Here is a 141,360-nt window from a genome sequence, read left to right as displayed (position 1 = left end):
CACCATGAACGTGGAGGAAGAGGTACTCAAGATCCAGAAGAAGCTCGGCAAAATGACATCGTCCGACGGGACGGTAAGTAAAGGTGTAAATTTTCGGATTTTCAGCTCGCAAGATGGAACGCGCATCGTTTTTTCTCGAGTGTACAGTAATGGAAGACTGTCGGATAGCGAACCTGTCGGCCCACTGAAACTTTCGGGTGAGCACAGGAGCAACCGAACCTCGCGTACGGGAACGAGAGCATTGAGCACGGAGGAAGGAAAACAAACAGTGTGGCTGCTGCTGAGTCGAGTTGTGAGCCGACAAGCTTTTTTACGCACACATGCAAAGCAGTGAGTGGGCGTAGCGGGCGAAGTGACTGCGCTTTGTTTTTGCTGCAGTTTCTGCTTTTCTCCAAATTCGCGTTATCACAAGCATTCAGCACATAAAGAAACATGTAAAATAAGGTGGCAAGCGGCAAGTTTTTACTTGTTTACACGATATTTGAAAGCTGAATAAGTTTTAACACTGATCTATTGCACTCAAAATCAAAATTTACATTTTAACTAATCAGATTCATTCTGACCTGAGAGTTCTAACATATTTTCAACATCCACTGCGTTTCACTGCATATAGTCCATATAGTACAGCCTCGGGAGACATGTTACATAAACTATTTCGAATCACCACAGCGAATGCGTTTATTTTGTTTATAATTCATGTAACGTCTTCGATTTGAATGATTGAATGGAAACTGCTGGGCTGGGAGGTGCTGCTATAGTCAGTGCAGGATCGTTGCACTAAGTAGCCCCCGTAATTGTCCTGTACTCTAATAGCCGACTGCGAGGTCTGTCGATAAAGAAGGGTCAAGTTCTCGATAGGACGCTTATACGTTATACCCATGACTTTGCTTTGCTTTTAATAAAAACTGACCAAAACCCGGTGTAATTATCACTCTGTAAATCAAAACAAATTTAGAATGGGTATGTAAATCAAATACCTACCACAAAGTATTTTAGATTGTGCAAAAACGTTTCAATTGATTTTTTATTCAACTGAATGTAAGGCATCTTCAATTTAATTACAGCAGTCCCTCGAAAAAGCGGTGTATGGTACTGCACGCCCACTGCATTCTCTCAGTTCCCTTCCAATCAATTTAGTTGATTTTTGATAGTTAATAAGTTTATACTGAGTTGACCAAATTTACCAAAAATCTGCTCTATTGATCGATAGACATCTGAGAAATTGCTGTGGGCGTATAGCACCACTCATCACCTTATTCGAGCAATTCCTGTGGTTGAAAAAGCTATTTTTCGAAATTAGAACAGAAAATCTCTAAATATAGGTTTTGAGTTAATTATTTGATTAGCATTAGCATATGAGGTTGCCCACATCGTAGATGACTATATTATCGCATTATATACCTGGCTACGTCCGAACAATCGGCGGGGAAGTGGGTAGGAATGTTAGTGATAGCATCTACTTTTGAAAATGCAGGGAACCCATACTACTTTCATAGATGACAGGAAAACAGAAGATATGTTAGTAGAGCAAAGTAAACCATAAGGATTCAATAATAAAGTATGATTTTTGATGAAGTTGCTCAAGTTATGGTTGGAAACGAGATTATTCCCTATTCAGCGGTTGTCAAAAACTTGGGCATACTCATGGATAGCTATATGAAGTGGGATGCTCAAGTAGCAGCCGTGTGTAAGAAAGTTTATGGGTCTATGCATTCATTAATAGCACTACGTCATTACACTCCACAACCTATACGTTTACAACTAGCTAGAACTCTTATTGTTCCTTTGTTCGAATATGGTAGTGTCCTGTTTGCAAATGTATCTAACGAAAATTTCGAAAAACTCAAGTTGGCTTTTAATTCCGTCACTCGTTACGTCCATAACATTCGCCGTTTTGATCACATTTCAAGCTTCCAAAACTCATTGGTTGGGTGTACATTTGAAAATTTTCTCAACTTCCGAATATGCACTCAAACATATAAAATATTGTTTGATGGGCCAACTTATCTTTCAAACTTTTACTCATTCTCCCAATCAAATAGAACAAACAATCTTTTGCTAACCAGTTGTGTAACTGATGCTGGCAGGAAAGCCTTTCGTCACCGTAGTATCTGTCTCTGGAACCGTCTGCCGAGCGTGTGCAAAAGTGCTAGAAGCTACGCCGTCTTCAAAATATCATGTAAAACATTCCTCTCAGCAGAAAACTGATTATTATTAGAACTGATTGATTATTAGCAGAAATCACACTGTACGCAAACTTTGAAAACCATTATAAGGTTACTTGTGTTACGTGAATATGTAGTTAAATAAATAAATGTATATACCGTAGTATAAATGGAGTATACGGGCAAAAAATAGAACAATCTCACCAGCAAACCATCGAGTGAAACAATTGCCTCATTTGAGTTTCCATCAGTGCATCTAATAGCCAATAATTTATATTTTTTCTTTTGATATCCATGTGCATTATTTAAACTTGTTATGATCAAAGTTTCCATTGTACAGTAGGAGGTACTTGATGAGCTAAAACGAATCAAGTAATTAAAATAACATTAGGTTTACCTGCTACCAAGTCCTTGTCGTTCAGCCCAAAATCTTAGTTTTAAGATCAGTCAATAGAGTATCACCGGGTATGACCGCGTGGAGGCGAGGTTTTAAGTCAATTATTTGATTCTCCTATATTCTACTCGCTGAACAGAATCTTCTTTTGGAGATCAAACTGTATGCTTTTATCCTTTTTATTTCGAATTCGAAATAGAACTAGCCAGAACGGCTTTGAAATTAATTCGTGGCGATTTCTACTTGAATTACGATAGATATGGGTTACGATAAATCTTAAATGATTATCAAATAAGTCAATATTAAGTTGTCCATACGCTGATTTATATATTTTCGTTACAGGGTCAAGAGCAAGCGCTGGATTTACTCCGTGAGCTGCAACGTTTAAACATCGATCTGGATATTCTGACGAAAACCCGCATTGGGATGACCGTAAACGAGCTCCGTAAGTGCAGCAAAGACGACGAAGTGATCAGCCTAGCGAAAACCTTGATCAAGAGCTGGAAACGTTTTCTGGCTGCCACGCCACCGTCGAAGGAATCCACAAAGGAATCGTCGAAATCATCGAGCAAATCGTCTAGCAAGAGTTCTAATAAATCCGATGTTAACAACAGTGGCAAGAAGGAACTGGACAGAGAGAAGGAAGCCAAGAAACCGACGCAGACGAGTTTCCCACCACCATCCACTACCGATGCTGTACGCCTTAAGTGCCGAGAAATGCTAGCCAACGCTTTGCGAGTTGACGGTGAACCTCCGGAGGGTTGCCAAACGCCGGAAGAACTAGCCGATGAACTGGAAGATGCTATCTATCTTGAGTTCAAAAACACCGATATGAAGTACAAAAACCGAGTCCGCTCGCGCGTCGCCAATTTGAAAGATCCCAAAAATCCTAGCCTGAGAAGCAATTTCATCAGCGGGGCTATCACTGCACAGCGCCTTGCCAAAATGACTCCCGAGGAAATGGCCAGTGATGAAATGAAAACACTACGAGACCGTTTCGTAAAGGAGGCTATCAACGACGCCCAGTTGGCCACCAATCAGGGCACTAAAACAGATCTACTCAAGTGTGGCAAATGTAAGAAACGCAACTGTACTTACAATCAGCTACAAACGAGAAGCTCTGACGAACCGATGACAACGTTTGTGTTGTGCAACGAATGCGGACATCGTTGGAAGTTCTGTTAAATTGCAGTCGCGAAGTTTTCAAATCTAACTCCTTTGACTTCGAAAAGTTAAGAAACAACAGCTTCTTAGTAATGGCAACTTGCGTAACGATTGCCAAGTACATAATTGTAATATGAAACAAGAGTTTTGCCCGCCAGCTCGCTGGATTATATACTGAAACCTATTTCTGAAGGACAATTCTTTGAGTTCAACTTTAACCTTGCATATGCTGCACACACTCAAAGAACAAGTCGGACTTTGCTATCCTTTACTTGGGAACACAAAAGGATGTACACCATAAACATTACAGTTATTCAGTTTGAATGGCGATTTAATTTTAGAGAGACACCGTATTCAAATAGGTTCAATGCGTGTTGCGCTTCGAACAGCATTGGCAGATTAGTTCTGCTGGAGCTAATAACATAATTCAAATCAATAGTGGTCCATTCGACTCCAACAACCTGGAACAATTCGATAAGTAAAACTAATTTAAGCCTGCCTAGTGTGTAATGAAATAAAAGTGAAAAAAATTTAAAAGTGTGCACCCGTTTTTAACCCGAATAATGAACCATAAGTTTCAGTAAAAGAACAAATGGAACTGGACCTAATCCGATCGCTGCATTAAGCTTGGTCATAAAGAACCTGAGGCTGGATGTGCAGTATGCTAACGAGCATCCCATGCATTTTGCGCAGTATAATATCTCCATCTGTTTCGGTCCGTGGCAACTGGTCTCCAGTTCCGCGGGCACCCACACCCAGTGCTCGCCAGATCTCGCTCCATCTGGTCTTGCCACCTCGCTCGCTGTGCCCTCTTGGTCTTGTTCCTGAATTCGATGCGAAAACCATTTTTGCAGGATAGTTGTCCGGCATTCTAACAACATGTCCTGCCCAACGTATCCGTCCAACTTTAACCTGTTTCTGAATACTGGGTTCACCGCAGCGACGCGCGAACGCGTGGTTCATGCTTCGCCTCCAAACACCGTTCTCTTGCACTCCGCCAAAGATGGTTCTTAGCACCCGTCATTCGAAAACTCCGAGTGCTCATAGGTCCCCTTCTAGCAGTGTCCACGTTTCGTGCCCGTAGAGGACAACCGGTCTAATTAGCGTTTTGTACAGTGTGCACTTTGTACGGCGGCTCAGATTGTTCGACCGCAAGTGTTCGTGTAGTCCGTAGTCCGTATTGTTGTCCTCTGTTGCTAGTGAGCCAAGGTATACGAACTCGTCGACAACCTCAAACGCGTCCCCGTCTGTTACCGCGGTACTGCCTAAGCGGACCCTGTTGCGCTCGGTCCCGCTAGCCAGCATATACTTCGTTTTAGACGTATTTATCTTCAATCCAATCTTCTCTGCTTCGCGTTGTAGTTTGGTGTACTGATCTTCCACCGCCTCAAATGTTCTGCCATCCTCGTCGTCAGCAAAGCAGATAAATTGACTGGATTTATTGAAAATTGTGCCCCGCTTTTCGATCGCCGCTCGTCTTATAACACCTTCAAGCGCAGTGTTGAATAGCAAGCAGGAAAGACCATCTCCTTGTCGAAGTCCCCTGCAAGATTCGAATGGGTCCGACAATTCACCCGAAATTCTCACACAGCACTGGACCCCATCCATCGTAGCCATAAGTCAAATAAACTCAGTCGTTTTCGTCCAAAATTTTCCATAGCTCTTGTCGGTTTACGCTATCAAATGTGGCTTTGAAATCGATGAACAGGCGATGCGTGGGGATACGGAATTCGCGGCACTTCTGGAGGATCTGCCGCAGGGTGAAGATTTGGTCCGTTGTAGACCGACCCTCCATGATGCTGGCTGGCCTGGTAACTTCCCACAAATCTATTGGCTATTGGCGATAGTCGATGGAAGATGACTTGGGACAGCACTTTGAAGGCGGCATTTAGGATAGTGATCGCGCGGTACTTCTCACAATCCAGCTTATCGCCTTTTTTGTAGATAGGGCAGACAACCCCGTCTTTCCACTCCTCCGGTAGTCATTCCGTATCCCAAATCTTGACAATCAGTTGACGCAGACAGCCAGCCAACTTTTCCGGGCCGATTTTAATATGTTCCGCTCCAATGCCATCCTTTCCCGCTGCTTTGTTGCACTTTATCCGCTGGATGGCTTCTTTAACTTCCCTTATCGATGGGGGTGGTGGCACATCTTCGTTGATTACTACACCAATGTGGTCATTTCCTCCGCTAGCATGGTCTTCCGCCTGCACGCTATTCAGGTGTTCATCGTAGTGCTGCTTCCACCTTTCGATCACCGCACGGTCGTCAGTCAAGATACCTCCATCTTCATCTCTGCACAATTCAGCCCGCGGCACTAAGCCTTTGCGAGATTCGTTGAGTCTTTGATAGATCTTCTGTGTGTCGTGAAAGCGATACAGCTGCTCGAGTTCTTCGCACTCCTTCTGCTCTTGGTGACGTTTCTTCAAACCATTCGTTACGTCGATTTGGTGCCACTCGGCCTAGGACGTTTTTCGCTACGCTGTTAATCGCTGCTAAAACCATCATATCATTCGCTTCTAATCAACTTACAGCGAACGAAATATGAGTGGCAGCAAATTTGGATTTGCCGGCTCACGTCACTCGCCTCGCAAAGAAAGTCGCCCCTTACGCAAAGTGGCCCCTTACGACATCGTTGTCAGCACCCCAGAGCCAGGGTGGCTCGTGTTGTTTGAAGCAGTCATCTCCATTCAACTCGATTTTAGAATACTCGTCGCCAATTTCCCAGTCGTCTCAGAAGTCGCAAATCACTGTCGACTTGGTCGAGCCATCTTATACGTCGAGCACCCCTGTTCCTGGTGCCGATGCCGATTATTAAAGAGAACTGTTTTCGTCGTACTGTCGTCCGGTATCCTTACGACGTGTCCGGCTCTCCGTAGCCTATCGACTTTCGCCAGTTGTACGATGAGACCCTTTCGAAGCAGTGCTTGTAGTTTGTGACTTATGCTCCTCCGCCACTTACCGCTTTCGGCTTGTAGTCTGCCCAATATCGTCCAGCTTCAAGTTCATGAAGAACTACCTGTCTGATAAGGGTTTTGTACATTGTCAGCTTCGTACGGCACCGTATGCTTCTAAATCATAACGTTTTGCTAAGGACAAAGCTTAATCCTCCTAGATTCCGCTTACAGTCTGGCGTAGATTGCCGTCGTAAAGTTTCTGGCTATGGTATGAAAGTCGGCTGCAAATCCTAAAAGTTGCCCGACCGAAGGAACAATTTTTGCTTATTAAACGTTTGACCGATAACTTTTATTCAGCACATGCTGTATAGCTGCTTTCAATGTCTAAACATGTCTAAACACCTCTGTTCAATGCTTGTACAGCTAGTTTTGGAGCATTTAAACAGCACAGCGCTGGAAGATGCATTTGGAACAGTCTAAGAGCAATGGACCGGCATAAAGAACGTCTTCATCACGAACTAACTGGCGAGGCATCACATTGCTCTGTATTACTCTCAAAGTACTCTGTAAGGTAATCCTCAACCGGTTCCAGGAGAAGATCGACGCTACTCTCCGGCGGCAGCAAGCTGGATTCCGTGCTGGCCGATCATGTGTAGACCATATCACAACGCTCCACATTATATTGGAGCAGATCAACGAATTCCAGGACTCTCTTCTGCTGGTGTTCGTTGACGTCGAAAAGGCGTTCGACCGACCCAACCACGAAAACATCTGGGCGTACTTAGGCGTAAAGGAGTTCCGGATAAACTAGTCCATCTCATCGAGGCTCAGTACGAGGCGTTCTCGTGCAAGGTTTTGCACGACGGCGTCTTGTCCAACCCCATAAGGGTTACTGCTGGCGTAAGACAGGGCTGCATTTTATCACCGCTTCTGTTTCTCATCGTTATGGATGAGATATTAGTTGGAGCAATTGACAGTAGACCAAATCGAGGATTGCCTTGGAATCCTCTAACGAAGGAGAAGTTAAATGACCTCGACCTAGTCGACGACATTGTCTTGCTCGCACAACGCCGAAACGATATTGCAGAGCAAGTTAGATGACCTCTCCGAGAGCTCCTAGGCAGCAGGTCTCACAGTCAATGTAGCGAAAACTAAGTCTATGGTAGTGAACACTCACAATTCCACCAACCTCACAGTAGGAGGACAACAAGTTGAGCAGGTAGACGCCTAAGTCTATGGCAGTGAACACTGACAATTCCACCAACTTCACAGTAGCAGGACAACAAGTTGAGCAGGTAGACGCCTTTCAATATCTTGGTAGCCAGACAACGCCCGATGGTGGTAGCAAGACTGATATAGCCACACGGATCAGGAAGGCCACCCCTGATCTGGCAGGTCTGCGAAACATTTGGCGTTCAAACCAGATCACTCTACACGTACGAAAACCCGAATCTTTAATTCAAACGTTAAATCCATACTGCTGTATGCCTGCGAAACGTGGTGCGTCTCAGCGGAGACAACGCAAAAACTGCAGGTATTCATTAACCGGTGCCTGCGATACATCATTTGTGCCTGGTGGCCTGATAACTGGATATCCAATGAGGAACTCCTTCGTCGGTGTCATCAACGGCCACAGAAATCCGTGAACGTATGTGGAAGAGGATCGGACACACCTTGAGGAAAGGAGCGAACGAGGTTTGCAGAGAAGCACTCGACTGGAATCGGCAAGGACAGCGTAGAAGAGGCAGACCTAGAGGCTCATGGCGACGCAGCCTAGCCAACGACATCCGGGCTGTAGACGAGAACCTGTCCTGGCGACAGGTAAAAACCATGGCGGGAAACCGTCAGCAGTGGAGATCTCTGATTTCATCCCCTTGTTCTGCCGGACCGGCGGACATGGACACATAAGTAAGTAAAAACAATTCTAACGACGTCAACTCACTGACTTGCTGACTGGCTGTTTCTCAGAGATGACCAAAGCGATTTATACGCTATTAGACTTTAAAAGGTAATATAGCCTCATAGATCACTATTGATTAGTTTTTTGATTGGATTTGTAATTTGAAAGTTATAAGTAATCGTGCACAACACATTAAAATTTACAATAATTTTCAATGATTTTAACCAAGCTAATTTATCGAGTTTTAATTATTTTAATGGGGTCAGTCCCGGTGTAGTGGTTAGCATTCACGCCTCTCACGCCGAGGACACGGGTTCAAATCCCAACCCCGCAGAAGTCAGCGAATGACCCAAGCTGTTGAAGTGACAATAATATAACAAAAACAAATATTTTAATATTGAACGAGAGCTTTTAATATTGCGAATACATATGCAAAATTTCATAAGAATTGGTTTTGACGATCAAAAGATAATTAATAAAAATTTGATAAATTTTGTTCTATAAAACTTGATTGATATGAATCAAATAGAATTGCATTACAAAAAATTATGCATAGTTCAATGTCACCAAAAAAAACTATAAATTCTAGCTATGTATATATAAACCCCTTACAACTTACTTCGCCTTTTACATGCTCAAATCAATAACAACTTAATCATTTAATCAGCAATTTCATGAAGGATGTATCAAAATTTAAAAATACCCTGGTTTTGTTCAAATTTTGTAAATTTCTTATTTTCAGAAAAATTTTGATCTGTACTTTTTCATTTGGTGTTTGAGGTGCCCCTTTCTGAGTTAGAGTAGCTCCAAAAATCGTCGTTTTGCTAATCTTTATTTTTACGACTGAACCGATTTTCATTATGTTGATATCAAATTGAAGGATTTATAATTCTCAACATTTATTATCTGTCAGTAGAAGTGACATGAACCTATGATACTAACACATTAACCAAAAGTTGAAATGTGTTCCAAAGACGTGTCGATTTTTATCTCAAATGATAAGTACGATGGTATAACAAAGGTTCCTTGCACCACCAGGTTGATTAAATTGGGTTTTTTAGAATACTATTACCGTTGTCACCCTACTGACAGCAAAGTATAGGTATTTAAAGGGCAAAACTATACTGCGTTATCCCACGCGTGAATAAAACTCTCGCGATCATCTCTGATTGCTGGAGAAACGACAGCCTCCGAGAGAATGACGATTCGATAATGCTCGTAATCGAGTGAATATAACTGGGCTGGGGGCTCGAAATATAACCAGTAATGCCAGATTTTCGAAGTTGACCGAATTCTTCACAGCTCTTGATTTTTTATAAATTTATGAACAACCATATTTTAATTTGCTAAGTATGAAGCAGGTGTAAGGATTAGCATTACCTCGTGACAATTTTTTTGTCCATTACGCGTTGCATGTTTTATTTTTTAACATATTGTCAATTAAATTATTTAAAAATTTAAAATATCGTAAACGATATTCGCATGACTGCACAACCTTTAAATCATTTCTGCTAGAGCAAGCTGGCACCCGGGGCTCAGCTAGCGAGCGAGGGTGCAATTTGGCGCGCGAGTCGATGCTGGAGTTGGAGCCAACAAAAGCTGCCGACCGGTAAGCACATGGCTCAAAGCTGTTTGTGAGTTCGATTCGAGAGGATCAATTCAGCCCAGGGTGTCCCGCCGCCAGTTTTGTCGTCCAGTTGAATTAGTTGACAAAAGTTTTCATCTACTACTAATCAGTGTGAAACAACAACGGTGAGTTCCACTTGCAACAGATATGTTAACTTAATTAGTGATATTATCTAGGTTAAGCAACCGAGGCTTTGTTTTATTTTTGGCAAAAATGTGATTTGGTGTTACTCTTAAGAGTCTATGAAAAAGAAGAGGTACCGTTAAAGTGATGTGAGACAAGCTTGGGAAAAATAATGGAGTAAAAATGATTAATAAATGACTTATTCTAATTACCTTCCACAAATTAAAATGCTTTTAATTGTTTTGAACTTTTAGGGATAATCAGATTAAAGCATTTTAATAATCAGTCTACTGTGCTATCGAGAAATAACAAATACCCATGACAAAACGGTTGTGCTACAGCAAGCCAACTAATAGATATAATCAATATTTATGTGCACGATACTAATAAGTTGCGCCATATATGAAAGAATTGTTTCAAAAGTTTTTTGGAAAAGTAAGCAACTTTGTCTTAATGTTTGGTGATTCTAAAAACGCCAGAATTAATGAAACGCGACTATCGGTTGCCATTTTGTATCCACAATATTTGCCTAAACTTTTTGCTGAGCAACTTAGGACAACAATGGAACCACAAAAGGTAATTTTTCTCTGCTCTATTAACTTTTTCTGTGAAATCGTTATAGGTTAAAGATATATCTTTCACAAACACGCGTTTTTCATTTGGTTTTCATACACTTTTTTAGTATTGTTACCCGAAATTTACTGATTTAAATGTTTTATGACATTTGCATTGAGTTTAGAAATGGTATAAATTACAATCGTTTATTACAAACGGTTACTTACGTTAAAGGTACTTTATTCTTTGTTTTTCTAGTGAAATTGGTTACTCATTATCATTGATTTAGCTCTTAACAAGAGAGATACTATCTAACCAAGAATACCTTTCAATTCAAGTAAATAGCAAAAATGAACACTTTCAAATGTTCTGAAATAGTCTGTGAATATAATCAATAAATCATTGGTAATATAATTGGCTTTGGGTTTTGAATACTGTCCTAGTTTTACGACCGAATAATAAAGCTTGTGTTATTCGATTATAATTATTTAACTACAAGAGTGAATAAAGTCGAATTATGCAATTTGCGCTTAAATTTTGCTTTATGATGGCAGTTGAAGCAACGAGTAAAACTCGAGCAATAATATTGAATTGCGATTGTACCAATCAAACATAACCTACTGAATATTAATGGAAAACTGGGTAAACAATAATTATAGGCATTAAATGTCCACCACTATTGAACCGTATAAGCTTATCAAGTTTATACAAATAGCAAAGCAGCATCACGAAAGCTATATTCTCGTTTGTGCAAACTAATTCTGATAACAATCTCCTTGTTACCTAGGGGTTCTAACAAAGGCTTAAAGGCTCCAACCGATTTAAAATGGTGATTTAACAGAACCAGTTGTACATCTGAACGGAAATGCTAGTGTTGCACGGTTTCTAACGTGATCGTGCAAATGGCAATAATGCAACTAAATGGTCGAGCTACCTTTTTTGCCGCCTCCGGCCGTCTGCCTTCGTCGCGATCGAATGAGAAAATAGGTTCCGCGTTTGTTTCACGATCTCTGTCAACCCGTTGATTGTAGCCGACTGTCAGCGTTGGCTGTATCTCACAAGGTCTTTAGGGGAAATAATCATACGATTGCTTTATTTTATTGTGATGTTAGAATAAAAGAGCTGGTTTAATAGCCGTTATAAAATGAATCAACAACAACTAACATATAAGCATTTTTACTGACTTAGAAGTAAACTCGTGTACCTATTCTAAGGAAACAGTTGTTGAGTAATACATTCGATTGACTAGATTATGAAATCCCAGTTCTCGCTTTCTTTGTTCACAACTTTATTCTCACCGATCCCAGGTAAATCGGGCAATTAAGTTGAAAGTGAAACGTAAATAAAGCAATCGACAAAACAAATCTTGTTTTTATGAAACACACTTATTTAAGATCTCCTTTAGAAACACTTGACCTTCAAAACTGTCTTTGAACGTGTGAGGTCGTGTGATTCCCGTAACTTAATAGACCTCTGCAAAATCATTTTATTAGTACCATTTTTTTGTCAAAAAAAACCTGTTCTAGAGCCGGTTATTCGCATGCACCACCTTCATTCGAATTTCCTAATGTCGGTACCGAAAGAAGTTTCCCCATACTTTTTTGCAGATCACCAATGACAAAGCGTTTCTCACTTGCCTCACATGCCCAAAGCCTTTCAATCACAATGACTAATCCTTCCTGTATTATTTCCCCAAACTACCACAAAAAAAAACTATCGGTTAGTGACCGCACTCCTAGCCGAAATAGAAGTTTGCAAATCATATTTTTTACCTATCAATTTCTAGGCGATTATTAATGAATTACAGGTTTTTGTAACTTGTTCGTTACCAGCAGTTCCTCAGATTTACACTATTATTCATGCCAAACAGGTTTCCCGCACACCTGCCGAGTATTCTAATTCGATTTAAATGCTGTTTCAGCCACCCAATCGACCCTTCCATCACATTAGCGGAGCCGGGGAGACCGGCCCACAGTCTAACGCCTTTTGTTTCTGTGTTTTTTTTACATTAGATTGCTAATTAAAGCAAGAGACGTTTTGCAGCGTCAGGTAGGCTACATGCATTCACTTCACTCTCGATACGCGGACGCGTCTCTTTTGCATCTGATTAATTGACGGCTCATTATGCATGCGACGGCAACATTGACCCAAAAGCGATTTTTATAACAACTTGTTCTGCCAGCAACTTCCATATTCATATGATACACGCCACGAACTGTGGTAGCTGTTAGATATAGGTAGATCCAACAGTGATCAGCTGGCGGTCAGTTGCATAAAATATGCACCCTCTCCTCTTCATGCTATCCGTCAGCCCACGGGGTTCGTCGCTTGGTGGGAATTATTGTAATCGCCATCCGCACGCGGCAAGCGACAAAAAAAGCCGCCTCTGGTGGTGATAGATTGCACATCAAAAGATAACGCAAATAGAATTCATGAATATCATCGCGTCTTGGACGTTCCAATTCTGAGTCAATAGATTTCTGTTAATGCCTTGAATTGACAGCTTATTGGCCATACAGGAATAACTAATGAGCCGAAAGCGTTGATCGTGGAACTGGACGAGACGAATTTTGTGCCAACTTGATCACTGAGATTTGCGACTACGTCTGACCGAACAAGAATTATCTGAGGACCAGTTGAAATAAAACCGACTTTTTGCCTTTCCAAAATCAGCCAGCCAAATCGCCAATTCAGTTGAATATATTTACACAATAAAATTTACACATTTCACACTATAAATATACAGTGAAGGGCCTGAGGGAGTCATTTGACCCTTGCTGTTTCGGTTCATTTTCACAGCGTTATAATACTATTCCGCTTAACTACTTATTAGAAAATATATTTAAAATATGATGCAAAGTTTGCTGCTCTACTACTTCTCTTTTTATCGAGAAAAATAGTAACACTAATCTATCGACAGTCACGGTACCTAGTTCCCGTCTGCTAGCGAAAAATATTCGTAGAGTGCGTTAGTATTTAGTTTGGTAATTAAATCAAAACAGTAACAAATGTTGATTCATCTACTAAACCATTCAGTCCTTTATTTAACATCCTGCCTTCGATAGCTTAAAGATTTTAACGAGCAAAAATCATTTAAATAATCAATGTCACTAATCAAAACAGAGACTTTGGTTTCAACCAATAATAACGTACTCACTTTATTTTACTTTATTGGCGACGGTTCGCCAATGAATTCGGCAGTGCTGTCGATCCTGGGCTGCCGTTCTCAATCCTCTCGAACACAAGCTGACCGTGCGTCGTTCTCGATTGCGTATCGTATATCCATCGGGTGCGGGGTCTGCCCCGAAGTCTACGGCCTCTTCTGATTCTCTGTTGAAAATAGCTTTGGCTACTCTTTCGTCGGGCACTCTGACGACGTGCCCAGTCCACCGTAGCCTGCCACATTGCACTACGTTCACTATATCAGGATATTTGTATACTCTGTATTGTGCAAATTGCAAGCTACGGGACTTCAACTGGCTACGTAATTTGTAGAAAGCGCGATTCGCAGCGACAATTCGTCGTTCCACTTCGTGACTTACCTCGTTATCACATGTTACGAGCGTACCAAGGTGTATGAATTCCTCTACTACTTCATATCGTTCCCCATCCAGCTTCACCTCGGGACCAACACCGTTTGGACTCACACGTTTCCTTTCGTGGGTCAGTCCCAATTTCGCTGCTTCCCGTTCAAAAGGCCTAAAGGCCTCTTCCACTGCTCTACTGGTGATTCCGATGCTGTCGATGTCATCCGTAAAACGAAGAAACATGAGAGATTTCGAGATAATGGTCCCGTTCCTTTCCATGTTTGCTCTTCTTATTGCACCTTTCAAGGCAATGCACAATGGCAAAACGAGCTGGTAATCCCAAGAATTAGACGCCGCTGCTGGTTTGGAATCTTACAAGATACCTATTCCTATGTAAAAAATGCAGGAAATCGATTGGTGATGGTTTCATCCCGCGCAGACTTCGGGAAGTGGTCCATTTTGCCCTATTTTCCCCAAAAATCATGTTAAAAGCTAATTAAACAGTATAGAAACTTATTTGCCGCCCGTGAAATAATCCCAAATAGCTTCCAAACGTTGTCAAAATATCAGAAGAATCATATCCTATCCATTCCGTACTGTGCGAAATGCAAGAATAGTCCATTTTCCCCAATACACCCCTACATACATAGTGAAACCTAATTAGAACGACCAAAACTAATTCAAAGACAGAAGAATAAACATGTGTGTGGGAGGGTATAATAGGGCAAAATGGACCACTTCCCGAAGTCTGCGCAGGATGAAACCACTACTAATCGATTTCCTGCATTTTTTTACATAGGAATAGGTATCTTGTGATATTCTAAACCAGCGGCTTCTAATTCTCTGGATTACGAGCTCGTTTTTTGCCATTGGGCAATGTCGAATAACAGTTTAGAGAGTGTTTGCTTTAGTCTGCGCAGTCTGTACTCGCGTTTGTTAGACGGTAGGTTCTTTTTTCCGCAGCTCTAGTCTCTCCACAGCTTTCTCTGTTTTGACGCGTAGCTGCAGTGAGCATGCGATTCCTGGCTTGATTATTCTCATCTATCACTCTCTGGTATTCGGCATCAGCATAGCTGTTACGCTGTCTTTCACGCATCGTACCTAGCACCTCTCCCGTAGTTGTTTCAATGACATCCTGGATGTTCCTCCTAAGCCCACTTATATCTTCCCTTTCTTCTTACTGTTCTGCGATACGTTCATCAACCTATCTGGTGTATTCCACTGCCACGCCATCTGCCGTCAGCCGCTGGATGTTGAAACGTAGCGTTCTCTCAGTGCGAGAATTCGCGGCGTTCGACAACCTAACGCGAATCTTACACACGACGAGATAGTAATCAGAGTCGGTATTTGGTCCCTGCAAAGACCGTACATCGATGACATCCGAAAAGTGTCGACCTTCAACCAAGACATGATCGATCTGAGAACTAGAGTCCGCATTTGGAAGCCTCCAGATGTGTTTCCAAATATTCAGACGTGGAAAGTAGAGGCTATCAGATGGCCGCGGCGAAATTTATGAGCCTCAGACCGATATCGTTGGTCGACAGATTAAGGCTTTGTCTTCCAATGACAAGACGAAAAAATTCCTCCCTCCCGATCTGCAAATTTGCATCTCCGATAATGATTTTCAAGTCATGTTTTGGGCACTCTCTATAGGTCCTCTCGAGTCTATCGTAGAGCTTTTCCTTAGCATCATCGTTTTTGTCATTTGTTAATGCGTAACTGTTGATTAGGCTCTAGTTGAAGAACTTGTCCCTAATTCTCAACACACATATACGGTTATCTACGGGTTTCCACCGGATAACTCGTCGCTTTTGCTTTCCCAACACTACGTAACCGACTTCATATCCTGCCTTTCTACCGCCACTGTAGCAGATATGGTACTTTAAAGAAGCGCTTACAATATGGTCTACTGCACGGAACTCCCTTTCTCCGGAATTTGGCCATCGAACTTCCTGAATAGCAGCGATCTCCATTCTGAGTCGATGTAGCACTTGAACAAATAAACCAGCTCGTGCCTGTTCATGGCGAGACATTCTGACATTCCAGATACCAATTTTTCCTATCGTTATACCTACTTACTACGTAGCCGGCCCACTGGCGTCTGAAGTGTTTCAATCGTTTCACAATATCCACATCTTTGGATACCTGATATATTGAAATATTTCTTGATACACGTGCGCCACAGTTCTTCTAATTTGGCGCCAAAAATTGATCGCAGGATCTTACGCTCAAAAACGCCAGGAGTTCGATGGTCACTCAAGTCCACGCTTCGTGGCCATAGAGTACCACCGAGAGAATTAGCATCTTATAAGTGCGAGTTTCGTACGCTGGCTACGGGAATTCAGCTGGCTACGTAATCCGTAGAAGGCCGAATTGGCAGCCGCCATCCACCTTTTTACTTCACGGCTCACATCGTTGTCGCATTTCACTAACGTACCAAGGTAAACAAATTCGTCAATCACTTCAACAGTATCTCCATCTATTACCACTGCAGCTCTAATATGTGAAGGGCTATTACGCTCTCTACCAGCCTCCATCTACTTTGTTTTGGTAAAACTTATGATCTTCGCAGCTTCCTCCTTAAGATGCATATGCGCCTCTTTCACGACTCTACGATTAACACCGATGATATCGATGTCGTCAGCAAAGCCTAGAAGCATATGAGCATATTCGTGATGATGGTACCACTTCTCCGCACGTCTGCCGTTCGAACAGCACCTTCCGAATCAACGTTTAACAACAAATTTGACAATCTGTCTCCTTGCTTCTACCATGTAATGTCACAAACGAGTCCGATGTCTCACTAGCTATTCTAACGCTTGATTTTGAACCACCAAGGATAGCACGTATCAGCCTAATCAGTTGAAAAACCATGTTCAAGCATAATTCGTCACAGCTCATTTCATTTAACTGAATCGTACGCCGATTTGAAATATTAAAACAAAACATTGAGTCTGCAAGTTGAATTCTCGGAATATATGGAGGATTTATCCTGAGGTGGTCCGTCGTGGAGCGTCTCTCTCGAAAACTGCACTGGGGTTCGTCAACAAAGCTTTGCAAAGGTTTCCTGTAAGGGCCTCAGTCTATGTAGCAGGATTCAGGAAAGAATACCGAATACTTCGACCAAAAAACGACCAATAAGGTTTTTGTAACAAACCCGAGACAGAAAAAACGCATATTTTAAATATAAATTATTGAAAACTTTTAAAATAGTGAATTATATCTTGAATATTAAAATCAAAATTGTTCACAAGTTTTTTGTTATCAAGATTTGGTGCATATTTTTTAAGAACGACTAGGGAATGTAGTTGTACATAATTAGCAAGACGTTTTTATGACACAAATTTTTGATACAGCGATTTCCATTAATTTTAAAGTTTTCATACACTTTAAAAAAAAATTAAAATCGGTTTAAACAACGTATTTGCCAACCAAAAGAGAAAACACATTTGCCAGCGAATGTCAAACCTTTCTTTTGGCGCATAATTTGCAATGCATTCAACATTGGCCTCTAGTTTTACTCTCCAACTGCAGACCTTGACGTGCTGATTGACCGCAACCGGCCGATTTTATACTACACACACTTGATTAGAAAATCAAGCTCACTGCAGCTCACTTGCTGTGACAGGCTCAGTGAATCAGGCAAGCAAGAACTACTCATTTATCCACATGCATTTCTGCAATAATCTGGGACAACTGACGCCAAGGTTACCATGTTTGCCGGTGCGGTGGTAACAAGGAGGTTGATTTATGGTTCAGATATTAGCGATTGTATATGCTATGCCTCGCAAAACTGGAAATTCGAAACAATTTTAAATTGATATGGACCTTTTTTTCTTATTTATTGTTAAATGAGGTTTTTATATAAACCATGGTCATGGCAATATATTATGATATTTTTTAAAATGTACTTTCGAGTTTAGGAAGTTGATTTAATAATGCAAAATTTAAAATTTCATAAGTTGTTGTTGGGAAAATAGGAGAACTTGAATTTTAAAATAATGTTTCCGATCCGTTAATTATATCCATGTGCAAAATTTCATGCAAATTGTGGAGCCCTTCGGCCTTTGAAAAATGCCCCTTAAAAGGAGTTCTTGAATGTACTTTACATTCAAAATGTTCTGATTTTGATTCTAGAAATAATTTCAACTAAAAAATATTCGCAAGAATACAATACTGGCTTTTGTGTACTTAACTATAGATAAAATTGTTAAATAGTTTCGATCTAACGTTATTAGTGAAGTCCATATAGTGAAGCTAAATCAGTAACAATTTGTGTAGTGAGAGATTATAACAGGAGCTGAGTGAGCGTTTACGTTAATGCCTATAATTGTTGTACCTACCACAGGTTTTCCAGTAATTCTAATTACAAGAAAAGGAAAGTTAGTGATCGGTAATTAGCGAAAGCTTCGCTAAACTGAGTTTAACGATAAGCGTATGGTGATCAGCCTTTCGAAATGACATTCCATTAATCAGCTTAATCATAGTAGTAGTTGAGCCAGCTACTGATGGTTAAATAAAATAAGCGAATATCAGGACACTGGTCTGAATTACCGGATAGAATACTGATAAACGGGTATGCTGAAAATAATTATTCCTATCTGTATATAATGCATGCTTAACGTTAAAATCCAAGTCACTAATAGTGCAAGCTACCTAAGATACGATATATAGGGCTCATTAGATCAGTTAATTACCTATATGAGGCCAACCAGAAAACAAAACTAACTAACGATTTATACCTAAAGATTTATGATCTTTTAAATGCAATAATTAGGAGAATCACATTTTAACGTTAACGCCATTTTAATCTCTTTTTTTAGATACACAATGGCATACCGATTCGTTTTCATCTCACTCGCCATGGCTGCGCTGTGCGCGGTTCCCGTTCTGTCCTTTTCGGCTGGCGCACCAGCCGATGCTTGCGGTGACATGATTCCTCAGCACCACACCGACCCGCAGTCATCAGCAGCGCCGTACAAAATTCTTCTGGAAAAGAAACAAATCAAATCCGGCGAAGCGGTCACCGTCACCGTGCAAGGAAACAGCGCCAAAGACACGATCAAGGGATTGCTCTGCCAGGCTCGCGTTGGCGAAACGCCAGTTGGCTCGTTCGATGTCGCTCCGGACAACAAATATATTCAGACTCTAAACTGCGGCAAATCGAATAAGGTAATACGGCAATACTACTAGCTTTAGATTAGCACTGATTTCCGTAAGTCATCAAGTGAACGTATCAGGAATAAATATAGTAACACCGCAATGTGTCGTGACATGTCTTCTAAACATTTAGAATAAAATTAGCCACCATAGTCAGGAACTGTAAATTACGACACGAGTAAGTGCATAATATTTCGCTATCGATGATGGAAGTTGGAAGGAAGGAATGTAGCTTTACTAATGAAAACTTTGTTTTTATACACATCTTAATCGCCCCAACCCTTATTCTTCACTTGCAGTCGGCTGTTACTCACAAGAAAATCGCCACCCCGCCGAAGAGCATCTCCTTCAATTGGGTAGCCCCGAAAGGACTCAGCGAGAATGTCCGGATGACCTGTACCATTGCCCTGAACGGTGGTGTTTTCTGGGTCAAGGAGCAGTCGTCCGCCCTTAAGGTCAACTAAGTTCAATTAGAGATGACACACTCGTTCGATAGGATTAGATACAAGAACTTTATGTTTGAATTTTACGATGCTTGGCATTGATTGCAAGTTACCAGTCCACAGAAGGTGCTGTTCGAAACAGACAGATTGTATTTAGACTATGTTTATTATTTGCGAAAGCATTTTAAATTTGTCCAGACAGTTTTCTAAAAGAAATGTTAATTACTGCATGACAATAAAGATTGATTCATATGTATACAAATTATAATGTATTACTACTTGGCTGTTTTTGGATCCATTAAAATAACAGAGAACAGATGTACAAACTGAGGACCTCTTACTGTGGAAAACATGTATTTCTACGATCGTTTCCGCGGTAGAAGGCTTCATTCACTTCACATCGGTCCCCATCGAAGTTTACTTCAGCACCATAACCAGGTATCAGGTATCAGCATCTTTGGTTCCAGCCTACCTCAAAGTACACTGATATAGTTTGGCAGATTTGATGATAATCCCTAACCGCGCGGATTCCTAGAGTAATGAGAAAATTTACCCTGCTTATTTTGCTTTACTTTAGTACCTATACCGAACGAATAATGGTCCCCCAGTGCTGTCGGTTCTGGATTGCCGTTCTCCAATCTCATTGAACACTAGCTGGACGTATATTGTCCTCGACAGTACACATCTATCAGGTGCGGGATCTGCCTCGGAGTCTACTACAGTACCTTCACTATTTTAGCATATTTGTATATGTACTTGATAAAGCTTGTGGCGCGCTACACTCTAGTTTCCATTTCGTCACCAAGTATTGATCGCAGAATTTCACGCTCTAAAACCCAAAGCACTCAGATGTTTTCAGCGTCCACAAAGGTCTCCTCCACTATTGTACGGTTGAATCCAATGATCTTTGCGTCATTCGCAATACAAAGAAGCATGCAAGATTTCGTGGTTATTGTCCCGTTTTATTCCACATTTGCTATTCGAATTGCGCCTTCCAAGGTAGCAATAAATAGCAGGCTAGAGAGCGCATACCCTTACTTCAGTTTATCCAACAACGTCATGAAAGAGGCTGAAGTATCACCTGTTAGTTTGATTTTGATCCATCCAGCGTGACATGAATCAGTTTAACTAGTTTCGTCTGAAAATCATGTTCTAGCATTATCTGCCACAGCGCATGTTGATTGACTGAATCGTAGGCGGCCTTGAAGTCCAGATGATGAGCCTGCAGGCTTGATTTGCTCTTTTTACTTTATTTTTGCTCTTTTGACTGACAAGACAAGAAAACCTGCACGACCTGAGCGGAATAACAAATCAAATGCCGAAGAGATGTTTGGGAGTCTCATATGCCCTAGAAAGAAAGGGCATCGTCTCAAGTGCAAAAACTATCGAACCATAATAATGCTCAATTCTACCTATAATGTACTCTTCCGTACCTACTACAGCGTCCCAGTCAAACAAAATTCGAAACAGTGATGCATAGGCCAGTTGTAGAGTAGATTATTATCTACAATATTGTTGAAGGATGTATAGTTTTATCTTTTGTGTTTATGGGGCTATGGGGCTGATACCCCGCTGGTAACCAAAAGAGAACTCTTTTTGCTACCAATGTCATCGCCACTCCGTAACGTTACAAATACAAAAGATTAAACTATACTTTCTTCAATAATATTATAGATAATAAGTAACTCTACACTTATCCTATGAATCACTTTTTTGAATTCTGTTTGGCTGAGGCGTTGTAGTCAAAAGAGCAAAAACGAAGTAAAAAGAGCAAATCAACCCTGTCTGCAAGTTGTACCCTCAGAAATAATCTAATAACTGACGCAGGGTAAACATGTGATATGTTGTGGAGCGGCCCTCACGGAAACCAACCAGCTTTTTACTCGACGTCGAAGGACTCCGTAAATGGTCGCAGTCTACAGACCAAGGTACGGAAGAGTACCTTATAGGTAGAATTGAGCATTATTATGGCTCGACAGTTTTTACACTTGAGACGATGCCCTTTCTTTCTGGGCATATGAAACTCCCAACCATCTCTCCGGCATTTGTTGTTCCGCTCAGATCCTGACCATGGATACGAGCGGATTGTTTCGTTAAACCGTTCGTTCCGCGCTTGCAGAAGTCCAGCCTGAATATCGTCCTTCCCAGTGGAAATGTCTTACAGTTTTCAGCTCACTGATTGCTTTTTTAAACTCCTCCCGTATTGGGAACTCCACAGATCGGCTGGTAAATACGCACTGTCGGTGCCTTGCGCACCTATACACCTTTTGACTGGAACAATCGGAATAGACCCATGTGACGAAAATGGACTAAAGATTGGAAACTCGCGACGTGGAACTGCCAATCTCTCAACTTTCAAGGGAGCACTCGAGTGCTGGCGTATTGAAGAGCCGCAAGTCCGATGTCGTAGCGCTGTAGGAAATGTCCTGGAAGAGCTCAACGGTTCATACGTTCAGATATTGACATACCATCTACCAGAGCTGCGGCAACACCTACGTGCTGGATATAGCTTTCATAGTGGTGAGCGAGCTGCGGAAACGAGTGATTGGGTGGCGGTCAATCAATCCTCGAATGTACAGGTTGAGAATCAAGGACCGGTTCTTCAATATAAGCTTCATCAACGTGCACAGCCCTCACCTCAGAAATGTCGATGACGACAAGGATGAATTCTACGCGTAATTGGAGAGTGAATACGACCGATGCCCAAAACATGATACCAAGATAGTCGTCGGGGTTAGGTCGGCCAGGAGTAGGAATACAAACCGGTGATTGGAGGGTTCAGCGCACACCAGCTGACCTATGAAATGGGTCTAAGACTTATCGACTTTGCCGCCTCCAAGAACAGCAGTGTAGCGGAGAGCTCCATCGGGCATGTGGCACGGAATTAGCGGAACGATTGGTTTGATGATGAATGTAGGAGGCAGGAGGGTAATGGATGAGGTTAAGATGCGCTGACACGTCATAACGTGGAAAGACATAAACAGAAAAAAAGGAGCAAAACCAAATCTTCCGGGAGAAAAAGCGCTACCTGGAAGAGTAGCAATATGCAGAGCTTGAGCGGCTGCATCGTTCTGAGGAAACGCGAAAGTTCTACCAGAAATTGAATGGATCCCGCAAAGGCTTTGTGCCACGAGCCAAAATGTGTCGGGATTAGAATGGCTGGCCGTTTGTATGCACAGGCTAATTGTTAGAATTTGAGGTACGGAGCAGCTACCGAAGGAATGAATGGGGTTATCAGCACGATCTATAAAAAGAAGTTGAACTGTGAGAACTATCGAGCGATCACCGTTCTCAATGCCGCCTATAAAGTGCTATCCCAAATCATTTTCCGCCGACAATCACCAATTGCGAACAGATTTGTGGAAACAGCCGGCTTGATAGGCTTCATCAAAGGTCGGTCTACAACGGATCAAATATTTACGACAGATCCTCCGACAGGGCGGGTATGAAATGGGGAAGGCAAACAAAAGAGCGACCAATACAGCTCTTGCCATCTCAAGCCGCTACCTAGCGCCTCCACGCGGCGGTACCCGGTAATGCTCTATTGAGTAGCTAAGCTAGGATGTGCGATGCTACGTGGTTCCCGGCTGCCTCATTTCAAAATTGCGATTTTGGGCAGACGGCTGAGCCACACGGCAAGATAAGCCTAATATGTTATTCTAATGATTTGTTTTAGCTTATCAAGCAGCTCCTACTGTAGTAAAAACTTTGGCCGTGACAAAATTAAATATCAGAAGGGAAAATTTAATTAATTATTGGATATTGGAAAACCAAAGACGCAATTATATTTTATTCGACGGATTGCTGGTGAGATTGTTCTATTTTTGCCTGTATATGCTCCATTCCATTGTATTTTTACGCTTATATATTTATATTATATTCATATCGTATGTTACTGGGTACATGAACACCTATGAAGATTCCGTGAGTGTTTGCGCACAAAGTAGATAGTAGTAGGCATAAAGTAGACTGCTAAAGTAGGTGTTCAACTAACGTGCCCATTTCTACAATTGTAAGGACATGGCCAGATGTATGGTGTACTTACGGGTACACCATATCAGCCACCCATGGTGTGTGCTATGCTATGCGGCAGATCCTCCGAAAGGGTCGTGAATACAGAAGTCCCTCGCACCATTTGCTCGTTGACTTCAAAGCCGCATATGATACCATCGACCGGAAAGAGCTATGGAAAATCATAGACGAGAACAGCTTCTCCAGGATCAAACTGATTCGATCTACGATGGATGATACACAGTGCTGTTTTCGGATCTCGGGTGGATTATCAAGTTCATTCGAATCACACAGAGGGCTTCGTCAAGGTGATGGTCTCGCATGTCTGCTGTTCAACATAGCGCTACAAGGTGTTATGAACCGGGCGGCAGGCTTGGCATACACTTTTCGCTTCGATTTTGCTCTTTTGATTACTACATCTCAGCCAAGAAAAATTAGGAAAAGTGATGTATGGGGCGTTTGTAGAATTTGTTATTATCTACAATATTGCTGAAGTAAGCATTACTGTGCATTTTGTATTTATGGCGCTATAAGGCTGCTACTCTCTTGGTAGCAAAAAGAGCGCTCTTTTTGCTACCAACGGCATTACTACCCTACAGCACCGTAAATACTAAAGATAAAACTTCACTTTTTTCAGCAATATTATAGTTAATTACGTGTTCTACAAATGCTCCATACACCACTTTTTCAAATTCTGCTTGGCTGAGGAGCAGTAATCAAAAGAGCAAAATCAAAGCGAAAAGTGTATGCCAAGCCTGCCTGGCGGATATCAAAACGGAGCGGGGCACGATCTTCAACAAATCTAGTCAATTCGTCTGCTTTGCGGATGACACGGATATTATCGGCAGAACATCTGTGGCGGTGGCTGAACAGTACACCAAACTAGGGCGCGAAGCAGAAAAGATTGGTTTAGGTAAATACATCTAAAACAAAGTACATGCTGGCCAGTGAAACCAAGGCCTTCCGACGTCGCTTGGGCAGTAGTATGATCGACGGCGATAAGTGTGAGGTAGTCGAAGATTTTCTCTACCTTGGATCACTGTTTATTGCGGACAATTAACCGTCACCGTCAGAGGCGTATTATCACCAGAAGTCGTGCTTATTGTGGGCTTCACAAGCAATTGCGGTCGAGCAGACTAAGCCCTCGTACAAAGTATACCCTGTACAAGAAGCTTATTAGACCGGTTGTTCTCTACGGGCATGAGACATGGACAATGCTCGAGGAGGACTTGCGAGTGCTCGGAGTTTTCAAACAGTCTTCGGCGGAGTACAGGAGAACGAAGTATGGAGGCGAAGGATGAACCATGAACTTGCACAGCTCTATGGCGAAGTCAGTATCTAAAAGGTGGCTAAAGCTAGACGGATACGATGGGCAGGGCATGTTGCAAGAATGCCGGACAACAACCCCGCAAAGATGGTGTTTATCTTAAATCCGGTAGGATCAAGACGACCAGAAGCGCAGCGAGCAAGATAGTTAGACCAGATGGAACAAGATCACCGGTCGCCGCGCACTAGGTGATATTTTCATCGATATTTGCAAATTGAGATTAATATACTCAAATGGATGCATGTCGTTTTATTGCGACAACAGAACTGTATGTATAGACTTAAGAGTTTTGATCTCAATTTGATGAAATTGATGAAAATATCACCTAGTGCGCGGCGACAGGTGTTTTCACGATATTCTCCGCCAGATCTCGCTCTATCTGGTCTAATTATCTTGCTCGCTGCGCTCCTGGTCGTCTTGTTCCTACCGGATTTGAGGTGAACACCATTTTTGCAGGGTAGAGCGGTAGCTCACAACCGAGTAAACTGAAAAAACGTTGTTCAACAGGCTTCGTTAAGAACGGCAAGCCTTTTAAGTAAGTAAGTAGTGGACAGCGCGGTAACCGCTGTTGATGCCTTACCACAAGTATAGTCGACGGGGCTAGTGAAGATCAGTCGATTGTCTGCCATGACACCCAAGTACTTCACATTATGCTTAGCGACAATCACATGTATGGGTAGGGGTAATTGGGGTCTCCTTACAGTTGCTGGTCATTACAGCTTCCGTCTTATGGTGTGTCAATTGCAGATTAAAACCAACCTTCCATCTCTCTAATTATGCTAATTGCATTTCGGCTGAAATACAATTTATCCCTGACGCTCTGTAAGATCTCATGCTTCTGTTGGATACGTGCAAAAAGGGGCTATTGTACAAGATACGCGTTCGAGTGTGTATGTCAAGGCTTTTCAGTGATAGACGGGCAATCCATTCGCGAGGTCAAAAAGCGACAACGAATATGCTGTAGGTCCTATAAATGAGCATACGGCACACTATTGACATCTCTATATCGAGCTAAATTACATGACAGCGGAAGCATGCCCTTGGCCCAAATCACGCTGCTGGCTATCGAATGAAACGTAGCAAAACGATGAAGTGCTATTTCATTTCCGCTCACGGTAGGATATTGGCGGATAAAACATGGCAGCCTGCCAATAGGGTTGTCTAGAACGTTTATCGTAGCTTGGCAGTTAGAAGATGTCTCCGAACAGCAAAGTGAATGCATCTCCGTTGTACTGATTTGATTCGGCTAACTCCTATTTGGAAGCAAGAACTCCAAACTGAAGTGCATTACTCTAGATTTGAGTGTATTATTAGTGCACAATGAGAGCTTTCAGGCAGTAAATGATATTGATAAAGGCAAAATTCCTGCAGGCCTTGTAAACGGTTTGCTGTTTGAAGGTGAGCTTATAGTCCAACTTGTAATCAAAGTCGAATGGGTTCAATTTTCTAGAAAATCTAATGATGTTTACTACACTATTTGGCAAAGATCGATTGGAAAGATTCTCAATGTTTAGGTCGTCTACAACAAGAGTCGCGAACCGTTAACCAGGAAGTTAACATCATTAAAGTAGACGAAGAATGTTAAAATACTAAGACCTTGTGGGATTTAGGTGGCAATCGAAGAGTTATGAATGGAACCGATGTAATTACGGGGCCAATGCTAAGCTTGCTCATCGCTTTATCACTTAGTTAGTAATATTACCGAAGGTAGACCGTCATTTTTTCGTCGGTCGTTAAAATGTTTCTATAGAGATTTAGAACTACTGCAACCATTATTTTGATCTATTATGCCAGTAATAAGTTATGTATATAAACGTTACTTTGCACTGACATTGACAGGGATGGCAAAATCACTTTGACTCAATTCACATTCATTTGACAGTAGGTACCGTCTCAGTCAAGCAGAACTTGAAAGAGTAATATATGGGACGATTGAAGAGCTAGTTATTATCTATAACTTTTCTGAATAAAGTTTAGCTGTATCTTTCGTAGTTAAGGTGCTGCCATTCTAGTACCTCATTAGTAACTAAATGAACTTTCATTTAGTCACTAATGTGGTACTAGCATTGTAGCACTGTAAATACAAAAGATACAGCTAAACCTTTTTCAGCAAAATTATAGATAATAACTAAGTCTACAAATGTCCCGTATAAAACTTTGTCAAATTTTGCTTGGCTGAGATGCTACTATCAAATCAATGTGAATTGAGTCAAAGTGATCGTGCCATCCCTGGACACTGACACTGACTTTACAGAAGTAACCAATAAAGTGCAAGCATTTCGGTTGCTTTAGAAAAAAGCTTCAAACTATAATAGCGCAATTAATTATTATGGTAATATATTACTTTATCTGTACGACCGATCAGTTTAAAACTTCGATAACATTTTGTTTATTATAGGCATAACTTACCAACTATCATTAAAGTTTCAATTTCTTTATATCTTCCATCTTGAAGTCGATTCTAAAAATTAAAACCTAAATAATGACTTGTCATTTTATATCCAACAACCACCTACCTTAACGCAAGAATGGTTCGCACTTCGTTGGGTGTCAGCCGCCAAGCCGCTGACGCCGACTCCCAGTATTCGGGCAGCTCGGAAACGCTTTCCAAGTTCAGAATGGTGGCCATTTGCAGCAGTTTGGCCAATTTATCCCGAACGGACCACGAGGTTGCTCCCGTCAAGAACGAAGCTAACGCGCGGGATTCCTGATCCAACACTAGTCCACCGAGACGATTGAAGGTGGATTTCTTAATAGCTCGCTCTAACCGTGTAGTGATTTCAGTAGTAACAATACTGACCAAGGCATCGTAGTTTCTTGCTGTCAGCGAAGATTTGAACATGGCTAGCAAGCCATCAACTTGAACTATCAAAAACTGAATAAAGGTTTCACCGGCTTCGTACGTTGATAGCTCTTCTTCCGTCAGGTTATGATTGTGACCGATGAATTGATCAACCCAAGGATGTAGCCGAGGTTTAATGGCTGAAGCCCGCAACTGTTGAAGCCCAAAATCAACCAGAGCCTTCAGTGAATCGCCGACTGATTTGAGCAATGACAGACAGCTCTCTAGCTTTTCCTTCTCCCGCGCGGTCATGGAAGGAAAATTCAACTTTACTTCGTCTGCCATCATTGACCAGAGAGTTTCAATGAATTCCGTGGACATGTCGGCATTGTTTAATGTAGTTAGAAACTTTGTCCTTGCCTGTTCAACGTCACTGGTTTGCAGCCGACCCTGCTGAATCGAATTTTGCAGAGCAGACTGGGCAAGATCCATGTATCCCGTCGGATAGCCAGCTTTGAGGGGGGATTTGAGTGCACTGGTAAAATCCTGCTCCAGGCAACTGGCCGCATTGTTGATCACGGCACAGACCCCATCCAACGACTGGGTTCCATTAGAGCGTCGAATACATTTCCGAATGATAAAAAAAACATCGTCTAGCATGCTGGAACAGTGTTGACCCGATTCCAGGTTATCCAAGGTGATTGCTTTCAGTACACTTTCCTCCATGAAGTAGCGCTCAAAGAGCAAGTACGTTCCCAGGACTTCCTGCATTTGTGTGCTTAGCCGAGACTTTTTAATCAAATCGTCCAGTTTGGTCAGTTTTGCTTCCTTTTCCTCGGGTTTCAGGGTGCTCTTCTCAAGATCGACCTGGAAATACAAAATAGTGAAGTTAGTCAAGCTAATACCATTCAAATGGACTAAAAGGATCTCGAAACTTACCGCGCATCGTCGCTTGATAAATTTTATGTACAATTCTGCCCTCGAATGGATGATAGTAATCTCTCCTATCAAAGCATCAATGTCTTTCGCGTTCAGCTTGTCAAACGATCCCCCACCGGAAGCCTTCCGGTAGTGACCCATCGTTGATGTGTTACCGGAATTCTTAATATAGTCGTTAATCTGCGCAACTCTCCTGCCAATCTGGCGATTTTTGTTGAACTCTAAAATCAACTTGGCAACTTCTTCGTCGCATTCCCGCTGAAGAATGGCTATGACTTGGATTAATCTTCCCGCTCCGTAGCAGTTCTCAATGATGGCCTGATTTACTTCCACGACACGCGCAATATTTTCCAGCAAAATTGTGAGCGTGTCCGAGTATGCCACGGTAGTTCGCTTTTCCGCTTTAGCAATATCCATTGACGATCGGAGTTCTTTTTGTGCCTTCACTTGTAACTTTGAGCAGATGTAGTTCATAAATTTTTCCAGTCCCTCGTCATGCATGCCCAGCAGGGGAAATATTTTGAAGAACCGTTCAACCGATGCCAAATCATCCTTCTTCACAGCTTCATCAAACTTTTGATTGACAATTTGCCTAATTTGTTCGGCAGCCTGTTCCAGCGTATCCACCGCTTTGCGTACGGACGTAATAGATCCCGAAACATCGTCAGCCGTTTTCTGCAACAGATTCTTGTCCATCGACAAAAACCGGTTAACGTGGGCAGCGCCTTTTTCGAAATCCTCCTCCCGGATAGCCGCTATCACACCCTGGCTGCACAGCTGCAAATCGATCAGATCATGCACCCGTTGCTGACACTCGGAAACACGACTGCGCGCCTCATCGAGCCGGCGAACTTTTGCGCTTACGTTTTCCGCCAGCTGTGCGGTGTGGCCAATCATCGCCGATAGGTTTTGGCTCTTGTCCGCCACCAGTGAAAGGTTGCCAAGGGCCAGACCGATGTTGCGCATTTTCGCTTCCAGCTGACATTGCTGCGAGAGGATCTCCTCGAGACGGGAGTCAATTTCCTTCTGCGCGATGGAAATGTGGTTAAATGGATTGTAATTTTGAGCATTTAATAGTTTGAAAAAAAAAACAAACCTCTTTGGACGTTATTTTTCGGCATACTTCGTCGATGCCTTCCTGGGTACTGATGTCACAGTCTTCTACCAGTGAGTCTAGTTTAATCATTCTGGATCACTATAGCTGGTTACTTTTACTGTTTACACACCATTTATTTATCGGCAAGAAGGATTTACACACCCGATTCCGGCCAAAAGGATGACATGTTGGCAAAACTCCTGCTGTCAAAGCCAGCTGATCCGTGACGTCATCGTTGTTTTGCGTGCATTTGCCGCCGTGCCCGTGCCGCAGTTTGACAGCACAACAGCATTAGGAAAATCGTTTCTGAAGGGATCTGCTCAATTCCAGCTTGTCCTTGTATCAAGCTCAGGGAAAGAAAAGTTCCATTAGAATATAAACCGAAGCATTCGATAAAAAGTTGGTATTTTTGTGATTCATAGTGTAAATGTGTTTGCGTCAACTTGATTTACAAGGAGCTAAACATAAACTGTTACCCTTAACCCTACCGGCCAGTATTTGTATAAGCTCAACGAAGGCAAATAATTTTGTAATACAATTTTGTTCATTTAACCAACATCAATTTATTTTACAACATTGTAACTTCCAGGAATTGAATATTTCATATGTTGAAATTTGTGTTGCCCGTGCATCGGTGCGCAATTGCACTCTTGCCGAAAGGGCCAGCTTTTCGCAGTTCAACACAACAGTATCAACCTCGAACCGTGCAGCGCCTGCGATTTCTTTCAACGGACAATGGTAATAACAATCAAAATCGGGGAGATGACCTTCCGATGTCGGTCGTGTCCCTCAGCAGTAAATCCAGCATAATTGATAGCACAGCCATTTGGAAGAAGGACGAACTGCTGAGTCGAATCAATGAACTGATCAGCTGCAAATGGGAAGATTTGCTGCACATATACAAAGCTAACCGCCGAACGTTGCGGGCGTTACCACCCAAGATGATTACCGATAACATTCAGCTGTTGTTGAGTCGTGGTATTCCGGATCGTTTCATAGTTGAGTACCCGAAAATACTATCCGTTCGTACTGGTAGGACTAAACATTGAGCTAATATCAAGAGCTAAGTAAACATTCGTTTAAATTTTTACTTTGCAGATGAACTTACAGTAAAATTAGATTTACTCAGTCAATTCAAAGGTCTTAAGGATATTAATCACTTGGTCCCGTTGTTAAAGATTAAACAGAACGTTTTGAAACAGGTGGTCCAGATTTCGTTAGATGAGGACGTAGAGCACGGAAATCGATTATACTTGCTACAGGCCAAAACCGGATTAGACATAGATATTATCTCCCGTTATCTGTCCTCCAACATTCGAGTGTACAAATTGTCGCTGAGCAAATTTCTAACTAACCTAGACTATTGTTTGGAGCACATGGAACCGATGGATGTAATCCGCCATCTGTCGATTCTTGCCCATGCCACGGCTTCCATCGCTGAACGACTGCAAATGCTGAAGTCTTTTCCGCTGCAAAAAGTAAAGCCATGGATGATTCGTACTCCGAAGGCGGCACTGGAGAAGACATTTGACGAGGTGCTATCGAAAGGCATTGAGCCCTTGTTTGAAAATTCCTTGTCAGAGACTTTTTTCGAAAATCATGTTAAAACTAAAGTTATAGCGTTGTTAAACTGCAGCAATAGAGAGGCAAAGAAAATTTTCGATGTTTGTAAAGGAACCGTTTCTTTGTTGGACAATATCGAAGCATTGCTGGAGAATGGCGTTCATAAGAAGGCTATCCTCAAGGACCTTGCAATGTTAACTGCAAAACACGAGGAATTAATTTCCAAACTTAACTCGCTCGCCCGTCTCAAAACGGTTAGAGATTTGAATGACGTTATACCGTTGTGTGTGTTGAAGCCTCTACAAGTTTTAAAAATTGTTCATAAAATGAACAGTGAACTATTTCCAAACAATGGCAATCGCATCTACCATTTCGCGGATCACACTGGCATACCGGCGGCAGACGTTGCCCGTCAGTTCGCTCGTCGTACTTTTATGTTCAACATACCGAAAGATGGTTTTATAGAAAACCTGGAACAATTCACAGCGAACATGAATAGTGAGGACGTGCTGGCCGATCTATGGGCATTCAAATATTCACCAGCAATCGTAGCGGAACGGATTGCCCGCGCAAAGGCAGTTCGAGGTAAAAAGCTAATGCCTTGGATGGTTCGCTGTCCGGACATAATCCTAGAAAAATCGCTAGAGCTAACCAAACAAAATCGTGCATTGCTCGGTGACCACGGAACGATTTTGGAATACTTGCAAAAACGATTAGGACTCGATGAGGAAGTAGCAAACTCTATAATCATAAAAGTGCCCTCGGTGCAAAACGTGCGCATGACCAAAATCAAAAGCGTCATTGACTATTTGTTAAACGAGCTAAACTATTCTCCATATGACATCGCTTTGAATCCGCGCATTTTGATGCACAGTCTCGAGACCACAAAAAGGAGAATGGAGCAACTTCGTCAGCTCGGTTGCCGGCCACGATCGCTAGTTATTGTGTGTAAGAGCCAACGACAGTACAACCAGTTCATGGACGACTGGATAGCAACGAAAGCGAAACAGCAGCCAAGTTTTGGAGCAAGCTGAAAAGAATGCCCCGCCTTAGATAAGATTTAATACTAGAAAATAAAAAAAAACATGCTAAATTGTACTTTCTTTCATTTTTTTCCGAAAGCCCTAAACATTTTTTTGCTTTATGGAAACATTACTAGAATTAAAGTGAACCATAAGAATAGCGGCCGCAAGACGAGCTTGCGAGTCAAGCTGTTGCACATCGTGGGCCCATTCGACACGTCCCCAGTGTCCCAGCTGATATTCCTCCTCTAGTCGGGCCAACAAAACTGCCCTCTCCGGCAATATGAAACGGTCCACACATGCACAAGTTAGTATCAGCGATTTGATGGTATCGACGGCAAACATAAACCCGTGCAGAGCTGCCACACTGTAGGACGACAAGTAACGACTAATGTTCATTGCTGTCCCGGGAGCGAAGCTAGGTACTTCCAGCCCATCGGTGGCAACCAACTGCACTTCATAACGTTTGTTGAACCAATCTATCACCGGACTCCACTCCGCCAGTTGCAGTTTTTTAAGTCCTTTTTCTTCCTAAAATAATTTAGTTTTAAAAACAATCAGAAAATTGTAACTATTCAATGATTACCGCTGTATGAAAAAGAATAGCGTCGGTGTTTAAATAATTGACCAGATAATTTACAATATCCGGCTTCTGCAAATTATTGGGGTTGTCGATCACCGTACTACTGAGGGCTGTCTGCAAAAAGAAGCATTAATAATTAGTTCGACGTTAGAGATTCGGATTAATTTTGTATCTCACTAACCAAATGCATACTGGATCGATCCACCACTTCCCTCTGAGCGTCCCATTCGGTCGCAATTGCGATAGCTAGCGGTTCACTTTCCACAAAGAACGGAGCACCTTTCGGGGTTTTAAGCTTCCGTTGGTCCAGCGTGATCTCGTATCGTCCATTGCTGGAAACAACACCGGTTTTACGGTAGAATCGCTTAGGTGGAGAAACTGGAAAAGCAATGTGGGAAATTCTGGTGAAATTTTTATTATATCTCACTAATTCAAATCATGGTTTTGAGTCAATTGTTTGGAACGAATTACATAATACAATATCATCAGCTATAGAAATAGGATCCTATATTTACCATATTTCCGTATGCTTCGTTCACATACCGTGTTCAATATCCGTGTAAGTATTCTACAATTACTTGAAAACATTTATTCGATTAGAAGTCTTAACTAAATTGCGAAAACACAAAATTTAATGGTCGAAACGTCTTTTGTTGCATGGAGCCAGTTCGCTTATTTTTTTTATCGATGCTCGACGTAAACAAAAGCACGTGTGAAGAAGAATATCATAAACATAAAACCCTTCAGAAACAATCTTCAATCGGATAATTTAACCAGTCAATGCCGGTCTACACGCTTAAGAAATTTAACCCGCGAATGAATAAGATTAACTCAGAAATGAGTGACTTTCAACTCAAAAATGAGTAAAAACCGACTCACTATGACAAAAAGTGGAACAGCCCAAAAATTTGAGTAATGGCAATTTCTAAATTCTGAGTAGTTTAGGTCGACCTCATAACTGAGTTAAATTTACTCGTAATTTGTGTAAGTACTACTCAGTTTTGGGTGAAATGGCACTCATTTTTGAGTAAATATTGCTCATTAATGAGCTTCTACGGTGGAACTCATAAAAGGAGTAAGAGTTACTCAAAATAGTGTGTAAAATATACGCATGTTTTGAGCTGTTCCACTTTTCGTGAAAGTGGGTCAAATTTTTTAAGCGTGTACGGGGTGAAGTGGCTGTCAAATTCATACATTTTCGATGTCCCACGCATAGGTACCAAAATGTTAATTTTGACAAGAACCAAAAAATTTACTGGGAAATGCCCCTTTACCGAGGACCATTTGAAAGTTGCTCTCTTCACTCCCACATGAGAAAGAGATAGCAACACATCATGCCCTTGATGCCAGTAAGAATGCGGGTTATATTTTTATTTGATATTCGGGATATTCGTCACCTCACTTTCACCGCTTTCACCCGCCAAGATCCCACCGTCTTTGTTCTGACATTACCCAAGTAACATTTTTGTTGTATGATAGCTTATTAAACTATTGTACAGCTAATCCCCGTGGAACAAGTGCCTGATAAGCTATTATACAACAAAAATGTTACTTGGGTAAGGCCCCTATACTCGTGTGCCCCTTGCCAAGCACCACTTGCAACATCTTCCATGTTGCTATTAGATCTTGTTTAAATTGCAAAAAACTACACCGGTTACAGTATTGAAACACGCAACAAAAAAGCAACTTTATGTTATTGATACCTTGGATTCAGGTTATTCAATACTTATCCTAGTATGTGCCACCAATATATTAGTGTATATATAGTAACATGAAACTTCATCGCAACATGGTGTTATTATAATGTCATTGCTGAACAATTATGTCACATGATGTTGCATCATGTTGATTACCGCATATTTTTAAATAAAATGTAACCAAACAAATATTGCCTGTTTCTTTAGTAACGAAACGCGCTGCTCACTTTTTTGACGTAGGACTACGTCTTACTTTAATAGAGTGGCATGCTGCGAAAACAAAAATGCTCGTGACACGAAAAAGTGATAGATTTTGAACGATAATAACTCAGTAAGTTCCGTACGGATTTCGCTGGTTTGCATACCAATCGGTTCATAAAACGTGTTCCTATTCTGTGGTTTTCACAAAAAGATAGTGTAGTGTCCAAGCAAGACTCCAAGAGTCAAAACTCACGTCCGATCGCTATCACTTTGTTCCAAAAACTGATTTTTTTGTTTCGGACACGCAGAGCGTCTCGCATAGAACATTCTCTGTTTCCCTCTCTTTCTCATTCATTTGGGATATTCTCCTCAAATTCAGACGAGGTTTTACTGCACTGAAGCAAAAGACTTAGTTCTATTAGATTTGTTTTCTCGCTGATTCATTTAGCTTAGCTTGTACCCTACAGATAGATTTTTACAGCTAACTGCTGGAAGTTTTACATAAAATTGAACAATTTTAATGAATTTACATAAGTTTCCAGTATATCACGTTTGAGAATTTTCGAATATGAAATCGATTTTTCCATTGCATTTATCAAGTAGATATAATAGTGAAATCCATCGTTTTTATAACTTTTTAGTCTAATTATTACTATTTTATTGAATATTGAAAGTTACAATCTCAATGGATCATTGAAAAAGTTGAAAAATCTCACAGATGGCTCCAGCATAGACATGCTCTGTCAAACACACTCGACGAACGTCTGTGAATGACTGTCAAACTGCCTTGCAATCTGATTGGTCCACCTAAAAAGACCGGTCCAGATTTACCGTCGGCAACCGTCAACAGCAACGGAATGGACAGAAATTATGACGGGTAATCTGTATCAGCCTTAACGTTTACTTTAATTGGGTTGTTTAATGGTATATGGGTTTTAATGGCATATGACGCAGATTGGCATAAAAAATAAGAAAACATAAACCATTTGGTTTTTTTTATTGTATAAACGTCAAAAAAAAATTTTTTAATGTTTATTATGTCAGGTTAATATTTAAGACTACATGCCATCGAAAAACCATTCACGACATTCACTGCTTGATTGCCTGATAGTTTGCGACAACCTTACATTCAACATCAACTATAGTCCGCCGCGTTTGCGAAAGCTTTTGACATTTCTTGATGTCACAGTGATGAAATATTGTCCCTGTTGAAATCATCTTACGTGTCTTATGCATGTTTTTCAACGTGACTCACGAACGTCATTATATAAACGCAAGTGTCTTTTAATAAAAATTTAAAATAATGTTTTTTATAATATCGAAGCTGTAGACAATTTAAATGCAAAAATAAATTTTGTTATCTGTTCCTGGAGGTGTTCTTCGTGCATAAATGTGTCTAAATGAGACATTTCTCATGCACTAAACAACCCAATTATGGCACGTTGCGCATTTGTGTCCATCTAGTGGCAAGCACCGCCCAGCTAGCTTCGAGGTACGATGCTGGTCTAACAAGCCAGTCGTCGTATGTTCGAGTCTCGGCTAGGCGGTGCTTGCTAGTTAGAGTCAGTAGGATTGTTGCACTGGCCCCGTAATTTTCCTGTACTCTAACAGCCGGCTGCGAAGTCTGTTGATAAAGAAGGGTAATGTCTAAAGACGGTATAAACCCATGGCTTTGCTTTGCTTTAGTGGCAAGCATGAGCAAAAGCTACCTAAATTGATCCATTTCTCAGCATTTACTTTAATGCAGATACAACCTGAAATGCAGCACAAAACACTATCAGTTTTCGTCAGGCTTCTTTTTACACTCAAAATAATTTTCACGTCGAAATTACGGGAAAAGTTATGTGAATATTTTCCATCCAACTTTTCCCGTATTATTTACGTGAATTTCACGTAATTTGCATTAGTATGGGTGCATTTACTTGCAAATCAGATAGATGTTATTATATTTTCAAATAATGTTCAACTGAAAGTCACGTAACTCCCTGTAGAGAAATTTACGTGATTTTTCAGGTGGAAAGGACGTGTGGATTATTTTGAGTGTAGGTTTTTGCTCAGTAGATGCTCATTTGACTGCAGCGCCTCAACTAAACAGAATTCGAAAAATTGGGGGAAGGGCAATTGTAGAGCTAATTATTATCGACATTATTGTTGAAGAAAGTATAGTTTTATCTTTTGTATTTACGGCGCTATGCGCTATGTATTTTTTATGGGGAATTCCCCTTCTTTCGTCAAAAAGCGCCACTTTGACCAAAACGGAGACATTCCCAACTAAGCCCAAATTTGAAATGACGGTTTAATCGGTACGATGAATGGAAACCGAGTGTTATGTCTGTTTGTCTGTGGTGCTAGTGTTCAGGCTAAATGTGAGGTACGATAATTTTCGTTTTTTTTTCTTCCAAGAGTTATGTCTGTTTGTCTGTGCCTATACTGCAGAACTGCAACATTAGGCAGCATCGTGTGAAGCACGTATCTTTCCGTATTAAAATGTCATTTTTGACATACAGAAAAGCGAGCGAAAAACGAAGAAGACGAACCGGTTCTGAATGTCAAATTTTGCCGGCGCCATATTGATTCTGTTCGATTTCTGCCGGGCATCCGAATTTTTCCTAAGCGGGCGATAATGGCGGCTATTGAACACCAATGAGGTTTAAAAAGGTGTGGCGGATGAAGACATTTGCTGGTATTAGTAGCGAAAAATCACAAAATGACGTCAAACTACAAAAACAAATCGCGCCGGACAATGGGGTTTGTTTTTGGAGTTTGACGTCACGCTTCATCGTGATTGGTCGATTTACGATTCCACCCACACCATGATGAAATTTATTCATTGTACTAACATCACTTAACCAACATTGCCACACTTGTATATATCACATTGATTGAGAACAAGTTAGTGCACTGTGAAAAAGCCAGCGGGGTGCTATCCCTATCTTAACGAACGGTGTTTGACAGTCGACTTAACGAAGGGCGCTATTTCAAGAAATGCAAGAAATAGCGCCCGTCTGACAGGTAGATTTGCTGCCAACCTTGTCGAGATGTGCTGAGATGTTGGCAACAAAAACATGGCACCCATCGCAAGCCCCTGGAAAAAGCGCGAGTATGTGAGGTGAGCTCATCGGCGGGGTTCACGCTTCGAATCGATGTCTCACTACGAAATGTCAAAATAGGAATAATAACAAAAGCAAAAAACTTCGCCCATTTTTCTCACGCAAAACCCGCAAAAAGTCATATAAATACAGCAACGCCGTCGACACGGATATACGAAATAGTTTCAAAATTAGTTAGACTTTGCTTACTTAAACGTCTAAACCCAAAATCGATTAAAGTAAAAGTTGTAAAAACTATCTGGATCCAAGCTTAAATTTAATTTTCCGCTCCTAAAATTCTAGGTAATTATCGATATCGGCTTTGTTTGTCAGACATATGAGTTTATGCAAATTTCTATTTACTTCTACAGCGTGCCATGGAGGAGCGTATGTACAACAATTTTAACCCAACGCGATGCAACGTTTGCTTCAGCCAAGCAGCCGCACATCGGATGATACTAATGGGACAAAAACTTCGATACTGCAAAGGCTGTCGACTGATCGGGTATTGCGGCGAGCAACATCAAAAGGAAGATTGGAAGATGCATAAAGATTTTTGTCGCACTGTGACTAGAATTCTTACAATGAAACAAATAAAACATGTTCTCGAGGTAAGGAATGAGTGCGATAAAATTATTGGAGGCAACCGGCGCGATTTGGAGTGCGCCATATCTCTCGCTGAATGCTTGATCATTGCTATGCTGCAACGGAAACTTTATCAACATGAGTATACATTGCTACGTTTTCCCAATATATGTCGGGTCTGTTACGAGTATGACACCAACAACTTGAAACCGTGCGAAGGTTGCTTCCAGGCTCTTTACTGCAGTGTTGAACATCGGGACCAGGACGCAGCACATCATGAGCGTTGGTGTGAGATGTATCGAATCAATCTGTTATTGGATGCAGGTGAGTTGAATAGCATTGTTTAATGGGTTTTGAAAATGTATTTAAATTTTCCTTTCAGATTACCCAAATAAATTAGAAACGGTTGGTTTTCCGAAACTATCGCCGTTTGAACTCAGCCGATTCCCGAGAAACTCATTCGATTTGGTAAACGTGGCATATAAAACTAACATTCCTTTCAAACCTATATCGGTTAAAGATTTCAACGATCTCAAATTTGTGTCAAACTTTTCACACATTAGCACCATTTTGTATGGGTTGTATCTAACAGGCATGCATCAGGAATTGCAAAACTCGTTGGTAATCTACGTTGTCGGAGCAGAGGACGAAATAGTCTACTTCGACTACAACACGTGTTCAGTAATATTTACCTACATTCCGCAGTTAAGAGACGTGATAATATATTTCATCGGACCGCAGTTAGGTTCCATAAAAGATGAAATTGAGCTGAAATACGAAGGAACTCGCACGATTAAGATGCACTACTTCAAGGGTCTTTTCCACATGTTGGAGCCAAACGAGCATCTGGAACGACCGCAGATCATTGTGAGCTATAATTGTGGTTTTCATGAACATATCGAATCCACCAAAGACACCTGGTCCGCTACCCTTGTTCGGTTGATCCGGTACGTCAACATTCCAATCGTGTTCACATCCTACACACGTACAGAGGCGTGTCAGGATTGCGCTACCATCTACAGTATCAGCAAGCGGGCAATGAAGAAGAAAGACCTGGTATTTGTCAAACGAGCAGAGGATAATCCGTTCAAGGACTACAAACCACTGCGGAACACTAACTATATCGACGAATATGATGAACTGTACTATTCGAACGGATATCTGTCGGTGATAATAAGCCGCGTACCGTAGGCCACCCGCTCTGGAGCCAGTGCAAACATTCCGTTTCGATTATGTACATTTTAAGCGACTGTACAAACCTGCTGTTTATTTTTCAATACTTTTTGTTGTAGACTCAATTATTTTCGATATTTTTACTAACAGTGATATGTGAAATACTGTTTCGTTTCGTGAACGACTTAAAAGTTAATTTAAATATATCTTCCTACTGCATTTATAGCTTCTCTTTTTATTTAATAAAAACGAGTATATATAAATTAACTATAAACGAAAACAAAACTGGTACCGTGCCAGCACCATATTCAAGACAGTGCCTAATTTTATACAGTTGCAGATTTGACCTACATATTATAAACAATCTAGCTGTTAGAACCATTTTAGTAATATAAAATCATCACATGTAGCTATTACATTGTTAAAATAGCTAGGATTTTGTCAATACGTAAGTCAAATCGGCAATTGTCCAGAATTAGGCACTGTCTTGAATATGATGCTGGCACGGTACTTTTTTTGCTTAAAACGTGATCGCTGGTGGGGAAGGGATAGTGAGGCATCCGTCGTAATTGCTCATAAATCTTGCAACTCTTGAACACATAATCATTTGCCCAATTTTTTTTTAATGATTTTAAACATTGGTACCGTGAAAGCACCAGTCGCCGCGCACTTAGTACGTTGGCTGATACATAAATGCATGTATAAAAATATTTCTTTTACATATTTTTATGCAATATACATTTTCGGTTAGTGTTTTTATTACGCTTTCAGACAAAAATATTAAAAACGTCGTTTTGTTGCCTCTAACCAGCGAAACACGGCTTCGAGTGCATCATGTACATGTACCAATCCCCGCGCACATAATTTTGCTCCGTTTACATTGCAGTGCATCAATGGTTCAATCGCCGCGGACTTTTCGTACTCATTTATTTCAATAAACATTTATATTATATTCAACTGCTAATATGTTGTTATAAATTTTACTATCTTAAACATGTTTTTCAATAGTTCTTTTCTATTATTTGTCTTTTAAAGCAAAATCATATAAAATATATGAAAAATACTTCTATATACATCCAAATGCAAAACAATCCCTCTCTTTAGAGAAACTGTTGTACAATAGAACATTCTCCATAATCTTTTCCTGGTTCTATAAGTAGATGCTATCTTCCAAAGACCCATGCGCGGCGATAGGATAAGGTAATATTTTAGCTGTACCAATCGCCGCACACTCGAAAATATCAGCAAAAATGCAACAACGATCAAAATATGCAGCATTTCATATGAAGAAATGTTTAGTGCACTTCTCGTTTCCGTTTTTGTGGAATATTTTTGCTACGCGTCCCAAGAAACTCCTAAATTCAAGAATGCACTTTTTTAGTTTGTCAGCTAATCAATTTGCAAAGATGGCGTCTTGTAGGTGCTTGTAGTATCACTCGCTTGAATTTATTTTTTCTTTGCTTCTTCAAGCGTCGCCTGGTTGTCTATTTTGCTTTAACATACACAGAAAAACTGTAACAGCAGAACTGTATGCATAAAATTATATGTTTTTATCTTAATTTTATGTAATTAATGAAAATATGGCCGAGTGCGCGGCCATTGAAACTGCGCGGCGACTGGTGCTTTCACGGTACTCGGCATTTTATTAAAATTTCGAAGGCTGTAATTTTTGGTAAATTTTTTACCAAATCCGCATATCTGGTATCCCTGCCTAGGAAAGACAATAAAAATGAGCGAAGAAAAAGAGAAATTCATCCAATCATTAATTTGTCAGACAGAAGTCATTGTGCAACGGAACGACGACGGCTGAGCACTTGCGTATATGCACTGGCACTAGCCCAGCGCAGTTCAACTAGTAGTTTAATTTTGTACTCCGCTCCTTTCGATAGTATTTTGTTATCAATCATTGTGAATCAAGTTATTTCATAATTATTGTTATCATTTGACGTAACAAAGTGCCTCTTTTTTAAGTTGTAATCACTTCCTGGAGTATCCGTAAAGGAAATTCATCGAACAGTTTGGTTCATTGCAGCAAAATGGCCAGTTTGAGATTGATAGGAACATCTCTGCAGCGGAATTTGACCTTTGCTCGGTCGGTGAAATTCAGGGGTAAGTTATTCATCGCTGCTGGAACTAGGAATTAGAATCGGACGGTACAATTCCGTAGGCTCTCCTGACTTTGAAACTTACGGAACCAGTTTACCAGTGGAGCTTATCTATTCAGCTCCACTGGGTTTACCTAATCTAGCGGTGAAATAATCCATGTTGGACTTTGATCGGGGGTGCAAGTCAGCACGCAAGTGACGGAACGTTGAGCTTTGAGCAGAGTTGCCATAAATAGCCGAATCGTGATGCAATTGGCATTGTGAAGGAAATAAATGTGTTTGAAATATTGCGGACACATGATTCAAACCTTATTTGTCACTAATTTTTTGATTTTTTGAGAACAAAAAAAAAAATTGACTGGTTGCTTTATGCTTAGAATCCTATTAGGCAAGTAATCAGGCAAAAGCTTAAAAGGGTGAATTCTCTGAGATCTGTTTAGTTCTGTTTTATTTTATTTTTGTTTCGATCCACTCCTTGATATGAGACGTTACGAAATCGTTTTTAGAAGCTCGAATGGAAAAATGTTATTAGCTGCAATAGCAGTAAATGCTGATAAGGACCTGTATTTTTATACCTGAATTAACGTAGATAATGGTTGTTCATTATGCTGATTTTGAAACAAACGGTATTCAAATGGTTTACTCTATAAATTCCCTGACAAAAATCAGTCATTCTTGTGTGCACACAATGATGTAGATATATTGTAACAGTCAATTTTTTTTAATGTGATGCTAATGATTAGTTGAAGGGATACTTCAGGCATCCTCGAAAAACAAGTTAGGAATCTTACAGTTCTGAATTTGAGGGCCAGAGTGTGTTAATTCCAGGTGAAATATGTTGTTATAGAGATTACTTACAGTTACCGTACGCACATTTTACTTGCAAGATGTTGCTGGTGCTATTGGTTTTTCCATGACAGTGTCGTAGGTGTTGTAGAATTTTTCTTACTGGGGGAAAACAAACCACTATAACACAACCGTAAATTAGCAAGCTCTGTTAGGAGCTCTATCACATAGGGATGTTTCATGGTGGAATGGTAGACCAGAATAATTGAGCAAAAAGGCCAGACAATTATTTAATTGCACCAAAATCACGTCAAATTAGTCCAAATATAAAGATGCCTTGACTGAATACAATATAGTCTAGCCGATACATTTTCTACACAATCAATAGTAGAATGGGCAATTGATTCAATCAGACCAGTGGTGCCCAGGCATAGGCATGATGCGGGCCAAATCTGATCGTCCCATGAGTGCGACGGGCCGCAACGACCTCTGACTATCCCTGCGCATAACAAAATATAAAATATGCGGCAGCGAAAACCATTTAGGAATCACCAAAAGTAAAGCCTAGGTGCTGCATTCCGTTATTGAAACTTGATCTTTTGTTTTTATACGACAGAATTCGCAGCCAGCTGTTAGAGTGCAGGAATTGCAAGGCCAGTTGCTACGATCCTATTGACTCTAACAGCGTCTCCCAGTCGAAATTCGAACATACGACGACTGGCTTATTAGACCAGCGTCAGGAAGGAACCACCATGTCCATCGGAAAGGAATTTAGGAAAGGTTTGAGCCGGAAAGCATCCACAACATGCACGAGTCATTAGTACTAAACTGACCCCTGTGTCATTTACTCATCAGTCCACCGTCCCTCAAATCAGTCCGCGGGCCGTATAAATTATCCTGAAGGGCCGCAGTTTGGCCATCACTGATTTAGACCATTCAAATTTCCGGGAGTTGATAAAATTTTGCCAAAAATTCAGCTGTAAAAATGCAGGACAGTTGCGGGACTAGTGCTACAATCCAATGTTAGTCAGCCGCTCAACCGAGATTCATACATGCCAACATCGGCTTGTTAGATTAGTTAGGTACCTATAGAAGGCAACTGGGAGTCCGAAATATTTAGACCGTATTCCGGAAATCAATGGAAAAGCTATTTGATGAATACGTTAAAGATGTAATTTTGTGAACTGCTAAGTAAAAATCAGTTCGTATGTGGAAGTGGCAAGTCAACAGATCCTACTGCTCTCCATTTTATTGTAAGTAAAAACTTTCGAAAGGAAAGAAGTTTAATTATCAGCATTTCTGGTTATAGACGGAGCATTTGTTAATGCTCACTATAATATCTCAATGGCAAATCTAATGAAAAGACGTGGTATTGTAAATTGTTTGGTTGGATGGATTGTGACTTTGAACACTTTTTCATCAGCCAACATTTTAGCTTCTTACGCTCTCATTTGTTTTTATAACTGTAGCTTCCTTTGCCTAATCTCTTTTTCTTCTATCAACTCTTGTTCTTTAATCCGCTCTTGCTCTTCTAGCATTTTCAACTCTATTTGAATCCTCAACAATAGAAGCTTTACTTACAGATTCTTTGACTGTCTATGCAGTCATTACGGTACCACGAGTTGGCATCTAATCATAAGCTACGCAATGGTCTTGACAACCTGAAGCTCAAGGTTCCGTTGAAGTTTTGGTAAGGAGGTTGGGGCCAACCAAGGGATATACTCGGCTGAAGTATCTACAGGAGCGCTCAGCCAGTATCGGAATCATTCACCTGTGGGTTTCATGTTGGACGATGGACCAATTCAGAGCTTGATCCAACTTGTCCGCAATTATATTACACTAGACGAACGCAGCGAGCACTTCTACTAGCCCCACTCGAATTAAAGGAAGAAAACCGAGCACGAACGCTTCTTTAATCGACGACAAAAAGGGTCATTAAGATAAACGAGACCAGTCGTCAATAGGATCGTAGCACTAGCTCCGCAATTGTGCTGTAATTTAACAGCTGGCTGCAAAGTCGCGTATAAAAAACAGAAGGCCAAGTTTCGCTAAGGGAATGTAGCACCTAGGCTTTGCTAAGATATCCCCACGAAAAGGGGAAGTGCTTCGGGTAGCTAGAAGTTTGTTCGATTCGCTGGGGTTGATAAGCTTTTTTTAATCCATGGGCGAACTCTGATGCAAGACATCTGGGCATTCAGTGTAGACTGAGATGAATCAATAATCGATACGATATGCGAGCAGTAAAGGCGTTGGATGACGCTCCTTGTGGAGCTTATTTCGAGTTCAATGGTGTTATATCTCAACACCTGAATATGAGACATATTGGATGCTGGAACTCCACGTCTTTGTGGACGCTAGTAAATCCGCTTACATTTACGTAATATACTTTCGCGTGGAAACATCTCGGAGTCTCGAAGTGTCATTAGTTTAAAGTAGGGGGGAGGTGGGAAGTTTAAAGTAGCTCCTCTCAAAATGATGTCCATTTCCCGTTTGTAGTTGCGAAGTGATGTACTTGGTTTGCGATTTCTGAACAGTGTGATAAACATGCACAAAATTTCAGCAGCAAGGCGTGTGTTGTGGACAGATTTCGAGGTAGTTTCGAGGCTACAAAGGGAGGAAGAGGTTCGAACTTCAGCGCAAATAATCTTTGTTTCCGCGGGCCCGAGTTTCTATCCAAATCAGAAAGCTTTTGGTCGCGACAGCGGGCTGTGCCGTATTCCAAGAAGGAAGACTCTGTAAGTGTATACACATATACACATGAACATCCAGTCACTCACTGATAGATGCAGTAAGGTTAAGGCGCTGGAAAAAACTCGAACTAACGGTGGCACTTGTTCATTGATTCATTGATAAAATGAAACGAAAGAATTAAGACGGTCATTTGGAGCTCTGAGTTTTTTCTGAAGGAAAAGCATACAGCAAATGAGTGCACACCACCACAATAGTTCAAAGAACTGGTCGCAGTGGTCCAATGTCCCCAAAAAAAAAAAGAAAAAATAGTGTTTTGAAAAAATATGGACTTGAAACTTTCTGTTTGCTTTTTTACTAGAACGAGCTTTTTTATGGAACTAAGTCGGACAAAATAAAGCAATAAATGGCCTCAGAACGGAAATTTACACCATTCATTGTACGTATTTGTTCAGTATAAACCTGATATATCTTACTTAGTTGGCTTGCCGCCCTAAGACGAAGCCTGAGGAACAAAGTTTCGCCAATTTACTCGGTTACGGGCTACCGCTCTCTAATTCCTCGGACACCGCGAGCTTCACCTGGTCAAAGCATTTTGTTCCTATCGGTTTTGAAGCAAATGCCATCTTTGCAGGGTAGTCATCCGGCATTCTTGCAACATGCCCTGCCCGCCGCATCCTTCCAGCTTTAGCCATCTTTTGAATACTGAGTTCACCTTATCGAGCTGTGAGAGTTCATGGTTCATCCTCCGTCCCCATACTCCGTACTCCTCTACGCCACCGAAGATCGTTCTTAGCATTCGTCTTTCGAAAATCCTGAGTACTCGCAGGTCCTCCTCGAGCATTGTCCACGTTTTATGCCCGTAAAGACCGGTCTAATAAGTGTCTTGTACAAACCTGATACAATTTTTTTTAAGGTTAACAATCAATGCTAGTTCTCAGTAAGGTAAAAAAGCCCGACAAATGTCGACCAACATCTTTAGAATGAACAACATGAACAAATTGCACTGCGATCCCTGTTTTAAATGCCGCCTAAAAAATTCTATCCTAAGTCATCTGGCACCGACGGTCATCACTAGCCAATAGATACATAGAAAGTGGTCAAACCAAGGTGTCACAGTGCTGTGAGAATTTCAAGTGAACTGTTGAACTCATTCGAATCTCATAGGGGACTTAGCACAAGTCCTTAGCTTTTTTCCTGGTTGTTCTTCTTGTGCTAAGAAAGCCTGCTATTCGGACTATTCGGAGTGTTCAAACCGCTGTTTTTAAGAACCATCTTGATAAATATGTAGTATAATATAAGATTTTTAATTCCTAGACTTATTCAGTGAAAAATATTTCAAAAATGCATTTAGGTTTATTTAGGTACATTACCTAATAAATATTATAGTACCTACATACTTTACAATAACATCATTCTTCCGCAGGAGCGGCCCCCATGCTTCACAGTCGCTTCCTAGCCAGCGCACCGGCTGGGAAACACATCAAAACCAAACTGGTCGACAATGTCCTGGTCGTGACGTTGGACTCCCCGAACGCGAAAGTTAACTCGCTGGGCGCCGAAGTACAGGCAGAGTTCGATGCCGTTTTCCGGGAGGTCGAGACCAATCCGGCCGTTAGCTCGGCGGTGGTAATCTCCGCTAAGCCGGGATGTTTTATCGCCGGTGCCGACATAACCATGCTGGAGAAGTGCAAGACTGCCGCTGAGGCGACCAAAATCTCCTACGAGGGACAGATGCAATTTAACAAAATGGAGAATTCGCGAAAACCAATAGTAGCGGCAATTAATGGGGTTTGTTTGGGTGGTGGTCTCGAGCTGGCTTTAGCCTGTCACTATCGTGTGGCGGTAAAGGATAAGAAAACGAACTTAGCCCTCCCCGAAGTAATGCTGGGCCTTCTACCTGGAGCAGGAGGTACACAGCGGCTGCCAAAACTAACATCGATTCCAACAGCGCTGGATATGGCGCTCACTGGTAAGAATGTGAAAGCTGATAAAGCGAAAAAGCTAGGACTTGTGGACATGTTGGTGAATCCTTTGGGCCCCGGACTTAAGCCAGCCGAACAGAACACCATCGAGTATCTGGAAAAAGTTGCCGTCCAAGTAGCTAAAGATCTGGCGTCCGGTTCGCTGAAAGTAAATCGGAAAAAGACTGGTCTGGTGAATGCCGTCACCGACTTTGCCTTTTCGATCGACTGGGTTAAGGGTAAAATATTCGGCAAAGCTCGCGAGCAAGTGATGAAACTGTCCGGAGGACTCTATCCTGCTCCCTTAAAGGTAATTACCATCGTTTTTCGGTGAAGGTTTAAGCGGATTATTAATCACAAACTGTTTCAGATTCTAGATGTAATTCGCGCTGGTGTGGATCGAGGATTTGAAGCAGGTTCGGAAGCCGAGCGAATGGGCTTTGGAGAGCTGTCGCAAACACCGCAATCCAAGGGTCTGATTGGCCTCTTCCGTGGCCAGACGGAATGCAAGAAAAACCGATTTGGCAAGCCAGCCAATCCTCCAAAGAATGTAAGTTCCACAGGTAAACTATTAGCAAGTGCTTGAGATGTTGACAATCTCTTTCTTTAGGTTGCCGTTTTGGGAGCTGGTTTGATGGGTGCCGGTATTGTGCAGGTTAGCATTGATAAAGGTTACCAGGTTGTGATGAAGGATACAACTGAAGCTGGTCTAGGCCGAGGTATTGGACAGATTCAATCTGGTTTGCAAAATGCTATCAAACGGAAACGCATAAGCTCGATCGAACGTGATTTAATCTTTTCAAATCTGAACTCTACCCTGAGCTACGAACCGTTCCGCAATGCGGATATTGTTATCGAGGCAGTGTTTGAGAATATTGACATCAAACACAGAGTAATCAAGGAGCTGGAACAGGTCGTTCCGAAACACTGCATCATTGCGACGAACACTTCCGCTATTCCGATTACGAAAATTGCCGCCGCAAGTGCGCGACCAGAGAATGTCGTTGGTATGCACTATTTCTCGCCGGTAGATAAAATGCAGCTGCTGGAAATTATCACTCATCCGGGCACGTCAAAGGAAACGGCAGCTGCTGCCGTCGAGGTTGGACTTAAACAGGGCAAAGTTGTCATAACGGTTGGAGATGGCCCCGGCTTCTACACTACGCGAATTTTGTCAACTATGCTGTCTGAAGCTATCAGGTATATTAGACCAAACAATTTTGTGATCTTCTGAAATTTAGTTATAAATTAATTTTAGATTGCTGCAGGAAGGTGTCGATCCAAAGGAGCTGGATAAAATGACAAAATCTTTTGGTTTCCCGGTCGGTGCAGCTACGTTGGCGGATGAAGTAGGCATAGATGTCGGAGCACACATTGCGGTCGATTTGGCGAAAGCGTTCGGAGACCGGTTCAGCGGCGGAAATCTGGGAGTGATGGACGACCTGGTCAAAGCAGGCTTTATGGGTCGTAAATCTGGCAAAGGAGTGTTTGTGTACGAAGGTGGAAAGAGCAAAAATCGCGAAGTAAACCAGGAAGCTCTGGCCATTTTGAAGCAGAAATACTCGCTTCAGTCACGCGGCGCCAACAGTGTCGAGGATATGCAGCTCAGAATGGTTTCACGATTCGTCAATGAAGCTGTGCTGTGTCTGGAGGAGAAAATTCTCGACAATCCGCTGGAGGGTGATGTTGGTGCTGTGTTCGGTCTCGGTTTCCCACCGTTCACCGGCGGCCCATTCCGGTGGGTTGATCAGTACGGTGCGGATAAATTGGTCAGCAAGATGCGCTCGTACGCCGATCTGTACGGTGCACCATTCCAGCCTGCCCAAACTTTGCTCGATATGGCAAAGGATTCATCGAGAAAGTTTCACCCTAGCAAGTAAATTTTAATTTAAAAATGTGTCCTAATTAAGTTAAAAGCATTATTAACGTCGGAGGAATTTGTGTCTTTGTTTTCGTTATTAACCAAACATTCTAATGGCCAGTTTTCCATAGATATTATTTCTGTTCTCTTCTGGCCATTTATTTTTGTTACAGTTTCATGCATTTTGTACAATACAGAAGGTCTATTTTGACAATCAGTTTGGAACGTGTGCTGTATACAAATATTTGGATTAAAAAGAAACTCATTACTTACTTCTTAGTTCATGTCCTCCGGTTCGGTCCACGGTCACCTGCTATGACTTTCACCAGCTGTTATGAGAGGTTTACATCAACAGTCTGAATATCGTGGGCTAGGTTATGCCACCACGAGCCTCTGGGCCTCCATCTTCTGCGCTATTTCCTTCTCCCGCTAGTGGAGCTGCCACTTAGACGTAGTGGGCGGGCACCTCATTTCGCTCCGAGACAGCCACTGTTTGAGCCGCCCCTATCGTGGGAAACAGACGCTCGAAGAAGGCTGCATCATGCAAGGGGGATAGTACCCGTTTCCTGTTTGTGTACGACTCCTAAGGTAGTGTAGGCTAGCTGGCACCACGTGGTGCAGCGGATAAGAGTAATAGAGATGGAAAATTTACACATGTTCACCCACAGTACTTCTTTTAGTATTGAACAGCTTTGGCTTCAGTTTTCAAAAGGTCGCATAATTCATGTAAAAGGGTTGATTACGCGACCTTCTGAAAACTAAAGCTTGAATTATACCTTGCCCTTCAAAATAATCAATTCTGTTCTATCAAAGTAAGCACTGCCAGCTCTGCTGAAAAAAATACGGAAAAGAACAAATTGCAAAACCTTTCAAAACGAATTAACGATTAACCAGAACAAAACTCGTTGCAATCAAAATGGTGAATTGTTTCAGTGAGAAAAAAGCGATCAAAATTCCAAATTTCAGTCATTATAGAAGATCATTTATGTACACTCCCTGCAATTGTCCGGTACTTGATTGTAATTTTTCCGCCCCGGAAAGTCCTTCCCCAACGTCGGCACGTAAGTACAAAGCTACACGTCGGATTCGTAAACTGGCAAGAGCCAGATACCATCGTGCCAAGTTCTACCAGCGCCCAGTAAGCCAGTATGGTCGAACGATTCAGATGATTCGATCCTATCAGGAGCCGTTTGCTTCAAATCGTATACAGCAGTTGGCTGTCCCGAAAGTCCGAAAGCTGATAGCGGCTCGGGAGGAGTACAAACGCTTTATAAATCGTTGCTGGTACGATCGATTTAGTAAGCGAATTAGACGCAGCATGTTCACCGTTTATAGCCGCTTGGCCAATGTCCAGTTACAAGCTGAGCCGTAAGTACCTTGCCGCTAGGGTTTTTTACACAAGATTATTTAGACTTTAGTCAAATTCATCACGTCCATTTCCATACCACTTCCAGTGCAAAATCTACAAAAATGACACCAGAACAGTGGCAATATCATAAACAATGGTTGGCCGTGAACGCCCGTCCCAAGCAGGTGAAGCAGCTGAAACCTAAGCCACGTAAGCGCATGACTTATTCTCAGCTTCTTGGACGCATTATCAACCTTTCAACACCTCGCTGGGAAAGGGAAAAATATTCTGGTCCACCGAAAAACCACCCAGTTAAACCGAGTGCCTTGAAGGCAGTACCATCCGCAAGACTATTGGAGTTATGTATTCCCTACGAAAGACATCGACGTACTAAGGGTCCCATCAGAGAAGACCGCCGAATACCGGAAGAGGTTCTGAAAGCAGTTGGTATAAATAGTTATAACAAGGTATTCATGACAATCTTCTAATGATAGTCCTTTTAGCATCCGACAGAGTTAAAGAGCTTTCCCAGCATAAGGTGTATAAGAATGTTAAAAACGAATTTCGCGAAAATCCCTTTACCGTGGAACCACGAGCGCTTAAAGCTAAACCAAGTGAACGCATACTGGAGCTAGCTAAACCAAAAAGAGTTAAGAAGTAACTTTCTGAACGCATAAATAATAAATATATTACAAAGACCAATTCTAACAACGGAACGCACATTTTCTTTTTTATTTCGAATTGGCTAGAAATTAATTAAACTTTCTATTAGCTTTTGGTTGTTTTGTAACAATAAATATGTTCGATTAGAGAACGCGAGCGAATACGGAGCGATTATACGTTACCGAAATATCTGAGAGTAATAATCGACATAGGCGAAGGTGGTATGCCACGTAGGTGGCACTTAATACAGTTTAGTTATTGGTTTTCTTCACACGTTCGTGGCGTCGAGTCGAGTAGAGCCCTGCAGCAGCAGTAGCAGCAGCCATTTATCGGAGATTGTGAATGACAGCACTGGTGAACTCGTTGGTTGTCGACTGTCCGCCCAAATCCTTGGTGCGTACTTTGCCTGATTTAAGTACATTTTGTACAGCTTGGAAGATCATCTGGCTGTAGTGCATCAGGTTGACGTGGCGCAACATTTTCGAGGAGCACAACAAAATGGCAGTTGGATTTGCAATATTTTTGCCAACACCCATTGCAAACGTGTGTCGTGCACCCTGTAATTGCAGCGTTTATCGTTTTAAAACTTATCTAATTTGTCTAATTACTAAACTTACTGGCTCAAAAACAGCATGTTCGGCGGAGTAGGAAGCACCAGCCACAACACCGGCACCGCCCACAAGTCCAGATGCTAAGTTGTCAATGATATTACCGTACAGGTTTGGTGCTACCATCACATCGAATTGGTTGGGATTGCTCACCATCTGCATGGTGGTGTTGTCGACAATCATTTTTTCAAACTGAATCCGCGGATAAAGTTTAGCGATCTGGACAAATAAAATAAAATAAATAATACTGTTTTCACTCGAACAATTCATTTCAACAAACCTCTTCGCACTTTTTCAGGAAAAGACCGTCGCCGAGCTTCATGATGTTCGCTTTGTGAACGCAAGTGACCTTCTTGCGGTTGTGCTTGGTGGCATAATCAAAAGCGAACTTTGCGATGCGAGCCGATTTCTGAGCGGTGATGACCTTCAGGCACTCGATCACTCCAGGGACCGACTCGTGTTCAAGGGCCGAATATTCTCCCTCGGTTTGTTCACGGATGACCACAGTATCGATACCCTTATGGCGTGTAACGACACCGTCCAAGCTGACCACATGCACAACGTTGGCATACAAATCCAGTTCGTTTCGAAGCTTCATATTTAAAGTCTCTAGTTCGCCAGTGTGACTGTAATCCGGGGTAGCTAAGATGCCCTTCAGGCAGACCTTGTTTTTGTTGATCGATCGCACGACATCCTCTAGGGGTGAACTCAACACTGGATTTACCTCCGATAGGAAAAATGTCTCAAAATCTACCGGAACATCCGCGGCTTTGAACACCTCCTGAACAGCGTACATCAATTCCGGTCCAACGCCATCGCCGGGAATCATAGTGCAGGTAATGCGACCATCCGTTTTTGACAACTGCATTTCAAAAAACACAAAAAAAATGCTGATAAGATTACGCTGAGTTTATAAAAAAATGTTTACTTACAGCTTGCGCCTGAACGGCAGCGGTTGAATGAATGCTACGAGACGAAAGCTGAAAAGAAAAATCGAAATTATTAACACCAAAATAGAACTTTTTCATCAAGGACGGAGAGAATGATTTTACAAACATACAAGTGGTTACATAAACGTTTGCAAAGCTCCATTCATGAATTTACTTACCTGCACCAGGCTTCGTGCCACATTACGTGCAATGAACGACATTTTCGTTAATTGAAATAGCTCCAAAAACTAGCCAAGACTGTTGATTTTCAAATATCAAATATGAGGAATACTTTAGTTACGGTAAAACTGATATTAAGCGAAATATTTTCGCTCTGCGATCAGCATGAAAAGAAAAGTGCGCACCCGCCAGCCAGCTGAACTAAAAAAATCACTCGCTTCTCCTTCTTGTCTGCCTGTCTGGCTTTGACGTTTCAATATTCTCTTCCAATGGTGCCAGATTTACCTGTATTTAATTTAAGAAACATGAAACTAAACTCTGAATTTATGGAATTTATTTATGCGCATTTCGTGTAATATTCACAAGTTTATTGAGATTATAAAAGCGGGTATTCAAATTTGGGCAAATCTATACCGATTTGGTGTGTCAAAAGTTGAACAACAGAAGCCAAGGGTCCGGCACCATCAGCTAAGATTTAATTTCGCTTTTTCGTTAAACGTTTAAAACTATAAAACTTGGCACCTCTGTCGTATACAGAATTATTTCGGAAACATTTCAGCATAAAAGTTTTGTTTAGGTAGCAAACTCACGTGCATTTTATTTTTTATTTTCGATATGTCAGTCGAACATAAGTGGAGCATACCGTTTGTATGTTTGGAACAAAAAACAGCGGGTGGTTAGTTGAATTTTTGTTGTTGTGAAAATGAACGATTATTTGTGGGAATTCGCACAAAAGTTACCGAGTGAAAATAAGTTTCAAATAGTTTTGAAATCAGCATTATCGTAAGTAGTTTTTTAACAGGCCTAGTAGCAAATTGCAACCGTTAAATTCTAGGTATCCAGAGCGATCAATTTGATGATGTTTCCCTCTTTCCATATATGTATTGGTTTTTAAGCGGGTTATAATTTTTGGTGCAAATAAAGTTTGATTGCAACCTCTGAAAATTTCAAAACTGGCCAGTGCTTTTTGTTCCTGTTGCTTTTGTTTTATAAAAATAATGTTTATTTTTGCATTGGACATTTTATTTTTTTTTTCTTTAATTCTCATACTTTGCTTATTTCAATAACTCAGTTTTCAATTTTATATTCTTGTTTAGATTTCGTTTTCCATTTCATCTGCCAGTCAATTTTGATCATCAGTCCACATTCTTTCATGATGATGCTAACTTTGGACTATTTTTTGTCGTAGGACTACGTCTTCCGGCAAGGTTTGGCTAGATAGGGTGGCATTCTAAAAAATCCTCGAAAAGTGGTCAGGTTTTGAACGCTAATAGCTTAGCGGTTTCCCGATCGAACACTTTCAATTCGTAAGTGTAGAGTAGCCTGGGGTAATATGCACCGTTTAAGGAAATTGTGGTTTTTCCCTACTAAAGCTCAAAGCAAATATCAATCTTAAATACTGAGCATAATCTCATGAATATGTATCAGTTAAAAGTTTCTGAAGCTATCATGCTGAAAACATTTGTAAAAAAGGCGTGCAAAGTGACTTATGATACTGAGGCAAAAGTCTGAAAACGCAACTAGCCGGGGCAAAATGCACCCATGCATGGTTTGGGTCAATTAATGGGAATATATTCATCAATGAATTCAATAATTGTAATACAATTCGTGCGTGCTAACTGTCAATGTCGTTTCTAGTTTTTACCAAATGCTGTAATTACAGTTCTTAAGAGAGGGAAGGAAGATGAATTATTGGAGGTGTGTTTCTTTTGGAATTCCGTGTACCCGAGTAGCATAATTTTTGAAACACAGTATTTAACAGCCTGCAGTCCTGACTGCAGTTGTTTAACAGTACAGGCCCAGACACAATGCATACGGATTTTACTACGTTGCGGCAATTTAACAGTTTTTCCATGGGTTTTCTGTCAAATATCCGCAACGTAGTAAAATCCGTATGCATTGTGTTTGGTCCTTACCTGACAACATATTAGACATTCGGACATAATTACGTGTCATTTTCAAAAAGAAGCAAAGTAAATAAAGCATGTTTGCTGAGGGTGCATTTTGCCCCGAGTAACGGGGTGCATTTTGCCCCGAACTTACACAAAAAATGTAAAAATAAAAGTAATAAATATCTAAACTTCTGATGTTTTAACAGAATTGTGTAAGTCAAACCACAATTAATAGCATTATAACATTTACCAGCGATTAATATCGTCGGAGTAGTTAAAAAGTGTTAGTAAAGCGAAGCAAAAAGTTACAGATTATTTATAGAAAACATATTTTTATTATTATTTACGTTTCCTTATTAGATAAAACTGCCAAATTCACATAGTAGCTAAAGCAAACATCGATTTAAATGGTAGAATTTTTTTTTTTTATTTTTAAATTGTGTTTTGGCTTAGAAAAAGGGGGTGCATTTTGCCTCGACGGTGCTTATTACCCCAGGTACCCCTACACTATTGAAAAATTGAAAATAATGAAGCCTTGTCCAACTAGAAATCCTCGCATGTTTATGTGTTTTCTAAACAACCCCTCTAATTTTTTAAATGGATTTTTCTGCTTCAAGGATTTGGAAGAATTTCTACTATTGTTTTGACAGTCGAATATTTTCCTTCACATTTGAATAAACTAAACTTATCTGAAACTTCGTTGACATTGACGTTATTTATATAAAATCAATTTGATCGAAATGAAATTTCTAGATACCTACTCAAATAAATTGAAGATCACGTGGAATTAAAAAAAAAAATAACAATCAAATCGAAAATTCAAAAGTATACCATGAAAACGTAGAAATTCGGCTTCTCGTGTCAGAAAACCGTTTGTCTTCCAGATTTACCGGTCAGGTCACTGGCAACAAAAAACAAATTCGACCGATTATGCTAAAAAATTCCAACATTCGATAATAAATCAAAAGAGTTGTGTTGCCCAACCGCATGGTTGACGTTTTTGTGAACAATTAAGTGTTCTATTTTTAGATAAGTAGTCGCACATATATTTTTTGTTGCCAGTCTGAACACAGCGAGTATATTTTCATGAACAGAATTTTTATTTCAATCTAAAAGACTGTTTCGAAATTCATAGAATCGATGGCGGCTCATTTCTTCCCAATACGATGCTAATCGCGTTTAATAAAATTGCTGATTTCGACGTAGCAGGGGATTAAGTATTACAGGCAGGTCGTCGTCGTCAGCATAGAGCCGCAGCAGGGGTGGTTCGTATTGTCATCTTCATTCAACTCGATCATGGGGAATTCGTCGTCAATATCAATTCCGCATGAACACGACTAGGGCACGTATGTCCACTGTACCGTGAGCAGCGTCCCGGCTTGAAGTCCTAAAAGAACTACCGTTCCAATAAAGATTTTATACATTGTCAGCTTATTAAGGCGGCGTATGCTTTTTGATCGTAGTGTTTTGTGAAGAGTAAAGTAGGCTCTGTTTCCTACTTAAATGCATCGTAGCATCTCCCTATCCGCGGTAAGCGGCGTTCCTAAATGTCAACGACTGCCGTCCATAAGAAGCGTACGCTCGTCTCCTTCGAGCATTTAACTTTATGTGTTGTTGGCCTTCCCCGCAAAAAAAGCAAAGCCTTGGGCTTTAACGTCTTTCTAAGACTTGACCCTTCTTTATCGACAGACTTCACAGCCGGCTATTAGAGTACAGGACAGTTACGGGGCTAGTGCAAGAATCCTACTGACTCTATCCAGCAGTACCGCCTAGCCGAGATTCGAACGTACGACGACTGGCTTGAGTGGCTTGTTAGACCAGCAACCAACTAAGTGGGTTTTCGCCGCATTTCTGGTATTTTCAGTTCAATCCTCCCAGCCTCCGCTTTCGGTCGTCACGTTGACTCAATCCTCGTGTCTTTTCGAAGAGACTAGGAAGTGTTCCTGAGAGGTCGGTCCAATATTCTGATGAGTCGCTTCAGATTATCAAAGAAAGCATCCGTGCATTGTCTCTCCTATTTCTTCGCGTTACACTTTATTTCATGCGGCTTTGAAATCCACAAATATATGTTGCATGGGCACTGTATTGTCGACCTACTTGCAATGTCTCTAACTTTGGACTGCATTGGTGCGAGCTCCCATGCAGCACATTGAGTAATTCCTTACGGAAACCTTGTGCTATCGGTGACAGCAAGCGAAACAGGATCTGGGAAATTACAAACGCAATTAGAGACTAGGCCACAGCAACTCTTTCAGGATACCTCCGAAGGCCTCTCATATGACTTCAGTAAGACCAATTTCAACGGTATGAACGATTTTCTGGCCCACGTTGATTAGGATGAGGTTCTCCGCGATTATAATTCGAGTCTCGCTGCATCGATATGCTATCGACCAGTTCGTACCCGTCAAGTATCAATCACCTTATAATGATGAAATGTGTAGCCCTTAGACAACACAGCTAGTATCGCACTGATGCCACAAAAATAAGATATGTAGAAATAAATACTAACTATAAGCAACTCAATGATCGTCTGTATAACACCTACCAGAACAATTTGCAACGCCGTCTCAAGGGGCAATGAGCAACGTAAAGAATTTTGATCGCCCTCTACGATGTCTAATGGTCTGTTCGAAGCCGACTCCACCGCTGACATTGCCGACTTGTTCCGTTCTCATTTCAGTAACATTTTCACCAATGAACATCTCGAACCGCAAGATGTAGCCGTCGCCATCGAAAATGTTCCGTGGATTTCTTTACCTTTGTCGCAGTTTTTTATCTTAGTTGACATGGTTACGTCAGCTGAAAAAACACTAAAATGCTCCATGGGATATGGCCCTGACGGAATCCCGTCAATCATTCTGAAACGCAGAAAGAGCTGGAAAACTTCGCTAAATAGTCACTCTTATTCTCTAAGACAAAGTTCGTCTAGTTCCATCGATCCTAGATTCATCGACTTTCCGCTGACAGCCGCAGAAAGTTTTGTCAACTGAAGCTCTCATCAGCATAATAGAGTTCTTGAAGGAAGTAATCTAGGCCTGATTTTTTCTGTTAGGTATAGTTTAGGTATTAGTAGCATTCATAAAATCGCATAGAAATTTTCATGAATCAGTTGTGACTTTCTTAAAAAGCTAAAAAACTACTATAGTTTAATTTTAGAGACAAAATTTAATAACATTTCACCTATTGTTTGCTTCAGCTTGACCGCAAGTGCTAATGCCGACCTTGGAGAAAGCAATCAAAAATGGATGTGCAGGAAATGTAAAACTCTATGGATGCACGGGTACTTTCAAGTGACCGAAGTGGACGCTACCGATAAGTTCGATAGAACTTTGGAAAAGTATGAGGATGCACTGGATTGGTCTAGGAAACAGCGACTTTTTCGTAAATATATGCAATCTCGTAAAAAAACAACAGCCGTAAGTTTCGTGTTAGTTTATTTTGCAATAAGTCATAAAAATGCATGCGCTTTGGAGTAAACTAAACAAATATGCATATTTTTCAATTTGAATGCTTTATCGTAAATTATGTTTATTATTTTCGTATTTACATTTTAAATTTCGTATTTTTGATAGAAATATACGTGCAATTTATGTTCGTACAAAACGCGAGTCAACGTCAGAGAAGACGATTCTAAACGTGCAGCAAAGGTCTCGGGGGCAAAAGCTGAAGCTCGAACTACAAAACCCATCGCAAAGGCCAAGAAAAACAAACCACTGGAGTCGCGGAAAAAGACTAAGAAACGCAATGCGAAATCTGCCAACAAAACGAATTCGTCGTTTAGCACCAAAAACACCAATCAACTGCAGGCTTTGGTCAGCATGCTGAAGCGGAATTCAGGGACGTCATCAAGTGCCACACAAGTTCAAGATCGATTGAAACTGATGCTCAAGTGATTTTTGTTGTTGTTTAATACCATAGTGGAAATTTATCAACTTAAAATTAAAATAAAAAAGATTGTTTTTGATCCACACTTATTTAAATCTGAGAATCACCTAAATTTATTCTGGCTTCGATTTATAATCTCGACGAATTACTAAGCCAAGGATTGAGAAAAAAATATATAGTAGAAAGAGAGTGTACCAGAACCCTTACTTCAACGTGTAAAATTTTGGATGCTACGAAAATTAGTGGTTGATTATTTAAAAAGTCTATGTTATGATATAAATGAGACGACTGCTTGATTTTTGCGATCGATCCGTTCTAAAGAATAACGATGAAGTTTCTGTGTGGACATCAATTTTCTCTCCAGCAGGAATCTAGTTAAGTGGAATTTGCTCCTTGACGATCTGAAAAGAGATAAAACACATTGGAAGTAATCATGGGATAGGAGTGCGTGTTATACCAAACGACGATTGTCAGCATTCGACTTACTTGTCGGATTGTCTGCCTCGGATCCAGAAAAAGAGAGCGACTACTTACTACGTTAATTATGTTTAAAAACTTTATCAATAATAAGTTAGGATAAACCAAAAAAATTAACGGGATTAGTTTTAAAACTGAAAACCCCCCACCATTGCAACTCCTTCACGCAGAGCGCATCCGTTTGTTACGCAGAATAAAGCGAAGCTTAGTTCGGACTGTCGTGTTAGTTTTGTCAATGGGTCTCACCTTTTGGCACATTTCGCGGTAGATTTCGTCGGTATCCCAGGGACCGCGTTCCGGTAGTGGCATTCCCCGCCTGCGCAATTCCTGGACGCAATCTGTTAGGTCCAGGATTGGCAGAGGATCGATTTGTGCCTTGGATACCGCGCCTACCAAATATTCAACGTAATGCGTTCTGGAAGAGGTAAGTGAAAAAGAAAAAAAACGCACTCTTAGTGGCGCATGAGCTCGAGCCCGTCCTCACCTGCGCTAAGTAGTCGCGATAGATTCCGTCCACGACTCCAAACGGTCTCGGTGGCATGCGCTTGTTGGCCCGCCGTACGAGCGACTCAAGATCGTCGACGCTCAGCAGGCCGATGGGATCGACGTTGTTATTCTTCGTCAGCAAGCTTAAATATTCTATGTAGTGGGCGCTAGAAAATATATGCGTAACAAAACACAGAACATCGATCAGAATGAGACGCATGTTGGCGATACGAGAACGTTCGTGGTACATTTACGGTTGTTGGCCTTGCCGATATGTAGTTACATGCGACAACTGGATAAATCAATCCTTGCTGGTCTGTTCTGTGGGATGTTATTGGTATATTGAAATAAAATGCCCAGCATACATAGTTTGCAATAAAATATCTTACAAATAATTAATTATTTACGAAAATCAATAAATTATGAATTAATTCTGAACAGTAATCAGCCTATCAACAGTACTGTGCGGTGGAACTGAGGGTGCACTGCTATGGCCTCAAAATAAAAGATAAACAAAAGCAAGACATTCATGACATGAAATTTAGTAATACCTATAGGTTAAACCGACAGAAATTAATGCAAACTAATATAAATTATAGGGGAAAAAAACAATTGACAAAAACGTAAAAAACATATTAAAAAGAAAGATGAAATAACATTCAAATGAACATATAAAGTCAAAACCGATAGAAAATAAAACAAAACTCAGTTTCAATTTCTAAAATTTGAGATTCAATTAAAAAGGATGAATAAAAGTAAAATAAATAATTTAAGTACGGTTCTGTTTGCAATTTTGAATGTAATGGAGAATGCATTTGTTCTCTTAATTTCGTAATAATAATATGAAATGACTGGATTTTTTAAACCATATATAAAATTCAATATCATTCAATATCAATATTGCATCTATGCGTCATCGTCAACCGGGCCGGGAAGCTCGTACTGTTTCAAGCAGGCATCTTGCAGTCGTCCATTCAACTCGATCTTGGGCAACTCATTGTCAATATTGCAGGCATCTCAAAAGTCGTAAAAAGCAAAGCCTTGGGTTTATACTGCCTTTAGACATTACCCTTCATTATCGACAGACTTCGCAGTCGGCTGTTAGAGTACAGAAAAATTACGGGGCCAGTGCAACGATCTTACTGACTGTATCTAGCAAGCACCGCCTAGCCGAGATTCGACTGGCTTGTTAAACCAGCATCTAAGCTCACTAGGCGGCATCCTCACGACGGGCCCGGCCCAGTGTAACCTACCGACTTTCACCAGAAGTACGATAAGAATTTCTTCGAGCAGCGCCTCTAGCTCGTGACTCATACACCTCCGTCACTCTTCGCTTTCAGTTTGATCTCCGTCAAATATTATCCGCAGCATCTTAGTACGATGGAACACAGCAATGGTGCGCATGTCCCCCGTAAGTTTCAATATCGTCCCGATGATTTTTTCTGTATTCCGCACTACGTTCTTTTGGCAGTATCGCTATACAGCGAGCGAACAGCGTATTATCCATGACTAAGGGTCGGATCCATGCCTAAAGTGATAGTGCTTGGCAACCTGACAAAATGGCGGTGGCGGTAAACGCGAAAATCAGCAGGGACAGGATAGGAATTGTAAGTGATGGTGAAACTGTGGAGCCACCAACACAGGAGGAGGAAAGGCAATCAGCGAGATGAAAAACGGTAAGGCTGCTGGGAAGGACGGTAATTCGGCTGAGCTTATGAAAGCGGGGAGCGAGCGGCTGTACGAAGCAATCCACCGGATCATTGTCTGGATCGGGGAGGAAGAACAAATGCCGGAGGAGTGGTTGGATGGCCTCATTTGCCAAATTTTCAAAAAGCGACATCGACTGGAGTGTAAAAACTATCGAGGAATTACATTGCTCAATTCTGCCTACAAGGTGCTTTCCCGTATCCTGTTCTGCAGACTGAGACCGTTAGCGGAGTCCTTCGTCGGCGAGTACCAAGCTGGTTTTCGTGAGGGTCGCTCCACGCCGGATCGGATGTTTACCCTGCGTCAGTTGCTAGACAAGTTCCGGGAGTACAACTTGCAGACACACCATCTGTTTGTGGACTTTGAAGCGGCGTATGATTCAGTTAAACGAAATGAGCTGTGGCAGATAATGCTAGAACATGGTTTTCCGACGAAACTAGTTACGCTGATTCGTGCGACGCTGGATGGATCCAAATCATGCGTTAGAATAGCGGGTGAGACCTCAGCTGCTTTCGTGACGTTGGATGGACTGAAGCAAGGGGATGCACTCTCTAACCTGCTATTCAACATTTCCTTGGAAGGTGCATTACAAAGGCAAACGTGGAAAGGAATGGAACTATCATCACGAAATCTCATATGCTTCTTGGTTTTGCGGATGACGTCGATATCATCGGAATCAACCGTAGAGCAGTGGAAGAGGCCTTCAGGCCTTTTGAAAGGGAAGCGGCGAGATTGGAACTTACCATTAACACCACCAAAACGAAGTACATGGTTGCTGGCAGGGAACGTGGGAGCCCAAGTGGTGTTGGTGCCGAGGTGGAGTTAGATGGGGAACGATATGAAGTAGTGGAGGAATTTATATACTTTGGTACACTCGTGACATGTGACAACGATGTAAGCCGCGAAGTGAAACGACGAGTTGCAGCCGCGAATCGGGCTTTCTACGGATTACATAGCCAGCTGAAGTCCCGTAGTTTGCAAATTCGCACAAAACTAACGCTCTACAGAACACTAATCCAAGGTTAGTCAAGAGAGGTTTTCTGATGTTCAAATTTGTTTTTTACCCCCGCTGGGTTACCCTTGACGATCACCGAAATTTTCAAAGCGGAAACTGTTGAATGTTTTAACAACGTCGATGGTTGCTAACCAATCGTTCTGCGCACTTCTGTTCTACAAACTGTGAAAACTAGATCACCTATTTTAACTCACCTTGCACTAATCCTCACGGTGACCCTTTACGCACACAAATAATGGACTTTAAAGGAAGCTGATCGATGAGTGCTTGGGGTTTTTGAGCGTAAATATACTTGGTGGCAAAATGGAAAATGGAGTGTGGCGTAGACGCATCAATCATGAGCTGTATCAAGTATACAAATATGCTGACATAGTGAAGATAGTGCAATGTGGCAGGCTGCGGTGGGCTGGACACGTGGACAGAATGTCCGAAGAAAGAGTAGTCAAAACTATTTTCAGCAGAGAACCAGGAAAAGGCCGTAGACTCCGAGGCAGACCCCGCACCCGGTGGTGCTGTCAAAGACGATGCACGTTCAGTTGGTGTTCGTGGGGATTGGAGAACGGCAGCCCAGGGCCGACGGTACTGGAAGACCATAATTCGTTCGGCGCAGGATCGGTAACGGACCGTTGCCATTAAAGTAAAGTAAGTAAGGGTCGGTATTTTCACCCTTTTTTGCTTTTATGCTTTTTACTACTTTTCAATCAATCTCGCTGCGAAGACTAGTTCTAGTTTGCCTTTAGACAAGAGGCTTCATTCGCACTAGGTGAAGAGCCCGAGAGTATACGAAATGGTTGGTTTGATGGGGAATGCCAACAAGCGATGAAGAGGAAAAAAGGCTTGGAAAAATTATGTGAGCTTTGCCATTAACCAGAACTTGACCAAATACCGACGAACCAGGAACCAGCTAACCACGATTCTGAGAAGTAAAAAGTACCAGAAAGAGGACAAAGATCGTCAATAATTAGAACAACCGAGCTAATGACACGCAAAAATTTTTCGAGAAGGTGAACTAAACTTGCAAGGGCTACATACCGAAACCTGACATGTGTAGGAGAGAATCTAATTACTAACGCACACTAGGTGGTCGACAGGTCGAAGCAATTTTACAATTAATACCTCAATGGTGAAGCTGCAGAAGGAGGCGGAAAGGAAGTTAACCTAGGAGTGCCCATGAACGATAGTAAGTAACTGCTGCAACTATCGGAGCATAACGTTGGTAAACGTCGCCTACGAGGCGACGGTATTACTAGAAAGAGAAAGAGTAAATCTTCGAATACAACCATCCTACGAATGATTTGATTTAATTAAAATTTCGAGGTCCTGTTGCAGTGGTTGTTACGGATAGCACAAGGTTTCATAAGGAACTACCAGGCGGGCTTCATGGGGACGCTCGCCACTATGAACCGCATGTTTACTATCCGACAGATCTTGCAGAAATGTCAGGAGTACAACGTACCCACGCATTACATCTTTATTGACTTCAATAACGGCTTATCCTGCATGCTGTACAACATCGCGCTTTGGGAGGTGATCCGACGAGCGAGCATCGAGACGAGAGGCACGGTTTTCACCTAAGGTAATCAACTCCCAGGCTTCGCTGACGATATCATAGCCAGGAATTTTGCGACGGTGGAAGCAATCTACGCCAGACTGAAAGCGGAAGCGTTAGAAGGGCTAAAAATAAATGCGTCGAAGACCCAATAAATGAAAGAAGAAGGCTCAAAGAAGACAAAAGGGCGCTTCTCACGGATGGTAACCGTTGACGGCGACGAACTGAAAGTGGTAGATGATTCATTTATTTGGGATCCCTGCTGACCGCGGACAACACCCTGTGCCTTTCACCAAACGCTACGAACAAGGAACATACACCTTCGTACAAAGCTGACAATGTACAAAATCTTTATTAGACCCGCCGTTCTTTATGGTCTTGAAACTATGACACTACTCGCGAAGAACGTATATGCCCTTGTCGTGTTCGAGGGAAAGGAGCAGCGAACGATATTTGGTGGAGTACAAACTAAAAGCGGAGGGTGGCGGAGGCGTATGAATTACAGCTACAGGCATTGCTTGGAGCGATTCCCATCTGGCGAAAGTCGGTAGGCTACAGTGGGCCAGACACGTCGTAAGCAAGGGAATGCGCCATTAACGAGAGCAGCGAGTACAACATCGAACAATGAAAATCGATGTTTTGCTTTTTTCTTTTTTTTCTCGCTATGTTACTGCCATTGAAATTTGACACTTTTGGAAGCGTTGACAGTTTTGGAAGCGCGATGTTATCCTCTGTCAAATACATAGCGAGGGATAGCACAGCGCATCCCCTCGGTCGTAAGGATGCCGGAGGACAGTGCCACATAAACAGTTCTCTTCTACAACCCCACCGGCATCAGGAACAGTTGGGCACAACGTGCAAGATGGCTCGACCAGGTCGGAAGCGACTTGCGACTTCTGAAACTTCTTTTTGTTTGATTATAGTCACTTTAACAGCTTGGGTCATTCGTGACTTCTGCGGGGCGAGATCAATATGGTTGACTACTTGAAACAGCATCATTCGGGCTTGGCGTGGCGACTACACGCGATTCATCGACGATATCACCAGTGCCAAATAGAAAAAGGGATTCGGAAGTATTGATAGAAGTAAATCGGACATACCTAGAGAAAAAAATTTAATAAAATTAATTGAGTTCTCTTGTGACAGCTCACTCGATGAAGAATTTAAACAGAAGCGTTAGCTTACATTTTAAGTAAACTGCAAATTCTGGCAAAACCATCATCAGTGCTGCTTGTTTAATGATGTCAAGTAGACGAATAGGGGTCAGTCCCGGTGTATTGGTAAGCATTCACACCTCTCACGCCGAGGACCCGGGTTCAAATCCCAACCCCGCAGAAGTCACGAATGACCTAAAAGCGTTAAAGTTACTATAATCTAATAAAAAAAAGTACACGAGTGTGAGCTTCGCAACACTGGTCGCAACTGTTTCGCAATATTCCGTAGAGACTTTGTTTTTCTTATTTTTATCTCCAAAATCCCTTCCAACACCAGCTGATCGTGCGACGTCCTCGACAGCGCACATCCATCGGGTGCGGGGTCTGTCTCGGAGTCTACGGCCTCTTCCTGCTTCTCTGCTGAAACTAGTTTTGGCAATTCTTTCGTCGGGCATTCTGGCCACGTGCCCGGTCCACCACAGCCTTCCACATTGTACTACCTTACTGTGCATAACTAAATGTAAAATATACGGCGCCAACAACTATTTTCTAGGGCTCAGCATAACATTTATAGAGGAGGGCATTCAAATTCACAACAAGCACGAGGTATCATAATTAAACTGGATGACCCTTGAGGCATCAAAATTATAAATTAAAAGTCCACCATCCCCTAAATCAGTCCGAGGGCCGCACGAATCATTCCGGAAGAGCTGTTTGCGCGGGCTGTAGCTTGGGCATCACTTCTTAATCTTATTTCATCGTAAGAGAAAACAGTATTTGGCATCATTCGGGGCCTGCAATTGAATAAAAAGGAAACTTATCCAATTTAATTCTACTACGTATATTTATTCTTGTCAGATACGTATTTCGCCTAGAATTTGCAGGCTTTCTCAGTGTCTGTTTTCGAACAGACACGCAAAAAAGACACTGAGGAACCCTGCAAGTCGTGGGCGGAATAGGTATTTGTCAAGAATAAATATACATAGTAGAATTAAATGGGATAAATTTTCTTTCTATTCAATTCCAGGTTTCGTATTCTACTAAGACGTTCCAAAAACTTCAGTCGATCATTCGAGGGTAATGCCAATGATTGAACAGAAAACGAAAGTACTGGGTTTCCATGAGAAGCAGATTACTCAGCCTCTTTAGGGCTTAATATGAGCAAAAATAAGTCTGTATAGCCTTCCATTTCCTGTGGAAGATCAAGAATAGACACTGAAAGAAGTCATATTGATCATTGAGCTTTTGACGCGAGTGATCTATTGAGTTTTGAGCATTGGAACCTGTAATTAGGTTTGGGTGGCAGGTTGCTAGGCTGAGTATGGAGCAGGTGCGTGAACCACCGACTGTATTAGCTATACGAATTTGCGTATATACCAAAACGGGTTCGACATGTAGCGAGAATACTGGATGAACAATTAAAGACCAACAATTTTGTATCCATTGGATGACGATGCAGGGTGTTCGAGCAGCTGACGTTTCGAGTTATTTGAACAACCCTAGACCTAGTGATGTTGTAGCGACTTCTGGATATTTAAGACTGCGCGAAAAGGCAGAGATGGTTATGACGTCAATTACAACTTTCGCGGTCAGTCGTAAAAACCCACGGTTTTGATCTGTTTCCAATTTTAAATGACATGGAGATGTGTATCAGTATTTCGCTGTCCGAAATAATAATTAGGTACGGTTTGCGTGAATATTCCAAATAATAAACAAAATTCAATTCAATAAATTGCAATCTCCTTAGTTTTGCATTTCCTGGTTCTTAGATATTTATGGCCCAACTAGCACATTCCTCCCAATGATTGGCAGGTATATTTGTAAACCCATCCCTCCTGCATCAACTCGCATCGCGTAACGTCATCACCAGACGCCGTCCAGACGGAATCTATAGAACCGTACCAAAAAGGAAGCTAATCGACAAACGAGTGACTTACCTGCACAAGCCAGCGTGACCGTCCGGAACGTCACCGTTACAGATCGTATCCATCAAACCGGCCGGAGTTTCTTTTTGTAGAGGAATCGGACACCTCATCAGTGCGCTTGCATTCTGCATGAACTCCCGTTTTAGAACTTCCGATGGTTCCGTATCGTAGGTTACGTTGTGCATCTGCAAGAATGGTAGTTTATAATGAAAAGAAATGAATTGATTCACGGATTGACGACGTACCGTTAGCAGGCTTTGCAATTCCCGTGGGTCCTTATCCCTAAGATAAAACAAACAATTTCTAGGATGATGAGCGTGCAGTCCCAGTTTGGCGCAGTACGGGGAAACGTCACACTTTGCGCCCATCATGAACGGTTTGTTACAACCGAAGCAAAACTCGAATTTGCATTGTATACAGGTGAAATGCATACAGCCCCCACGGGATAGCGAATACTTGAAGTGGCAGTTCGGACAGCTGATACCGTGAGCTTGCAGGTGACGAGCCACACCTTGCGCTTGGAATTCCGGATCGTTGGCTTCTTTCCAGGCAGCGAACTTTTCGCACGAGATGCCCTCATGCTGGGGCTCCCACTGCAACGTTAGAATGAAATTCGGGAGTTTGTAATGAAATGCAAAAGTGCGAACTTACCGGCTTGCGACAGGAGGCACACGTGATCGACCCGCAATCAGGACAGATGAGACGCTTCTGGCGGGGCCGAGAGAAGAATCCGGAAGAACAGTCAACGCACCATTTGAAGTTAGGATCTTGCATCAGTGTACGATCACGCAGCTTGCGCTGGAACAGGTCGTGCACTTCTTCGTCTACGATGTTTTTGAGTAGAATATCCAGATTGGAGAAATATTCCAGCACGTCGTCTTCCGTTACGTCAGCGTTGTTAAGATCGGGTTCCTTGCAGTACGGACAGTTGCAGTTGGTGATCGAACGATGCATGATCTCTTCGGTAAAGTAAACTTTAGCGCAGTCTAAGCAGCACGAGTGGGTGCATTTGAGCATGGAAACGATTTCGTTCATCGGGTAGACACCGAGACAAAGTTCACATTCCTTCTGGAGGAGATCCTTAGCTTCCTCAATAGTGTGGCACTGAGTTGCCGCCCAGATGGCGTTGTCATGCGCGTAGCGCATTTCAATCAGCCGAACTGCCAGTTCAGCTTGCTGATAGGATTGAACATGACCTGCGTCCAGGATTCGACGGGCTTGAACCTGTTGATAAAAAAAAAGCATGGACAATAAACGACTGGCTTTTAGTTGCTAGTCGTTACTTACTTCCAACGGTTCCTCACTGGGTTCGTATGGTTTCACCAAAGAACGAATAATGGTTCGGCTCTCGGTATCCGTAACGGTTGTCAGGTTCTCGTCATCGTCCGAAGTGATGTAGTCATCACTGAAACAGGTCTCCATGTACTTTTTGCGGAGTTTACGCCGTTGTTCGGAAGTGACCGAACCTTCCCGAGATCCGATTGGGGTGTCCTTGCCCGATGCAGGGCCCGGCGTTGAGCGTGACGATCCCGGTTCGGTAATCTTATTGCTGCCTGCTTCACCGTTCGCCGGCTGAGTGGATGCAACGGGTTTGGTAAGCTTATTATTAATGAATGCCTTCGGTTGTACCAGTTTGGATGGCTTTGGTTTCGATGCACTACTGCTGATGGCGGACTTGGATGAGTCTTTGTTCGTCTTGCTGAGGAACTCCTTCTGCATGTTCTTGACGGTGTTAGTCAGTACCGGACCGAACGGACCGCCGACCGAGCTTTTGCGGAGAGAGTTTCTACGGCTAGAGGAATCGGATGCGGTGGACGTTTTTTTCTTCGTGTCTGTAGTGGTGGTGTTGGTAGTGGAGGCTGTGACTTTTGGCTTGGTTTTGGTGATTTTAGTTGTTTTTGCGCCGGAGGGCGACTGTGGGGTAGTGGGTGGAGTTGGTGTTTTCTTGTTTTGATTGCTCTTTGAGGTGGGTATTTTTAGGGAAAGTTTGCTCGATTTAGGTGGTGGCTCTTCTTGTTTGGGTGAAATTATTTCAATGTTTTCGTAGATGTTAGATACCAGTTCTACCGGTGGTGGTGAAGGGTTTAGTGGCACATTTGAAGCTGGAGAATGAATGATCACTTCCGAAGGTTGAATTTCTATGAAGCTTGATGGTTCTTCGGATGGCTCTCGTGATTCAGATGATTGGAGAATATTTCGTGACGTTTCTCCGTTAGCGATGGGATGAGTTAGTCCATTTTGGTCGGCAGAACTGACAATAGTATCAACAGCATGGTTTTCATCAACTGAAGGCTTATTGGTTTGGGTTAGATTTGCACTATCCACTGCTGAATTCGCTTCTATAGTGGTAGTTTGTGTTTTTGCGTGATTTGAATCAAAGTTAGTAAGCTTTGCTGGATCTGAACTTGTGGAATTTTCAGATGACAAGAGAACTTCATTATTTGCAGTGACTGTCATTGTTTCACCAACAGGTTGATCGCCAATGTTTCTAATATCTGATGTGCATGTTGAATTAGAAGCAAATATTTTATTCGGCAATGTTTGAGTGTTGATGATAGGTATTTCTAAAACGTTGGTTTCCTCAGCATTCGCAACAATCGGTTGTTCACTGACTCCTTTCGACGCTAGTATTTGCGTCGGTCTGGAAGGCCCGTCTTCCTGGAAAGATCTCTCCCCGTCCTCATTGGTACTGTTGTGCTGCTTGATTTCAGACATATGAATTATTTCATTAGCTTGTGCATCATTAATTGCTCCTGCATTTATGGTTTGTGATTGTGATAACAGATTTTCAATTCCAATAGCTACAAAATGATCATCCGATAAGGGTACGTTAGCTCGCTCCGATTCGCTCGTAGATAAACGTTTTGTAGAATCTGATATAACGTCGGTCACTTTTTCCACCGTAAATTCATGATTTGTTGTTAAGTCAACTTGTGCTCCACTTTCAACATTCGTTTCTTCGTTTGATCTTGTGATGTGTGCTGGGATAACATAGGAATGTGGTTGATTGATATCTGTATTACTGTAACCTTCAGCTACATAATGCTCAGCTCTGCCAGTCTCATTGGATTCTTTTTGAAGAGTAGCGTCATCTGCTTTCGTTGGACTGGTACTTTCCTGGATGTTTTTTTGATCAGCAGCGACAATCTGTAAACCACCGGTAGTTTTGGTTTTAATTACAGTGGCGTACTCTGGAATGGTCGTTTCTTCTACAGTGTCTGGAACAGCGTCGTTTTCTTCGGAAACTGATGAGACTTGTCGCAGTTGTTCACTAAGATCCCGTGCTACTGAGGTCAACATTTCAATAGTCGCATCCAGCACGTGTGTTGTTTTTTCTGTTTCGGTATCCACATCTCTCGATGTGCCAACAGTAAGAACTTCATCTTGAACTACGTGTTGCGTAAGAAGTTCAACCGGTTGTACGATTCCTTCCTCAGTTGCTTCGCGCAGCTCGCTCGGTTCCGGTTGCAATTCTGTGTGTTCAACCATCTGTGAAGATTTGATAAATTGTCCAATAACTGTTTTGGCATTCAGTAAAGATTGCACATGTTTCATGGTGTTGAAGTTTCGGTTTTCTTCGGCCACCAAGGTTGCCTCGGTAGATTCATTTACATCATCGGCTACCAACGTCACCTCACTGAGCTCACTAACCTCCGGACTGTTGTGCACAGTTTCCGCTTCGGACATTTCCTCAAACTCCGAATGATTATTCTCTTCCAATCCTCTTACCGCCAAGTCAAGGATGTCAGAAACTTCTCCTACCGATTGTTCGATAACGCTAAGCGCATCGTTAAAGTCACTGTCCAGCGGTAGGTCACTGACCTCCGAGGCACTGTTCCGTTCAATTTCCCTAACCAGCGCTAAACTAAGCGTTGGTAGGTATGGTTTTCCTACGAAGATCTCTCCATCTTCAATGAGCTCTAGTGGCTCCTCAGTTTCCGGATGATGAACATCCTCTGGAGCAATCTCACTGAACATTACTGAACCGTCGTCATCTTCATCCTCGTACTCGTAGAAGTCTCCGTTCTCATCAACGTCGTACTCCTCATTCGATTCCCACTCATCAATATTCTCGTCGCTCCATTCCTCATATTCATCCTCTTCGTAGTACTCGCCGTCGTAGATTTCGTCCTCATCTTGCATCGTTGCCATATCGGAGGCGATTTCATCTTTCATTTGCTGTATCAACCGTTTGGTGTCTAGTACCAAATCGGACAGGTTGTTTGATGGTCTGGACGGCTGAGGAGCGATCGTACCGTCTTTTGGTGGGTCTTGATTCGCTTGTGGCAAAGCGCTAGAACCTTGCGGAACATGTGGGGAGGCAGGGTCATTTGACGGGGACGGAGTATTATTGACTGGATCAGTGGTGGGGATGGCAATTTGAGTGGGAGGATCAGTGACTTCACTACTCGAAGGAACCGGATCTTGGCTATCGACTAAATCGGCGGGTTGTTCGGAGGTTGTAGAAACTTCAGTGTTCGATGGAGGAAGACCGGTGGTCGTTTCTCCTGCATCATTAACAGAAATATCGCGAATACTGTTCGCGGAACGCTCGTTAACTGGAATACGATTGGAAGGAGTTTCCCCTATCTTATCTTGAACAGCAACTGAGTGTTCTTCAACGGAAGGACCCAATGTGAGCTGGTGGGTTTCCGGATCATCGAGCGGCCTGTCAAGTTGATGTTCGATTTCTTCGATGTTTTCGATAACGTGCTTCAGCTGATCCACGTGATCAATGCGCGCCAGTTCGAGACTTTCAACATTATTTACAATGTCTTTTCTTTCCTGTACGTGATCAATGGTTGTACCAGACTCGTTAGGTTGTGCTTCAAGTTCGTGCTCGATTCTCTCTAGCTTTTCAACGACATGTCTTACTTCTTCGATGTGATTAACAGGTGTGATTGGGTTGTCTGCCGCCGTATGAAGCTCATGCTCAATGTTCTCTAACTTTTCAACAACATGTCTCACTTCTTCAACATGATTGATATGTGTGACTTGCTCGTCCGAGGAAGGCTGAGGTTTATGCTCAATTTCCTCTAACTCAATATGATTCATATGTGTTTCCGGCTTGTCCGAGGACGTAGGAGGCTCATGCTCAGTTTCGACAACATGTTCCACTTCTTCAACATGGTTGACATGTGAGACTGGCTTGTCCGAAGACGTCGGAAACTCATGCTGGGACTCGACAACATGTTTCACTTCTTCAACCAGCTCAATGTGAGAGTCACGTTCGTCTTCTCTCATCTTTTCGACAATATGCCTCACTTCTGCGACATGATCAACGGGAGCGACAATAGTGAGCTTATCGGATGACGTTTCTAGCTCTGTTTCGGTTTTTTCTATATTCCCGACAATTTGTCTAACTTCTTCAATATGATCAATGGAAATGACGGGTTCGTTAGGTGACGTTTCATCAAGCTCATGCTCGTTTTTGTCCAGCTGCTCAGCAACAGTGCGATCAATGGTTTCGACGGATTTTTGCGGTGCAAGCTCGAGCTCATTTTCGCTTGGCTCGATCTTTCCGACAGCAACTTCTACGATATGACCAATTGGTTTGGTGTCAGTTTCCGGTGACATGCCGAGTATGTGCTTGATCTTTTCTAGTTTTTCGATAATGTTTCTTACTTCTTCAACATCACTGACGCGTTTATCGGGTGACGTTGTGAGCTCCTGCTCGATTTTTGTAAGTTTTTCGACAACGTCTTCCACTTCTTTAGTCTCAGCAGTGGGTACGGGTGACGTTTCATTTTCGTGTTCGCTTGTTTTCCTATCTTCAACACCGTGTAGCGTGTCTTCCACGTAATCTACGTGTATGGTAGGGACAGCTTGTGTTTCGACATTATTTTCCGATACAGTTTGTTCCAGCTTTGAATCTTTATCACTAGTTTGATCATCCAATGACGGTTTGACAGATTCACCTTTCGATAAATGTTCGCTTATTGCGGGTGCATTAGCATAGATCTCTTCTTCGGCAGAACTTTGATCCGATGTTGCTTCCAACTTTCGTAATTCACGCTGAGAGTCGATCGATTCAGCTTCTGACTCAACGCTGCTCTCACGTTTGCTTAATAGCTGTTGGATCTTCTGATTCACCGTCACAATATCGTAATAGTCAGTAGACTCAGCGGTCATCCTAGCTTCGTCGGAGCTGCTGTCAAACCTATAGTTTTGCGTTCGGTATTGCTCGAACTCGCAAGTCAATCGTTCATTCCGTATTGCTCGTTTGAGGAAATTCTGAATATTAGCGTACTCGCTCTCTTCCTCCTGTATGGTCGGGAATTTTATCGATGCTTTGTTTTCGGTCGCATTCGGAAAGTCGTGTGATGGTTCGATGGTTCGTTTGAATGGGAAATTATGAATGTTTTTGTAGTCCTCGTCCGAGTACCGTGCATTCAGCAGCGTCTCTTTGATGTCTTCTTCCAATGTTCGATCGGCTTTGAAGGTAACAGAGCTGAGTTCCTGTTGCACCTGACCGACGAGACTTGGAAGAATTTCCTGAATGTTTTCTGTCATAAACTTTCGAATGTCTTCGTAGATAGGCTTGGTCTCATCAACGGACGATTCAATGGAACGTGGTAACGGAATTGGACTTTTCACAACAATTCGCTCACATGAATCTGAACGTACCGAGGCTTGCGATGACGGACGCGAATCGTTGCGGTCAACCAATTTGGACAACAATTGTTGAATGTTCTTCAGTACGGCTTCATTTTGGTTGGCCTGATTCTTTTCCATTTGGTCGATCAATTTTTCAATATCCTTCAGAATCGCTGTATTTGACGGAATAGAGTCCTCTTCTGCCGGATGTTGTTCGTTGCCGTTAGTTACAACGTGGTTAGTAGTCTCCGATATGCCGTCACATTGTTCGTGTTTCCCATTAGGGATTGAACCTGGGTTAACATTTTCCTGAGATTTTTCGACCTTCTCGTTTGCCGAACTCATCATCGCTTCAAAACCATTGGTAGAATTGGTTGAACCTTCGGAAAGTAATTCCTTTTCAACGTGCACACTGATAAACTCCTGAATTTCGTTGCCTGGAAGAGGTCGATCGGTATGTGACCAGGGATAGCAATGTTAGGATACCCGGTTGGTTGAGAAGGAGAGAAAAGAGTTTTGAATTATTATGGGTTTTGGTTAGTGTTTGCGAGTTCTCTTACTGATTCCACTCCGATCCTCTCTTAGCGCCTGATGCAGAAGTATGTTACCGGAATCGTTTTCGGCACCATTCGATGGACCCCAGATGCGCATCAGAAAGGGTTTTAGCTGTGTTTTACTCAGTTCCAACATTGCCAGTTCTAGGTTTCCATGATGCGCCGTCAGACTGGTCACAATATCTTCTCTAGTATAGTTACCTTTCGAGGCAATTTCACTATACTTTCTTTGGCGCTGCTCGATACATTCTGTGATGGCATGCCAAATGTTACCCTTGTGCTTGCGCAGAGCCTCACGAGCCTCCACCGTGGATATTGTACCAATCGTATTTTCCCTTTTTTCGTGACCATACTTAGTAGCCAGGGTCTGTACCGTGTCGATCAGTTTCGACCAGTTTTCACGAAGCCATTGCACCGGATGCTTTTCCTTACAATGTTCAAGAGCTGCCTGCAGCTCTTCAGCCGTGAACTTGTAGTGTTCTGCTTCCTGAAATGTAATCTAGCGTCTAGTTCAATGGTTAAATGTGCAAAACCTGCCACTTACCTTTAGGAGATTTTTTAGTTCTGTACCTGCGGAACTGTTCGACTCATCTATATTCATAGATTCCATCAACCGTGCAGCATCCTCCGAATGATCGCCCATGGTGTTGGTTGGCTGAAAAATTCGTCAATAGAATAATGATTAGATCAATCTAATGGCAAAGTAGCAGTTTGGCCCTTATTCACCGCTTGCCGTTGCGTCAGTAGATCGTTCAGGGTCACATGAGTTGGCGTTAGATTATCGATGCGACTTAGATCGCTCATCGCACGATACTTGTGCTGATCGAGCGGACGAGCGGTGCTGAAGTTGGTCTTGGCGGCAGCAGTTTGTATGATTTGATGAATGGCACGGTCCAAATAGGACATGTTTGCGTCCGGATGAGGTGGCATGATCTGTGGAAGTTCATTTTGCTGAGCATGCGGTAGTGGTTGCGGGCTCAGTTCGTGCGGTGACGGTGGTAGACTCTGCAAGTGGTGATGCAAAGTTACAAACTCGTTTTTGAGACACTGTGTAACGGATTTGCTATGCAACTTGAGCTAAGCAAATGGAGGATGAAACAATCATTTATAAATAATGCATGTTAATTAGAAAGATAGTTACAGCGGAGTATCTGATAGATAGAGTATACACGGACGAACAAACGGTGAACGGTGAAACCTATAGCCGGCTGCGAAGTCTGTCGATAAAGAAGGGCCAAGTCTTAGAACGTTCAAGCCCCAGATTTTGCTCTTTTAGATCGGTAAAGTTCCCTGAAAGGTTGACAAATAAAAAGAGGCTGAAGTTCCGGCAATAGTTTCTCATTTGGAAAGTAATCTACAGCTGTGGACTAAAAATTGACGCTTTCGTAATTGCTAGAACCATGAACCAAGCAATTCATCAGAAGGAGTGGAATCCGTTCGATATCCCGGAGCTAAGGCCGTTAAAGGAATATTGAACGATTGTGACGGATAAACTGAGGAAGAAGCCTGGAACTGCAAGTTACTTGAAGCAGTTCAAGCTAAAATAGAATGGCCAGAATCCCTGTCAGTAGCAGCATAGTATACGGTGATCAAAACTCGCAGTGCGAAACTGTCTAAAAAGCAGTTTGAAGCTGTTCAAAGTTTGAATCACAATGGCGTTTAGTTGTAGATTTCAGACAACTAAACCAAAAGATTTTAGCAGACAAATTTCCTTTACCACGCATAGATGATATTTTAGACCAACTACGCAGAGCGAAATTTTTCACAACAGGCGACATCCATTTAGTACGTCTCGCAAATTTTGCCCAAAATCAAGCCCTTCTCCCCTTGTCACATTTTATCACAGTTTCATGAGCCCCAAGAAAAAGTACGTCACGTTACGGAAACACCCCCCCCCCCCCTTCACAACAAAAAAAAATCAATGCAATGCAATCAATCTATTAAATAACAAAAATGAACTTCAACAAATAAAAAAATTAAAATTTTCGAGCATACGTCATCGATCCACGGATTTTGAAGATGATCTCCGATTGCTCCGATTGGATACGCTTCAGTAGTTGCTGAACAGTCGATTAATATATCGCGCATATCCACGCCATTTTCATCCATCCATTCAACTTCGTCTGATCCATTTGGAAGAATGAGAACTTCCTGCTGCCGTCTTGCAGCAACACGCCTTGGAAGAACTTTTCTGACGGTTTTTGCCATTTTGTCTATTTTTGCGATCATTCGACGTTACCTGAGATGCGAAATATAGTCCGCAAGTATTTGAGTGAGGGACAGAATAGGTTATACGAAAGAACCTTAAAACCAGCCGTGGAACTTCATCGATTGAGTTCAGCACGAATAATGAGGAGAACTATTGCTCTTGGTTTCTGTTAGCACCTCGTAGCGCCTCAGGAGTTTGTGTGATTGACATTGACGGTGGCAAAAATTTTTTAGGTAAGACGGTACTCAAAGAGCTCCTTAGTGGTGTACAGTAAAGCTTTAAGGGAGAGTTCATACGAGAAGAATAAAATGAGTCCTATTCACAAATATATATTGAAAATAAGAAATTATCATTCAAAAAATTTAACTATTTGTATTAAAATGCATCAGTTCGTTTATTTTGTAGAAGCCTTCAGTAGTTATATCTTAAAATGAAAGCTTGAAGGGACCTTAAGGGGCACCGAATTAATTTTCCATTTGAATTTTTTCATATGACGTCACACAACTTCATCCCCCCCTCCCCCCTACGTCACAAATCGTCACGATTTGGTCAACCCCCCATCCCCCCTATAAGCGTAACGTACTTTATGAATGGCCCCACATGAGATTTGATGTCTGGATTTCATCAAATATCCCTTGATATGGAATCTAGAAAATTTCAGCATTTTCTACCAAAAGCGGCCATTATCAATTTACTCGATTGCCTTTTAAATTAAATATCAGTCCAAACAACTTTCAACGAAAGATGACTATCGCAATGGCAGGACTAACGCCTGAATCAGCATTTAAATATCTACCTTGACGACATCGCAGTAAAAGGATTCTCAGTCAATCACCATTTGTCAAATTTAAAACAAGTATTCGAACGAAAAAAAGTAAATGTAACCGGAAAGTGCATGAATGAAAAAGAGAGTATAATAAAGGAAATAGGTAGAAAAAAGAAAGATAAGAAAAAGTAAGAAAGCAAAATGAAGATCGGAAAGAATGAGAAAAAAGAAGGAAAAAGAAAGATCGCAGAAACCAAGATAGCAAAAAGACAGGTTGGAAAATGGAAGATCGCAAAAAGAAGAACGGAAAAAGAAATATTAGAAAAATAACAATCGGACAAAAGAAGATCGTAAAAAGAAAGATCAGGAAAAGAAGGATAGAGGGAAAGAATATCGGTTAAGAGAAGATCAGAAAGAGGAATATTGAAAAAATCAGAGGGGTTGTGTACAAGACACGACCGCATATATAGGTGACGCAGGACTGCGTAACTCTCTTTGTAGTGATAGTAGCATATATTTATGCTTGTAATCATTCGATTCTTCATGTATACATGCGTTGTATGTAACATCAAAGTAGTAACATTGCATACGTTCAATTCTCAAAATATTGTGCATTTGAAAACAATTTAACAAAATCAAGAACACAAACTATTGCTTTCCTGCTACCTTACTGAAATTAAAGATTGTTTTTATTACCTATGGTTCCCCCCGTTGAAGGGATTTTACCAATTCAATCCCATTTTATCAACAGCACATCATTTCACTACACTTCTAATGAAACGGCATCGGCAAGTATGCGTATTCATACAGAGTCATATTATAACCGAACACTACAGCTGTAGCACATTTTTCTAACCCAGATATCAAATTCGCCAAGGTTTAATCGTCTCGCAGTAAAGAATGTGCGATCTGTTGGGATAACGAACCTGTGTCATTTTTTCCCACACTTCCCTGACACAGACATCAAATTGGACTAGGATTATTCGCGTTCGTAAGAAATCTGTTGGCACGAGGGGGCTCTGTCACTCTTTCTGGCGTACTTCCCAAGCAAGGACATCAAAATGGTCTAGGTTTAATTGCGGTATTAAGAAATCTTGTTCAAATGAGGAAACTTTGTCGTTTGTTTTGGCGTACTTCCCAAGCACAGATATCAAATTGGTATAGGTTTAGTTCATCGCAAAGAATATTCCAACCAATCACGAAGCGAGAATTCTGGTAAAACATAGGTTCATTATTTTCAATTTTTCAGTAGTTCAACATCAAGGATCCATACTTTTCTTCATTTGGGTCAATTCTTAGAAGATTTACCGATCGATTGGTGTAAGAATATTGAAAATCGATCGGAAAACCGCTGAGCTATTAGCGTTCAAAACCTTTCATTTTTCGTGACGCTCGCATTTTTCGATTTTTTGGAATGACACCCTATCTCAAAACTTGCCGTAAGACGTAGTCCTACGTCAAAAAAGAGAGATTGGAAAAAGGTAGATAGAAATAGGAAGATCAAGAAGTGAAAGATCAGAGAAAAGATCTGAAAAGGAGAATTGGTCAAAAAAATAGGAAAAAGGAAGACCGGTTGATGGAAGCTCGTGAAAAGAAAGATGGAAAAGGTAGATAGGAAAATAAAGGTCGGAAAAAGGAAAATTGAGAAAAGAAAGGACGAAAAATGGAATATAGAATAAAAGAAGATTAAAAAAAGAAGAATCGAAAAACAAGATTTCTATGTTCTAAAGAAAGATTTAAAAAAAAGAAGAGGAAAAAATGAAATCGGGAAACGGAAGATCGGAAAAAGAAAGGTTACAAAAAAGAATTTAGATAAAGGAGATCGGATAAAGGCAGATTGATGTTGTATGCATTAAATACAATAATAATAATATAAAAATCGCTCATTTAATAGCGATTATAGCGAAAAGAAATGCAGGTTATTCAATAAATACCTGCGTAGAAAGCAAGGTCGATCAAAAAGTAAAACGAAAAAAGGAAGATCGAAAAAAATAAGACCGGTAAAGGGAAGATCGGAAAAAAGAAAAGCGGAAAAAAGAAAAGCGGAAAAAAGGATAACAGGAAAAAAGGAGTTAGGGAAACGGAAGATCGAAAAACGAAGATTGAAAAAAGAAGATGGAAGAAGGATAATTAAAAAAATTCGATCAAAAAAAGGATGAACGCAAAACGGAAGATTGGAAACAAGAAGGTCAGAAAACGGAAGACCAGGAAAATAAGATCAAAAAAGTGAGATAGAAAAAAGAAGATCGTGAAGGGAAGGTAGGAAAAAAGAAGATCAAAAAAAAGAAAGATCGGGAAAAGAATGATTGGAAAAATTAAGATAGAAAAAAAGAAGACCGGAAAAGGGCGCATCGAGAAAAAAAGCTTTAAAAAAGGAAGATAGGAAAAAGGAATCGGATAAAGATTGATCGGAAAAAAGAAGCTTGAAAAATTAAGATAAAAAACTATACAGCAGAAAAAAGAAAAACGGAAAAGGAAGATAGCAAAATAGAAAATAAAACGAATCGGAAAAAGAAGGAAGAGCGAAGAAGGAACGAGGAAAATAAAAAAGAAAAGTGAAGAAGCTAGGAGGACACAAGGAACAAGGACAAAGGAACGAGGAATACGGATCAAGCAACAAGGCAAAAAGGAAGTAGGAAGACAGAAGAAATAAAAATAAAAAAGGAAAAAAGAAGGAATAAGGAAGAAAAGAGAAAAAAGAAGAAAAAAGTAAGAATTAAGAAGAAAGAAGGAAGAAGAAGGTAGGAAAAAGAGAGAAGGAACAAGGAAGAAAGAAGAAGGAACAAGGAACAAGGAAGAAAGAAAAAGGAAAAAGGAAGAGGGAAAAAGGAAAAAGGAACAAGGAACAAGGAAGAAGGAAGAAAGAAGAAAGAAGAAAGAAGAAAGAAGAAAGAAAAAGGAATAATGAACTAGGAATAAGGAACAAGGAAGAAGGAAGAAGGAAGAAGGAAGAAGGAAGAAGGAAGAAGGAAGAAGGAAGAAGGAAGAAGGAAGAAGGAACAAGGAAGAAGGAACAAGGAAGAAGGAAGAAGGAAGAAGGAACAAGGAAGAAGGAAGAAGGAAGAAGGAAGAAAGAAGAAGGAAGAAGGAAGAAGGAAGAAGGAAGAAGGAAGAAGGAAGAAGGAAGAAGGAACAAGGAACAAGGAACAAGAAACAAGGAACAAGGAACAAGGAACAAGGAACAAGGAACAAGGAACAAGGAACAAGGAACAAGGAACAAGGAACAAGGAACAAGGAACAAGGAACAAGGAACAAGGAACAAGGAACAAGGAACAAGGAAGAAGGAAGAAGGAAGAAGGAAGAAGGAAGAAGGAAGAAGGAAGAAGAAAGAAGGAAAAAGGAAAAAGGAAGAAAGAAGAAAGAAGAATGAATAAGGAAGAAGAAAGAAGGAACGAGAAATGATGTTTCAATGTTCTTAATCAAATCTACATTATCTATACCATCTAAGGTCTATAATCAAGCTGAGAGTTCACTTATTTGACTCACAAAATTGGCAACACAAAAATCACAACTAATCAATATCGATTACCGTAAAATCAGCTACGCTCTTCTGTTACAAATCAACTCAAATAGCTACTGGCACTACTGAATTGAATCGGGCAACTGCAACTGCATCATTTTATTGCAGGCAATTTAATGCACCCACCCAGTCCAGAGGCAATTATTCGTGCACTCGAAGCGTAGCACGATGTTTCACGAATTATAAACGTTAATTTCCTTACATTTCAATATTGATCAGTTCGGATCATTTATCGATCTGACGTCATTACGCTAGTGAAGCGGCAGACGCTAGGTTTTAATTAGCCCACCCGCCAGCAGTCACACCGAATCAGAAACGTGTCGCAGCGATAGTGTCATCGATGTTATAATTAGCCAAAAAACACAAATGTTAGATAATTAATTATGTACTTGTCGTCTTCGCAGACTGGTGTTTAGCGGTTTGTACGCGGCGGTTGAGTCGCACTGGTGATGTTTGATGATGGCGTCAAGAGCAAAAGCGGAAGAGGCGTTTTGAAAAAAGAAATTAGTAAATAGAAAGGTAGCATTTTCAGGCGTGGTCGGTACGAAAATAGAGCGCAAGTGCGAAGACATGATCTTGTGTGTGGTTGATCGAACCTGAGTGTCACTCGAAAAGCTTAGTCGACTGCCGGAACGGGGACTGGCCACTTGTAGCAGTTGTGGCGCAGTGGTGACCGAATGGGATCGTTTATAGATGCTACCCGTTGACGGCGATGTTAGTTTGCCGATGAGATTGTCCTCAACCGAAGCCTGGTCGCCTTGGGCTTTCGCTCGAATTCCCTCAACGGTGTCGTAGGTCTGGATGAAGAATACAGTCACGTGGTCGTTCTGCGCTGAATGGAAATAGTGCCTACGCTTACCTGAGTGGACATATCTTGTGGGGGTGGTGAAGTCCCTATCGTTGCTCTGTCGGTAGAAACGTAACCTCTGTTGCTGGGAAACTTCACCTGCGAGTTGGAATCACGCGGTGGAGATGAACCACATCCGGTCGAAACTTTTTCCTTCACTACTTTGTTCATCACTTTAACCATTTCACTGTCTAGATTTTGCTTAATTTCACCACTATTTTTCGAATTTCTAACTGTATCAGCGGACTTGTTTTGAAACTCCTGATTTCTGAATGGATTTTCCTCGACAAAATTTTCATAAATATTATTTGAGTCTTCATCACCGTTTTCCTTTTCATCATCATCATAGTCTATAACGAGAACATAGAAAAACAGCACACATTAAAACTCTGAATTGGTTCAAGCGCAACACGTTTTTATTACAAATCAAAATCTTCTGAGTTTAATTACAAAAATAAAAAAACAAATGCAATTATGTTATTATTTGAAACACAAACACACTTTAGAGTGCCAACTAACTATCGGGAAATGGTCGGATGGACATTTATTCGAATTTTCGTTCTATACATTGGAGTCCTTTTTTGTTCGTACTAATGGTTACAGAAATACAGATGGATTCTCGTGTGGGGGAGTGCAACCAAACTAGGATTCAGTATTGATGTATAATCAACAACACACACAACTACTTCGCTTTAGTGCCGGGCCAAAAGGATATTTTGCGAATCCTACCTTTCTTCTTCGTATCGCCGCCGCCGCCGCCGCCCTCTCTGGTAGATTGCAGCGGTTTGTCGACGTCGTCTTTCGGTCTTTGAACGGTTCGCTTTTCGAAAGGTGGCTCCTGCACGACATCCGGTGGAGGTGATCGTGGAATATCAGCGTCTGTTTTTGCTTCCGAGCGCACGGTTTTACAACAAATGGCACATATTTTGACACCGGATTCATTGACGTAGGTACAGAATGCACACTCCCACTCACGATCGGGAGCTACGATTGCCGGTGGGGGTGATTCCTCTACGGCAAATTCCACTTGCTCACATTTTGATTCGTTAATGTGGTTCTTGAGCTCGACTGTTTTGTTGTGAACTTCCTGATCCTCTTCGTCAGGTACTTTGGGTGGTTGAACTTCCGGCGATTGTTGGACTACGTTGGAATTCTTTCTTTTCGCCTCTTTACGAAGTTCTAATTCGGCGTCCGAATCATTCGCTATAAATTCCGTACTAGAATGTTTTTTGACCGTTTTCTTGAATTGAAATCTTCGCTTCTGTTCGCCATCCGTATCCGGAGTGTGCGAATCGGATGGACTCTTTTTGGGTGTAGAACGACCTGACTTGGTAGTCTTTGTTGTCGGTTTGCTTTTCTCAGCATCCGAAAGTTTCCTGTTTCCGATCGTTTTGGCTTTCTGCTGTGTCGGTTCGGAATCATTTGTAACGGAATCTGATTCTGGACGTTTTGGCGACGACGTCGCCGTAGGTGTGTTATTTTTCTGCAATTGCTGCTTGCGTCTCTGTTGGTCGGCATCAGAGTCATTGGTCAAGGAATCCGAAGCGATTCTTCGGGGCGACGAAACACTACTGGGTGTTCGTTGCTTACTAAGACGACGCCTTTCCTGATCCACATCGGAATCATTGGTCAGTGAGTCGGAAGCTATCTTGCGTGGTGAACTCAAGTTTTCTTTGTTTGCTCTAAGGTTATTTGATCTGTCTCGGTCCGAATCATTAGGGAAGTCCGAAACTTTCCTAGGTGACGACAACGACATCTTATCGAAACGATCTCGTAGAAGCTCGTCACGTTCGTACCGCGAACGTTGTGAATCTCGTTTCTGACTTACGGGATAATCAATGAGTGATCTAGCTGAGGATGCACCTCGACGATCACGATTGAAACGCGAATGTCTGACGCTTGAAGCTCGCACGAATGGCGCTGGCTCGGGTTCGTCAAAATCGAGACTGCTACTTGAGTCCACCCGATGTCTACGATCTCGGCGGTTGCGAGATTGAATGAACTCTTCTTCAGAGTCTTCGTCATCCGTCAGATCGTCTATGTAACTGTTGCGCTGTAAGTTACGCATCGACATTGTGGATTTTCTGGACTTGACGCTTAGTGCTGGTGATGCCGCCCGGGACCGTGAAAGAGCTCTTGACCGGGGTGGAGGCATGCCCATTCCTGAGAAGGAAAAAAAAACAAAATTTTAGATCATAGTGAATGTCTGTGAATTGAATTATGGTTTTGCGTACCAGGCATCATTGGCATTAGTCCCATCGGGTACGGATACATGCCACCCCAGTTATTATTCCAGCCTGGCGGATAACCCGGTTGGTCATGAGGATAGTGTCCCATTTGAGAAGATGGTAGATTCAGACTGACATTGGAACCATTGTGTGCTTGACCAGCCATCCATGGATTCATTTGATTCCAATGCATTTGGTTGAAATTGATGTGAGCCATTGATTGTGCCTGTAGGGAAAATCGATTTTTATGAATTTATTATAAGATAGAGACAATTCAAATGACATCATATTTCACATTGCTGAATACCTGCTGCAAGGGAGAAAATCCCCACATATTCGGCTGCTGTGCCGGCATTTGGTTTAGATTAAACACAGACGTACTACGGGGATTCGGCGGCCCTGACTCAGGCACTGCTCCTTGTTCGGGACGCTGTACGGAGGACACAAACGGTGGATTAATGCTAGGGGGATTACATTCATTAGACACTGCACCGGGTAGCAAATTGATACCCGAAGCGACACTGCCAGATCGCATTCTGGGTGTTGGAGGCTCGATCCATCTCGGTTGAAGCGCATGATGTTGCTGATGAAGCTGTTGCTGTAACTGTAGTTGTTGTTGGTGATGTAGTGTCGTTGGAACTAAAGGTGGTTTTGTACGAATTATTTGACCTGATGACTGGAAAGCATCGTGAAAATTATTAGATCGAACCAACCACAACTTAGTGCTACTAGTAAGTTATTAACGATTTGACCAATTCTTGGGGATTATCACAGAATTTTGACGTAAAATGTATTAGGAATCGCAGCTGAGTTCAACTGTTTATTGTCTACCTGTAAATCCGTATTTGAAGAAACACTTGCACGTCGGCTTCGATCGCTGTCAGCCTTCATTGCTTCCTGGTGTTGCCGATAACGTTGCTGAAGCAAGGTCATGCGATCCAGGGTTGCAGCTGTATTGTTCTGAATCTTCTCCATAGTACTAGATACTGATCGAAATGGAGGGCCACCAGATGAGTGCTTAGAGATCGAATCCAGTGATGAATTTGACGCTGTGTAAGTTGAATATGGTTAATATTTAACGAGCTTACTTAAGATATTCTGGAACTTACAGTGAGTTTTTTGACCGGGTGGATCTGGTAACGGTCTATTCGACGGATGGATGAAACGTTTAAGGGAGTTCATTTTCTCGCGTAGTGATAGTGCAGGACTGGGCGGCGGTGGAGGTGGCTTTTGTGGTGGATTTCCTACGGGACCCTGGGGTACGGTTGTCGGGATGTTCTGTAGAATGTAGGAAACATTGGCAATATTAGTAATTTTTATAAAATAATTTAATGAAATTGGTTGAACCCAAAGTTTAGTAAAAAAACTAATTGAAGAAAACGTTATTGATAAGCGCTCGTTTGCTGACTACCCACCCACGAGGTAATAGCTTAATAAAACAGCAATTAATAAAGATAGCGCAATACTTATTTCAGAAATATTGTAGACTATAACTTTATGAGTGACTCATAGAGAACCTTTGCTTTGCAGAAACTCGTTTTTAGACATGAATAGCAAAGCTATAATTCATAGCAGCTATTGTTTATAGCGGTGCCTTCCCAGATAACACTAAATCGTAATAGAAAGTTCACATTAAATCGTATGCATGTCAATTTTACATAAGAATTGTATAATGATTAGAGTATGTCAAAACAAAGTGAACAATAAATTGTTTTGCAGTCGTGAGTGTCCTCATATACAACTCATGACTGTAAATTATAAAGCAGTATGGATGATTGCAATATTAAGTTATATCTTAATCATATATTCAGGAGTATTAAGTTGCGTGTTATAAAAACCACTGTATAAAATGCAAGATAATATTACAAATAATTGTCAAAATTTTCGCACGTATATTGCCTCCACTTTGGTACATATATGTTCTTATGTGGCGTGAAATATAACTTTTTCGCTCAGATATGATTTCGAATATCTCAGTTGCAATCGAGATATACAAACCAAATGGTTTAATGGGTCATGTTCATAAACATAATGAGGTTCACGGTTAAGTCAATACGCATAGCCAATGTGAGGGGGTGCGTGGTGCTATCCCTTGCTATGTATTTTACAGAGAATAACATATTATAATATCGCACTTTAGAAAACATCAGCGCTTCCAAAAGTGTCAAATTCAAATGCAGCAAAATAGAGCCAGGTAACTCGTGCCGTATTAAACAGTCATCTCCATTCAATGTCACCCATTTCCGAGGCATCCCATCAGTCGGAAGTCTCTTTCGACCCGATCGAGCCATTTCCCACGTTGGGTTTCTCTATTTCTGGTTCCTGGTAATGCGTAATGGGGTTGTTGAAGAGAACCGGTTCGTCCGGCATCCTTACGACGTGTCAGACCACGGTAGACTACCGATTTTTAAATGATGTACAACGATAATCATTCCAAGTAGTACTGGTAGCTCATGTTTCATACGCTTCTGCAACTCTCCGCTTGCAATTTGCACTCCTATTTGCTTTACCAAATATCGTCCGCAGCACCTTCCGCTTGAATACGACAAACGTGGGCATGTTCCACCCTGAGCAGCTTCACAGCTTCAAGTTTATAAATAACTAACGGTCTTATCAAGGTGTTGTACATTGTTAGCTACGTACGACAGCATATGCTTCTTTACAGACCCGGCATTTAGGCCAGCAAACCCAACAGAGCCTAGAGAAAAATGTTAATAAAGCCTAGTGGATAATTTCGGGCTGTTCAGAAATATTTGCATGATTTCCATCGATTCCCTTTCTCCTTCATTTAAATGCAGAGTGTAAAGTGTTTAAAAATATCGATAAAATCAGGTCTCGCTGCTTTGAAACGGGTCGTTACATCATGTGTCAAAAGGCTCGGCTCAGCCTGCATCTGCACCCCGATTGTTTATGGAGGTTTCGATCAAATGGGCACTTAGGCTCTTTGGAACCAACAAAAATCCAGAAATGTTGTAATCTCCGAGCTCATCAAACTTTTTCGAGCCAGATCCGCTTTGGGACATATCCCGGAGAATTTGTGGAAAATAGAGGTGGTGTTCATACCTAAGGCAGATGAAAAAGAGAAAAGCATGGATAAGGGTTTCAGACCAATATGTCTAACTTCAACACTTCTTAAGTTCACTTAAGTTAAGAAGGAGAAAATCACAGATATATATCCGCAACGGGATTTTAAAGAGTTCTTCGTTGCATGGAAATCAACATACATACCAACACGGCAAATCCACGGAAAACCCACTGCACTGTGTAGTGACGTCGATTGAGAAATCACTCAAATATCAGGAGACAGCACTTTGTGCTTTTCTTGATATTGAAGGAGCTTTCGATTACACGCCCTTCGTTTCAATTGTTATGACTGACTTTCAAAATGGAATTCACCACTCTACAATGAAGTAGATTCAAGCAATGTTTTTGAGCAGAGAAATCACAGCAGCATTGGGAAATACGTCGGTCATGATTTTGGTGATCAACGGACGTCCACATGGAGTACTCTCCTTCTCGTTCTACACTACACTAATGGCAAAAGCACTCCTTTACAAGATATCGCATCTTGGTTTCTAGATTATTGCTTTGGTTATCGACGTAACTTGACGTCAGAGGAAAATTTGACGCAGTACTGTCCAGTTGTTTGTTAGGAGCTCTACGCATTACCATGTTATGAAGCTTACAAGACGAGCTTAATACAAGCCCCACAAAAACAGTTGTTATATCCTTCACTAGGTGAAGAAAACGTTTCCTTATACTGATTGGTGCAAGGCTGTGCTTCAGTATAAGGGCCATACTCCTCAGAATAATTCTGGTTAAAAAACTTAACTGGGCTACTCGCCTAGATTATGCAGTTAAGAAAGCATCCCATTGGAATCAAATGCAGGACTGTAGACCAAACAGTTTATCTATCCAAATTCTACAGTAGCTCAAAAAATGCTCAACTTAACTTGTAGTGTATCATAGAAGCACAATCATACGACCCCTAACTGGACACTGTCCCGCTCTTTATCACTGAAATAATATCGGATGATACCGATACCTGCCGCGTTGTAGCTCTGAACTTGAATGTTCAGTTCATCTGCTTTAAAATTATGGGGCTCTTGCTTTATCTAGGCAAAACTTCTTCGAAAGTTTCATTCCTATAGCTAAATTCCCAAAGGGTCATCGATTTTATTAACCATGTAGTACCGAATCGGCGCTCAAGATTACAACTATCTAGCTCAACTCCAACAATGGGTATGAGAAGTCCGTAAATTTTGATAGAGCAATCGGAGCCTGCCCCAAAAGATGATCATTAATACTGTAACAGAGACCTTTTATTCCATGCGATTGTGGCATACAAAAAAACCTCGCTACTTAATTTGCACAGGGCATCGCGCCGTGTAGCGCTAGCTCTGCAGTTCTTTATCATAGATCTTTCTACAGAGTATAGTAGGCCGTCAATCCTCCTAGCTTATTTATAGCTCAATCCTCCTATCCTCCGCTTTCAGTTTGGCGGAGGACAGACCATCCTCTTGCCGCAACCCTTTGCACGATTTGAAGCGTGCGTAGTTTCAAAGTAACTTTGATCAGTCGCTTTATTCTGCCCGAAAACCCATTCTCTTGCATAATTTGTCATAGCTGTTCGCGCTCGACTGTATCGTACGCTACCCTGTAATCCACGAAAATATGATGCGTGGGCACGTTGTACTCCCGGCGTGTCTGGAGAATTTGTTGCAGAGTGAAAATTTGATCCATAGTAGCACGGGCTCCCATAAAGCCCACCTGGTACTGCCCTACGAATTCTCTTGCCTTTGTGGACGACGTAATAAAATCTGAGAAAGTACAGGGTGTTCAATAAGTTCGAATACAAGTTTTCATCGTTGTGTGTATTGGTATTGGTGTCAGCTTTAGCCTTATATATAGGCTAACCGACGCGCAAGGTGTCGACTTGATGTCATTTGTTATTTCTTTACCGCGCGCGATGAAGGAGTACTGCAGCGTCGTAGTAAAGTTGTTTGCGCGAGGTGACTGCTCACACCATCATGGCGAAGGACCTGGGAGATGAGATATTTCAGCGGTTGAAATTTCACGGGATGAGGCGGAATTTCATCTATAGCACCATCCGTCGGTACTGGGAGGCAGGCTCGGCCAAGAACCGTACTAGATCCGGGCGGCCGCGTTCGGCGAGGACGCCAGCAGCCATCAAGGTGGTGAGGGGGCGGGTTCGTCGAAAAATGAACCGCTCGATCCGGAAGACCGCTGTTGACCTGGATGTGTCGATCGGGACTGCTCACACCATCATGGCGAAGGACCTGGGAGCAAGCCGAACAAGAAATGCAAGGTTCACGGGGTAACAGAGGCAACAACGAAGAAGAGGCTGGACAGAGCAAAACTGATACTTTCGCGGCACGCTAGTCAGGAGTGCTTCTGATGAGAAACTCTTCATCTTGAAACAGCCGCACAATGTCCAAAATGATCGGTTGTGGGCACCGACACCAGCCAGCATCCCCCCGTCCCACATAAACATCCCGCGGTTCTAGAACGCCGCGTCGGTGATGGTTTGGGGGGCCGTAGCCAAGCGTGGGCAGCTTCCACTGGTGTTTATCGAGAAAAACGTGAAAATCAACGCCGCGCACTATAAGACCGAGGTTCTGGAGAAGGTTGTGACCTCTACGGGAAAGATCGTTACGTTTTTCAACAGAACGGCGAACCGGCCCCCACGGCGAATATCGTCCAAGCGGGGTGTCGGGAGAACTTGCCTGATTTTCTCGATAAGACTTTGTGGCCTCCCAGCTCCCCGGATCTTAATCCCCTGGACTTTTATGTATGGTCGTATATGCTGGCCAAGCAGAGCGAACATAAAGTGAGCTGAACCAATTTAAGAAGCTCATTTCTAAGATCATGGGCATCTCCATGAACCAGGTGTGTGCCGCGTGTGATTCTTTTGAGAAACGTCTCAAACTCGTCATAAAGCACAAAGGGGGGTGCTTCTGCCAAATAAACGTTCTCAATATTCACTGCTTCAATGAAAATTGACTCAGAAAAGAATATCTTGTATTTTCATTTTTTAAACACATTTTTAATGTGTATTCGAACTTATTGAATACCCTGTATACAGGGTGTTAGGTTCCCTATCTGGGATATTTTTACCACAGATAGAGGAACCCTAGACAAGAAAAAAACTCTATGAAACATGGGGTCGCAAATTGCTGGTTACAGAAATATGAGCATTTTACTGTTTTTTTTACGTTTTTGCACATTATCTAATTTATGTTGAAAATGAATGTACTAATTTGTGTTTATTTTATGTTAAATGGAAAGTTGAGAAGATTTTCTGTTAGGTCGTGTATAAATATTACAGAAAAACATGAAACAAAAACACTTTTCAAGAAAAAACTTCTCATGGTATCTCATTTATCACAGGTTTTTTACAATTATCTAGTAAAGTAGCTCGTGAACCTAGTCTTTCATAAATTTATAAAGAACGGCCATTGATTCATCTACATTTATCTCTTTTACACTATTCTTCTATCTCCATTAATTTGAGAGATATTTCAGATTTAATCTGAATGCTGTTGAATGCAGTTTAATTTTTAATTAAATTTAATGTTGAACACACCGTGAAACTTCGACGTCCCTTGCCGTACTTGCTCGATCGTACATTGCACATAGCGGCGCATTATGTCTCTATGGAGACAAACACACAGAGTCAACAAACGCAACTCATCAACATTATTTTCTCGAACCAACCATAGGTGTTCACGTGGTGATATCAGTAAAGTCTGCGTCATCAGTTCTGTTGGCACTGGGTTCTAATCCCAAAGTTTTGTTATTAATCACTTTTTTTTTAATTACAATCAATAAAGCTTGTGATTAATGGATGTTTGCTTCATGCGATCCCAAGTGGTTACGTGGAGGTATGAATAAAGTGTGCGATACGAATGCGGTAAACTTTGGGTTGTATTCCACAATAAACCAACTTTTTTTTCATAATGCAAATCAGAAAATAACAAGATGGGAATTATAAAAGAAAACTGAGTATTAAATTGATAGACTAAATATCTTTTTTTCAAATGGCAATCAGTTATGACAGAATTATTCAAGGTTCAAATACTGCGCATACACTTAAAACATTCGATAAAATTTTACCGAAATCTAAGCTGCTGAACGTTCAATGAAAATTTCGATAATGCATATTGACCTTTACGGATTCACGTTCAAACGTTCAGCTGTTTAGACTTTGATAAAATTTTACCGAATCCGGTGTTTTTTTAAGTGTGCAGTCGTGGAAGAATCATGTGTCCAAAAAGGTAGTTTTTTATTAAATTTTTGATTGTCATATCAATCCGCGCAGTGAGCCTTATGAATATTATGACGACAATTGAGGATAACATTTGATCGTGAAATATGATATGTATTTTTATTATTTTTGGGCAGTATTTACCAAATTTTATATTTTTTTAACAAAAGCAAACATGTAGAAGTCGACTTAATGTGCTGAATATTTGTTATAACACAAACAATTTCGAATATGTTTTTGAGTTTATCGCATAGATCTTGGGGGCGTAGTACTTTTTACACAATTCCACAATAAACCAACTTTTTTTTCATAATGCAAATCAGAAAATAACAAGATGGGAATTATTCTTCACGTTCTTTTCTGGGAACCCCGATGCCATTGTTTAGTATAAAACTGTGAACAGAATTCGACACTATTTAAGATGTTCTCATGCATAAAAATTCGTACTTTGTCGCACTTAAAAAAATGTATTTATGGTAAGTTAGTAATAGATTAATAAATAAATAAGAAAATAAGCAAATAACTAGATAGCTTCATTCATGGGTACTGATGAACTAACTAGTGTGTTTTGTTTAGAATGTTACTGGCGAAACGAGAGGGGTTCCACCTACTATACCCCTGGTCGCTGGTCGAATCACTGGGGACCGTCTGGGGCGGGTGCTCACGACCTCTTTTCACGCTCGAGCACGAGCGAGAGACTGAAAAAGCTCAAGGTCGGCTCTGGCTTATTCCGTGAACCAGGACTGTGATAAGTGTTCGAAAGAAAAGCTACTGTGTATAATTTATCCTTTTAATTTTCCCTAACGGATACATAGAACTGTGTGTGAGTATTGGAGTAATAAATGGGTGGTTCAGTACGGTGGTTTTTCGACTTTCTGCCGGGGTGACGATGATGACGGGATGGCGACGATGACGGAATGACTACACTGACGGGTGGCCGACGATGTAATTCAAGGGAATATTCAAATCTCCGTAGGCTGAGGCCAGCTCGGCCTATGGTATCCAACGACGGTTGCCTCTTTCAGTAGCTGCGGCCGGTAGTAGCAACCGAACAGCAACGGTAGCTTCTCGTAAGTATACGCGGCGACCTTCTGACTCGCGTCTCGCTGCCTCCGCAAATCCGTTACAAAACCCATACACAAAGTGCATGTCTGCCAGTTCTATTGAAGAATACATTTTGTAAAAATAGTGCAGTGTATAGACGCAACTGTCATCAGTTTTGATTCCTGGCCTACTCAGATTGCGAGTTATTGCCAAAATTTAATTACCTAAGTCTAAGGAATAAATAATTCTGCTGGGGTACGACAGCGTTTTGAAGTTAGAATAGATGCTCGAATCAAAAAGTAGGTATCGAACAAAAACGCATTAAGAAGGCATAGTACTTTTTCAATTTATAAAAACCGAATATTTTTTTTTTTGATTATTTCGAAAGATTAACATTTTGGCCATATGTGTTTGAAGTCATTTGGATGAATTCCAAAAATTGACAAAGTTACAGCTATTTGTACCGTGCATGTCTGGAGCGATTACACTGCGAATAAAAACTTCAACGCCGTGTTTCTCGAAACCAGGTTTTGAAAGTCGGTACCATAAATATCTCAAGAGGTTTTGAAAGTCGGTACTATAAATATCGGCTCAAGCAATTCTCATGATTCTTTTTTCGTTTGAAATCCAACAAAATTGTCTAGTGTTTGACCCAATCTTTTTTCGATATTGCATTTTTTGTATTTTTTAGAAATGTTTAAAGTCAATTTTACTAAAAACCTTAATTTTATGTTTGAATGTCCGCCATTTTATTATGCGTTCGAATTAAAAAAAAGGATGGGTCAAACACGAGATAATTTAATATACTTTCATATCGTTTTGGAATTTTTCAATTCGGATAAGCCCCCCAGCGCCAATCCATGCTACCGCAATTCATGTTTTTTTTTGAATGACTATCTTCATGGAGCCGTAGAGGAAAGGGGAAGAGGTTCTCATATGAAAACAAAATTGTAAATATTAGTATTAAATGTAATGTTTTAGATGCAAAAAACCTGATTCGATTGGCTTTTCGCATTATTGAGAAATAAATGTTTGAAATAAGGTAAAAAATATGGTGTAAAAAGTACTACGCCCCCAAGATCTATGCGATAAACTCAAAAACATATTCGAAATTGTTTGTGTTATAACAAATATTCAGCACATTAAGTCGACTTCTACATGTTTGCTTTTGTTAAAAAAAATATAAAATTTGGTAAATACTGCCCAAAAATAATAAAAATACATATCATATTTCACGATCAAATGTTATCCTCAATTGTCGTCATAATATTCATAAGGCTCACTGCGCGGATTGATATGACAATCAAAAATTTAATAAAAAACTACCTTTTTGGACACATGATTCTTCCACGACTGCACACTTAAAAAAACACCGGATTCGGTAAAATTTTATCAAAGTCTAAACAGCTGAACGTTTGAACGTGAATCCGTAAAGGTCAATATGCATTATCGAAATTTTCATTGAACGTTCAGCAGCTTAGATTTCGGTAAAATTTTATCGAATGTTTTAAGTGTATGCGCAGTATTTGAACCTTGAATAATTCTGTCATAACTGATTGCCATTTGAAAAAAAGATATTTAGTCTATCAATTTAATACTCAGTTTTCTTTTATAATTCCCATCTTGTTATTTTCTGATTTGCATTATGAAAAAAAAGTTGGTTTATTGTGGAATACAACCCAAAGTTTACCGCATTCGTATCGCACACTTTATTCATACCTCCACGTAACCACTTGGGATCGCATGAAGCAAACATCCATTAATCACAAGCTTTATTGATTGTAATTAAAAAAAAAGTGATTAATAACAAAACTTTGGGATTAGAACCCAGTGCCAACAGAACTGATGACGCAGACTTTACTGATATCACCACGTGAACACCTATGGTTGGTTCGAGAAAATAATGTTGATGAGTTGCGTTTGTTGACTCTGTGTGTTTGTCTCCATAGAGACATAATGCGCCGCTATGTGCAATGTACGATCGAGCAAGTACGGCAAGGGACGTCGAAGTTTCACGGTGTGTTCAACATTAAATTTAATTAAAAATTAAACTGCATTCAACAGCATTCAGATTAAATCTGAAATATCTCTCAAATTAATGGAGATAGAAGAATAGTGTAAAAGAGATAAATGTAGATGAATCAATGGCCGTTCTTTATAAATTTATGAAAGACTAGGTTCACGAGCTACTTTACTAGATAATTGTAAAAAACCTGTGATAAATGAGATACCATGAGAAGTTTTTTCTTGAAAAGTGTTTTTGTTTCATGTTTTTCTGTAATATTTATACACGACCTAACAGAAAATCTTCTCAACTTTCCATTTAACATAAAATAAACACAAATTAGTACATTCATTTTCAACATAAATTAGATAATGTGCAAAAACGTAAAAAAAACAGTAAAATGCTCATATTTCTGTAACCAGCAATTTGCGACCCCATGTTTCATAGAGTTTTTTTCTTGTCTAGGGTTCCTCTATCTGTGGTAAAAATATCCCAGATAGGGAACCTAACACCCTGTATACAAGGCGGCGCCGCGATAAATACAGATGAGATAAGGAGAGAAATAGAGAGATTACGCGAGAGAGAGAGAGATTGTTGATGGGGAAAAAAAAGAGGGAAGTTCGGCTTCGACAATACGAACTAGGGATGTATCGTTGAACTTCATGGTCTCAAAGAGATTAGCGAAAACGACAAGATATTTTTGGAATTTGCTTTTTCTCTATCGTTCAGTGCATGAAGTCACATGGGTCTCTCGTGATGGATATACCTAAAATCAGAGCGATCATTCTGCACCGCCCGACATTAAACAGGAAGTCTTCTTTATGCACGGAACAAACGTAGTGGTCAGTCATCTGCCATCACCGTGGGATTGCACCGATGATAGGACCAGGCGAGAAGGTTTATTCAGTTAGAAGACCCTACATTGAACAGTTAGGAACCAAGAGCGAATCCCGTCAACGGTATGCGGCTCAAGACAAGAAAGGTAAACGCTTTTGCAGACGGTACAAGCGAGTATGGACAAATTCCCTGTCCGATGAAGAGTAGAAAGCCGCAATAGCCTGTGATATGCACCTCCTTTACGACGCCTGATTGGAGTTTATAATAAATGCAAGCTACTTACTTACTTGCCGTATCAAGAAATTCTCCCCATTGTACTCGGTCCTGGGCTACTCGTCGCCAATTCGTTGCGCGTCTCGACACACGCATTCGGCTTTAACCTGGTCGAGCCATCTAGTACGTTGGCCCCCCTATTCCTGGTGCCGGTGGGGTTCTTGAAGAGAACGGATTTCACTGCACAGTCATCCGGCATCCTTTCGACGGGGCCGGCCCACCGTAGTCTCTCAATTTTCACTAGGTGTACGATGGGAATCTCTTCAAACAGTGCCCGTAGCTCGTGATTCATATGACTCCGCCACACTCCGCTTTCCGTTTGTACTCCGCTAAATATAATCTGCAACACGTTTCGTTCAAATACGGTTAGTGTACGTATGTCTTCCGTAATCAACCCTCTCAAGTCCGTTGAGGACTACCGGAGACCGGACTGATTAGCGTTTTGTACATCGTCAGTTTTATGCGGCGGCGTATGCTTCTAGATCGAAGCGTCTTGCGTAGGGAAAAGTAGGCTTGATTTCCAGCCTGAATGCGTCTCTGGATCTCCTTACTCGTATTATTATCGGCGTGACCAGAGATCCTAAATATACGAACTCATCAACTTCCAGTTCAACGCCGTCAATAGTCACTGTCCGTGGGAGGCAAACATTGGTTTCTCTGGAGCCACTTCCATATATTTACCATATATTTGGTTTTCGACGCCTTGATTTGTAGCCCTATCCTCCTAATCTCCGTTTCTAGTCTAGCGTAGATTGCCTCCGCCGTCCCAAGATTTCTAGTAATGATGTCGAGGTCGTCTGCAAAGGCTAGGAGTTGGCTACTCTTTCTGAAGATCGTTCCTCTCGTTTCGATGTCCGCTTGTCGGATCACACCTTCAATAGCGATATTGAATTACATACAAGACAATCCATCCCCTTGCCGTAACCTTCTGCGTGATTCGAGAGTGCCTCCGAAACGCGCACGTAGCACATCACTCGCTCCAGAGTCGCTTTGATCAGCCGTGTCAGTTTACCAGGAAAACCGTACTCGTGCATTATCTGCCATAGCTGTTCTCGTTCAACTGTATCGCATGCTGCCCTGAAATCCACGAAAATATGATGCGTGGGCACGTTGTACTTTCGACATTTCCGGAGGATTTGTCTGGAATGATTTGTACTGGAATGCTGTACAGTCATCGAAAATTGGGCCGTTGAAACACACCGGTGCACAACAGTTATACCGGTCGTTTGAGCGTAATTTTAAATGACTTAAAATTTTCTTCCAAACAAAGCCAATGAGCCAAACTGTATCAAGAACTGTTTCCTTCGTTTAGACCGTTGTTTAAACAGTCAAATTACTTAGAGATATTGATAATATGTACAGCTATGCAGAGATGGATTATAATACATTACCTTAGCGTTTACTGATATGAAGAGTAAAGAACAAAATAAAATTTTTTGATATTTTTTGACGATTTCTAAACAGTCGGCTAATGTTACATAAAATTCAATTAATTGTTAGTATCGATTAAGCGAAAATGGATTTGGGAGTGAGGATAGAAAAAAGAGAAACACGTGCAAATTTAAAGCAAACGAAGTGTATATTTCAACGAATTTTAACAAAACTGTGTGTAGAATTGACTAATAGTATTCAGTTATCTAATTATTACTATTTGGACACTGAAACGTACGAAATATGCCAAGTATAAATACAATTAACAATTAAAAAAGAGAAAGTTTGGCATGTTTTAACACTACCTAACCAAGTTATAGGCTCTCATGATCGTCAATGAAGCACACAGCACAATCTTTTAAGTAAAATATGCGAGAATAGCATTTGAAGTCGTGTTATTTTGTTAGCGCAAATTAGTTTGCAAATTACTAACTCTATACTTAGCCTTTCTAGTTTTTTTTTCTCAGCATTTAAATTTACGATAATGATACAAACATAATCTATCTCACAAACGAAACGATCAACCGAACAATCGCAATTGCACTAATTTGGCAAATAATATGCTTCATGAATAATTTTACAATGATTTTAGAATGGGTTTATTTTGAAAAGAAAGAAAAGAAGAGCGAACAAATCTGAGCGCACTTTTCAAGACATGCTACAGCAGCGTACCTGTTCCGCATCCTGCTTGCGTCCCAGCAGCGGGCTAGGGAAGAGGAAACTACCGGGGCGTTTGTTTCTTCTGGGCGGCGGCAGGGGCCCACTAGTGCCAGCATCACCTTTCGGCGGCAGCGGGGGTTTCACCGCGGTTGTGCTTTGCAACTCTACGGGCTGTGAAATAAGGGAGAAGTTAGAGCTTTAGAAGGGCGAGACAGAAGCTGATGCGGATCGTAACGATACGAGAAAGTTGACGAGATGGGACGAGCTTTCAGATTGAACACATATGTGGCATGTGTAACGAATGAACGGCCAATTTAGATGACAGATGCAGTACGATTTGCCAAATTCTATTTTTTTTCAGATGGGAGCAAAAAAATCGCATTGACTCAGGGTGGTTACAATACCCGTAAATGGAGTCGAACATTTTCAGGAAATCATGCACAAGAAAGAGTGTATACATATAAATAAAGTGCTGCGAATTGTGTCATTTAAGATTTAGTGCTGTACTTACCGTTCTCGAATGTGTTTGGCGTTTTGGGTGACGATGATAGCGTTCGTCGCAGGATGCGCAAAAAAGATTTTGATCGCATTGAATACAGCGAACAACGGGCGTGACTGAGCCGCACAGATCACATTTTAAGACAGTCATGCGCTTGATATCTATGACGAATTGAAACTCTCTATTAGAATATTGGTTTAATTTTATTGTGATTGTATTAAGTTACCCGGTGATTTTAAAGGAATTGGAGGCGGCGCATTGGAATATTGCTGATTTGCTACATCAATAACTTCGTACTCTGGATCGACGTTGATCGGTGGCGCCGGTGGCGGTGGACCAACCCGATCATTACTATCAGTCTAAAAATTAGAAGAAAAAAATTGCTAAGCATTCTTATTTAAACAATTTTTTGTTAATTACCACCCATGATGGCATAGTTCTCGATCCTCTAAACTTAGACGCTGGATGGTTTGCCATGGCCGGAGGCGTTGGTGCTCGTTGCGGTACGTTACCCTGAAGAAACAAAGCAGTTAAGTTAAATTCAACTGAGCACTAACGAAGATATATTCTAATTCGATTTTCCGAATTTCAACGCCAGTGAAAAGCAGTGACAAATTGCATCTGAAACAAGCTTTAAATAAACTGAATCGCGATTTTGTTTACCCTTTCGTTATAAAAAGAAAATCACGCGACGAAACCACGCGTTGTGCGATCCTCTGAAAAACTGTTTTGTTTGATACGATTTGATTATCATGTTGACGTACTACCTCCCAGCGGATGTGTGGTGGTTGTGTTTTTATTTACAATGTTTGCCATTCTCCGGAAAACAAAACACTAACCTACTGAACGGACGAGACCGGTATTGGGGTAATTGAAGGAAAACTTAACGAAAGATTTTCGCTCGACGCTACTGCTCGTATTTAAGGCGATCGGCTGCCGCTTTCCACACACCTTCTGCTTCACATCAGTAGTAGGTTCGAGTACGTGTCTATTTCCGTACCTACTGTTTGACGTTTGGTTATTTGTGAACGTTGCATTCATTGATGTACGGAACAGGGCGTTCTAAAATAAGCTGACAGAATGTTTGCGCAGTTGTTTATTGATGGGTACCGAACGGATAGTACCTACAATCGTATTTAGCAATCCAAAAACGCCAGATGTTGGTCAATTGTCCTAAATGTTTAAATTACCGTCACAGAGAGGGTTGAGCTAGGGATGATACAATTGGAATTTACGATCACGAATGAAGTGAGAGTTTCGGAAAATTCGAAGAAGATCCGGAGAAAGTAATACAGGTATGTGTAACAAGCGTGCAGTATATATTACGTTTTCCGAAAGTGTGTGATAAGCACAATTCCACGAGCAGTATTTTGTATAAAACGCAATGGAATGAACTTCCTTATTCATAAATACATTACATTGGTTCTTCTGTCGAGGGAAAATTATTTTCGTTGTTAACATTTGGGAGGGTTGTTAACATGTATTGCAGTGTCCAGATACTAAAATTAATTCAGGTCAACAAGTTTAGAGATTTAATTATTCATAAACCATAGAATTTTAACGATAGGTGTTGCGGACTATTTTTGGCGAGGTACAAAACAAACGGAATGCGGAGAGTGGCGCAAGCGTGTGAACCACGAGCTGCAGGTACCACTTGGAGAGATTCCCATCGAACATCTGGCGAAAGTTGGGGGCCATAAAAGGTTCCCGGACGACTCAGTAGCTAAATCTGTTTTCTCCAAGAACCTTACCGGCGCGGCACCCGAAATAGAGTGGCTCAACGTGCTAGAAAGCACGACAAGTTTGAAACCGGCCTGCGTTTGTCGAGACGCTTAACGAATTGATGACGAGTAGTTTAGGACCGAGTATAATGGTGATATGTTCTTAGTACAGTACGAACCACTACATAATTCTATGCTACTCCAATCAATTGAGCCTTCAGCTTCTTTGAACCAATGAAATCTCCAGGTCTGGATGGCATACTACCCATCTTCTTACAAAAAGCGGACGAGATTATAATGCCCAAGCTCATCAACCTCTTTTGTGCCAGGTTTACGTTGAGACGTGTCCCGGTAAGCTGGCTGAAAGTTATATTGGTGTTCATAGCTAAGGCAGGTAAAAAAGATAATACCATGCCAAAAGCTTTCAGACCAATTAGTCTGACATTAACGCTTCTCAAGTTGACGGAAAATGGTAATCAACATGCTTACCAACGTGGTAACTCTACGGAAAATTGCTCTTCACTGCCTAGTGACGCTCATTGAAAAGTCGCTCCAATATCAAAAGACAGCACGTTGTGCTTTTCCTGACATTGAAGGCGCTTTCGACATCACGTCCTTTGATTCGGCCCTCCTTGACAAAGGAGCTGACCAGCCCGAAACAGCCGACAATGAGCTGGATTCAAACAGTCGCTCAGTCAAGCAGGGAAATCACAGCCTCATTAGGAGATACGTTTAAAAAATCGCACGTAGCGTAACCGGAGGAGTTTAAAGGGTATCCACGGTAAAATTGCAACACCAAAATTAATTCGCAAAATTCGAGTTTTTATTCGATTGCCATCAAACTTTCATCAAATGGGCATCAGATGGGCATCAAATGAAACAATTTAACTTAGTTTTAGCGTTTTTGTTTTATTAAATTTTGACTCCGTATCCGAATGCCCGTACTTTGGCCTTAACTCCTCCAATAAGATTTTGCAAAACCACAAAATCGACATGTTTTGCATATTCACCCATACTTTCTTCATTTCTTGCCCTATTTTGACTACTTTAGGATGTTTCAGAAGATTTTGCTTCATAGTAACCTAGTATTTCTCGATTGGCCACAGCACCGGTGTATTTGAGGGGTTATGATCTTTCGGCGCGAAATCGACATTATTTGCCTTATGCCACTCCAGCACGGCATTTGCACAATGGCATGAAGTGAAATCCTACCAGAAGATCGTAGGACAGCTGTGAGACTTCAGAAGAGGAAGAAATCGCTTTTGGAGATACTCTTTTTAACACACCGGTCTATGTTTATGATACCTGGAGGTTCTCCGGAACATCAAACTTATCCTTTGCAGTAGGTAGAATTTGGGATTCCCAACTTTTTACCGATGGCACGATGTGACAGATTCTGATTTTCGATGTACTTGTGCAGACCTTTTTCGCAAACGAGCTGTTCTTTCGACGGCATTTTTCATATCTATGCGCACCTGATAAAAAGACTGACACAGTATAAACAATGCACTTTGAACTTTCTCAATGCAAATTTTCAATTGATTTTACCCAACAACGGTTCAATTGTATGTTGCAATTTTACCGTGGACACCCTTTATGCAGGAAATGTTGAATTATTTTCAGTTATAAGCTATTTTGGTAGAAACAGAGTGTTCTTGAATACAAATGCTAAAACTTTGGCCTTCCCGTATGTTTGCATATCGGCTGGGAGAGGCTGTAAGAGTCCATAGAATCGAGTCTCTTCGAGACGCGACGAAACTGCTGCCGACAACTTATTCTGCCTGATTTTCAACATCGCGCTTAAGGTGATCCGATGAGCAGATACCGAAACGAGTGGTTTGATAGATTGATGATTGAGAATTGGGTTCAAAATAAACGCGTCAAAGACCAAATACTTGAATGACAGAGGTTCAAATGAGATGAGCGTGCGGACGATAATCGTTAACGGCGACGAACCAGAAGTGGTAGATCAGTTCGAGTATGTGGGATCGCTTGTACCCGCGGACAATGACGCAAATAAGGAAATCCAGAGGGATACTCAAGCAGGATATCTTTGCCTTTCGCAAAACGCTGCAATTAGAAGACATAAGCTACTGTACGAGCCTGACGAGGATTTGTACATTAATCCTCAATTAGATTGATACACCATGCTCACGGAAGACTTGCGCGCCTTTGCGGACGACATATGGCGGAGTACAAGCTGAAATCGAAGGTAGGGGAAGACGGGGTAAGACGGCCCCCTAAGCGAATAAATTGCTAGCATAAAATGTGTACGAAAATTCATATTTTCTTGTTCCACACATGGAAAAGCATTCATTTATCTCCCATTAAAAATTATATAAAGAATTAATTAGTTTATTTTTCCGTGATTTTTCATCAATTTTCGAAACGTCTAAAAATTACTCGTTCACAACCAGGCGGGGTAAGAAGGACCACCAAAGGGGTAAGACGGACCATGGCGGAGTAAGGCGGATTGTGGCAGATTTGAAAGTTTCTTTGAGTTGTAAACACAATTTCAATATAATTAACTAAGTAAGAACAAGTTCTTAAGGGTTTTTTAGGTACATGCTAAAAGAAGGTATAGTTTAATTTAGACACCCGCTAAAAGAAGGAATTTTACTACTAGTTCAATTTTGAAAATAAGAGTAGACGTTATTTTACTCCACTGGTTTTTATTTACTCTTTTCTTGGCGTTATTTTTGTTGATTTGTCAGCAGGAAGTTTACTCTTCGAATACCATTAACTTTAGGTGAAGGTAAAGAAGGCAACGTTAAGTGAATTAGAATAATCGAATTTTGATTCCGTTAGATCCAAATTTACATTGATTGTGTTATTCGAATGGCACTTGTTGCCTTATTTTGACGTGGGAGGCTCTGTGTTAGACAGGATGATCTCAGATTCAGGGATAATTTTTATTACAGGTGTACTCTATTTCGAAAAAGACACTGATGAAGCCTGCAAGTCGTAAACGAAATGCGTATCTGTCAGAATAATAAAATAGTTAGTCAAATTTAACAGGAAAAAGGTTGGTTTTTTCATTCAATATTTCTAAAATCTATTAAGACACTAAACAGAAGAACTTTAGGCAATTATGAGCACTATGACGTATGGCCCTTTTACCCCGTGAAAAATGGCCCGTCTTACCCCTAGCTAACAATTTACATTATTTTGCTTTTATCTCTCAATCCGTACTATTTTATATACATTTTCCGCCACACGCAGAACAAGAATTGCCCAATTAAAGTCAGTGGTAAGAGAAACGTCAAAATACTTAGCTTTTTGTGCTGAAAAACCTTAAATTTGTTGCTGCTGAAATTATATCGCATGAAGACACTGCGAACGAAAAGTTTGTTTTGATTCTAGTTTTGACGTTGGATACGGCCGAGTGCCACAGGTTGTCTCGAAAGTGCTTAGATAGGCTAATAAATAAAACATACTGGGGCATTTGTAGAAAATTTAAGGATTTCTTGACGAAATCGATGTGGTCCCTCTTACCCCGCCGGGCCTTCTTACCCCTTGTTCGCCTACATGAATCAAGCGCAACAGACACTTCTTGTAGAGATTACCATCGTACATTTGGCGAAAATCGGTACTCTTTGATTCAAAATTTAGTGGTTTTTGAGTGCCTTATCGCCCTGTAATCTACAGTTTCTGTAGTCCAGGTCTAAAGCGACACTTATTTTTTAACCGCGACTTCAGAGACGCCTGGAAAATGGGCGACGAGTAACCCAAGATCGTTTCTAGACACCTCCATATCCGCTGTCAAAAGTGAATTACTGACCTGGAAAAGGCTAGAAATAGCATCCAGTTGGTATCAACCGCAAGGCTGTAGAAAAGCTAAACAGTTTATCTACCCAGACTCTGCAGTAGTTAAAAAACTACTTACCATAACGCGTAGTGAACTGCGCACCAACTCGGAACTCCTCACCGGACATTGTCCCTCTCTTTACCATCTAAAGAGAATTGGCAAGATCTTAACCGACATTTGCAACTTAGAACTAGAAAGTTCAGCGCACTTGATCTGCTCCTGTGGAGTTCTTGCATCTTCCAGGTACAGCTTCTTCGGAAGCTACCTATTAACTCCGTACTCTGAATGAAAACTCCATCCAAGGAGGTTATTGGTTTTGTTAACCATGTAGTACCCAATTGGGGTGCGGTCTTACAATCTAGTTCAACTCCATCAATGGGTATGAGCGATTCGTGAACTGTGTACAGCAATCAGGGCCAGCTATAAAAAACAGTCTTCGCGACTGTCGCAGTGGCATGTTTGAGCCCAAGGCCCTCTGGCATTCAAAAAACAACCAAGATTGAGTTGAAAGGAGCTTAAAACTCCACAAACCACCTTGGCGGTAAGCTGCTAACGACGTCGACGAAGATCGTCTAACCAGCCCCGTACATTTTTCTGTGCTCTAAACAGCTTGCTGTGAAATTTCAAGCTGGAAACTACAGAACAAATTTTCTTCTGGGGGGTTGAACACCCAACCCTCACCCCTTGTCGCTTCGCCCATGGGTGCCAGGGGTTCAGGGGTGCCTTTGCAGGTTTGTGGAACAGGTGCTCAAACCAGATCACTCTACATAAATCCGTACTGCTGTATGCCTGCGTCTCAGCGGAGACACCCCAAAAACTGCAGCAATTTATTAATCGGGGCCTGCGAAATATCATTCGTGCTTGACGGCTTGACAACTGAATTTCCAATGAGGAACTCCATCGTCGATGTCATCAAACATCGTCGGCCGAACTATGGTCGAAAAAGCAAAAATTCAAGACAAAAATCAATATCTCGAAAACTATTTGGTCTACAGATTTCATGTATTCAGAAGATTTTGTTTACAAAACGAGACCTATCTTTTGGTATAATTAGTCACTAGGGTGGTGCACTTTTGCTCGTTATAAAAATTTTAACTTTTTAGTCTTGTGATATAGAGCAATATTTTCTACTACAAAGTTGTAGATAATTTATTTTGCAGAAACTTCGCTGAAGAAGAAAAACTGTATCTCGTCTGTGTATCGCTATATAACGATTTTTCTAGATTGTGTCAGGGTGGATCTTAAAAAATCGGTTTTTTTGCTCTAACATTTTTATTTGAAAACCAATTTAGAAACTGTGTTAGGATGACTTTCAGGGCGTAAAATGATTCATTTTTTGAAACTTTTAGGTAGTTACTATCTAATACCCGAAGGAAGTTATAGAAGTTTTTGTTTTAAAATATTACAGTTTTCTACGACATCTCACACTTCCGTTGGCACATATTTCCAAAATCAGAATGCGTGGCCTAAAAGAACTCTAGAGAGATCTGGTTTGCGTCGCCGATCAGGGTAACAAGGTTCATGAACCAAGTCATCCCTGATTGCCACCTGTCTCGCTTCAGCTACCAGCCTGTCACTTCCTCAATAAGTGATAGGTAAGCTTGAAGAGTGCAGCAAAACAAATAAACGGGGCATACTACAATATTTCAAAATAATGGACGCTGTGGTAAGGGTACCCAACAGAAGAGGAAAAACAATAGTGGGCCGATAGCAACGGAAATTCGAGAACGTAGGCGGAAGTGGATCGGGCACACATTGAGGAAAGGAGCGAACGAAATCTGCAGAGAAGCACTCGACTGGAATCCGCAACGACAGCGTAGAATTGGCAGGCCCAGAAGCTCATGGCGACGCAGCTTAGTCAACGACATCCGGGCTGTTGACGAGAATCTGTAATGGCGACAGGTAAAGGCCATGGAGCAATTCCAGCTCAAAACGCTTCAAAGAAGGCCATTTTTGGCTCGACTAGTTTTGATTGGAATGAAATTTTACTAATATGTTGGGTACCACGCAAGAACTCATTTGCCATTAAACTTGATTTTTTTCGTCAAGAGTATCTTTTCAAAAGGGCGTATTTAGAAATGAGATTCCTTTTTTTCAAAGCATCATATCTTGAAAACTAGTTAGGGTACGGGAGGGTATTTTCAGCAGGTTTCTAAATTCGGCCTATTTGCCTTTTCTTTTGCCAATAAAAATACATTGCCGACATACAATCTTAATATGTTGTAACAATTTTCTCAAGACTGTAAGTAATCTACTATTTTTTATTCAAAGAACGTCAAAACCACCTGTTCTTGCACTAGAACTAGGCCATAGACCGAAAAAATAGATGCCATCGCTTAATGGGCTGAAAATACCCTCCCGTGCCCTATTTGATCAAAATGGCGTGAAAGGAAAAGTTGTAGGATATTAAGTGTATTTTTAGAAAAAAATTACACTGAAAGAAAAAACTTTTCAAACCCATGATAAAAATTATAATATGTCTATTATCTCAAAACCATCCGCAACGATTTGCCTTTTTTTTAAAGATAGCTTAAATTATGCCTTAAAATCTGGTGAAGAGCTATCGATGGACACTTTTTCTGATTTTTTTAATGCTTGAAATTTGACAAGTTTTTCAAAAATATCCAAATTCTGCAGTTTTTGGTAAAACTCAAAGAAAATCAAATTCTACGCATCATTTTGATCAAATTATGTCATATGAACTTTTTTCTTAGACCCAGCCGTTCTCAAGACTGCAGACTGCAAAGCCGAAAGAAATTCCATTCACTGAATTAGCGGTCGATAAAAAGACTTTACTTTAAGGTTAAGCACAGTCACCTGTTACCTGTAGCAGGGACCATCTAATCATTAGATGAACTGAAAAATCTTGATCTTGACCAAAAATATAGACTAAGCGAAGGTGAGAGTCCAACCTGCAGCTCAGTTAGTTTAACCAATTACACCACTAAGCCGTCTGATATTCCACAGTCTAACATCAAGTTTTGTTGCACTCACCTCCTTGTCTGGAAAACCATGTTTTTAAATTCAGCTTTAACTTTTGGGTTGCAAGTGAAATAATATACTGTCTTTAGCAAAAAGATACCTATGCCTTAAAAGTTTCAAATGTTTCAAAAAGATTCAAAACAGGATGATCTGATTCAAAGCTATGACCGAAAAACATAACCTGTTTCACACTTGAGGCAAATGATACGAAAAAAGCAGATCTATTTCTATCCTTATTATTTTGTTTCTCTTTTTAATTTTTCGTGTTCGTGACAAATGAAAAAAAGCAGTTTGTATTATATGTTACTAGCTGACCCGACAGACTTCGTATTGCCACAAATTAAACTGAGTTGTGCTTAAATCATGAATCTCGGATGACCTTTGACACAATCACGAGTTTTGCAAGTTTTTGAGGAGCTCAACCTTAGATGATTCATTTCGGCAGTTACGTAACTATGGAAGCAAGGGTCGTTTAATATACAAATTTGGAATTTGGAACTTTTTCGTGGAAAGTACCATCTCGCAGGGGTATCCTCTTCATACTCGCTGTCGCTCTTTCGGACCCAACTAAAAGAAAGTAATAGAGGCCTATAAAACACATGATTAAGCCACTACCACAGAGTTGAGGGGTTTCATTTGTATGGGAGCCCCGCCTGCTCTAAAGAGGGCGAGGGGTCATAATCCATCATAGAAAAAATTCTTGCTTCAAAAAACCCCCTCATGCCAAATTTGGTGCCATTTGCTTGATTAGTTCTCGAGTTATGAGAAAATTTGCATTTCATTTGTATGGGAGCCCCCCTCGTAAAAGGAGGAGGGGTCATAATTTACCATACAAAACATTTCTGCCAAAAACACCCACATGCCCAATTTGGTTCCGTTTGCTTGCTTAGTTCTCGAGATAAGAGGAAACTTGTATTTCATTTGTATGGGTGCCCCCCGCCTAAACAAAAGAGGGGTCCTAATTCATCAAAAAAAAAAAATTCTTGCCTTCAAAAAACCCCACATGTCAAATTGGGTTCCATTTGCGTGATTACCCAGCTAGCATTTTTATATGTATAAAAAAGTTAAAAATCAGCACTACTTACATATATACATGCTAATAAATCGTATTTGATGAGCAAAATTGGCATATCCGTGGTATTTTGGAGGCGATATACGTGATGAGGAACAAACATACGCATTTTATCGATATAAGTAATTATATACGACAATATCCGACTAAGCCCGACCCGCTCTGTACTGCTATACGATTCTGTGCTGAATATCGTATGAATATCGTTTCGTGCTCCTCAGCGTTCTCTTCGTTCCGTTGGTTTACTACAACCTGAATCGCATCGTACAGCATTTGGATTCAATGAACCTATCACTGCTTGCATTCGTACGTTTTCTTCGGTGGAACATTTATATGAATTTGGTGAATCCTCAAACAAATTTTATCAAAAAATTGTTAATTGTAGTATTATATAAGGTGACTATAATCATTGTATTTATTTTAATTAGAATTAAGTGATTGACCATGAAATGTTGACTAATTAGCTGTATCAATGTATAAACTGTAAAAGATGGTGGGGTTTTTATGCCTCCAAGAAGATGGCCTCTATTTGGCTTTTCCCCATCCAATCCATTAAGACCAAAACAGGTCGGATGGATATAATCGAATAATAAATAAATAAATAAATGAATGTGAGCAATTATCGTTATATACGACTGAAAATCAACTAGGGGGGACTTTATTAAGCTTTAGTTACGATTTCAAATTTGTTAAGAGTTATTTACGATAATTTTCGGTTATTGATGTACGATTTGGTGCTACCTAAGTGGTTCCCGAGGTAAGAGGAAATTTGTATTTCATTTGTATGGAAGCCACTCCCTCTTAAAGGGAGGAGGGGTCCTAATTCCCCTCCTAAACTGGGAAGCGGTCCTAATTCACCATAAAAAAAATCTTGCCTCCAAAAACCTTCACATGCCAAATTTGGTTTCATTTGCTTGATTAGTTCTCGAGTTATGAGAAAATTTGTATTTCATTTGTATAGAAGCCCCCTCCCCCTCAAGTGGGGACGGGTCCTAATTCACCGTAGAATAAATTCTTGCCTCCGAAAACCTTCACATGCCGAATTCTGTTCCATTTGCTTGATTAGTTCTCGAGTTATGAGGAAATTCGTATTTCATTTGTATGGGTGCTCCCCTCCTTTATGGGGAAGGGGTCGTAATTCCCCTCTTAAAGAGGGGAGCGCTCTCGATGCATAACAAAAATATTTTTATCTCCAAAAATACCCACATGCCTAATTTAGTGCCATTTGCCTGACTAGTTCTTAAGTTATGCAGTAATCTGTGTTTTTTTTTGTTTGTACCCCCTCTTAGTGGGAGGAGGGGTCTCTAGCCATCATAAGAACCTTCCTCAGCCTCAAAAACCCCAACATGCAAATTTTCACGCCGACCGGTTCAGTAGTTTTCGATTCTATAAGGAACATACCGACAGATAGACAAACAGAAATCCATTTTTATAGGCAGATTTTGTGTTTGTTGCAAATTTTCCGTGCCATGCGCCCTCATCGTGTTCCGGATGAAATGTGTTTTCAATGTGGCGCAATGATGATATTGAATTTTCCAGTTGGAGATGCCGGAAGTGCGCCAAAATATGTTATTTCGTTTGCTGTTAATATAATTCCGATGAAACCCACGATCGCACCTCTGCTGTTTTATAACAATTTTACGATCACGGATTAATTTATTTATCGACAGACGTGTTATGAAAATATTTCACCTAAATGCCACGGTATAAGAAATTACATGATTAAACTGAGTTATAATAAAAAATCCACCTTTTCCGAAAGTGCGCACTATATAACCCACGTGTTCTCCAAAATACGATGTCTATTTTTAGCACTTTCTAGCATCGCACGACAGATTCTACGCAGACGTTTCGCATAACTTCGACTCATTCTTCGATTTGATCTAAACCTTGCACTTTCAAAAGTTCAGATCCCGGTTGCAAAATCTGTCGCCGTTTGGCTGACGTGTCGACGTTGGTCGCTGTGGCGTCACAACCGGTAAACGAGGTGGAAAAGATCTGAATTCACATTTGGCTGCGACGATCCTTTCCAACTACTATTGCACCGCTTTGAGTGCTCTTGCTATTTCACACTTTCCTTGTATTGTCGCGGCGATTTTTACCAACACCAGAGCAACGCACAAGCCGGTCATGAAAATGGCATGTCTGAAAAAATCTTCTTTCTATTCTTTGTCTTCGTATAGCTGTATTACTTTTCTTGCAAAAACTCAATCACTGACTGTTCAATCAATGCATTGTTTTCTTTTTCGCTATTATGCAATATTTGTTCAGCTGGTTCGCACAAATAACGCTAAAATCATACGCATCCTGAAGCTAGCATGTAGATCAAAGGTTAACTGCATCCTGCCGCGTTCCACGCTGCGAAGTGGGAAAATCGCTCAAAACGCGCATTTTCCGCATTCTATTCAAGTGGCGACAGCAAAATACCAACGTTTACCACCGATTTGCTCGTTTTTTGTAGACGACAGCGCCTTCTAAAAGTGGCTCAGATTTGAAGTTGTGCTATTCCAGCTTTTGTGAGAAGATTTGCGTAAAAGTGTAGATTTTCTATCTGCGCTTTTCACATTTTAACACTTGAGTCGCACAGTGAGGTAAACAGATTCGATTAGGTGTCAGCCTAATTGTTTTTCTTTTAATCTTCTCGGTCGGAGCTTTTACCTTTGTTGTAGAATAATTAAGATAAATATTAAAAATTAAACTTCTAAAACTGAAAGATCGAGTTCACATATCTCTATGGGTTTTTTTTTAAGTTTGAATTCAAGAGTGATGATTTTTTTCGGTGATTATTATTAAATTTCAAACTAGCTTTGCAATTTTTGTTTAATTTTCCCAATTAATTTTGGTTGCATTGTTTTGATTTTTTACAAGAATCAAAGAAAACAATGGTAGAAATTCGAAAAATATTAAATTTTAATGCAATCTGGTCTGCTGCGAACCACTGTGCGAAGATGTCTTCTGCGGAAAATCGCCTTTCTATTTATATAAATCTGCGCACACACTTACACTCATCTTATGAACGCGCAGTACATTTCCCGGGAGCACTATATTAATAAAAATAACTTTTTTTTTCACTTTTGGCCGAACTTCGAACTTATTTCTTAACGGATTGAAGCCGCTTCCAGTGAAATCTGTCCACGATAACGGATGCCAAATCGATCGTCGAACGCCGAACGCACTATCGTACGGTATCCGGCGGATATCTGCAACGACTTTTCCCAGGGGAAATTTATATAACGCCGCGCGCGACCACCACCGAGAAAGGTTTGTACGCCCAGACGACTCGAAACTGACTGATCGTGCCAGCCAGCCGTCAAGTGTCGATCGCACGGGTCCAATACGCTACCGTCTTGCAGTGGGACGGAAAATGCGTCCGAACTGTTTCGTTCAGTTCGGACCGGGGTGGTTGATTTGTATTTTTTTTTACAAAAGTGAAATTTCGTTTCAATACTCAAAATTACTTATAGTTGTGCTGCAGCTATATAGTAGCTGCAAAGTATATTACAGTTTCTAAACTCTTTGATGTTGTTGATTGGTTCAAAGCAAAGCATTTTCACAAAATGATAAATTTTTAAGCAGACAAACGTGTAAATTAAGAAGAATTGCGTGTAATTTGTGTAACTTATGCAAATATTTTAGTGTAAAAATATTATATCTTCTAGAGTTTGTTCTAAATTTGCCTATTTGTTTCTCACCTGCATACTCAATTCTTAGGTAAAATGTACCGTCTTAATTGCATGGCCCAAGCTGGTTTTCCATACATTAACAGTCACAATACAGCAATGGAAGCTTCATTAAGTGTGAGCGCCATAAGGAAATTTAGAAATATGAGCCCGAAATAGCGTGTCAGAACATTGGTGAAGCTGTTTTATTCAAGTTAGGGACTCATTTTGCATGCGTTGTATTTACATTTAATCATTTGCATTGAATTAACTCTTTTTGTTCGTTATTTTGCGATTTTACAAAATCGGCCACCATTAAATAAATAATATACGTCCTATAACTTGCATAGTGACGAAGTAAAATAAATAGTACTATTTTCTTTTTAGTATGTATGCAATTATATGAAAGACTGTGCCACTAAATGGATTTTTACGAATAATGCATTGTTGATAAGAATTATTTATGTACGATAGTAAGAGAAAATAATTAGGCGTGGTACACTAATTACGTAACGCAAAAATTATGGTTTTTTGACCCCCTCTCTCCCCTATGTAACAGAAAGTAACGCTTGGCATAGCCCTTCCTTTAAATTACGTAACGTTAACTAAACCTCCCCCGCCCTATCATTGAAAGAAAATCGTACAATCCATTTAACTTTTTTTGGTTCTGCAAACTCAAGAAATGCATCGATTTTACATTCTTATCGAAACTACTCTGATCAGAATGTCAATTTTGAATTCTGATCAAACTATATGATTTAACATAACCAGGTCTGTGTTCAAAACAGGAATTTTGAGCAAAATGGATTTGATCAAGTAGAATCGAGGCTAAAATCATAGAGTTTCTCAGCTGAAACAGCAATAAGGCATCACCCTATGTTGTATGTTGGGTTAAACGGTTTTCAGCTGCTCAGATCTATTTAGCAAAATATAATTCCGTATTTTTTAATTTGATAAATTTGTTACGTAACTCTTCTCAAGACTCCCACTCCTCCCTATGTAACAAAAAGTAACGCAAGCTTGACCTCCCCCCCTCCCCTCTGAACGTTACGTAATTTGTGCATGAAGCCTTATTTACATTTTTCAAGTATTTTCCTTTAAATACTTAAAAAAAGTTTAACTTCAATAACTTTTTCAAATTTTACTTGGTTGAGACTTTACCATCAAATAAGCAAGATTGAAGTCTGTCATTGACTATTATTGCGGTGACATTGCTGGATTACTGGAAACGTATCCCAATGCAATGCAAAATATTTAATCCAAGGGATAGAGATCCGGTGATGACGCAGGTCATTCTTGTGAAGATATGAAATGGAGTAAATTCTGACGGCACCACTCTTGTGCTGATTTTGACTGATATTGGATGGCCACCTTATCTTTGCATATAAACGATTATTTTGGGGACTGTGAGCACCTTAAAACCTAAACATGTTTTCAATAGCAAAAGAATTTCACTCTTTCAAACCTTTAGCCTGTTTTTGCTTCTGCATTAATCCATGAGCCTGTTGTTCCCAATCATGTTTGATGATGTTTTTGACAGTTGATTGAGATACATTCAAATCCGTAGTCATTAATCGCCCGGATTGTGCAGGATTCTGGTAAACTCACTGCCCAACTCATTTTATCATAATTAGGCTGATTTAAACGTATTCGTTTCGCTGCATCTTTTCATAGTATGGAAGCCTAAGTAAGAAAACTCCTTATAGGATGGTTTAGAATACTTCCACAACACATGCTAAAGGTATTGACTTCAGTTAGCGTTAAATACATTACATATATTTTCTATTCACGTGTGCTTTAAACAAATGGAGTAATTTGAGTGATTTTTCATGCGATTACCCTGTCTCCTGGTGCTGAATCGCTAATCGTAGCAAGTTGTGTATACACAAACAATCTGACAGCGTTATGAGTTGTTTTGTCGCAACCATGGCGAAAACAGTCAAGTAACTACGTTCTATGTTTTGTTCGTACTACCTGTCACACCCAGAGTGAAGAAGTTATCCTTCTATGATTCTGGAGAAACGCGAGATTGTCAAGCGGATGCTCGGTTCCGACCGCCCGTCGCTGGTGCGGGACCCTAAAGTGCAGCAGAGGCTGAAGAGAAAGAACCTGAATAAGGTTGCATCATTGTTTCGCGCCTTGGGCCGGGAGGTTGAGGCAACCGAATATCAAACGTTGTACCGAGGACCGCTAACCCTCCCAATATCGATTGATAGAAAGTTTCTGGGCGATCTACTTCAATAATTTTGTGGCCAAAACGGACAAGTAGCTGATCGCCAAGGCCAAGGTGCAGAACATCTTTTCATCAGTTAATTGCTATTGCTAATTGCATCAGTCATTTTATTGAAGCACTGGAAACCGTAATTGTCCAAATAATGTCCATTATTGGTAGTTGCTGGTCATCCTAATACGCTTGTACATTCGACACTTGTTTTCGCATAGAGCTAAAATAGAAAAAATTAATAACTTTACAGGTTATAAGAAAAAACTTGCTGAAATCGCCTCCGAGTTCACTTTTGACTATCCAATTCTTCAATTTTAAAAACAAATGCAACGTACGTTGATAGGAAGTTAGTTAAAAGGACAGAGAATTTATTCAGCTACTGGTCAGTACTCATAGGTAGTTAGTCCAAAATTTTCACATTATTTACTTTACGTTTTCGGCGACAATCCGCTTATCGAATTTATGCCGAATTCACGAGATGTCTCCACGTTTCTCGGTTTTGGGCTGCCGCTCTCCAGTCGCCCCTAACACCTGCTGTTTTAGCATCCACCGCAACAACGCTCATCGAACGGCTACGGGGCTTGCCTCGAAGTCATCGGCCTTTTCCGGGTTCTCTGCTAAATATTATTTTTGTTGCCCAAGCAACACAACTTGTTATAGAACAGTATAATATTACATATATCAAAACTTCTCTGTTACCTGAAAAGCGCAAAAAATTGAAGTTTAATGAAACAAGAGTTGAAAGAAGTATGTATCGGGTTATTTCATACCAATTTAAAACGTAATTATAGCGTAAGCTACAACTTGTTCTTCCAGTAGTTTAAATTTAGTAATGGAGACGTAATAAAAACTTCGTGTTGACATGTTAACAAAACAAACATTATACATTTGATATGAGCTGTCAAATAAATTCGTATTATCCCAAAACATCTCAAAACCTTAATAATAAAGACATATGTTTTCAAAGTACGTTTATAGTACTCCTAAAAGACTACTTTACACGAATATTATTTTCTTACTTGTTTTGTGTGTTACTTGGGTGGTATCCCATCCGGCATCCTTGCTATGTGGCCAGCCCATTGTAGCCTGCTATGTTTTAGTCGCTTCACAATATCCGCATCTTTGTAAGCAAAGCAAAGCATAGGTGCAAAGCATAGGTGGTCTGGACAATTGCGGGGCCAGTTGCTACGATCCTATTGACTCTAACAGCCTCTCCCAGTCGAGATTTGAACATACGACGACTGGCTTATTAGGCCAGCGTCATACCTCGGAGCCAACTGGGAGGTTCTTTGTATACCGTCAAACGGGGTAACTTGCAACAGCGGGGTAACATGCAACAACGCTATATCGATCCAATTTATTGTACTTTTTGATCTCTTACTTCAATTTTTAATCTATATCAGTCACTGAGACTTGTTGTTAACAGATTTAAGAAGCCTTGGATACTGTTATGGTGATTTTTTGCTGTTTTGGTGATTTGTAAAAAATCGCACAAGATGATGTCAAACTCATCGTCAATTTTTCGTTTGTAAAACGTTTGTGTCGCCCACAAGCACTTCAAATAAAAGAAGTTTAACATGCATTTTTTATAGTAAAATGAATAATAAGGAAACAAAATAATTGATTTATGATTACTAATTTTGTTTATCCTGCTTGTTACCACATTATTCGTAAAACAAGCACTCAAACGGGTAACTTGCAACAGCTGGTGGATATAAAAAGCTGTGTTCTTGGATATACCAAAAATGGCTAAAGAAGAGGCTAAAAAGAAAATATCCTCACTGAGAGAAATCGACCAGCAATATGACAGTGTCTAATTACGATCACTCGTAACGTAATGAACATTCATACATTACGTAACCAAGATATCGATGATTTTCAACTCCCCCACTCCACTTTATGACGTGATTTTGCATAGTGGATATACGACGTGTAATGAGTTACGCAACTCCCGCTCCGTGCGTTACGTAATATGTGAATGGTCCGTAAAGAAGGCAGTTCTATCGGATCCAGACAAGGAATATTAACTGCGTGATTAATATAAAAAGTTTAATTCGTAATTCTCCGTTACGGGGCTCATATATTATTTTAACCAACGTGACGTAGGACGTTTATGCGTATATTCATAGCAAAAGCATTAAAAATCGCAAGTCGGATTATCATTTGCATATTCAAGTCAAAAGTAACTCATTCAAATCATTAAATTCGTTCAATTTCCAAAAAAATATTGCTTGTTGCAAGTTACCCCGTTTAAGGGGTTACTAGTAACAAATTAGTTAAAAAATTCTACAACAGCCAATATTGATCGCATATTTTTTCTCAATATGTGAAATTGTTCTATCCTAGACCTCATAACTTTGTATTAATTAAATATCCTCAAATGTACTACAGACAAGTTTTTACTTGCACTAATAGTTGAGAACTGTTGCAAGTTACCCCTTTTGACGGTACTTGGTATATTTCCTGATTCATGCGCCTGCACCACAGTCCTTCGTCGAATACGCCGCCAAGAATTGATCGCAGGATCTTACGCTTAAAAACGCCAAGAGCTTGTCGGTCGCTCTTTTTCAACGTCCACACTTCGTGGCCATAGAGTACTACTGGGAGAATGAGCGTCTTCCCGAGCAGGAGAAAATTACTGAAGAATACCTGATCCAGATATTTTTTGGTGAATAACTGTATATCTGAATTTGGTATTGACGAGCTTGACATACGAGGTAAAATAGCTAAAATAATAGCTAACAATGTTCTACAAACATTTAAATAATGACTGGTTTTGTTATTACAATATCTGAATAATATCAAATGTTTTTGCTACACGGGACGTCAATTGATATATTATACCACAATAAGGCATTTACAAGTCATTCTTTGTAGTTTCATAGCTGATTCAGTAATTCATTTGGTATAGTACAAAAATGTAAAATAACTTATTAATAGCATATTGAGGTATCATATCTCATCGAGTTATTCATAAGTTATTCTTTATAAAAATGCTATATCTAACGAATATCAAATTTAAACATGATAGCTGAATTTGATATTCATTAGATATGGATGAGGTATTGGCTCCTGCTCGGGTTATATAGCGCTAGTCTGAAAATAGCTTTCTTGATACCGTCATCTCCGGGATCAGGGAATCAAAAACCACGAACGCACAAGAGACAAAGATATTGTCCCTACTTGAAAATGTTGCAACAATGTATGATGAAAGTTTGTCACTACTGCATGGAAGTTAGGACAAAGACAAGCTATCATAGCTGTTTAACGTGGATACAGATATTTCATGACAACTATGTTGCCTGCGAAAAAGAAACACTGCTGTATGCAATAAGTATTCTACGCAACAAAAGCAATCCTAATCATGTCATATTGTGTCGGCAGCGGCAGTGTTTGGTAGTTACGAAGGTAACGTTGGTAACTTTTGTACGCCAGACTTTAGGTCAAAGCAAGCTGGTCTTTTTCTTAAGTTTTTTTGCTGTTTGTCCTTTTAGTTCAAATTACTGATAAAGTGTTGACTTTAACCAGCCGACTGGAGACAAAGACATATTTTATTGTATACCTGCATCATCAACATCAAGAGCTTGTGAGACCGAGTGTGTATTAAAATATAGTCTCATCGAAAGTTGTCCTGCTTGCTGGTGTGAAGGGTCATTCCTTTGTCCTATTATTTTGTTATTGTGATACATTCTGGTTGCTACGTATGTTTGTTTTATAGACAGAGAATAACTCGTTTACCGCTCTTCGTTTTTGTCGGTTCTTTCTGCGTGTGAACAATGATATTTTGATTCCCTGTCCGGGATAATTTGCAACGGTGGGGTTAACACTTTTGCAGCACTGCATTTTGCGCATGCCGTTTTGAATAGCTCAAACGTATTTGTGAATTTACATAATTATTTTTGGCCAACTACTCTTTTTAAGAAGGACCAATTTGCTTGGTGATATGATATGCCTATGGCTACAGAACCGAAGGAGATAGCGGCTTGATTCCTTCAAACAAAATGTGCATATTCATTGTATGTGAAAGTGCTTAGAAGCCAAGATTTGTGAGAAATAAACACGAAAGGAGATATTAAGAAAAAAACGGATTTTTTAGATCCCCTCCGTCCAAAAAACCTTAAATTACTTCATCCTATCAACCATAAGAGATAAGACTTTTATTTCTTCAGCAAACAGCTCTGTTAAACACCTCCAAAAAAAATTTTTTTGCCTTTATACATTCGCCCAATTTTGTATGAATTTTTTAAAGTAAGTAAGTCGATAACCTTTTCACACCTTCGAGCACATTTTCTCCATCATAATCAAAGCTTCTTTTTAATTTCCATGATTATTTTTAAGTCTCAATTCGGCATTCTGATCTATATCCTACGTCAATAGTCACCAGAACTTTAATGTTGTTTGATTCATAAATCAATCGGTAAGAATTAGCCGAAAAAAGTGCTCTGACGATTTTCAATAAGCTGCAAAAATGTCACATTCCAGCGTTACGGGACACAATTAGCACCCATTGTTACCCTGTGAATCGCCTCCGGTTTCACCAAATTTTTGGCAAATACTTTGTAAAATAGTTGTTAAAAGAGTACTTTATTTTCCACTAGAATGCCAGGGATTTAATGAAACAGGAACCGATCTGCATGGTAGGGATAATGTCCCGTAACGCTGGAATGCGTCAAATGCAGATAAATGTATGCGCTTTAATGGGTAACGATAATTAAAAATTAGCAATACTGGTGAATTTACCGATAGATTGGCAGAAAGACAAATCTGGGATTAAATCATCAAAAAGTTTTTCATGATAGCTTTCAAAGCTCATTTCTATGAATTTTGTCAACACACTTTAGAGACACATTTTTACGATTAGATAGATGATAGATGTAAATAGATAGATTGAAAGATGTAAAAATACAAAAAGTTGCAATTTCTCTGAATTCGGAAAAATACCATTGGTTCTAATTCATTACGCGATAATTATTATCTCAAAGTAATGCCTTTCCACATTTTTATTGTACAACAGGCTGAGCATTTTACTCCATTTTTGCTGCACCCTTTTCTACGTTTCGTGGCAAATCAACCACGTGGTGCGATTGTTGATGTTTACAATTTGTTCCGACCCATTTCACCACGCGCAAACGCGTCCAATTTATTGACGAGTTTTTCCCGTCAGTCGTTCGTCCCGTTGTACCCATCGTAGAGAGTATGTTTTGGTTTCATTCCTTCTGTCCACATTATTCCACATTTTCCCTACACCCACGCACTGTTGCAAAGGAGTACTTTTTTCACCACCCACCGGTCTGTACTTACTGACTGTACTAGTTGTCGGTTGGGTTTGTGTAGGTGATGCCTTATACCACCCACCACCGGCTTTTGGGCTACCAAAGTGACAGCCGAAAAGTGTCAATGATCATGTTTATAACGTTTTTAAGTGTGTTAGTAGAACTTCAAGTCGCACAAATAACTTGTATTTGTGCTATCCAATATCTGCATCGGTTCTAATCGGTTTTTGCTCGGTTAGAGTCGGCTTTTCGATAGTGTTCTGAACCGTAAAAATGAAAGTAATGGCGTATTTTTTACCCTGCTATGGAATGAAAATTATATTTATCTGGTGTTATTAAATATATGAGTTATTTACAACATATGTATTCTGGAAGAATTCACAAAATTTGTGGAATGCGACTGTCGCGACGCGTCCTCTTCACATCTGACAGGTCACTAGCTCAGAGTACAATTCTGTTCAGCAGCGAACCGGTCCGAATGGGCTAGCACACGAGCGGAAAAGTCGCATTGAATCAGTTTTCATGTAGCTTTGTCGTAGGATAGATGGCTTGTTTTTCTGTGGTTTTAGTGTAGGGACTGGAAAGAAGAAAAAGTTTGATGTTGTAGTTTACTTTAATTGCTTAAAATTTTATCGTTGCAAATCTCTTATTGTTCCTGTTAACCCTGAACGCCGGAAGGAAGCCTTGGAAGATATCGATTCGATAATCAGGAAAATTCTAACTCAAGTCAAGGAAACTCGTGTCAAAGGAAACGTCGACTGAAGAAAACAAGTGCTGGAGTGCAATGAAAAGCAATGTGAAAAGTTCAATGTTATGAGCCTTGAGTGGATTACATAAATTTTGCCTTTCCCCTGGAACGCGAAAGGAAAAACAGCAAGTGATAAAATTAAACAGCCAAGCTGGCGTGGTTCTATCTTGCAATGCAGCATAGTAATTTGATACCTCGACACAATTAAAAGGCTACACTTCACCTCTAGTGAAAATTGGTGAGTTCTATTTATAACGCTGTATCCCGTTGGTGGTGCATGTTTTGCTGCTGAAACTCACTGTTCGGAGAGCACAAAAGAGGGCTTGCCGAGCGACAAATCAACAATCAATCGAAAGTGCATTGTCGGTCGAGCTGTCGGCAGGGCATGGATATTGCAGCATTCGCATCGACAATGGCCACAAAGGCTGCCGCCACAAGGGATCGCGCAAGCCAACCGGCTGATTTCACCAGTGGGGAAACGTCCGGTTCGTTCAACGGGGCAACCGCCTCGGACGTCAGGGCCAACAAGCTGAAATCGTTTATGGGAAAAACTCCCAGTGCCATCAAGTCCAAGTTTCTGTCCGTGCTTGGCAACAGCACGGAGATTATTAATGGGATATCGAATAAGGTAGGTTATCGCCGGAATGTGTAGCTGGATTCTCCTTTCCTTCTGTTCTCCATTGTTACATGTCACCCGAGGGAGGCGCACGGTGTTTAGTGGTAATCGATTTTTATAGTTGTGTTAAATTAACATATTTTGGTATGTGAACGAACCTTCGTAGTACAATTTTTAAATAGGTTTTGCTTGGCGTTGAAAATGTTATCAGTCACTGAATTACCTAGCAAATTAAGCACCTTGCTTATTCGTGGATGAAACCGGTTAGCGTTAAATAAATATTTCTCATTCGACACTTATACGCAGCTAGGAGTACACAATAATAGTGTTTGTTTCGACCGATGTGACAGTGGATGGTTTGTCAGTGTTGTACTACGATAAAGTAAATCACTGATAGAAATCCACATAACTGTTTTAACAAACTGCTGATTTTATTTAAATTACTTTAAAAAAGTTCACGTAATCAATAATTTCTATTGATTACACCCGGAAGCGTTTCCTAGTAGAAAATTGAAAGAAATTTTCAATCCTATTTTATTCAAATTCTGTTCTATCGACCTAAATTGGAAACTCCCACGTCCTAAGACTGTATAGTAATGTCTTGAGCATACACATTGCTAGAGAAAAGCATTCGAAATATCTGAAGTATTCCGTTTGCTAGCAAGCTGGAATAATATATCGGCACCGCACATATCACGATGTTTCTAGATGAAGCTGAGGCGGTGAACATTTACACATTTTCCGGTTCGTTGATTTTCGTACGGCAATTTGATTATCGGTTGCTGCTGCTGCTGCTTCTGCTGTTGCTGTTGGATGACGACGAGATTTTCTCCTAGCATCAGCAAACAGCATCGAATGGAAACGTTAAAGCGCACCTAACCGCATGATGAGCATAAAATTCGATTGCAGCTTATCGAAGCGAGGGGTCAAAGCTTAGGAGCTGTGGAGAAACGATTATGTCTTATTATTTGCAGCAAAAAGTTTGAGTTGGGGATGTACGAGGTTATATAAGTTGAATCGCATTCCGACCGATGAGATATTTTAATATACTGGTAAGATTAGAGCTTTACACTTGCTTTTATATTTAAGCTTTAATATTAAGAAATCATTTATTATTATACAACACGCTCATCAGATGTAATATTGGTATGGTAAATGACTACATAATATTACACTGCATTGGGAAGAGATTGAATTTGAGATAAATTCAACAATTTATCTTTTTGATCAGGAAACAAAAGGCCATCAGATGAATAGGTGGTACGTAAATGTGTGCGACAGTTTGTTAATACCTATTTTAATAATGTTCACAGTACGCGCACACCATGCTGCTCTGTGAATAGAGTACACATACGTGCAGTTTTGCTCTATAACTTTCGGCAATACAGTTTTTAGTTTCATAAAGATGACGAAGATATGAACGGTTAAACACATAATCAATAATAATTTTCATGATATTTTTTTGTATGACTACCATCAACGTTGCAATCATCATTTCATGGATGAAAAGCAATAGTTTAAATTGTATTCAGAATCAAACCTATGCTAATGTTGTTGTGAATTCCTACTTTCCGCTTTATATTAATCGTGCATAACAAATATAGGATGAAATTGTTCCCGGCAGTCGCTCTGTTACTAGGAGGCATTACTGGTGTTTGCTGCTAGGTAGGTTTTTTTATATAAATTAGAGCTTACTCGAGCACACCATGACCTGCGATAAACCAGTGGAAAACTAGTCATTCAATATCAATAAATAATTCATTGCAATTTAGCATTAGATTTTACCCATATGGAAATGGTCTTGCTTGCTGCTGGTTTCATTCTGTCTAAATATGTGTTTACATTATTATAACATATGATTTACATTGGAAGATTTGATAAAAATAATGCCATAATAAGAATATAAATTGACATCGGCCATAACTAGTATCAATCTGTTAAGAAGATTTTATGGATATTCATAGAATTAGTTTTTTCATCTGTATCTTCTTCCCGCTCAGCTCCTTAGAAGAAACGGTACTATCAGACACCTGAGAAGACAACTCAGGGTGTGGGGTTTGGTATCCCGATCCTCCTAATGGGGCTTTAGGACCCAGACCCACTAAAACTCGAGTCTCCAGCTTCAATCCCCCCTGGCACCACCTTCCCAGATAACACAAAACCGTAATAGAAAGTTCACTTTCTATCGTTTTCATGTCAATTTCACATTGGAATTATATAATGATTAGAGTATGTCAAATCGAAGTGAACAATAAGTTGTTTTGCAGTCGTGCGTGTCTTCATATACAATTCATGACTATGAATTATAAAGCAGGATAGACAATTGCAATATTTGATTATATCTTAATCATATATTCAGGAGTATTTAGTTGCGTGTTATAAAAACTGAGCAAAATAGAATTACAAATAGTTGTCAAAATTTTCGCACGTATATCGCTTCCACTTTGGTACATATATGTTCTTATATGGCGTGAAATATAACTTTTTCGTTCAGATATGATTTCGTATACCTCAGTTGCAATCGAGATATACAAACCAAATGGTTTACTGGGTTATTGGTATTACTTCAGGGAGGGGTATTGTGCTTAACGCACCCTCTTAGATAACTACTGGACTATGGTAGTTAGGCTATTTACTCGCCGTTGATCGGCTCTCCAGCAGTTTTGTAGCTCAAGTACAATCTGGGTAGCAGCCGCATTGACCGCTCCCCAGACGTTCGAGCTAGAACACATCCTTTGGGGTAAGTTGTCCGGAGTAGTGTCCTCTCCGCTTACTGCCTGCATGTTGCTTCTCGCGCCCTCGAAACGAGGGCATATAAAGAAAACATGTTTTGCAGTTTTTTCAACATCCACGCATTCGGAACACGCGGGGGACTCCGCATGCCCGAACTTGTGCAGATACTGTCTAAAACAACCATGCCCTGACAGAATCTGTGTCAGGTGAAACCCGGATACTTCCGGAATAAGTCGATGTGTCCATCAGCCCTTTGTGGAATTAGACCATGCCCGCTGCCAGGTAGTCATCGAGACCGATCCTGTGGTACTCCGTATGCTTCTAGTTCCACGTTGGTTGAAGTATTCTACATCCTCACTGATGTTGATGCCAATAGGCATCATACCCGCTAAGACGCAGATTACGTCATATGAAACTGTGCGATACGCACTCGCCACTCTTAAGCACATGAGACGATAGGTACTTTCCAGCTTACCTGCGTAGCTTTTGGTTCCTAACGCCGTTGACCACACCGGTCCACCATACCTAAGTATGGACTGGACCACGTTGGCTAAAAGCCTTCGCTTGCTGCCATATACCGCAGAGCTATTAGACATCATACGAGACAATGCCGAAATAGCTGTAACCTTCTTGCAGGCATAGTGGTTCCCGAACTTGAGCTTGTTGTCGTCCATGACTCCTAGGAGTTTTAAGAACCGCGTTGACGAAATAGTGCAGTCCCCGGCGCTGATATTTCCTTCCTGCACTGACTTGCTGTTGTTCACCACGATATCTCACGCCGAGCGTAACAACTGCGCAATAGCGGATACCGGTCCTCTTACGCTGGATTGCCACCTCGGCTGTCTTAGTGACAGACAAGATGGCATCCACCGTAGATTTGTCTTTGCGGAAGCCGAATTGGTTCCTTGACAGACCGTTTGTACCGTCCGTGTACTGTACGAGTCTGTTAAGGATAACCCTCTCCAGCACCTTGCCGGCAGTATCGAGCAGACAGATCGACCTATATGACGAGGGGACACCCGGAGGTTTTCCCGGCTTCGGCAATAGGACAAGGTTCTGTCGCTTCCATCTGTCCGGGAAGTGGCCATCTTCCAGGCATCTACTCATTACTGCTCCGAATAATTCGGGAGTCTCCAAAAATAGGCCAAATTCGGGATTCCGTCTGGTCCCGGTGCCTTGCTCACCTTTAGGGATTTAGCGATCTCAATGAGTTCCTCGTTCGTAACCGTCGCTTCCTCCCCAACCTCTAAGCCGCCGTCGCCCACGTTACTTTGGATGTTCGGCAAGGAGGTCGACCATCCTACGCTATGGTCTGAGATACTGGAACGTCGGCCGTGGAACGACTCAGCGGCCTGAGGCCAGGGCCTTGGCTCGTGGCGCGGAAAGACGCCCTCGATGATTCGCTCCAGCATCTCTGGCGATCGCCCTGCGGGCGCCATCCTGCCCTTGGTCTTTGCCATTACCACCCTGTAGGCATCACCCCACGGGTAGGCATTAGTACTGGCACATAACCCAGCTAGCATTTTCATACGTATAAAAAAGGTAAAAATTAGCATTACGTACAGAAATACATAAATAAATCGTATTTCATGCGCAAAATTGGCATATCCGTACTATTTTGGAGACGATATACGTGATTACAAATAATTTTGAGTGTTACGACTTTATGAGTATATTTATTTACGATCATATCCGATTAAGCGCGAGTCGTTCCGTACTACTCTACGATTTTGTGCTGGAAATCGTATGTATGTCAGCCATCATCATTATATACGACAGAAAATCAACTTGATCCCACTTTATCCAGCTTTAGTTGCGATTTCGAGTTTGTTAGGAGAAATTTACGATAGTTTTCGTACATTGATATATGAGTTGGTACTAGCTGGGAACCTTTCAAGCGTTTACTAGCTTTTATCCCACTCTTAAGCGCTGCGCGTGCAGCAACAAGTGCTACTAGACATTCAGCCCTACCTTCGTCTGAACGAGCTCTTTGCATAATTCTCCTCACACGAAAGCACGCTCCGCGGGGTTCCGCAATTTCAGCTGTCCACCAGTAAGCCAGTGACCTCCCGTACCTAGGTCGGTTTTTCCTAGGCATACAGTACCTCAGTCAAATGATCAGCGTTCGGATCGGACATACCGCGATCACCGCACTGTCTTCGGATCGTTTCCACAAATACTTCGGGGTCGAAGTATAATGTCTTCCATCCACGGGTGGTTGGAGTGTCGGCCCTACTTGCCGCCTGCCGCCTCGTTATCTAACCGATACCATAGCGGACCGCCTGATGGTCACTGTGAGTGTAGCCATTGTCTATCCTCCAGTCTCCTATCAGACCAGGACTGCCGAAAGTCACGTCGATGATAGACTCCGCACCGTTCTTACTGAAGGTACTTGTGTTGCCGACGTTGACCAGATCTACGTTAAGCTTTGCCAGAGCCTCAAGCAGAATCCGAGCCCTGTGGTTCGTGCAACGACATTCCCACTCTACCGCCCAAGCGTTAAAGTCGACCGCCACAACCACCGGCTTTAAACCAGTTAGCACAAATGATACTCGGTCTACCATCCGCGTAAACTGCTCGATAGACCAACTCGGCGGAGCATAACAGCTGCAGTAGAACACTCCCCTCACTTTGGCAACCGCAAATCCCTCGTCTGCAGTTGACACAATCTCCTGAACCGGGACCTGCTTGTCGTCCATATAGCCGCCGTCCCAGACCTATCTGAGACCCAGTTGCCGTTTCCGGCAGGGACGCGATATGGATCCGAGATTATGGCAATGTCCATTGCTGACTCAGAAACTGCTTGGTTTAACAGCTGCTGAGCTGTGCTGCAGTGGTTCAGGTTGAGTTGTGTCACTTGCACTATGAACGTGGCTTAGTCGCCGGCACACCGGCCGAGTACAGATCAGGCACTTGGGAGGCTCCGCGCAGTCCCTTGCTTTATGGCCAGCACTGCCACATCTCCTGCACAACTGGCTCCTATCTGGTCCCTTGCAGTTCCAGGCTTTATGTCCGTGCTCGTAGCACCGGAAGCAAGCTTCCGACTGCTTGAGCACGCTCAGTGGGCATACCGACCACCCCACTTTTAGCCTAGCAGCTTTCAGGGCTTCGTTTCCGTCAGTCAGCGGAAGTCGTATGATGGCTACCTGGGTCCAGGCCGGACCCTTGCGTAGGCGAACCACCTCGGTTTCCACCACCACTCCACTTTGCTCATTGAGAGCTTGTACGACCTCGCGCACTTCGGTGATCTCGTCCAGGTTCTTAAGCTGGAGAGTCACTTCTGGTGTGAGAGCACGTACCTGCACTCCGTCCCCGAGCACTCCTTCCGCTATGGACTTGTATGCGGAACTCTTCTTGGTGGTTTAGGTGGAGCTGTTTTTTTTCTGGAGCCTCCTCCGCCTTTCCTCTTGGCCTTAACCTGGGTCTTGGAGCTTCCCGCTGGTTCATCAGTTAGCTCTGCCAACTCGCTAGCCTGAGGGCTTTTACCGATCAGGCGTTTTTTCGGTCCACCAGCACCCCTGGTTCCCCGGGGACTGACAAGGGTCAGCTCAGCAATTTATTGGTCCTGAACCGTTTCTGGACATCTCCACATCCGCCGTGAAAGGCGAATTAATGGCATGGGAAAAGTTAGAAATAGTATCCCGTTGGAATCAAACACAGGGCTGTAGACAAGCTAAACAGTTTATCTACCCAAACCCTTCAGTAGCTAAAAAACTACTCCATTTAACTCGTAGTGAACTACGCACAATCACGGGACTCCTAACAGGACACAGGAATATCGGCAATCATCCGACATGCTCAGCTACATTTGATCTGAAATGGTGTGTTGAAAAGTGCACTGATGGGCAATCCATTATCACCGTCCCTGTGTGAACTATTCATGGCTAACCTTGAAAGCAAGCCGGAACAAAACCAGGTACTCCCAAAAAGATGGTGGCGATACGTCGACGACGTTTTCAGCATAATCAAGAGAGGAGAACTGGAAACCATTCTAGCAGCCATGAATGGCACACACAGGAACGTACACTTCACATACGAAATGGAAAAAGGCGGAAAACTTCCTTTCTTGAATATCCACCAGCAAAAAATGGCAGCTTTCCATCACATGATACATAGGATGGAAAGATTACCGTTAAGTGAGCTAGGGAAACAAAAAGAATTAACGTACATTTTGGGAATTGCGAAACTGAACGGATACAAAGAAAGGACTAACAACAGGACATCTAATGAGGAACTCCTTTGTCGATGGTGCGATATAATCAATGGCCAATAGCAACAGAAGGTCGAGCACGTAGGTGACCCAGAGTCCCAGCTTAGCCAACGACATCTGGACTGTTAACAAGAACCTGTCCTGGAAACAGGTGAGAACCATGGCGGGTAACCGATGACAGTGATGATCTCTGATTTTATTCGTTTTTTCTGCCGTCCGGCGGACATGTAAATTCACCTAGTCATTAGGCCGTATGAATAAAAGAGTTAGAGCAAATGCTCTCGTGCGATTTAAACGGGAAAAGCAAAGTAAACTGTTTTATTCATACGGCCTATTGAGTACATTTCTTCGATAAAGACTCGGATCTTCTTCTACGTCGGTAGTTCTGGTGAGGTTTCACAATGAGGAGTAGCCTAGTCTCCCAAACATGGTTTTCCAGCTATCATTTTGCAATTTTTCGTCGGTCCTACACACGGGCGGTATCCTACGCTTATGATTATGCTAAAAAGCAGAACTTCTCTAAATTGAACTAAAGCTTTAAAAAACTCAACTCCCGAGTGGCTTTAGGTTTATATACGTCGTTTATACGTCGTCGCATGTTTTATACGTCGTCGTTTGCTCGTAGCACCATGCATGACGTTCTTTTGAAATGTCACCATTTGAAATATCTCATCTTCCTTTTGTTCACATTTACATCAATATTTTGCCAATAGTGGTGAGATGAGATGCAATCCTGCATAGAAAAGTCGTGCTTTTCTTGTTGAACGTTCTTTAACCCTCCTGTGAATTATTTATCTTGAAATCGCCATAAATCGCTGATACTTCCTTTTATATACTGATATATACTCATACCTTCTCATTACAGTCTAATATATATATTCATTCAAAAACATAGTTTGATTTATCATTTTAATTTGGGGGATTCATCTATTGCTGAAGTTGAAAACTTCTCAAAAACTAAGAAAAAAAGTGCACCCCAATATAGAAATCAAAGAAGTAGTCCTACTTCAAAACTTGGGCACTAGAGGGCAGTAATTGTTCAAAAATGTACATCATTAAAAAAAATTATCGATCTGATGAAGTTCAAAATGGCATAGACCAATAGATATTGTGAATATGACACAAAGCGTTTAATGAAAGCATAAACAAATTTCAATTCGCTAATGGTGAATGTTTTCTCAAGCGGAATTTAGTGCTATGCCAAACATTTAACACCATTGTAATTCCTTTAATTGCAGATTGATGCCGCCCTCAGTTTATCGTCCTCCGAAGATACGGAAACGACCGAGAACCGCAACCAAGCGAAGGTAGACAGTATGCTGAGACAAAAGTATGAGGCTTCCCACTGGAAGCACCCAGGTGTGTTTGAACTTTTGCCGGTAAATTAATGTATGCACGTTTGAACAACGTTGCTTACAGTTACCTATTATATCACTGGCATCGCGTCGTATTCGTTTGCGATGTAAAATATTTAATTTCCTATCCCATTTGCTTTTGTAGATGATACGACGGCCGGAAACGAGGTCGATTTTGAACTGCGGAGAGCTAAAGAGCGGCGAGCACATGAAGAAGTACTATCAGGACGATACAGAAATCCAGCATTTAGTCATCGTAAGTTATTTTTATTTGATCTTGGAGTAGCTCAACCAAGAGTAATCTTCGTATTTGCAGCAGTGGCAAACGGAAGTAACGCTCTGCCAGTGGCAGTGCGTGGAGAGGTGGAGAAACCTCCTGCAAACAGTATTAGTACCGAGTTTACTCACAGCAACTATAGCAATAATTCCTGTTCGATTGATTCGAAATCACCTCAACCGCCTCCCGGAGATGGAGAAAGTGATCTAGCAATGGAAGTGGCCTCACAATCCGTACCAGTAGTGGAAGCCGTTCCGTCCGGCAAAGACCATCTTAGAGATAACAAAATTGGTCAATGTATTTGTTTTGGCGAAGGTTGTCTCTAGGTGGATGTAATTGACGGGGTTTCTTTTGCAGGTATGCCTAGCAGTGCCTCAACTAGTGACAACGAGTCCTGCGTACTTAGTGCCACCCTGGAATCGTCTGAGTTGAAGATGTGGATCCGATCCGAGTCGGAGAATTCAGTGCCATCGTGGGCGTCCTCTATCAGCCTTGACAGTCAGTCGGAGGAAGCAATACTGGATTTTATGAAGCGTTTCGTGAAAATACTTTTCCGAGAAAGTTCCTCCATTACACTGGAGCTGAAATCCGATTTCGGTCAATACGCACGGGTTAGCCGGTGGTTTTTGCTTGGTTGATTGATTGTTATAGGTAGATTTTTTGATTTATTTTAGACGGAAACTGGTCGCCTGTGGTTCTCTCGCTTGGTTAACGCACAACGAGCCAAATCTAAACGGGTAGATGAATCGACCTTTTATTCGCTGATTCAGTATTTTGCAATTGTGTTGTTTGAGTGTGCCGAAAGTGAGGACTTTTCCCCGGCCAAAACTCTTATGAACATGTGCTTTACCTTCTATCATGACAGTAAGCTAGTTTGAATTTTATCTTGTGCTTCTCCCATCAACCACTTTTCCTCTTTCAGTTGACGTTCCTGGTTGTGAACCATACCGTGAGTATTTGTACACCTATTTGCGGGATCAACCGATTTGGCACTCGTTGCGTTTCTGGAATGCGGCCTTTTTCGATGCTTTACAAACCGAGCGGAAGCACCGGCCGGTTCCTCCGACGAAATCGACAAATTCGCAAGCCAGAGCGGATGATGCGACCGGTTGCCACGTACTTGCCGTGCCTGAAGCGGAACGATCTTCGTCAACCAGTGCCTGTGACCGGACGGATCCATTCGAGCTGCAGGAGGACAAAAAGTTCCATCAAAATCTTAGTTTCGGACAGTTGGGGCAAGTTAAATCTATGAAATGACAGTCAACAAATTTGCTCCATTTTATTAATCTTTTCATTCTGATTTTCAGAAGTTTCACATGTAACATGCATGCCTTTGGCCTTAGTCGGGAACTGTGTTATGAATTTCTTATGAAACAATGTGTAATAGCAAATTTAAATATTGGTAACTTTTTTGTATTCACTTGAAAATTAGATGGGCATTATTATATCATATTTCCAATTTACAGAACAGCAAAAACTACTCAAGGAAAATGTTGACCGAATGTACCGCGAGACGGATCCCTGGCGTGAAAACTAGGAACCAGCATGCTTTGGTTTGGAAAAAAGTTTGGCTTATTTCGTTCTAGACAATTTAGGCTCTTATTACATAGATTAAGTAATTTTTCTTCACCATAAATAGAATCTCCTGTTTCCAGTCATTCGAATGTGCAAACCAGCACAAGCGCAGTACATAGGGCAAAGTATATTTTAATCTCTGGAATGTTGTTGTTTGAAACATAGGATGTAAGGAGGTGGAATACAAAGTATTTGTGATATATTTTTGTGATTTTTAGCTGAAAAAAATGTCTGTTGATATCATTAGGTTACTGTTTTATGAAGCACAGATGCTGAGGCGTTAGCCACAGAATCGGTTTTCTAACAATTGTTACCGCTACAATCGTCGATCGATTCGATACGAGTAAATCGTAAAATGATAAGTATTTTCTAAGCATTCCTGTTAGGTATGAGTAACTAAAATCAGACAAAGCTTATGATAGGTATGGAAAAAATTTTGCATATTGGCATGGCAGAGCAGAGCAAATAGATTTGTTTTTGAAGGACAATAAAGAATACGATTTGATTCGCAAAGATAGCAATAAAATAGCTTCGAAACGAAAGGATTTCGAGTGTTTCAAAGCGAATATTAACGTGCTTTTTGGATTATTAGTTAGTATTCTGATAAGGAGAATTGTAATAACCCTCGCGAAAGGGTTCTTGTTAAAAGTGAGAGGTAGGTTTCCTTCTACCAAGGTAGGCAATAAGTAGATCAAGAAGAGTGGTGATATTAGAGAATCTCGAGAAAAGCATACACCAGCAAACGGATTGAAGTTGTTGCATTTTACATCAGATTTGTTACCAATCCAGAGTGTACGGCTTTGGATAGAAGCAGAGAAATATATTACTTCAATTTGACCAACAGTTTAATGAGAACGACATTTTTTTTCAAGATCATATTATTCATTTATTAATTTTGGAATGCGGTGGGAGCGAGTCCTACTGAAACGTCCACTTTTCACACTGAAATCCGTTTGTTCACCGTTTTTAAGCGGTTTAAGGCTGTATAATACAAAGTACAGCCAACGGAAACTCCATTGTTCCAGTAATATTGTCACTCAATAACTAAACCAGCAGCCGGGACATTTTAACAAGAATGCATTGACTACAAGTTTTGCTTTTATTTTAGAACTATACGTAAGTTCTAAAGAGTTAGGCCCAATTCCGTAACGCTGTGAAAATCTATACAGAAATAATAAAGCTCGAGCCGCTTAATATCTGGACGCACTGTTTTAGTGATCAGAAAGGGGAATATTTGGACAGCAGTTTGAACTGTTTCCTCCTTCAGTGCTGAATAATTGATCATGTTTAATTTGCTTTCAAAGAAGTTATCCTGGATGGAAGCCACGAACCGAATATTATTTTTGGGTACCCACTTCGAAAATCCGACGTGGTCGAGTTCAAAAATCGTGAATGCGGTTCAAATTGGCTAAATCGTTACAGTTTCGGCCTAATTTGGCCAACGGCCAACAACGAGGTGGATTTCTTCGTAAATGGCATCAATCCATACGAATGCCTTCAATTCCGTCCAATTGAGAAATATTGGGCAATTGTCAAACAAAAGTTGAAGAAGAGTGGAAAAGTGAATTCCCGATCAAATGAAAATAAACAGTATAATCTCTAAATAACAGTTTTATATAACAATATTTCTTTTGCGTTTTGTTATAAGCTTGGTTGGTTAAAATAACAAAAAATGTCTCAAATGTTTAAAAACCTGCGTTCTGCCCTGCTTTGTAACCAAAATGTAACAAATCGTGTTATAAATACCAGAACGAGATAGATTGTTTGTAAAACTTTTCCTTTGTCGCAACTTTTGCTATCACATTTATAACACACTTTGATAGAAATATCAACTGGAGCTACAATCATGTAATATTTTTGTTAGATCCGTTTTTAGCGTCATGCCTTCGGTGAACTTTAAAGACAAAATGCGTATGGCCATGTTGATTCGATTGATACTGCGTACTGCAGCGTTGCCACACTTTAAATTATAGGGATTTAGTTAACATACAAAGCAGCAAGCAGCACGGTTTTATCTATACCTATAAAAAAGGATTTGTCTGTCTGTCTGTCTGCCTGTCTGTATGCTCCTTATAGAATCGAAAACTACTGAACCGACTTTTTCTTGCTTTCGCGCCACCGTAAGAGCACCACAATAATAAAATTGGTGGACAAGACACAAACACGTATCACTCTTACAACATTTAAAGATAAAAACAATATTAAAAAAATTATTTTTACCTACGAGTCGACCGGTTTCAGGCATTCTATGCCTATCATCAGGACGATGCCGATGTCCAACTGATTACGCATTGTTTATCTGGTTGTATCCACGTCGAAGAGCGGGAGAAATTGTTAACTTGATCTCACTTTTTTGCCAATCCAAAGAGAGGGGAAATTATTGGTGGATCATCTCCATTCATAAGAGGTTTCTCTGCATTGGCGATATACATTGATTCCCATGCATTTAGCAGTGAAACCTTCTTAATGGTTTTGATTAATTTCGCACTCTCCCAATTTATTTTATGCCGTAATTCTTCACTGTGTGCTGCTACACTAGAGTCACATGATCGGCTGTGCTCCACGGCCTTCCTATGTTCCCTTAGTCTAATTTTAAATTTGCGACGTGTTTGTCCAATGTAGATAGCGGGGCAATCTTGGCATGGAATTTGATATATTCCAGATTGTTCCTCAAGCGGGATTTTGTCTTTGAGGTTGCACAACATTTCCCGTAGAGTGCAGCTGCTTTTGAAGGCTGTCGCAAATCCATGTTGGTGAAGAATGTTTTTGATCGAGTTTGTTATAATTGGATAAAACGGTAGGCTGATCCTAACTTTCTCATCGCTGTCTGGTTGAAGAGTTGTTGCATTCTGTCGGTGTCTTTTCCGTTCATGTTTCCGCAGGATTTTGTTCACAAAGTTGCTGTCATATCCATTCTGTCCGGCGATTTTGTGTATTTTCTCCCTTTCCGCATTAAACTCTTCTTCTTCTAACGGTATATTGAAAAGGCGGTGGGCCATCGAGTGGAATGCTGCTTGCTTTTGGGCTCCAAAATGGTTGGAGTCGGATGTTATGAAACGGTCTGTTGAAGTTGGTTTACGGTAGATGCCAAATTTCAAAGTTTTGTCTTCTTTTATTGAGATGCGAAGATCTAAAAACGGGAGTGTACCGTCTTGTTCTTTTTCAACCGTAAATCTGATCGAGTCGTGTTTCGAGTTCAGTAGGTTGAGCGTTTGTGGCAAATAGCGTTCCTTCACCAAAGCAAACACATCGTCGACGTACCGCTTCCAAACCCGGGGGAACATTTTGTCTTTTTGTATCTCGGTCTCAAAATCGCTCATAAATACTTCAGCTAATAGCGGTGAAAGCTTACTTCCCATGCTAAGGCCAAAGTTTTGTTTGTAAAACTTCCCGCGAAACATGAATAAGTTCTGCTTCATACACAACTGTGCCACAGAAAGATAAGCCGCAATGTGGTTCGAGGGGACTTGTTTTCGTTCTAAATGTGCACGTAAGCTTTTTAAGGCATCTTCAACGGGTACACTGGGGAACAGAGAAGCAACATCGAACGACACCATGATCTCACTGCGTCGTATCTCGAGGTCTTTAATCTGACCTACAAGTTCTATCGAGTTTTTTACACTCTTGCCGTGAGTCACAGGATATCGTTTGATCTCATCTACCAGCCAAGCCGCCATTTTCTCGGTTGGTGTACAGATGTTTGACGAAATTGGACGCATAGACAATGGATTCTTATGGATTTTGGGTAGGCAGTATAGTGAGGCGACCTTCGGATTCGGTACGTAAAGACGTCGCTCAAGCTTTTCATCCCCCATTAGCCGTGCCACTTTTTGCACGTGCCACAATATTATCAAACAGCTTAAAGAACGTAACGTGGTTTATTCCCGCGCTGATAAAGGAAATGCAATTGTGATCATGGATAAAAACGATTACGACTCGCGCGTACTCAACATGATCAATGAAGGTCCGTACGAAGAGTGTAAATTCAAAAATGGAAAACCCAAAGATCCTCTCAACACTATGATAGACGAGGCTAACGTTGTTCGACAAAAAGTGGCACGGCTAATGGGGGATGAAAAGCTTGAGCGACGTCTTTACGTACCGAATCCGAAGGTCGCCTCACTATACTGCCTACCCAAAATCCATAAGAATCCATTGTCTATGCGTCCAATTTCGTCAAACATCTGTACACCAACCGAGAAAATGGCGGCTTGGCTGGTAGATGAGATCAAACGATATCCTGTGACTCACGGCAAGAGTGTAAAAAACTCGATAGAACTTGTAGATCAGATTAAAGACCTCGAGATACGACGCAGTGAGATCATGGTGTCGTTCGATGTTGCTTCTCTGTTCCCCAGTGTACCCGTTGAAGATGCCTTAAAAAGCTTACGTGCACATTTAGAACGAAAACAAGTCCCCTCGAACCACATTGCGGCTTATCTTTCTGTGGCACAGTTGTGTATGAAGCAGAACTTATTCATGTTTCGCGGGAAGTTTTACAAACAAAACTTTGGCCTTAGCATGGGAAGTAAGCTTTCACCGCTATTAGCTGAAGTATTTATGAGCGATTTTGAGACCGAGGTACAAAAAGACAAAATGTTCCCCCGGGTTTGGAAGCGGTACGTCGACGATGTGTTTGCTTTGGTGAAGGAACGCTATTTGCCACAAACGCTCAACCTACTGAACTCGAAACACGACTCGATCAGATTTACGGTTGAAAAAGAACAAGACGGTACACTCCCGTTTTTAGATCTTCGCATCTCAATAAAAGAAGACAAAACTTTGAAATTTGGCATCTACCGTAAACCAACTTCAACAGACCGTTTCATAACATCCGACTCCAACCATTTTGGAGCCCAAAAGCAAGCAGCATTCCACTCGATGGCCCACCGCCTTTTCAATATACCGTTAGAAGAAGAAGAGTTTAATGCGGAAAGGGAGAAAATACACAAAATCGCCGGACAGAATGGATATGACAGCAACTTTGTGAACAAAATCCTGCGGAAACATGAACGGAAAAGACACCGACAGAATGCAACAACTCTTCAACCAGACAGCGATGAGAAAGTTAGGATCAGCCTACCGTTTTATCCAATTATAACAAACTCGATCAAAAACATTCTTCACCAACATGGATTTGCGACAGCCTTCAAAAGCAGCTGCACTCTACGGGAAATGTTGTGCAACCTCAAAGACAAAATCCCGCTTGAGGAACAATCTGGAATATATCAAATTCCATGCCAAGATTGCCCCGCTATCTACATTGGACAAACACGTCGCAAATTTAAAATTAGACTAAGGGAACATAGGAAGGCCGTGGAGCACAGCCGATCATGTGACTCTAGTGTAGCAGCACACAGTGAAGAATTACGGCATAAAATAAATTGGGAGAGTGCGAAATTATTCAAAACCATTAAGAAGGTTTCACTGCTAAATGCATGGGAATCAATGTATATCGCCAATGCAGAGAAACCTCTTATGAATGGAGATGATCCACCAATAATTTCCCCTCTCTTTGGATTGGCAAAAAAGTGAGATCAAGTTAACAATTTCTCCCGCTCTTCGACGTGGATACAACCAGATAAACAATGCGTAATCAGTTGGACATCGGCATCGTCCTGATGATAGGCATAGAATGCCTGAAACCGGTCGACTCGTAGGTAAAAATAATTTTTTTAATATTGTTTTTATCTTTAAATGTTGTAAGAGTGATACGTGTTTGTGTCTTGTCCACCAATTTTATTACTGAACCGATCAGTGTGAATTTTGCATGTAGGGGTATTTGGGGTCGGGGAAGGTTCTTCAGGGAAGGGCTAGAGACCCCTCCCCCACTAAGAGGGGGGGGCTCCCACACAATCCAACGCGAATTTCTGCATAACTAGAGAACTAATCAAGCAAGTGGAACCAAATTTGGCATGTGTGGGTTTTAGGAGGCAAATTTTTTTTTATGAATTAGGACTCCTCCCCTGTTCAGGGGGGGGGGGTCTCCCATATACATAAAATTCAAATTTCCTCACAACTTAAGAACTAATCAAGCAAATGGAACCAAATTTGGCATGCGGTGGTTTTATGAAGCAAAAATTTTTTCTATGGTGAATTAAGACCCCTCCCCCTTTTACAAGGGGGGATCCGTAGCTGCAAGGTTATCGAGTCTGCTTTGACAAGCTAATGGTGGTGGGTTGGAATCTTAGTAGAATCAAGCCATTCCTTGTCAAGTAATTTTAGCAAGGGTTCATTCTTAGGCCCCTCGTTTACCCTACTTTCATGCTATATTCTATATTTACCCTCTGAAGCCTCTTGATAGTGCAAATGTCCCTCATATAGTTAAGCGTACTGGTCAGAGGTACGTATGAGTTCTCGCCAGGGACGGCTATAATATGGTATAGTACTGGCAGCGAGGAATAAGTGGGTTAAGTAGATCAAGCCTTGAGCCATAAAATTTAATAAGCATATCGCTCATTCAATAGCGATTATACCAAAAAGAAATTGCAGTGCAGGTCATACAGCAAACCCGCGCGATATCCCAATAGATCAACTATACTGGTCGCAGTGACGGGGGGCTTCCATATAAATGAAATACAAATTTTCTGGAAACTCGAAAACTAATCAAGCAAGTGGAACCAAATTTGGCATGTGAGCGTTTTTGGGGGCAAGAATTTTTTGACGTAGGACTACGTCTTTCAGGAAGGTAGCTGGTATAGGGGCTAATTGAAAAATTGAAAAAAATTGAAAAATACGAGCGTCACGAAAAATGAAAGATTTTGAGCGCTAATAGCTTAGCGGTTTTCAGATCGATTTTAAATATTTTTACGCCAACCGATCGGAAAATCTTCTACGCATCCACACCAATAATGATTGATTTCAAAGTATGTACTATTGAAAAATTGAAAATAATGAAGCATTGTCCAACTGGAAATCCTCGCTTCGTGATTGGTTGGAAGATTCTTTACGATGATCTAAACCTATACCAATTTGATATCTGTGCTTAGGAAGTAAGCCAAAACAAGTGACAAAGTCCATTTTGATGTCCGTGTTTGGGAAGTACGACAGAAAGAGTGACAGAGCCCTTTCGTGCCAACAAATTTCTTTCGAACGCGATTAAACCTTGTCCAATTTGAAGTCTGTGTTAGGGAAGTGTGCCAGAAAAAATGACTAAAGTCTATTGTTTCAACAGATTTGCAAGTTCTTTACGACGAGTCGATTAAACCTAGGCGAATTTGATATCTGTTGGAAAAGTGCGCTATAGTTGTAGTGTTCGGTTATAATTTAATTCTGTATGGATGCGCATGTTTGACGTTTCATTGGAAGTGTAGTGAGAAGATGTGCTGTTGATAAAATGGGATTGAATTGGTAAAATTCCTTCAACGTGGTGAAACGATTGGTAATAAAATCTTAAAATTAAAAAAGAAGAAAACTTATCCAATTTAAAGGGAAACCGAAAGTGGCTCAAAGATGGCTGGATAAATGGCTACCATTCGAAGCATGTATTGTTTTGCGCCTTAAAAATGCATCTGTATTGGCAGAGCACGCTTTTGCCACGTAATCAGTGCTTCCAGCGCTGTTATAATTTCCTAAAACTTGTAATTCAATTTATCGATCTGCTATGTATCAATAAACGCTCAGCAAAATATAATTGCTCATGGAAAATAAATTTAACTGAACATATCGATCATTACGTGTTCATAAAAGCGACCAATGTATAATTTGGAATTAGTTAATAGATATTTGGTGGCGCACATATTTCGTTGAACTAGCGATTTCCGAAAAAGCAGCAACACAGTATCAAACTTTCGTCACATCAATGAGCTTTAAAGAGCTTTCAACTTTCGCCGCATGGATGAGCTTAGAGTGAGGTAAACAAACAAAACGCAAACGCAGGAATCAAAAACGCAATCCGATGCAAGCGGATTTATTAAACATCCTAGTGATCCTACGCATTATTCAGTTGCTGCTGTTAATTTTGATTGAATCGGAATGCCTTGATAAAGAAAACAAACCCTTTTTCGGGATGTTTGTAGTCAGTGCGGTTGGCTGCGGATCAGCTGTTTATGTTTGCAAGCTCCGTTATTTGACATATATTACCAATATTAATGCAATATTCAAATACACGTTTAGGTTTTTAACGAACACATGAGATGTACAGTACAGTGTTTGTCGCACTAACACAATAACGTTAGCCACTTTCGGTTCCGCCTTAATTCTACTATGTATATTTTATTCACGACAGATACGTATTTCGCCTACGACTTGCAGGCTTCCTCAGTGTCTGTTTTCGAAGAATTCCTCCCTCCCGATCTGTGCATTTGCATCTCCGATGATGATTTTCACGTCGTGTTTTGGGCACTCTCCATAGGTCCGCTCAAGCCTGTCGTATAACTCGTCCTTAGCATCATCGGATTTATCATTTGTCGGTGCGTATAAGTTGGTTAGGCTGTAGTTGAAGAATTCGTCCTTAATTCTCAACACGCATATACGGTCGTCTTCGGGTCTCCACCGGATAACTCGTTGCTTTTATTTTCCCAACACTGCGAAACCGACTCCATGTTCTGCTCTTTTACCGCCACTGTAGTAGATGTGGTACTTGAAAGAAATGCCTGCCTGCAATAGGGTCTACTGCACGAAACTCCCTTTCTCCGGAATATGGGCATCGAACTTCTGAATAGCAGCGATCTCCACTCCGAGCTGATGCAGCTCTCGAGCAAGCAAGCCAGCCCGTGCCGGTTCATGGAGAGTTCGGACATTCCAGGTACCAATTTTCCAATCGTTATCTTTTAATCGTTTTCATGTCCCTTGCCGTGTCCTATACCGATTGTTCCGTCCTGAATTTCTTTCGTCGTTGTTCGTGGTAATTCAGTTTTTCGGTATACTATCTCACCGCGGTTGCGATACCTACATCCCGCTGATGGGTCTGCCATCTTAGGTATAGCTTGCGGGATACAGCATTTCATATTCGTTACGAGAGAGACGCTGTGTGAGTCGCCCCTCACCTGGAGAACAGGCGCTCTAGTTCGCACCTCCTAGCTTAGCTGCTTCAGTAAGTACATGAAGCATTTCCGGGTAAGGCCATCGACCGTCATCATTTGGATCTGCGTGGAGGCGCCAGGTGGGAGCTTGAGAGAGCCAAAGCTAGGTTTGACGCTCCTTCCAGGTTACTCTCTCCATTTCATCCCCTTCCATTAGTCTATAGTCCATTAGTTTATAAGTTACGAAATATACCATGCTAATGCTATGCTTTGCTTGACGTAGGCCTGTGTCGTACGGGAAGGTAGGGTTTGTTCTAAAAATGCGAAAATCGAAAATCGAATAGAATAATTTTCTATATTTGTACATTAATCGATCGGAAAATCTTCTACGCCCTAACTGCAATAAAGAAAACTATTGAACTTTAAGTGCGCGCATTTCCAATTGCCAAACTTCATGTCATGTTTGCATTTTGTACATTTGCTAAGAAAATTAGGTATGTATTTTACTAGTACCAACAACAGTTTAATCATTGTCTGCAACAAACGTGTGTAACCTTACGTATATATTGCTCTTTGTCCGAAGAATCGGCGGAAAAAATGGATGAAATCAGAAATGACCACTGCCGAAGGTTAGCCGCCATGGCTTTCACATGTTACCACGACAGGTTCTCGTCAATAGCCGGATGCCGTCGGCTAAGTTGGGTCGCTATGAGCCTCTAGATCTTCGTTGTTCTTGCGGATTTCAGTCAAGTGCTTCTCTGTAGATCTCGTTCGCTCTTCTTCTCAAGGTATGTCCGATCCACTTCCACCTACGCTCTTGAATTTCTTTTGCTATCGACCGTTGATAACATCGACAATGGGAGTTCCTTATTGGATATCCAGTTGGCAGGCCTCTAGGAATAAATGATATGTCGCAAGCACCTTCCTTGACCTTCCTGATCTATGTGACTTTATTAGTCTTAGAACCATTATCGGGCGTTTTCTGGCTTCCAAGATATTAAAAGGTTACCACCTGCTCATCCTATTGTCCAGCTGCTGTGAAGTTGGTGGTATTGTCTCTGTTTTCTATCACAGCCTTAGTCGTTGATACATTAACTCTGAGACCTGCTGGCTGGGAGATCGGAGAGGTCATCTAGCTTGCTCTGCATATAAATTCGGCGTTGAGCGAGCAAGACAATGTCGTCGGCTAAGTCAAATTATTTAGCTGCTTCGGCTTTAGAGGATTCCAGGGCAATCTTTATGTTAGTCCATTGTCAATAGCTCCAAGCAGTTCTTCGATGAACACCTCAATGGCGAAGTCGCAGAAGGAGGCGGAACGGAAATTAACCTAGGAGCGCCCATGGAAGATAGTAATGTCCTAGCACCTGATCTCCAAGAAGTCAAACGAGAAATCAGGCTGCTGAAGACCAATAAAGCCGCTGGGAAGGACCGCATCCGGGCAGAGCTTCATAAACATGGCGGAGAAACGCTAGCAAAGGCTCTACACTAGGTTATTTCGAGGATTTGGGAGGAGGAAAAGCTACCGGAGGAATGGATGGAAGGAGTGGTTTGTCCCATCTACAAAAAGGGTGATCCGCTAGACTGCTGCAACTGTCGTGGTATTACTCTGGTAAACGCCGCCTACAAGGTACTCTCCAAGATCCTGTTACGCCGGCTGTCATCGATAGCACAAGGTTTCGTAGGGAATTATCAGGCGGGTTTCATGGGGGCTCGCGCAACTACGGACTAAATTTTTACTATCCGACAGATCTTGCAGAAATGTCGGGAGTACAACGTGCCCACGCATCACATCTTTATTGATTTCAAAGCAGCATACGATACAGTCGATCGAGACAAGCTATGGCAGATAATGCACGAATACGGTTTTCCGGACAAACTGACGCGACTGATCAGAGCTACATTGGATCGAGTGATGTGTTTCGTACGCATCTCTGGGACACTCTCGAGTCCCTTCGAGACGCGACGAGGGTTAAGACAAGGTGACGGTCTATCCTGCATGCTGTTCAACATCGCTCTTGAGGGGGTGATCCGACGAGCGGGCATCGAAACGAGAGGCTCGATTTTTACCAAGAGTAGCCAACTTCTAGGCTTTGCAGATGACTTCGATATCATTGCCAGGAACTTTGCGACGGCGGAGGCAA

The 141,360-nt window shown here is 41.2% G+C and overlaps 13 protein-coding genes across 14 annotated transcripts in view; 9 read left to right on the top strand and 4 right to left on the bottom strand.

Moving 5' to 3' along the window:
* Positions 1–4,240, top strand: part of LOC128742566 (transcription elongation factor S-II) — a 4,311-nt gene extending 71 nt beyond the window's left edge. The window contains exons 1-2 of the mRNA XM_053838966.1: positions 1–73; positions 2,902–4,240. The exon at positions 1–73 is cut by the window's left edge and continues 71 nt beyond it. Of these exons, the coding sequence (XP_053694941.1) occupies positions 5–73; positions 2,902–3,744 (912 nt within the window). The 5' untranslated portion in view covers positions 1–4 and the 3' untranslated portion in view covers positions 3,745–4,240. The remainder of the gene's footprint in view (positions 74–2,901) is intronic.
* A 5,914-nt stretch (positions 4,241–10,154) lies between these two features.
* Positions 10,155–20,216, top strand: LOC128742989 (putative defense protein Hdd11). Its single transcript, XM_053839489.1, has 3 exons — positions 10,155–10,272; positions 19,176–19,524; positions 19,812–20,216. Exons 2-3 carry the CDS (start codon positions 19,183–19,185, stop codon positions 19,974–19,976), a joined length of 507 nt encoding a protein of 168 aa, XP_053695464.1. The 5' UTR covers positions 10,155–10,272; positions 19,176–19,182; the 3' UTR covers positions 19,977–20,216.
* Positions 20,217–27,629: 7,413 nt separating this feature from the next.
* Positions 27,630–30,305, bottom strand: LOC128742325 (conserved oligomeric Golgi complex subunit 4). Its single transcript, XM_053838656.1, has 4 exons — positions 30,111–30,305; positions 29,015–30,040; positions 27,810–28,942; positions 27,630–27,754 (listed from the first exon to the last, which is right to left on the bottom strand). Exons 1-4 carry the CDS (start codon positions 30,198–30,200, stop codon positions 27,712–27,714), a joined length of 2,292 nt encoding a protein of 763 aa, XP_053694631.1. The 5' UTR covers positions 30,201–30,305; the 3' UTR covers positions 27,630–27,711.
* Positions 30,306–30,475: 170 nt separating this feature from the next.
* Positions 30,476–32,711, top strand: LOC128742877 (uncharacterized). Its single transcript, XM_053839367.1, has 3 exons — positions 30,476–30,639; positions 30,700–31,142; positions 31,209–32,711. The coding sequence occupies exons 2-3, from the start codon at positions 30,716–30,718 to the stop codon at positions 32,705–32,707; spliced, it is 1,926 nt and encodes a 641-aa protein (XP_053695342.1). The 5' UTR covers positions 30,476–30,639; positions 30,700–30,715; the 3' UTR covers positions 32,708–32,711.
* Positions 32,712–32,777: 66 nt separating this feature from the next.
* On the bottom strand, positions 32,778–33,938 carry LOC128743424 (ATP synthase mitochondrial F1 complex assembly factor 2). Its single transcript, XM_053839998.1, has 4 exons — positions 33,794–33,938; positions 33,460–33,656; positions 33,282–33,392; positions 32,778–33,226 (listed from the first exon to the last, which is right to left on the bottom strand). Exons 1-4 carry the CDS (start codon positions 33,864–33,866, stop codon positions 32,798–32,800), a joined length of 810 nt encoding a protein of 269 aa, XP_053695973.1. The 5' UTR covers positions 33,867–33,938; the 3' UTR covers positions 32,778–32,797.
* A 4,499-nt stretch (positions 33,939–38,437) lies between these two features.
* Positions 38,438–40,138, top strand: LOC128743514 (uncharacterized). Its single transcript, XM_053840111.1, has 3 exons — positions 38,438–38,568; positions 38,637–39,174; positions 39,233–40,138. The coding sequence occupies exons 2-3, from the start codon at positions 38,643–38,645 to the stop codon at positions 40,039–40,041; spliced, it is 1,341 nt and encodes a 446-aa protein (XP_053696086.1). The 5' UTR covers positions 38,438–38,568; positions 38,637–38,642; the 3' UTR covers positions 40,042–40,138.
* A 1,687-nt stretch (positions 40,139–41,825) lies between these two features.
* Positions 41,826–49,645, top strand: LOC128741474 (trifunctional enzyme subunit alpha, mitochondrial). Its single transcript, XM_053837317.1, has 5 exons — positions 41,826–42,132; positions 47,029–47,876; positions 47,937–48,116; positions 48,177–48,766; positions 48,825–49,645. Exons 1-5 carry the CDS (start codon positions 42,060–42,062, stop codon positions 49,444–49,446), a joined length of 2,313 nt encoding a protein of 770 aa, XP_053693292.1. The 5' UTR covers positions 41,826–42,059; the 3' UTR covers positions 49,447–49,645.
* A 698-nt stretch (positions 49,646–50,343) lies between these two features.
* On the top strand, positions 50,344–51,436 carry LOC128740506 (uncharacterized). Its single transcript, XM_053836050.1, has 3 exons — positions 50,344–50,795; positions 50,882–51,222; positions 51,279–51,436. The coding sequence occupies exons 1-3, from the start codon at positions 50,344–50,346 to the stop codon at positions 51,434–51,436; spliced, it is 951 nt and encodes a 316-aa protein (XP_053692025.1).
* Positions 51,437–51,483: 47 nt separating this feature from the next.
* Positions 51,484–53,371, bottom strand: LOC128742610 (isocitrate dehydrogenase [NAD] subunit beta, mitochondrial). Its single transcript, XM_053839022.1, has 5 exons — positions 53,155–53,371; positions 52,979–53,026; positions 52,327–52,908; positions 52,056–52,265; positions 51,484–51,995 (listed from the first exon to the last, which is right to left on the bottom strand). The coding sequence occupies exons 1-5, from the start codon at positions 53,194–53,196 to the stop codon at positions 51,765–51,767; spliced, it is 1,113 nt and encodes a 370-aa protein (XP_053694997.1). The 5' UTR covers positions 53,197–53,371; the 3' UTR covers positions 51,484–51,764.
* Positions 53,372–53,825: 454 nt separating this feature from the next.
* LOC128743868 (uncharacterized) lies at positions 53,826–58,946 on the top strand. The gene is made up of 3 exons (XM_053840550.1): positions 53,826–53,938; positions 58,244–58,463; positions 58,620–58,946. The coding sequence occupies exons 1-3, from the start codon at positions 53,859–53,861 to the stop codon at positions 58,938–58,940; spliced, it is 621 nt and encodes a 206-aa protein (XP_053696525.1). The 5' UTR covers positions 53,826–53,858; the 3' UTR covers positions 58,941–58,946.
* A 136-nt stretch (positions 58,947–59,082) lies between these two features.
* On the bottom strand, positions 59,083–110,837 carry LOC128740505 (E3 ubiquitin-protein ligase lubel). Its single transcript, XM_053836049.1, has 22 exons — positions 110,590–110,837; positions 98,424–98,516; positions 98,230–98,362; positions 98,016–98,164; positions 97,517–97,675; positions 85,076–85,244; positions 84,798–85,015; positions 84,274–84,642; positions 83,973–84,192; positions 82,468–83,901; positions 81,751–82,088; positions 81,488–81,688; positions 75,123–75,401; positions 74,941–75,051; positions 74,403–74,883; positions 74,223–74,279; positions 68,533–74,192; positions 67,897–68,469; positions 67,491–67,838; positions 67,258–67,430; positions 59,656–59,824; positions 59,083–59,333 (listed from the first exon to the last, which is right to left on the bottom strand). Exons 1-22 carry the CDS (start codon positions 110,593–110,595, stop codon positions 59,304–59,306), a joined length of 11,370 nt encoding a protein of 3,789 aa, XP_053692024.1. The 5' UTR covers positions 110,596–110,837; the 3' UTR covers positions 59,083–59,303.
* LOC128744429 (uncharacterized protein KIAA0513) lies at positions 99,140–131,088 on the top strand. 2 transcript variants are annotated; one of them, XM_053841447.1, is made up of 9 exons: positions 99,140–99,298; positions 128,288–128,408; positions 128,550–128,660; positions 128,721–128,978; positions 129,039–129,292; positions 129,356–129,545; positions 129,604–129,916; positions 129,989–130,083; positions 130,148–131,088. In XM_053841447.1, exons 2-9 carry the CDS (start codon positions 128,366–128,368, stop codon positions 130,216–130,218), a joined length of 1,335 nt encoding a protein of 444 aa, XP_053697422.1. In that variant the 5' UTR covers positions 99,140–99,298; positions 128,288–128,365; the 3' UTR covers positions 130,219–131,088. The 2 variants fall into 2 exon arrangements, with proteins under 2 accessions (XP_053697422.1, XP_053697421.1); XM_053841446.1 differs by lacking the exon at positions 99,140–99,298 and adding an exon at positions 119,298–120,118.
* A 3,083-nt stretch (positions 131,089–134,171) lies between these two features.
* LOC128740504 (uncharacterized) lies at positions 134,172–135,791 on the top strand. Its single transcript, XM_053836047.1, has one exon. The coding sequence runs from the start codon at positions 134,172–134,174 to the stop codon at positions 135,789–135,791; it is 1,620 nt and encodes a 539-aa protein (XP_053692022.1).
* Positions 135,792–141,360: the final 5,569 nt, after the last annotated feature.

Source organism: Sabethes cyaneus, chromosome 3 (assembly GCF_943734655.1).
Source record: "Sabethes cyaneus chromosome 3, idSabCyanKW18_F2, whole genome shotgun sequence".
NCBI lineage: Eukaryota > Metazoa > Arthropoda > Insecta > Diptera > Culicidae > Sabethes > Sabethes cyaneus.
The sequence above is the reverse complement of the archived record's forward strand: the minus strand, read 5'-3'. Positions and strand labels throughout refer to the sequence as shown.

Excerpts from the sequence above, each read along its gene's own strand:
- LOC128743868 (XM_053840550.1), top strand. The coding sequence starts at position 53,859 with ATGAACGATTATTTGTGGGAATTCGCACAAAAGTTACCGAGTGAAAAT. Across the intron at positions 53,939-58,243 it reads GTTTTGAAATCAGCATTATC|CTTGACCGCAAGTGCTAATG; the intron begins GTAAGTAGTTTT and ends TGTTTGCTTCAG. Across the intron at positions 58,464-58,619 it reads CTCGTAAAAAAACAACAGCC|AAATATACGTGCAATTTATG; the intron begins GTAAGTTTCGTG and ends TATTTTTGATAG.
- LOC128740506 (XM_053836050.1), top strand. The coding sequence starts at position 50,344 with ATGGTGAATTGTTTCAGTGAGAAAAAAGCGATCAAAATTCCAAATTTC. Across the intron at positions 50,796-50,881 it reads GTCCAGTTACAAGCTGAGCC|TGCAAAATCTACAAAAATGA; the intron begins GTAAGTACCTTG and ends TACCACTTCCAG. Across the intron at positions 51,223-51,278 it reads AGAGGTTCTGAAAGCAGTTG|CATCCGACAGAGTTAAAGAG; the intron begins GTATAAATAGTT and ends TAGTCCTTTTAG.
- LOC128740505 (XM_053836049.1), bottom strand. Across the intron at positions 97,676-98,015 it reads GCCAAACACATTCGAGAACG|CCCGTAGAGTTGCAAAGCAC; the intron begins GTAAGTACAGCA and ends CTTATTTCACAG. Across the intron at positions 82,089-82,467 it reads CGGCGATACGAAGAAGAAAG|ACTATGATGATGATGAAAAG; the intron begins GTAGGATTCGCA and ends TTCTCGTTATAG.
- LOC128742325 (XM_053838656.1), bottom strand. The coding sequence starts at position 30,200 with ATGATTAAACTAGACTCACTGGTAGAAGACTGTGACATCAGTACCCAG. Across the intron at positions 30,041-30,110 it reads GAAAAATAACGTCCAAAGAG|AAGGAAATTGACTCCCGTCT; the intron begins GTTTGTTTTTTT and ends TCCATCGCGCAG. Across the intron at positions 28,943-29,014 it reads TTATCAAGCGACGATGCGCG|GTCGATCTTGAGAAGAGCAC; the intron begins GTAAGTTTCGAG and ends TTGTATTTCCAG.
- LOC128740504 (XM_053836047.1), top strand. The coding sequence starts at position 134,172 with ATGGATAAAAACGATTACGACTCGCGCGTACTCAACATGATCAATGAA.
- LOC128743424 (XM_053839998.1), bottom strand. The coding sequence starts at position 33,866 with ATGTTTTCAAGTAATTGTAGAATACTTACACGGATATTGAACACGGTA. Across the intron at positions 33,657-33,793 it reads ACGAAGCATACGGAAATATG|TTTCTCCACCTAAGCGATTC; the intron begins GTAAATATAGGA and ends TTGCTTTTCCAG. Across the intron at positions 33,393-33,459 it reads ATCGATCCAGTATGCATTTG|ACAGCCCTCAGTAGTACGGT; the intron begins GTTAGTGAGATA and ends TTCTTTTTGCAG.
- LOC128744429 (XM_053841446.1), top strand. The coding sequence starts at position 119,876 with ATGGATATTGCAGCATTCGCATCGACAATGGCCACAAAGGCTGCCGCC. Across the intron at positions 120,119-128,287 it reads TTAATGGGATATCGAATAAG|ATTGATGCCGCCCTCAGTTT; the intron begins GTAGGTTATCGC and ends CTTTAATTGCAG. Across the intron at positions 129,546-129,603 it reads CTTTACCTTCTATCATGACA|TTGACGTTCCTGGTTGTGAA; the intron begins GTAAGCTAGTTT and ends TTCCTCTTTCAG.
- LOC128741474 (XM_053837317.1), top strand. The coding sequence starts at position 42,060 with ATGGCCAGTTTGAGATTGATAGGAACATCTCTGCAGCGGAATTTGACC. Across the intron at positions 47,877-47,936 it reads TCTATCCTGCTCCCTTAAAG|ATTCTAGATGTAATTCGCGC; the intron begins GTAATTACCATC and ends AAACTGTTTCAG. Across the intron at positions 48,117-48,176 it reads CAGCCAATCCTCCAAAGAAT|GTTGCCGTTTTGGGAGCTGG; the intron begins GTAAGTTCCACA and ends CTCTTTCTTTAG.
- LOC128743514 (XM_053840111.1), top strand. The coding sequence starts at position 38,643 with ATGGAGGAGCGTATGTACAACAATTTTAACCCAACGCGATGCAACGTT. Across the intron at positions 39,175-39,232 it reads CAATCTGTTATTGGATGCAG|ATTACCCAAATAAATTAGAA; the intron begins GTGAGTTGAATA and ends TTTTCCTTTCAG.
- LOC128742877 (XM_053839367.1), top strand. The coding sequence starts at position 30,716 with ATGTTGAAATTTGTGTTGCCCGTGCATCGGTGCGCAATTGCACTCTTG. Across the intron at positions 31,143-31,208 it reads AATACTATCCGTTCGTACTG|ATGAACTTACAGTAAAATTA; the intron begins GTAGGACTAAAC and ends TTTACTTTGCAG.
- LOC128742989 (XM_053839489.1), top strand. The coding sequence starts at position 19,183 with ATGGCATACCGATTCGTTTTCATCTCACTCGCCATGGCTGCGCTGTGC. Across the intron at positions 19,525-19,811 it reads ACTGCGGCAAATCGAATAAG|TCGGCTGTTACTCACAAGAA; the intron begins GTAATACGGCAA and ends CTTCACTTGCAG.
- LOC128742610 (XM_053839022.1), bottom strand. The coding sequence starts at position 53,196 with ATGTCGTTCATTGCACGTAATGTGGCACGAAGCCTGGTGCAG. Across the intron at positions 52,909-52,978 it reads CTGCCGTTCAGGCGCAAGCT|TTGTCAAAAACGGATGGTCG; the intron begins GTAAGTAAACAT and ends TTTGAAATGCAG. Across the intron at positions 52,266-52,326 it reads TCCTGAAAAAGTGCGAAGAG|ATCGCTAAACTTTATCCGCG; the intron begins GTTTGTTGAAAT and ends TTATTTGTCCAG.